Source organism: Nicotiana tomentosiformis, chromosome 3 (genome assembly GCF_000390325.3).
Source record: "Nicotiana tomentosiformis chromosome 3, ASM39032v3, whole genome shotgun sequence".
Taxonomy (NCBI): domain Eukaryota; kingdom Viridiplantae; phylum Streptophyta; class Magnoliopsida; order Solanales; family Solanaceae; genus Nicotiana; species Nicotiana tomentosiformis.
This window is the reverse complement of record NC_090814.1, coordinates 51,591,970-51,736,148: the sequence shown is the minus strand read 5'-3', so window position 1 is coordinate 51,736,148 and position 144,179 is coordinate 51,591,970. Positions and strand designations below refer to the sequence as shown.

The 144,179-nt window shown below is 39.5% G+C and overlaps 5 protein-coding genes across 9 annotated transcripts; 3 read left to right on the top strand and 2 right to left on the bottom strand.

The window, feature by feature from the left end:
- The first annotated feature begins 29,952 nt into the window (after nucleotides 1–29,952).
- On the top strand, nucleotides 29,953–30,961 carry LOC104111698 (ethylene-responsive transcription factor ERF022-like). Its single transcript, XM_009621450.4, has one exon. It carries the CDS (start codon nucleotides 30,037–30,039, stop codon nucleotides 30,622–30,624), a length of 588 nt encoding a protein of 195 aa, XP_009619745.1. The 5' UTR covers nucleotides 29,953–30,036; the 3' UTR covers nucleotides 30,625–30,961.
- Nucleotides 30,962–41,765: 10,804 nt separating this feature from the next.
- On the top strand, nucleotides 41,766–51,388 carry LOC104111699 (uncharacterized). Its single transcript, XM_009621451.4, has 12 exons — nucleotides 41,766–42,009; nucleotides 42,218–42,333; nucleotides 44,061–44,090; nucleotides 44,195–44,331; nucleotides 45,517–45,696; nucleotides 45,785–45,848; nucleotides 45,952–46,059; nucleotides 47,441–47,594; nucleotides 48,269–48,358; nucleotides 48,700–48,755; nucleotides 50,211–50,268; nucleotides 50,832–51,388. The coding sequence occupies exons 1-12, from the start codon at nucleotides 41,928–41,930 to the stop codon at nucleotides 51,005–51,007; spliced, it is 1,251 nt and encodes a 416-aa protein (XP_009619746.1). The 5' UTR covers nucleotides 41,766–41,927; the 3' UTR covers nucleotides 51,008–51,388.
- A 12,482-nt stretch (nucleotides 51,389–63,870) lies between these two features.
- Nucleotides 63,871–66,269, top strand: LOC104111700 (cytochrome c-like). Its single transcript, XM_009621452.4, has 3 exons — nucleotides 63,871–64,209; nucleotides 65,595–65,728; nucleotides 65,962–66,269. Exons 1-3 carry the CDS (start codon nucleotides 64,098–64,100, stop codon nucleotides 66,052–66,054), a joined length of 339 nt encoding a protein of 112 aa, XP_009619747.1. The 5' UTR covers nucleotides 63,871–64,097; the 3' UTR covers nucleotides 66,055–66,269.
- Nucleotides 66,270–68,074: 1,805 nt separating this feature from the next.
- On the bottom strand, nucleotides 68,075–85,415 carry LOC104111701 (uncharacterized). Of its 5 annotated transcripts, none has more exons than XM_070196947.1 (13): nucleotides 85,144–85,409; nucleotides 76,901–76,985; nucleotides 76,649–76,719; nucleotides 74,333–74,462; nucleotides 74,163–74,242; nucleotides 73,066–73,150; nucleotides 72,712–72,792; nucleotides 71,900–71,994; nucleotides 71,649–71,699; nucleotides 70,213–70,293; nucleotides 68,882–68,954; nucleotides 68,720–68,797; nucleotides 68,075–68,350 (listed from the first exon to the last, which is right to left on the bottom strand). In XM_070196947.1, the coding sequence occupies exons 1-13, from the start codon at nucleotides 85,242–85,244 to the stop codon at nucleotides 68,312–68,314; spliced, it is 1,050 nt and encodes a 349-aa protein (XP_070053048.1). In that variant the 5' UTR covers nucleotides 85,245–85,409; the 3' UTR covers nucleotides 68,075–68,311. The 5 variants fall into 5 exon arrangements, with proteins under 5 accessions (XP_070053048.1, XP_009619748.1, XP_070053049.1 ...); XM_009621453.4 differs by having other exon boundaries at nucleotides 74,348–74,462; nucleotides 85,144–85,403; XM_070196948.1 differs by lacking the exon at nucleotides 85,144–85,409 and adding an exon at nucleotides 77,422–77,496 and having other exon boundaries at nucleotides 76,901–76,982.
- A 13,815-nt stretch (nucleotides 85,416–99,230) lies between these two features.
- Nucleotides 99,231–101,567, bottom strand: LOC117280422 (uncharacterized). The gene has a single exon (XM_070198419.1). It carries the CDS (start codon nucleotides 101,565–101,567, stop codon nucleotides 99,231–99,233), a length of 2,337 nt encoding a protein of 778 aa, XP_070054520.1.
- Nucleotides 101,568–144,179: the final 42,612 nt, after the last annotated feature.

Genomic DNA, 144,179 nt, shown 5'->3' with positions numbered 1-144,179 from the left:
CAATTTCTACGGTGCGCGCCCACACGCCTGTCACCTAGCATGCGCGTCACCTCAACATAAATCACATAGCATGAAATTCGGGGTTTTATGCCCTCGTAACTAATCTTAGAAGTGTTACTTACCTCAAATCGTGCAAATCCCAACTCCAACATGCCCTTGCCTCGTGAATCAGCCTCCAAATGTTTCGAATCTAGCCACAAACAGTTCGACACAATCAACACGAGCTAAAGGAATTAATTCCATAAGAAAATACTAAGTTACTAATCAAAAGTCAAACGTCAACTCAAAGGTCCCCCCACCCCTTGGGCCCATGTCTCGTAATCCAACAAAATTTACAAAACCTGGAAGCCCATTCAACCACGAGTCCAACCATACCAAATTTACCAAAATCCGACACCAAATCGCGACCCAAATCCCCAAATTTAACTATCCAAATCCCTTACCTCAAACCCTGAAATTACACCTTAAAACCACACAATCTAGGTGGGAAAATCAATGGGGAAACAAGATTATCGAACAAAAATGAGCACAAGTGACTTACCTCAAGAAACCCCTCGAAAATCCTATCAAAACATGCCTTAGACCGAGTTGAAATGTCCAAAAATGAAGAAATATCGCGAACCCTTGAATTTAAGTGTTCTGCCCAGCCTTTTCACACTTGCGCTCCTCTTGACCGCATTTGCGGTCCTGCTTCTATTGATAATCCTCCGCTTCTGCAGAAATCATTAAAGTCCCCAGGGCTTGCACCTGCGCTCTAGGTTTCGTACCTGCGGAAACACTTCTGCAGCCCATGATCCGCTTCTGCGGAAACAGCCTATGCCTCTTTACTCCGCATCTGCGGAGCCTTGCTTGCACCTGCGGGCTCGTAGATGCGGATTACCCTTCGCACATGCGTCCTTCCCCAGGCCAGCCCTAACTCCGCACCTTCGCAACCCCAGCCGTACCTGCGGTATCGCACCTGCGGCTAACCCCTCGCAGGTGTGATCACATTAGAAGAATCCCAGCTTCAGCAATGCACTAAGTCCCATTTTTTATCTGTTAACTATCCGAAATCAACCCGAGGCCCCTAGGACCTCAACCAAATATACCAACAAGTCCTAAAACATGATACGAACTTAGTTGAACCTTCAAATTACATCAAAAACATGAATTGCACCCCAATTCAAACCTATTGAAACTAAGAAAATTCCAACTTCCACAAATGACGTTGAAACCTGTCAAATCACGTCCGATTGACCTCAAATTTTTCACACAAGTCACAAATGACACCACGGACCTACTCTCCTGGAACCCCAATCCGAGCTTGGTCAAACTTCCAATTTTCCATCTTTTGCTATTTTAAGCATAATTCAACTATAGACCTCTAAATAACAATCTGGACACGCTCCTAAGTCCAAAATCACCCAACTGAGCTAACAGAACCATCAAAACTCCATTTCGGAGTCGTCTACACATAATTCCATACCTGGTCAACCTTTTCAACTTAAGTTTTCATCTTTGAGACTAAGTATCTCAATTTATTTCGAAATCTCACCGGACCCGAACTAACTACCCGGTAAGTCACATAGCAGTTATAAAGTATAAAGTCAGCAGTAAATGAGGGAACGAGGCTACAACTCTCAAAACGATCGGCTGGGTCATTACATCATTCCTCTCTTAAACAAACGTTCATCCTCGAACGGGTCTAGAAACGTACCTGGAATCTCAAATAGGCATGGATATCTGCTCTGCATCTCCCTCTTGGTCTCCCAAGTAGCCTCCTCAACTGGCTGACCTTTCCACTGCACCTTCACTAAAGCTTTGTCCTTTGACCTCAACTTTCAAACATGCCGATCCAAAATGTCCACCGGATCCACATCATAAGTCAAATCACCATCCAACTAAACCGTGTTGAAATCCAAAACATTAGACGGATCATCGACATACTTTCGGACCATAGAAACATGAAACACTGGATGCACACTTGACAACCTGTGGAAAGGAAAGTTTGTAAGCCACCTCTCCAATCCGCTGAAGTACCTCAAACGACCCAATATACCAAGGGCTCAACTTTTTCTTCTTCCCAAACTTCACAACACCCTTCATGGGCAACAGCTTGAGTAGTACCTTCTCCCCAACCATGAAAGCAACATCATGAACCTTCCTATCGGCGTAACTCTTCTGTCTAGACTGCGTCGTGTGAAGCTGATCCTTAATCAATTTAACATTGTCCAAAGCATCCTGAACCAAGTCAGTACCCAATAGCCTAGCCTCCTCCGGCTCAAACCCACCCACCGGAGATCGACACCATCTCCCATATAGAGCCTCATACGGAGCCATCTGAATGCTCAACTAGTAGTTGTTGTTGTAGGCAAACTCCGCGAGCGGTAGAAACTGATCCCAAGAACCCCCAAAATCAATGACACAAGCGCATAACATGTCCTCCAATATCTGAATAGTGTGCTCAGACTGTCCGTCCGTGTGAGGGTAAAATATTATACTCAACTCAACCTGGGTGCCCAGTTCTCGCTGCACGACTCTCCAAAACTGTGATATAAATTGCGTGTCCCGATCTGAAATGATGGACACTAGCACACCGTGAAGGCGAACAATCTCATGAATGTAAATCTCAGCCAACAGCTCTGAAAAATAAGTAGTCCTAACTAGAATGAAGTGCACACACTTGGTCAGTCGATCCACAATTACCTAAAGAGCATCAAACTTCCTCGAAGTTCGTGGGAGCCCAACTACAAAATCTATGGTGATCCGCTCCCATTTCCACTCTGGAATCTTTAGCCTCTGAAGCAATCCACCTAGTCTCTGATGCTAATACTTCACATGCTGATAGTTAAGGCACTGAGATACAAATCCCACTATATCCTTCTTCATTCTCCTCCACCAATAATGTTGTCTCAAGTCCTGATACATCTTTGCGGCACCTGGATGAATGGAATACCGCAAACTGTGAGCCTCTTCAAGAATCAACTCACGTAGCCCATTTACATTAGGCACGCAAATCCGACCCTGCATCCTCAACACCACATCATCCCCAATTGTAAAATCTCTAGTTTCACTGTGTTGAATCGTGTCCTTAAGGACAACCAAATGAGTATCATCATATTGGCGCTCTCTGATGCGATCATATAAGGAAAACCGAGAAACCACACAAGCTAGAACCCAACTAGGCTCCGAAATATCTAATCTGACAAACTGGTTGGGCAAGGCCTGAACATCAACTGTAAGAGGTCTCTCACCAACAGGAATGAATGCAAGGCTACCCATACTCACCACATTTCTACTCAAGGCATCGGCCGCCACATTGGCCTTCCCGGGATGATATAGAATGGTGATATCATAATCCTTTAGCAGCTCTAACCATCTTCGCTTCCTCAAGTTTAGATCCTTCTATTTGAACAAGTGTTGGATACTCCGATGATCTGTAAATACCTCACAAGACACACCGTAGAGATAATGCCTCCAAATCTTCAATGCATGAACGATGGCAGCCAACTCCAGATCATGAACAGGGTAGTTCTTCTCATGGGGCTTCAACTAGCGCGAAGCATAAGCAATTACTCTACCCTCCTCCATCAAGACACACCTAATACCAACCCAAGAAGCATCAAAATGCATTGTATAAGAGCTTGAAGCTAAAGGCAAAAGTAGAACTGGAGTTGTGATCAAGTTAGTCTTGAGCTTTTGAAAGCTCTCCTCACACTCATTCGACCACCGGAAGGTAGCACCCTTTTGGATCAATTTGGTCAAGGGCGATGCAATGGACGAGAAACCCTCCACGAAGCAACGATAATAACCGGCCAAGCCGAGAAAGCTCTGAATCTCCATAAATGAGGACGGTCTGGACTAACTCTGAACCGCCTCAATCTTCACCGGATCCACCTGAATCCCATCACTGGACACCACATGCCCCAAGAACGCCACCGAATGCCAAAACTCACACTTAGAGAACTTGGCATAAAGCTTCTCCTCCATCGACCGTTGCAACACAACTCTCAAATGTTAGGCATGCTCCTCTTGGCTACGAGAGTACACCAAGATATCATCAATGAACATTATGACAAACGTGTCAAGATAAGGCTGAAATACACTGTTCATCAGGTGCATGAATGTTGCCGGGGCGTTAGTCATCCCAAAAGACATCACAAGGAACTCATAATGACCATAACGGGTCCTGAATGCTGTCTTTAGAATATCCGAGTCCTAAATCTTCAACTGGTGATACCCAGACCTCAAGTAAATCTTAGAGAACACCCTTGCTCCCTGAAGCTAGTCAAATAGATCATCAATGCGCGGCAAAGGATACTTGTTCTTGATTGTTACTTTGCTCAACTGCTTATAGTCGATGCACATCCGCATAGTACCATCCTTCTTCTTCACAAACAGAACTGGTGCACTCCAAGGCGACATGCTAGGCCTAATAAACCATTTATCAAGAAGTTCCTGAAGTTGTTCTTTCTATTCCTTCAACTCAACTGGTGCCATACGATACGGAGGAATAGAAATGGGTTGATATCCCAATCATGTGGCATACCAGGCATGTCTACAAGAAACACATCTAAAAAGTCTCACACCATCGAAACAGAGTCAATAGCAGGAGTATCAGCACCAACATCCCTCACAAAGGCCAAATATGACAGACACCCCTTCCCAACCATCTGTTTGGCCTTCAAATATGAAATCACTCTGTTGGGAACATAATCTAGAGAACCTCTACACTCGATCCTTGGAAAACCTGGCATCGCCAATGTCATGGTCTTAGCGGCATAGATACATGAACGGATGAAACTAAGGACTCACGGGGCATATCCAGATAATGAGCAAAATACGATGATGCATATGAATAAATGGAACTAGGGTCAAATAATACAGAAGCGTCCATGTGTCATAGTAAGACAATACATGTAATCACGGTGTCTGAACCAACAGCATCTGGACTGACAGGAATAGCATAGAATCGGGCCTGACTGCCACCTGATCGGACATCCCCTCTAGGGAGACCACTAGCTGCCTGAACCCTACCCCGAGCTGGTTGAGCGGGTGGTGATGTAATTGGTGTTGAAGTCTCCTCTGCTGAACTGGGCCTCCCAAGAGGTGGAGACACTGCCTCCTGATATGACCAAGCTCCCCACACTCATAGCAACCCCAATCCGACAATGGTGGTGGGGGTTGGATCAGACATCGAGAACCAGAATACCCGCTAGAAGAACCCGATGTAGATAAACCCTGAACTGAAAGAGCATTGGACGAACTCTGAGCTGGTAGAGAACTAAGATATGACTGGCCCGGATGGGCACTATATGAACCATGGCTAGATGATGCACCATGGTGAACTAGACGAGCCATCTGAGCTGGCCGATAAGGACGACCCCTGTTGTGGTAAGATTGTCCCCCAGAATGAACACCACTAGGACCACCCGAACCTCGAGGCCTATTGGCCTCCCTCTCCTCATTCTCCTGACTATGGACAATCTCTATCTGCCAAGCAATATCAACCACCTCATCAAAAGTAGCACCAGATACCCTCTCCCAAGTCATAAGCAACCGCAACTAATATGTGAGGCCATCAATGAACCTCCTAATCCTCTACCTATCCATGGGAACCAACCAAACTGTGTGACGGGCCAACTCAAAAAACCTCATCTCGTACTGGGTCACAGACATGCCATCCTAATGTAGATGCTCAAACTGTCTGAGCAGCTCCTCCTTGTGAGACTATGGCACAAACTTCTCCAAGAAGAGAACGGAGAACTCAGGCCATATAAGTGGTGTTGCGCCAACTGGTCTGCGCCTCTCATAAGCCTCCCACTATCTGAAGGCAGCCTCAGTAAATTGAAAAGTAATAAATTAGACCCCATTGGTCTCTAGAATACTTGTCGTGCGAAGAATCCGCTGGCACCTGTCCAAAAAGTCCTGGGCATCCTCAGACTCAGCCCCACTGAATGATGGAGGTTGGAGTCTCCCAAACCTCTCTAGTCTCCTATGCTCATCATCAGTCATAACGGGACCCACCTAGGCCTGAGCAACTGCAACCGGCTGGGCTGGCAGTACCCCCGGTGTCTGAAGTCCCTGCATCGCCTGCTCTGGAGTACGGGCGGCGGGAGTCGGAGTACCTCCCCTGGCCTGAGAAGTGGCTGCCGCTGCCGAAACAGAAACCGCCTGAGCAAGGTTGGTGCAAATCGTCAAAAGCTGAGCCAAAGCCTCCTGAAGGCTTGGAATCACAATGGGCACAGCTGGTGCCTGTGCTGGCCCACAGGCTCAACTATAGCTGGTACCTGCTCCTGAGCTGGAGCAACTGGTGGATCTGCAGGTGTTGTTCTAACTGTTGTACGAGTTGCACCTCTGCCCCTACCGCGGCCCTAGCTGGTGGTACTGGTGGCTGGCCGTCCTGTCCGGTAGCACTTGTCCACACTATCTATCGGAGAATAGGACAACAGAAATTCAGTGACCGGAATCAACAAATTCACACGACAAGAATACAAGAATGTGAAGTTTCCTAAGGGTTTGGCAGCCTCTCGAAGATAAGTACAGACGTCTCTGTACCGATCCGCAAGACTCTACTAAACCTGCTCATGACTCGAGAAACCTATGTAACCTAGGCTCTAATACCACCTTGTCACGACCCAAAACCAACCCATCATGATGGTGCCTATCATGGTACAAGATAAGATGACTATTCAAACATTTCCAACACTTTAAAATTTTGAAAGATATGAAAAATAGCTTAATTAAAGGAAAAATCTTTTAAAAGAAGGATAGGAAGTCATAACTCAATACATAATCTCTCCCAAAATTGGGGTGTCACCGAGTACATGAGCATCTACATAAAGATAGAGTCTAGTACACCGTCTAGAAAATAAAACTGAAATAAATAACATGAAAGATAAGGGAGGAGAGTCAAGGTCTGCGAACGCCCAGCAGCTACCTCGATGATCTCCGAATGTACGTACTCCGCAATTCAACAACCGCCGCGACCGGAAGCACCCGAATCTGCACACGAGGCGCAAGGTATAGCATGAATACAACCAACTAAATAAGTAATAAGTCTAACATGTGGTCTGAAAGCAGTGACGAGCTCTAACAATACAATAAGGATACGGAATTTAACAATTGCATGAATCAAACAAAAGTCACAAAATTCGGAACTCCATTCAACAACGAGTCCAACCATACCAAATTTACCAAAATCCGACACCCAATCGCGACCCAAATCCCCAAATTTAACTCTCCAAATCCCTAACCTCAAACCCCCAAATTACACCTTAAAACCACACAATCTAGGTGGGAAAATCAATGAGGAAACAAGATTATCGAACAAAAATGAGCACAAGTGACTTACCTCAAGAAACCCCTCGAAAATCCTCTCAAAAATCACCTTAGACCGAGTTAAAATGTCCAAAAATGAAGAAAAATCGTGAACCCTTAAATTTCAGTGTTCTGCCCAGCCTTTTCGCACTTGCGCTCCTCTTGACCGCATCTACGGTCCCGCTTCTGCAGATAATCCTCCGCTTCTGCAAAAATCACTAATGTCCCCAGGGCCCGCACCTGCACTCCAGGTTCCGCACCTGCGGAAGCGCTTCTGCGGCCCATGATCCGCTTCTGCGGAAACAGCCTACGCCTCTCTACTCGGCATCTGCGGAGCCTTGCTCGCACCTGCGGGCTCGCAGATGCGGGTTACCCTTCGCACATGCGTCCTTCCCCAGGCCAGCCCCAACTCCGCGCCTGCACAACCCCAGCCGCACCTGCGGCCAACCCCTCACAAGTGTGATCACACTAGAAGAGTCCCAGCTTCAGCAATGCACTAAGTCCAATTTTTGATCTGTTAACCATCCGAAATCAACCCGAGGCCCCCGGGACCTCAACCAAACATACCAACAAGTCCTAAAACACGATACGAACTTAGTCGAACCTTCAAATCACATCAAACAACATCAAAAACACGAATCGCACCACAATTCAAGCCTATTGAAACTAAAGAAATTCCAACTTCCACAAACGACGTCGAAACCTATCAAATCACGTCCAATTGACCTCAAATTTTGCACACAAGTCACAAATGACACCACGGACTCCAACTCCCGAAACCCCAATCTGAGCCCGGTAACCACAAAGTCCGCTCTCGGTCAAACTTTCAAATTTTTAACTTTCGCCATTTCAAGCCTAATTCAACTATAGACCTCCAAATATCACAATTCGGACACGCTCCTAAGTTCAAAATCACCCAATGGAGCTAACGGAACCATCAAAATTCCATTCTGGAGTTGTCTACATATAAGTCCACATCCGGTCAACCTTTTCAACTTAAGTTTTTATCCTTGAGACTAAGTGTCTCAATTCACTCTGAAACTTCGCCCGACCCGAACCAACTACCCGGTAAGTCACATAGCAATTATAAAGTACAAAATGAGAAGTAAATGGAAGAATGGGGTTACAACTCTCAAAATGATCGGTTGTATCGTTTCATTAATATTAAATAGGAAGCGGCTATGCTTGCCCACCGGCTAAATCGGGTAGTCTATACATTTACTAACTCTTCTACCGTAAGAAAACTTGAAACAGAAAATTCTCTGATATATGACCCCATTAGAAAGCTACGTAGTATTTGTTTTCGATTTTGCGCAACTGAAAAGAGTTGTTTCACTCTCCAATTATTTATCCAACCTCCTTTCCTTAGATTTTTTTTTTTTTTGGCTGAAGCTTTTAGATAATTGAATGACAAGTGAGTTTTCATCACATAAGGAAAATGTTTTTTTTTTCTTCTAATAAACTAGGAAAGCAAAAGTTTCTCCCTTGAGCATGCCCCTCGTACTTTCTTAATTAAAAGACAAACATGCACCAAAATTATTAATTGCAAGCTTACTTCATGGTGACTAACTTAAAGATGAGCTTTTTCTTCCAAGGGGGAAGCACAGAAGCTTTACTCTAAAATACTCCGTGCCATCTAGTGGACAATAAATAATTCATTTTTTATAATTTATTTCTCATAAATAGACCTAAGTCAAACCTTAGGAAAACGATCATGAAACCGTGTGATCATTATTAATTTGGATCAAGATACTCTTATGAAATTTCATTTATTATTATTTTTTTACCGATTTTACTTTCATTTTTTGTACTAATTGTTGGGATATATACTGTTAACCATGGGTTTGGTTTGGATATAGTATTTATTATGGAACAATTATTTATTCAATTTTAATAAAAATTTAAATAGGTCACATATTAGTGTGTCTCCTTTGCTTATATAGTAGATGATTTTGTAGACACTGAAATTTTAATAGATCAAGATAAATCCTAAATTTAAGACGACTCTTGAATTATTAAGAGTCTATTAGGGTTACTTGGTGGCTACTCCACCCAAACCCTAATTCATCCCTATAAATAAGGCTACGTATGTCCTTCAAAGATGATCTCAGTAATACATAATGCACAAAGAGATCAAATATACTATCTCAAAATTCCATAAAAATTCATGGAATATTCATTAGAGATCAAAGACATGTCAAATATGTCTTGCTCAAAGTTCTAACAACATTCAAGATCCAAATAGAGTGTTGTTATATGCTTCTTGATTATTAAATACATCAAGGAGATGTGTATCATCTCACGTTCGAGAAATACGCCGCTAAGGCCCTCGAATTACAGATAACAAATCGTAGGGAAGAATCAAAGGGATAAACAGAGTTGTAACCTACAATGTTTATCAGTAAAATCCTTTTTTTCTTTATAGTTGTTTGTGATTGCAGTTTTATTTTTCTACATAAAATTTATTGCAAACAAATTGGCACGCCCAGTGGGACCAGTTCTACCCTTCATCTCTTCTTCCTGTAAATCGAAAACTCCAAGTTTCAAAATCATTTGTTGCGATGGTCGAGTACTTCGATTCTCGTCTTCAAGCATGATCTTCTTTTTACGAGCCAAGTCCATAACTTTGTCCTTGAAGACAAAGCACTTCTCTAGAGGGTGGCTCACAAGTCGATGATATTTGCAGTAATTTGGGTCATCAGTTTTCCTAGCTTCATTTGGCCGCTTCATCTCCGGAAGCTCAATGAGATTTAACTCGAGGAGTTCTTCGAAAATGGCTGGCACATCAGAATCCAGAAATGGGTACTCTATCTCTTGCATTTCTTTTAGATTCAACTTTCCACTTGGCTTATCTTGAAACGAAGTGGATTTCATACTCTGCTTCTTACTCACCTTCGTCGTGAACTTCACAGGTGATGTGTTGACATTCATAGCTTCTTTGTTTTCAGATCTTGGTACAAACTTGCTCCATTTTCAAACTTCTTGCTTGTCATTCCCTTTGCGAGGTTCATAGATGGGCAGCCTTTCATTTCCAACGGAGGCCATGCTCAATTCCATATCATGGACATGAGTTGAAAGTTTTTCAAATGTACTAGGCTTGATACCTTGCAAGATGTAGCGCAATCCCCAATGCATGCCTTGGATACACATCTCTATGCCAGAAGCTTCACTAAGCCTGTCTTTACAGTTGAGGCTTGCGTTACTCCAACCATTGATAAAGTCGATAACTGGTTCACCCTTCCGTTGACGAGTATTTGTGAGTTCCACCATGCTCACAGTGTGCCTTGTGCTATAAAAGTAATTGAGGAACTCTTGCTCTAGTTGATCCCAGCTATCAATAGATCCGGCCTCGAGGTCTGTATACCAATCAAAAGCATTTCCTTTAAGTGAGCGGACAAACTATTTAACAAGGTAATCTCCATAAGTCCTAGCGTTGTTGCATGTCTCAACGAAGTGTGCCACATGTTGCTTTGGATTTCCTTTACCATCAAACTGTTGAAATTTTGGAGGTTGATAGCCAGCAGGCATCTTCAACATATCGATCCTTGCAGTGTACGATTTTGCGTATGTAAGGGAGGACTTGGCAGCAACTTCATACTTGTTCTTAATGGTTCCTTCAATAAACTCCTTCAGTTGATCGATTGGAATCATCCCTTCAGATAAGACAGGGATAGCCTTAGCGGATGCTACTTGTCTTGGGGGAGAATCATTCTCTGGAACTTCTGGGATCTTGCCAGGCGCGTGGGTGGATTCTTCTTCCATCAATATTCCCACCCTATCTGTTAGCTTGTCGATTCTAGCATCTTGATTTTGCATGCACTTGGTCAAGCCAGTGATTGCTTCCGTCAAGTTTGCCAACTGCTCTTCCACAAATGAAGTATTTTTCACCATGGCTTACATGATTGTTGTAGATGATGGGGAGTAGCATGGATTGTCACACATATTGATTCTCGAATGGCTCACACTATGCGGTGTAAGTGGGGAGAATCCATCACTTGAAGCATCATCATCTTCCTTCACAGTTGAGTTCTTAGATCCCGATAGGTCAAGCAGAGCAAGAGTTTTCTTGATCTTTTCAGCAACATCGTTTCCTCCTTCGGGTACGTTTGTGGAAGATCTTGCTCCTTTTGAGGATGAAGATCTGAAAAAGGGGGTTGATGCGGATGGCACTTAGGGTGCTTGTTGTCCTAACGAGATTTCTTTGCTCCTCGTAATTGGTCCAAAGCTTCCAAAGGTAACATCGAGGATGCTTTCCACATCAGCATAGAACCTGGAATTAGCAGTCTTGGTGGAAGTTGAACTGGAGTTGATTTTCTTTAAAGCCATTTCAATGTTCTTGAACTTTGATGATTGAAAAGTTGAGATGAGAGGTAGAGATTGTCCCACATCGAGGATTCATTCTCCATAGCTGCTTTTGACAAACTTATATAAACCTCACCGATTATGCCTGATGAGCATCAATTTTCAGCATCCTCAAGTCGCTTCTGAGTTCGCGTTTTGACGAGAAAGCACGAGTGCTTGAAGGTAATTTTCTTCTTCTATTATTTTGCACTTTTTTTTTTCTTTTTTCCCTTTTTTTTGTAGTTCAAGCAAGAAGGATATGTACTTGTTTAACAAGATAATCCATGCATGAAGAAAACAATCGTAGGGTACTCATCACGACCCGAATATTGGAGAGATTACTCTCATGGTCCAATTATCGGAGAGATTACTCTCAATATGGCTCGACTATCGGAGAGATTACTCTCAATGTGGCTCGACTATCGTAGAGATTACTCTCAATGTGACGTGACTATCGGAGAGATTACTCTCAATGTGGCTCGACTATCTAAGAGACTACTCTCAATGTGCCCCGACTATCGGAGAGATTACTCTCAATGTGGCTCGACTATCTGAGATATTACTCTCAATGTGTCCTGACTATCGGAGAGATTACTCTCAATGTGCCTCGACTATCAGATAGATTACTCTCAATGTGCCTTGACTATCAAAGAGATTACTCTCAATGTGCCCCGACTATCAAAGAGATTACTCTCAATGTGCCTCGACTATCGGAGAGAATACTCCCAATGTTCCCCGACGTAATGACCCGACCAGTCATTTTGAATATTATAACCCTGTTCCCCCATTTACTGCTCAATTTATATCTTGCAACTGATTTATGGCTTATCGGGTTAGTTGGTTCGGGTCCGGAAGGACTCGGAGTGAAATGAGACACTTAGTCTCATAATTGAAAATTTAAGTTAGAAAAGTGGACCGGAAATGGACCTATGTGTAAACGACCTTGGATTTGAATTTTGATAATTCCAATATCTCCGTATAGTGATTTTGGGCTTAAGAGCGAGTCCGAAATATTATTTGGAAGTCCGTAGAGGAATTAGGCTTGAAATACCGAAAGTTTAATTTTTGAGAAGTTTGACCGGGGGGTTGACATTTTGATATCGGGGTCGGAATCTGATTCTGAAAATTGAAATACCTCTGTTATGTCATTTATGACTTGTGTGCAAAATTTGAGGTCAATCGGACGTGATTTGATAGGTTCCGGAGTCGTTTGTAGAAATTAGAAATTTAAAAGTTCATTAGGCTTGAATTGGGTGTAATTCATGGTTTTAGTATTGTTTGAGGTGATTTGAGGATTCAACTAAGTCCGTGTGATGTTTTAGGACTTGTTGGTATATTTGGTCGAGGTCCCGAGGGGCTCGGGTGAGTTTCGGATGGTTAACGGGTTGGATTTTGGACTTAGAACTCTGCTGGAATTTTTCTAATGCACCATCTGATTTCCTTCATCTCATTCGTGAGTGGAGCCTCGCGTTCGTGAAGAGGAACTGAGAGGCTGGAAATATTTTCTCTTCGCGTTCGCAAAGAGAAGCACTCGTTTGCGAAGGGTGGACTGGGTATTACGCGTTCGCGAAGAAGAGACGAAGCAGCTGAGGACCCCAGGCGATTGGTCTATGCGTTCGCGTAGTGAGGGGGAACGAAGCGCCGCGTTCGTGTAGTGAGGTAGAACGAAGCGTTGCATTCACGATGGGTTGAACGCGTTCGCGTAGAGGGAATTAAGGCAGAGGCACTTTGTGCTTCGCGAACGCGAGGGTGATGTCGTGTTCACGAAGGAGGAATTTGGACGGGAGATATTTTGTGCTTCGCGAACACGAGGCGCTGACCGCATTCGCGAAGAAGAAAATCCTGGGCAGTGAGTTTAAGTTCTGAAAATGGGACTTCATCCCATTTTCAGTTTTTAACGATTTGGAGCTCGGATTTGAGGCGATTTTGGGTGATTTTCAGAGGAAACAATGGGGTAAGTGTTCTTAACTCAATATTGGTTATATTACCCGAATTCATGATTGTTTTTATCATTAATTAGTGAATTGAGTTGGAAAAATTTGAAAACCCTCTTGGTTTAAATTGAAGATTTGAGGGTCGAGTTGGGGTCGGATTTTGGTAAAATTGGTATGGTTAGACTCGTGGTTGAATGGGCTTCCGGATTTTGTAACTTTTGTCGAGTTCCGAGATGTGGGCCCCACGGGCGATTTTTGAGCTAATTTTCGGGTTTTTATGGAAAATTATTATTTTTTTTATGGAATTAATTCCAATGAATTTTATTGACTGAAACGAATTATTTATGACCAGATTCGAGGCGTTTGGAGACCAATTCACGAGGAAAGGCCATTGCAGAATAAGAATTTAATGGCTTGATGTAAGTAACAATTTTAAATCTGGTCCTGATGGTACTTAACCCCCGATTTTGGTATCATGTGATTATTTTGGAGGTGAAGCACATGCTAGGTGACAGGCGTGTGGGCGTGCAGCGAGGGGATTGTGACTTGGTCCGTCCCGGGAAACTGTAAAGTTGAATAATTTGTTGTTAGTTATATGCTCTCTTTGTGTTGACAAAGTTTGACTGAAAATCATGTTAGAAATCATGCTTAGGCTATGTGATAGTATTGTTGGAACCCACAGATGTCGCGTACTTGTTGATTTTCCTGCTAAATGCTATATGTACTCAGTCTCAGTTTTTACTTGCACATTTTATCTCATTCTCTGTTATTAATATTGATACATCATATCATTGTTGTTTGGGCTGATTTCATGATTATTGAAAGCCCGGGAGACTGGAAAGATTTATGACTGAGTGAGGCCGAGGGCCTGATTGTGAGATATTATACTATAGCACGTGAGTTGGTCGTGCGGATCCTTATATTATACTATAGCACGTGAGTTGGCCGTGCGGATCTTTATATTATACTATAGCACGTGAGTTGGCCGTGCAGCACGTGAGTTGGACGTGCGGATCCAAAAATTTATATTGTGGCACGTGAATTGGCTGTACAGATCCATATATTTATATTTTGGCACGTGAGTTGTCCGTACAGCACGTGAGTTGTCCGTGCAGATTATAGCGCTTGGGCTGTAGGAGCCCCTCTGGAGTCTGTACACCCCCAGTGAGCGAGGGTACCCATTGAGTGAGTGATGAGGGCTGGGAGCCCAGTGAGTGATAAGGGCTGAGAGCCCAGGGAGTGATGAGGGGTAGGAGCCCAGTGTGTGATTGTTGTCCTGCGAGGTTGTACTTGATTTCCATTTGTTGTTGCACTTATTTGCTATCTGTCATTGTTGTGAAATTTCTGAGAGATTGTTGATATACGGATTACACGAACAGGAACTGTATAAAAATTGATTTGATATTAAACTTCCAGATTTGATAGCATGTCTATTCTTTGTTAGGATTACTGGAAATGAACCATAACGGTGTAGCTCGTTACTATCTTTAGTTCCTTATTTATTATTGTTACTTGCTGAGTTGGTTGTACTCATACTACACCCTGCACTTCGTGCGCGGATCCAGGTGCTCCCGGACATAGCGGGTGTTGATCCTTTCGAGTGGTTGATTTTCAGGAGATTTTGAGGTAGCTGCTGTATTCCGCAGACCTTGTCTCTCCTTCTCTATCTCTTTGTTTACTGTATTTGGTCTCAGACTATTATAGACTTAATTTTTTAGACTTGTATTCATATTAGATGCTCATGTACTCAGTGACACCAGGTTTTGGGGAGTGTTTATATTGTATTTAAATATTATATTTTCAAACTTGAGAGAAATTGTGGTTTATTGAGATTTTTGATTTGCCTAGTATTGAGATAGGCGCCATCATGACGGGTGAGATTTTGGGTCGTGACACCCGACTATCGGAGAGATTACTCTCTAGACACTTACATGTCCACCTTAAGATTGGAAAATATAATTTCATTTTAAGGACAAACTCAGAAATTCCATAAACTCCCGGAATATGCACAATGAAATCAAATATACAATCTCCGAAATTCCATTAAAATCTTGGAATATTCATTAAGATATCAAAGGCATGTCAAATATGTCTTGCTTAAAGTTCTAGCAACATTTAAGATCCAAATGAAGTGTTGCTACATGCTTCTTGATCATCAAATACATCAAGGAGATGCATATCATCCTACATTCGAGAAATATGCCGCTAAGGCCCTCGAATTACGGATAACAAATGGGAGAGAAGAATCAAGGGATAAACATATGTAACCCGCAATATTTATCAATAAAATTCTTTTTTCTTTATAGTTGTTTGTGATTGCAGTTTTATTTTTCTGCACAAATTTATTGCAAACAAATTGGCACGTCCAGTGGGACAAGTTCTGCCCTTCATCTCTTCCTCCTGCATATCAAAAACTTCAAGTTTCAATATTATCTGTTGTGATGGTCGGGTACTTCAAGTATCGTCTTCATGTTTCAGCAAGCCTACACCTCGACAAACCTTGAAGTAGGGGGCATTTGTAGACACTGAAATTTTAAGAGATCAAGATAAATCCTAAATTCAAGACGACTCTTGAAATATTAAGAGTCTATTAGGGTTACTTAGTGGCTACTCCACCCAAACCCTAAGTCATGCCTATAAATAAAGCTATGTATGTCCTTAAAAGATGATCTCAGCAATCCCATAATGCACAAAGAGATTAAATATATGATCTTAAAATTCCATAAAAATTCATGGAATATTCATTAGAGATCAAAGACAAGTCAAATATGTCTTGCTCAAAGTTCTAGCAACATTCAAGATACAAATGGAGTGTTGCTATATGCTTCTTGATTATCAAATACATCAAGGAGATGTGTATCATCCCATGTTCGAGAAATACGCCGCTAAGGCCCTCGAATTACAGATAACAAATCGTAGGGAAGAATCAAAGGGATAAACAGAGTTGTAACCTACAATGTTTATCAGTAAAATCCTTTTTCTCTTTATAGTTGTTTGTGATTGCAGTTTTATTTTTCTGCATAAAATTTATTGCAAACAAATTTAGTGTATTGAGTTTAGCTTATACACGGAAGATTAAATTATCGGTTCTTATAAGTATAAAGTTTGAGTTCACAATCTAGTGATGGAATTGGACAAATCATGAGGAATGATTTTAGCACAAGATTAAATATCATTTATCTTGATTATGGGATTGGCTTAATTCCAACTTCTTGTGCTATTACATTTTATATGTATTGAACGGACCAAGTAGAGATAAGTATTTTATACTAACTTGATAAAATAAACTCTCTAGCTATTAAATGTACTTATACTCTTAATCTTGATATAATTATTATTAACTGTGTATATTATTATTATTTTAATTTATTAAAAGGCGAGATTCATTCGTGGGTCAATATTCATGGTAAATTTGATAATAATAATGTACATTGACGAAATAATAGTTAGTTGATGGAATCCATGTCTCGGTTAAGAGATTGATGATACAGCTTTATGAAAACTTATAAGTTTTCATGTGTAAACTCGACCGGTGAATTTTGTATCTCCCTTTTTTGTTTCATATATATTTCTGATTGTTCTTTGACTTGGTAACTCTCTTTCTATTGTTCTTTGATTTGGTAAAAATCTTCGTAACTCTCACATTTTCCTCCTGTTTTATTGAATTGGTTCATTTTTAATTTGTTTTTTTTATTTTGGGAACCCGACACATGAAATAAGTTAAGCGAAAGTCTAAAGAAAATAATCAATAAATTAAAGTCAGTAGTTTAATTTAATTAATTAGTATCTGAATCTTAACATCGGGAGTTAAACAAGATCTAACGGATGAATTTTGAAATTGAATAAGGAGTGCAATTACGAATTTTTAGTGAAATAATTCATAATTTATTGTGGTGGATATTAATTTCGAAAATTAGAATTTAATTCCGGAATTGAAAGCCTTGTTAATTAAATTATGTGGTTCATGTTGTGCCTAAATAATGAAACAAATAAATCCTTTTCTTGGTGGAACATAAACCCAACAGGTTTTGAAAAAGGGGTTTAACCCTTATGTCACGACCCAAAAAATATTAGTCATAATGACACCTAACCCAACCCGTTAGGTAAGCCAATTAATAATAAACCAATTCCAATAAGATTCATTAAGAGAAGTAATGACTACAATTGTGCTTTTATACAAAGAATTCCCAAGGACTAGTAGTACAAATCATGAGCTTCTAAGATTTAGAGTTTACAAAACTCATATGAAATAAATACATTGTCCTTTTGAAATATACATGAACAGATTAATAATTCTAAAGCTACCAAGAACAAAAAGGCAGCAATGACCGGAACGCAGGTACGTCTTCGATATCAGCTCCCGCCATATACAGCAACATCAGCATAAAAAATCTACACGCAAGGTGCAGAAGTGTAGTATGAGTACAACCGACCCCATGTACTCAATAAGTAACAAACCTAACCTTAGATTTAAAGTAGTGACGAGTTGGGACTAAGGTCGGAGACCAACACCAATAGCCAACAACAGTTCATAACAATATAATAAAAGTGATAAAAAATAACTCCCAGATATGATGCTTAGCTCATTCACAGTTACGAAAAATAGTCATGCTTTTCAGGTATAACAGTAAAACCCAAATCCTTCACCGAAATCACAAAAATATGAGTAAGTCAAAAACCTTTGATTTTTTTCAAAAAAAACTTTCAACAACAGATAAGATGATTCAATTTCAGATAGCATGAGGAAAGTACATCTCTATGCCTACATGTCAATGTGCATGTGAAGTCATAAATGTCACAAAACCGTGTAACATGAGGAAATGCATCTTTATGCCTCTATGTCAAGTACGCATGTCCGATGCAATGCGTCACAGTGATGAACTCATGTACTCACACTTTCAGAGTACTCAGTATCACAATTTCACACTCCCACTCGTCACGCTCTATCACTCAGCACTGTGCAGGGCAGATCCAGCCCAAATGAATCAATAGCAACTGCGCTCACTATGGGTGTGCAGACTCCGGAGGGGCAGATCCAATACAAGTGCTATAATAAACCAATCATAGCATGAATCAATAAAGCATGTTGCAGCGTGCAGCCCGATCCTATCATGAATCAATAATACCTATTACGGCGTACAGCCCGATCCCATTAATATCACTCACACTCTGGCTCTCAAGTCTCAACTCAATCATCAATCTCTCCAGTCTCTCGGATTCACAATGTCATAAAAATCAACCCAAAAGTGATGATATGATGTATCAATAAATGGTAATAGAGACTGAGATATGATATCCAAATGAATAAGTATGATTGAGTATGTAATTGCAATGTAAGCAAATAACTCAACAGCAGAAATGACCTCAGTGGGTCCCAACAGGATAAGCATATAGCCTAGACATGGTCTCTAACATGGATCACAGCTCAATTACTCTAGCACGTAGAAATTTCATGAATAAAAACAAGATTAGGTCACTACACAGTAACACAAAATCAATCGAGTCATAAGTCACACTGTGCACGCCCACACGCCCGTCACCTAGCATGTGCGTCACCTCAACACCAAACACATATCACGTATATTCAGGGGTTCATACCCTCAGCACCAAGTTTAGAAGTGTTACTTACCTTGAACAAGCCAAATCCGATACCGAGCAAGCCAAACGATGCTCCATAAATGCAATCATATGCGCATCAACCTCCAAACGGCTCGAAACTAGCCAAAAGCAACTCAAATACATCAAATAATGTCTAAGGAAACAAACCCAATCGATAAAGGTGAAATCTTTAATCAAAAGCCCAAAGTTAACCAAAAAGTCAAACTAGGGCTCGTACCTTGGAACCTAACAAAACTCACAAAATCCGACAACTTATTCAATTATGAGTTCAACCATACTAGTTTCACTTAAATCCGACTCCGAATCGATATTCAAAACTCAAAAATTCACTTTATGAAACTTTAGACAAAAACCCTCAATTTCTCTTTTGAAATCATCAACCAAATGCCAAAAACGAGGATAGATTCATAAAATATAATCAAAACCGAGTAGAGAACACTTACCCCAATCCATATGGTGAAAATCACCTCAACATCGCTTCAATCCGAGCTTCATAGCTCCAAATATGTTAAAATGGCTGAAACCCCCGAAAATAGAGCTCTTATAATCACTGGACGAATCAATGAATCGTGATCGCTAAGGAGAAACTGAATTGCTCCTGAAAATGCACTACGCGATCGCAGCAACAGACTCGCGATCGCGATACATAAGGCTGATCAAACCAAGTGTTTGCGGAAGCAACCTCGCGAACGCGAAGAGATAACTAGTACTCTACCCAGCTCAGGCCCCAAACACTACGTGAACGCGTAGAAGCATATGCGAACGCGATGAAGACCAGTTCCAACTCTACGCAAACGCAGCCATCCAATCAAGACTGCGATGAAGAAAGTACCCAGCTCCAGATTTCATCTACGCGATCGCATACCATTCTTCGTGATCGCGAAGGATAATTGAGGCATCAAAAACCAGCAAGACCAGTATTGAAAACATGAAGAAAAATGGTTTGAAATCAATCTGAAACATGCTCGAGCCCCTCGGGACCCCGTCCGAACATACCAACAAGTCCCATATTATAACACGGGCCTACTCGAGGCCTCAAATCATGCATAACAATATTGAAACGACGAATCGCACCTCAAATCAAACTTAATGAACTTTTGAACTTTCAACTTTCAAAACTCGCGTCGAAACATATCAAATCAACCCCGAATGAACTCAAAATTTTGCACACAAGTCCCAAATGACATAACAAAACTTTTTCAATTCCCGCAACCACAATCTAAACCATATTTCATCAAAGTCAACTCTCGGTCAAACTTATAAATTTTTCAAACCTTCAAATTTTTAACTTTCGCTAATTAGTGTCGAAACCTTTTAGAAATATCCAAATACAAATCCGGGCATACGCCGAGTCCAAAATCACCATCCGGGCCTAACAGAACCATCAATATCCGATCTGAGGTCAAATTCTCAAAGATCAAACTTGATCAACTCTTCCAACTTAAAGCTTCTTAGTTGAGAACCATTCTTCCAAATCAATTATGAATAACCTGAAAGCCAAAACCGACGATTCACACAAGTCATATTATATCATATGGAGCTACTCGTGCCCTTAAACCACTGAGCGAAGTATAAATGCTCAAAACGACCGGTCGGATCACATTCTCCACCACTTAAACATACGTTCGTCCTCGAACGTGCCAAGAGTTGTCCCTAAGTTATCAAATCACTGTGCAATCTTATCATGCATATTCCCGGGGTGATCCTACGTCACCCTATACCATGTAAGCCTAATAACATAACATAATTGGAGATCATTACTTCAACCTTAGTCTGTAAACCTTAGAATCTAATTTCCAACATCCGGAATTTTCTATAAGACCCGAATCTCGCATCTACACACTGTATAAATCTGAACAAGTTGTATCACTCCATAACCATAACCCAAGATATAATCACATGATATACCGCATAACTCATATACTCGAAGCAATAATTTCCGACCACAATAACTGCTCAAAACAAACCCAATACTGGTAATAAACCTCATATCAAACAAAACCTCGTTCTAAAACCTTCGTACACTGTTGTTGATGAAAGAAACACGCAAAAACTCATAACCACTCATCAGATCAATAAGTCACGGAGCCCTCTCTCATCCGACAAGAACCAAAGCCAAATCTTAAGCCGACTTCCGATATTATCCCTTCATACATACTGTAATCAAATCCGATAGTACCCATTCTAGGTCCAATGACCTCATCTCATCAAATACAACCATTCTAGTGACATGCCACACCAATACAACCTAAAGCCACAGATTGTGTAATCCATGCGCCAATAAGCAACAATTCAAGTGCATCCAAAAATAGAAAATGACTCAAATGAGAGAACCGCCCCGCAAGCTCAACAAGTACCACCACCACGCAATGCTAAGAACCCATCACACACAGTAGAACTAAAACACACAAATCTATCACAAAGATAATATCCCAACACAACTCCGCTGCAGTGCATGACCCCATCTAAACACCGGCCCATATGAAATACCTCAAGCCACAATGCTCAAAATCAGTAACCACACACAATTCGACATCAAGTACCCAAAGTGCATGACTATAACCACGGAGAATAAAACCACCCAAAATATCACAACCGAAAAAAGGCCATAACCAAGGCGCAATCAACCATTCCACACCCCAATCACCATCTCGCTCAGATTTCGCTACAAGACCCAAATAGAACCGCACCATGTGTGTATATAACCAACAAATCACAACCCCTCGTAGCATAGAAGAGTAACACATATAACATATTAGAACATGAACAAGCTCAACTCTAACCGAATGACACACCCCTCAATTCTAACAGTTCTGAGTCCACAAATCTGACCCGGTGTAGAATATACATCCTCCTCGAGCCTACCAATGGGCCCCTAAATCAACTCTGGTCATCCACCAAATGGATAAATAGCCCTCCAAAAGTCCACGATGATTTAACCATAACATGTACCACCATCTAGCTAACCTTGGCCACAACTTCACAGTCCGCAACCCCAAAATAATCTGCTTTTGAGAACTCCGAGTCTCCAAATCCATAAAACACCTGAATCACCATAGCCGACCCCAACTCCATCACTCGAATGACTAACACGTCTCTCATACATAATCATCCCACGAGAAATTCTTCCATAATTCTTCCGTGCCACATAGCAAAATCTGAACATGAGTAGTCGATCAATCAAGCGAGTACCGCAATACCAATGAAGCATCCGTAAACCAAAACACAACATGCCTTCTGAAATGTGTACCCTTCTCAGGCAATACCAAGTAGTAATAGCATTCACTAAGCATCTGAAACTGTCCATATTGTTCAGAATTCATGCCCTTCCCTCCAAAACTGAACCTAGACCTTGCACATGAAAATCTCAACCCCACACAACACACCGCATCTATCATACCATCATATGAAAAGTACAAGGATCTCCTAATCAACTCTGAGTCACCAGCAGAATGCATACCTGATCAGTCAGAAACCTTCCATTTGATCCCATCCTGGAGAAAATCATAATACACAACATGCTCCTCACGCCGGTAGGAAATATCCATCTCAAACAGTGGTAGAAACCATCGAGAACACTTTGGAATCCATTTGCACATAACCAAGCTATCACAACCAAATTCCTCTAACTCAACTAAGCCACGCAGGTCATCAAACCTAAGAGTATTGCCCCAAAACACATGTAGGGACTCACCACATCATAAGTAACCAAAGAACCGATCATATCTATTACCGTGCTAATCCAACCTACTACTAAGTTGTCCTATTCCTCCGAGTTCCTTCCGAATTACCCTCAAATTGACACTTCTCCTTGCTATAACACCACAATCCTTACCCCAAGCTCACCACAAGAGATCATAGCATAAAACCACACCGCCCTAAGGCCCATAAGCCGCTGTATTCCCTCTTAAGTATCCCAAAAGTACCACAACCGAGACATCCACTCTGAAGATACCTTATGTGAACCTAAAAAAATTTCCCCTGATACCGAAATATAGAATCCATCGTGATACAGAAATACTGCAAGTATCGACATCCAATGTAAATCTCAGATTATAGCCATATACAAATCCTGAAAATTCTCAATTGCTACATATAAATCTTGAATCCATTAGAACCTTCTCGAGAGTCATCCACTCTGCTCAAATCTCAATTGCACCGACCAAATGGGTCGAACGATCTGTGTCCCATTAGCACGACAACACACAAAGAAGTAATCCACACCTCTAAGCAACCGAGTGAATCCCTTTTCTTAGTATATCACATATGCCACGAACAACATACCTGAATCACTCCAAGATTACTATATATACATAATGTGTATTACACCATACATCCAGAATTTTCCTTGCTTAAGTTATCCTCAAAACCCAGTTTCTACAAGTCATAGTTGATCCACAAGTATGTCTCAAACCGAAACCAATACAACATGTAACCATGCAATCAAATTGTCGATAGCAGACTCCCCCACTTGGCTTGAAGTCATAGAAAAAAACACTCGATAACTCATAATACCCATACTCTATTACTGCCATAATCTCGCACCGAAATTCAACTCAATCCTTCATAAACTCATGTAACACAAACCATCGAGTACCTCAAATTATCTGCTAAGCTCTCATACATCCTCGTGACGGTCAGGTCCACTTTCTCAACCAATCCAAACTCAAATCGCAACACATATACCCACTGGTAGAAAAGAAAGCCTCCATACAACATCATAAGGATCACACATCCGTAGATTACCTCGCATGTGATAACCCTCCTACTTAGCCTCAAACTGACATCTCTTTATACCCTTTCACAGCCACAGCTACTACGCAATCACTTAATCTTCCTGAGTCTGAACTTACAACAAGACATGAAAATCTACTTCGCTCCACAATTAAACAACATGAAAGATTCTGCATTACGATCATAACTCGAGACTATATAACACATTAAGATAGAAATCAAGCACCCAATAGTCCTTATTACATCCCAAGCAAACACTTCTTGTCACATTCAAACCATCTGAACACATCCTGCTGTCACATCATACTTCATCATATAGCCATTCAACAACTCATCGAGCCATAAATTCTACTCATATGGACACTACCGGACATATAAGTACAAAAGCATATACTCACACAACTGAAACTATCGAGCCTAAGCTACAGTCTAAACCTAGCCTCAAGTCCTCCAGACTGGCCCATCACCAAATCACCGGAAATACATCTCGCACCTCATCCATGAAATCTACAAGTTGTCGATGCACAGTTGATACTGAGCGCTCACATACGCATACGAGTGAGTGGAAGGGATTCAAAGAGTTATGCTTCAAGTTGAATCAATGTCGCACGATAAGGAATGAAAGATGGAAAGTATATCCTAAATGTCATGTAGCCTCTCGAAGATAGGTATAGATGTCATCATACCGATCCACAAGACTCTACTAGACACTTGCTCATGACTCGTAGAACCTATGAACATAGAGGTCTGATACCAACTTGTCATGGCCTAAAATTCAACTAGTCGTGATAGCACCTAACCTAACCTGCTAGGTAAGCCAATTAACAATAAACCAATTCGATTGAGATTCATTAAGAGAAGTAATGACAATACAATTGTGCTTTTATACAAAAAATTCCCAAGGACTAGTAGTACAAATCATGAGTTTATAAGATATAGAGCTTACAAAGCTGGTATGAAATAAATACATCATCTGTTAAAAATATACATGAACATATTAATAATTCTAAAGCTAGCAAGAACAAAAAGGCAGCAATGTCCGAAATGCAGGTACGTCTTCAATGCTAATTCCCTCCATACACAACAACATCAGCATAAAAAATCTGCATGCAAGGCGCAGAAATATAGTATGAGTACAACCGACCTCATGTACTCAATAAGTAACAAACCTAACCTTAGGTTGAAAGTAGTGACGAGCTGAGACAAAGGTCGGAGTCCAACACCAATAGCCAACAACAGTTCATAACAATATAATAAAAAAGATAAAAGAAATAATCAGAGATATGATGCTCAGCTCATTCACAGTTACGAAAAATAGTCATGCTTTTTAGGTATAACAGTAAAACCCAAATCATTCACCGAAATCACCAAAATATGAGTAAGTCATAAACCTTCAATTTCAGATAGCATGAGAAAAGTACATCTTTATGCCTACATGTCAATGTGCATGTGAAGTCATAAATGTCACAAAATCATGTAACATGAGGAAATTCATCTATATGCATGCATGTCAAGTATGCATGTCCGATGCAATGCGTCACAGTGATGAACTCGTGTACTCACACTCTTAGAGTACTCAATATCACAATTTCACACTCCCACTCATCATGCTCAATCACTCAGCACACTCAATCACTCAGCATTGTACAGGGCAGATCCAGCCCAGCACCTCTCTAACCAATGTATGACTTAAACCCAATATTAGGATGTCCTAGCTACATGGCTTCACTCGTGTATGGTTGGAGTTAAGTAGCCTTAACACAACCTTTCCCTCCCTACTTCAGGTGGATATTTCAGATTCTGGCACATATCATGAGCATATTGATTTGAAAGACAAGTTTTTTGTATCTCCAGTCCTCTCATATAGGATAAACTATCGGGAATGGCTAAGCTGTCAGAATGATAATAATCTCACAAGTGTTCAACCTCGTGGGCTTGTGGCATAGACTCCTTGTGTTAAATACTGTTAAGAGCGTAATGCAATTTCAAGTATTTTGAAACCCCTATCACATTAATGGTGCAAAAATCTTCTTATTTCGAGTTAAACTGATTTTTCCTACACTCGAGGAGGCGACTGGTGTAACGTACTTGGCTATTTCTCCTTAAGGCTTATTATTGCCGAACAAGGCCCAATGGAATAAAACAATTGTTATTGTCTCTTTATTAACTCATCGTCTTCCAAGAATAACGTATGCTAATGCTTTTATCCTCCCGATCATGCCACCCATGTATCCCATGTCTAAAACGACTCATTTCGTATTAAGATCATGTAAATGGTTCCCACATTTTCAATGCCTACTAGGCAACTCTATACCTCATTTGTCGAATCAATGATGTCATCACAATGATTAGCCACATCAGCGCTATTGGTAGTAACCTTCATATCTCTTAAGATATAACCTCCTGAAATGCACTGCTTAGCACATTGGTCGATTCTTGAATAATTCCAACTCAATCTTGAACCCCGTAATTCCTCTTTGTATTACATCTATGGATGTTGAAGGTTCAAACATGTCAAAGAAAAAGTATCATCTCATGATCAAACATATTGGGTACGAAACTTTATGGTCATATTCATGCTAGCACATCTTAGAATAATTGTTGAAGGTCGCGTAAGGTTTAGTTTGGGTGTTCGACGTAGAGATTTAGAGTTGAAGAAAGTGAACGAGTTATTATCAAGATTTTCTCCATGAATATATTTGATGAATTGTTAAGGAAGGTAAAATAGGTGTAGTTCACATTGGGCCCTATGGAATCTTGAATGAAATGGGTCAACCTATGAGTATGACATCCTCCATCGTTGTTCTCCATGCACATGGTGTTTCATGTGTCTACTTCAAAAAAGGTAGTTGGAAATCCTTTGTCTATCATTCCAGTGGAAGCTATTGAGGGTGAAGTTAATGGATAATTGGCCTATGAGAGGTACCTAATTGTCATCCTTGTTAGATAAATCCGGGAGTTAGGATTACCTCTGTCAAGTGCTATGGCGCAGTCTATTAGTCGAGGAGGTCACCTCAAAGGCCGAGTGTATTGTGTAAAGAGAATATTTTCACTTCTTTGTATATCAAATGATTGTGACTCGAAAGGTATTTTCTATGTGTTATGATTCAAATATGTACAGTTGATGTCAAGATGCAACTTTTATTAATGTAATGTTGGTAGTGTTGAAATTTGTGTTATTGGAATATTGTGATGCTTTGTTAATTTGTGTATATGTTGTTAGGAGTGGTTTAGGTGATTCTCTAGCAGGCGGATTGGCCCAATTACAGAGGAGACTCTGCCAAAATCTCTGAAACATTTGAGAGTTAGATAAAATTTGCGGGCTTGAGATGTGTTATGTTAGGTGTTTGGGGCGGACTCTAGTCCTCATTCGAGGATAAATGATCCTAAGCGGGTGAGGATGTAAGGCCCCATAAAATTTTTCCAATGAATTTAAGGTTTCGTGGTTACGAGGTAGGCTAATATTTTTAAAGATTGTAGAAAACGAGCCGCGGTACGGACTTTTTGGGTTGTACAATGCATTGGGGAGTTGGAGGAAAATTGATGTCGAACATGGCATTTCTACGGTCTTTTATGCAACCGCAGAATTACTTCGCGGACCACAGATCCACCGCGGAGTGTAAAAGAAGAGGGCCAAATTCTGAAAACATTTTTTGCAGGCCACATAATGATATTGCTACCACAAAATTGCATCGCGGAATGGACCAGACCCAACCCACAACATGAAAATCATTTTGTGGCGATTCTGTTGACCGCATAACCATTCTGCTTGTCACATATCTATTTTGCTGGCCATAAATGTGTTCTGCTACCATAGAATTGCACCACATAATTGACTTCGGGATCTTTTTTAGAAATTTTTTTACTCGACCCCATTTTGATTAATAGCCTTTGGGGCTCATTTTGAAGCAAATATTTGATATTTTAGAGAGAAGTGAGAGTATCTTAGAGATAGAGGGAGAAGACCTAGCAATTCTAATCATCAATCATTTCCCCAATCTTTAAGATTCAAGTGTAGCTACTCACTAGACCATCATCTACCCGGGTAAGACCTTGTCCTAAAACCTTCATGCAATTATTATGGGTTTAATTAGGTTATGGAACTGGAGATAGACCATGCATGTAACACTTGGTGGTAGTATGTGGTATTGTTGAACTATTTTGTGTAGTTTCTTATTGAAATTGGTTGAGGGAGGAAGGGATTACCATTGTAGAGATTTGTAGTTAATTTGGCATAATAGGTGTTTGACAAAATTCCAAAGAGACTTACGTCATGAGAATCCTTCTAATTATTATCCGGTTTTTCCTATCTTCCTATAGATTTATATTGCTAGTGGTGTTGGGACATTGTAGTAACTTAAGGAATCGATAGTAAATGCGCTCACTGTGGGTGTGCAGACTCTAGAGGGACAGATCCAGCCTAAGCGTTATAATAAGCCAATCATAGCATGAATCAATAAAGCCTAATGCGGCATGCAACTCGATCCCATCATGAATCAATAATACCTGATACGGCGTGCAGCCCGATCCCATCAATATCTCTCACACTCTGGTTCTTAGGCCTCAACTCAGTCATCAATCTCTCCAGTCTCTCGGGCTCACAAAGTCATGAAAATCAGCCCAAAAATGATGATATGATGTATCAATAAATGGTAACACAGACTGAGATATGATATGCAAATGAATGAGTATGACTAAGTATGTAATTGCAATATAAGCAAATAACTCAACAGCAGAAATGACCTCAGTGGGTCCCAACAGGATAAGCATATAGCCTAGACGTGGTCTCTAACATATATCACAACTCAATTACTCTAGCCAAAATCAACTCAAATACATCAATTAATGTCTAAGGAAACAAACCCAATCGATAAAGGTGGAATCTTTAATCAAAAGTCCAAAGTCAACCAAAGCTCTAAATATGTTAAATGGTTGAAACCCCCAAAAATAGAGTTCTTATAATCACTAGACGAATCAATGAATCGCGATCGCGAAAATACCATCGCGATCGCGAAGGAGAAAATGCACTGCTCCTGAAAATACACTACGCGATTATAGCAACAGACTCGCGATCGCGATACATAAGGCTGACAGAACCACGCGTTCGCGGAAGCAACCTTGCAAACGCGAAGAGATAACGAGTACTCTACGCATCTCATCCCCCAAACACTACGCGAACGCGTAGAAGCAGATGCAAATGCGATGAAGACCAGTCCCAACTCTACGCGAACGCAACTATCCAATCGCGAACACGATGAAGAAAGTGGCCAGGTCCAGATTTCCTATACGCGATCGCATACCATTCTTCGCGATCGCGAAGGACAATCGAGGCATCAGAAACCAGCAGGTACCAGCGATGAAAACATAAAGAAAAATGGTCTGAAATCAATCTGAAACATGTCCGAGTCCCTCGGGATCCTTTACAAACATACTAACAAGTCTTATAACATAACACGGACCTACTCGAGGCAGTATATATATATATATATATATATATATATATATATATATATATATATATATATATATATACTTTTATGTTGGATTTTTCTTAAGATGCCACATTTCACCACCTGCTACACAATCTGCATATCTTCATAAACTTTGTGGTCAACGCCAAAAGCTATTCTTGAATCTACTGTATAAATATTTTCCTAATAATTGAGCTACCACGGACCTCATTTATTCTAAGTTAAAATTCATGGATAATATTACATGTTAATTACGTTATTAATACTTTAAGAATCCATATGTACGATGACAGCGAGGCCTATCACAAATAAAAAATAAAACCCTTAAGTATATTTATACGTGGCATCATCCTACTGGTCAATCAAAGCCCTCCAAATCAAACACATGGAGAAACATCAAAATCAATTATTATTTTTTAGCTTTTTATTTTTTGCTTCATTCTGTCATACAACTTTAATCCACTTTCATGCAACTACGTGGAAACTCACTTCACACCTTATAACTAAGTGCCCATTCCTTCTTACTCGTCAATTCAACTATATATTCCTCTCCCTCAACCCTCACTTCCATGTCCATAACCTTGTTATCTTAAAAAACACAACCAAGAAGAAAAAAAAAGAGTAACCTTGCTAGGAAAATGGAAGATCATCAAGAAAGTAGCAATATTCAAATGTATAGAGGAGTAAGGAAGAGAAAATGGGGGAAATGGGTGTCTGAGATACGTGAACCGGGGAAGAAAACACGAATATGGCTAGGGAGTTATGAGACACCGGAGATGGCTGCAGCAGCCTATGATGTTGCTGCATTTCATCTAAAAGGCGAGAGAGCAAGACTGAATTTCCCCGAATTAATCGATAGTTTTCCAAAACCCTCAAGTTCTAAGCCTGAAGATGTGCAAATGGCAGCTCATGAAGCAGCAATGAGGTTCAAAATTAGGAAAACTCCGGAGCCACCCGAGAGCGGTGGCTGTGGCGGTGGTGGCACGGTGGTCCCGGTGAGGGTAGGTCTATCGTCGAGTCAAATTCAGGCGATTAATGAGTCGCCATTGGACTCACCTAAAATGTGGATGGAGCTAACGGGGGCTTTGTTATTACGAGATCCTGTTAGAGAATACACTTGTCCCTCCTATCCTTTTACCGATCCTATGGTTTTGTGTGAAGACATTGCTGAGTTTGGGGAGTGGGATGAAGTGCAACAGCATCATGATTCCCTTTGGGATTTTTAGGTGGAAAAAAATTCCATATGGCCCCTTTTAGTATTTATATTTTAGCAAAGATTATTAGGGGTCAATTTAAGAAGAAGAAGAAAAGAGAACAAAAGCTTATGCTATTCTTCTTTGAGGATGTTGGATGGTTTAAACTTTTGTGGCTCTCTTATTTATTTTTTATTTTTCCCCTAGAGATTCTTTTGGAGAATATTTGTTATATTATAATCTTGGGAAGTCCATGAAGATTTACTAAATCAATAGAAAGAAGATAATGGTGGAGCCTTGAATTAATTTGACTTTGCTTTTCTATAGCCTTCATTTCTTTCCATTATAAATTTTTTGGTGGGCCAAAGAATCTTCGCATTTTAGAGTTTATTGCAGACCCAAGATTAGGTTACATTTATGTTGTATGTCACAGAAAATGACATCGAAAAGTATTTTTCACTTGACAAAATTGTAGTGTGAATCTTCTAAAACTGATTCGCAAACTAACACTTCAAAGTTTCATCTTTCCCATTTGTTTTTTTGTGGTAAGAATAACACACATTCTATATGCACCAATCTTTCATTTTGTAAAAGAAGCTCTTTGGATATTACTAATTATTTTCACTGAATTCTGGGTCTGGGCTCTCAGCAGCAAAGGTGGAGCTAGAGTTTAAACGGTTCTAAAATAATAATTTATACATATTCTTAAGATAAACATAGGATTTGAACCAAAATTGTTTAGTTTGACCGAACCCGTAACTTCTATGCTTAGCGGTCCCTACTTCCACGTTTATTCTTATGAACAAAATACATAATTTACTTATCAACCTTGTAGCGAAATCCCGGTTACACACCTCTCATTCACGGAAAACCTTTTACACACTCACCTTTTCAAAAGTGTGTCTAAGACACACTACTTTTGACTAGATACCACTTGCGTGTTTACACACATAAAAAAGCGCGTGAAGCCCGTAAAAAATTTTACTTTTTGTCTCCCTTCTCCAGAAGAACCCCTCCCCCTCCCTCTGGTCTTCTTCCTCAGACCACCCTCCCCATCTTCTTCCCCAAATAGAATTTTTAAAAGAACATAAAATTTTAGATCTAAAATTGAGCGATTTTTGTTGGTTTATTGTCTAAATATTGTGAAAACCATTTATTTGTGATAGATTTAAAGCTTTAACAATAGTATTGAAGGTTTAGTAAAAATAAATCTAGAATTCATCATTGTTGGAGTATTGAAAAAAGGTTGTAAATTCAATTGAGTCTTGTTGATTATTGGGTTGTTGAACTCAATTTATTGCTCGATTATTTTCGGCTAGTTGTTTAGATAGTGTGGTTGAATTTTGGTGTTGTTGGAAACTTTCTCACAAACAACTATGGTGGCAGCAACAATGGTACTTAAGATAGAAAATGGGATGATGAAGAAGATACACGTTATTTGAAAAATTAATCAAGCACAAAAGTAGTTCTGAAAGTGTGAGTGTGTAAAAGGTTTGTCATGCAACTACTTGCCCTGGCCTGGCCCGGACTTATTAGAAACGGAACATTTCATGAAATGCAACAGAAGTCGTAGAGATATTAAAAGTATGACTAATTAGACTACTCAAAACTAGCATTGTCCCTCTTGAGCAGTGCTTCTTTCACAATATAAGAAAGACTTGAATTAGCTTGGGAGACAATATATAGTAACAAGAGTAATAGTAAAACAAGTGAAGATTAATATGAAAGATTCATCCAAAAAATGAGCTAGCTAGTACTATTTTTGACTCAAATATCTGTTGCTACAAACTTTCAAACACGATCTCTATTGTTCAGATCATGGAATAGATGGATCTTAGGAATTCCCATATAGCTCGACTCGATGATTAACAAATTGGAAAACTCAATTAGAAGGAGACTGGTTGAATGAATTTCCCACGACAATTCTCTATTCTTTCTTGATATGATTAGCCGCCCCTCTCTCTTGTTTTCAATACTAAATCACACCAGACCTAAAGCTTGATCTTTAAAGTTATTCAAAATATAAGCGGGTCATAATTTTATGCAAAAGAACTTGTTCATCTACATAAAAAAGTGACAATCTCACAAACCCAACGCTGTAGAAATGTGGTATTCTTGGGAAGTTTATAATTCGATTCTGTGTCTTCAAAATTTTATGCTAGACCGTTGTTTTGTACGGGGTGGTAGATTTTTCACAATTAGACTGGTCTATTAAATGATGGACAACCTATTAGAGCATCTATCTTCGATAATTATTGAGTTTCAACCTCAGCTAGAAAGGACTGGACTTAGGATCAGTGTTTTAGATATAAAGTGCAAGCTGTACCCAATAATGACATGATTAGATAAAAGTAAACAAAAGCCAACATCTTCATTATGTGGAAAGCTAACCTCCATGTTTTTTCACATAACTTGGCCATAACATAAACATTGATTTTATTGTAAGATTATTGCAAAAACTTACACGGGAATGGAATGTCTGATTAAGTGGTAATGTTTTGACTCAAAATGGAATGAATGTCATCACTTGTTATTTTCATCAAGATAATTTTTTTGGGTCAAAAAAATTAATGCGAGAATGGTTAGATTTGTTAAAGATCAGAAATAAATAATTGGGGAGTGAGATTGATATAAGGATTTCTCATGCCCAAGCTCATAGCACTTATTGTCCGCTTTAGTTCAATAAAGCTCACAGATTTGTCCCTTGGATTATGTCATCATCAGGCTCAAAAACGTGCGCGTCATTTTAACGGATGTTATACCTTATAAAGGTATTAACTTTCATTTCTTATTCAAAATGTGTGATTCGCCTAAGTGTCATGTGACCCCTTCTTCAGAAATCTGTTGGCGTAGAAGCTCGTCAATTATTTCCTTTGATGCGTTCTCGTCAGCCCCCTCCGTCATTGACATTACATCTGAATTCTTTCTCCTTTGGTTGAAAGTCTCAAATTTATTTTTCAATGATAAATAGCACAATTTATTTTTGCACATAGACTAAAATTAAAAGAATTCAACTCAATGCTATCGAAAGAGATTTACCATGTGTGGCTAGGTAATCGGTTGAGCTTGAAACCAGTCCTCGTTTCTGTCTTTCACCAAGAGCAGACCAGACTCTTTCTAAAATGACCAAAAGAATATGCAGCTAAACAATAATTAAGTCGCCAAATTGTTACAACATTAGAGGAAAGGATTAATTTTCACGATGATCATATATATATATATATATATATATATATATATATATATATATATATATATCAGATTTTAAGTTTATTGCACTAAAGTTATAAAACCAAACTTTGTCAGCCTAGTAAATAAACTTTTCCAATGTTGCTCAAACAAATCAAAATGCCTGAACCAATCAGCTGACTCTAAAATCCAAATCGGTATGCCAAGTCAGCAAAAATGATAATGTGGCTATGCCATGTCAGTCCTAAAATTTTTTGTTAAGGCTACTATCCACTGAACTTATGATTTACTGCAGTAAAATTTATATGTGTAGATAAATTATTTTTTCACCAAATGAAAGTAACTCCCGTTTACTCGATAAAATTTATCCGGTGAACAAAGCATTTTATCGGGTAAAAATTTGTTATACGTTACAACAATTTTCTCATATGATGGCGTGACATAGCTACATAAGTAAAAAAAAAACAAAAGTTATTGGGTAGGTTTTATCAGGTAACTAATTGGATAAACAAAACTCAATTGATTTTGTGTTGCATGACAAATTCTTTTTAGTTTTATGTCATGTCTCCTCAAAAGATGTTTAGTTTTATGTATAAGAGATCTGAAAATTAAATACAATAGATTTTTGTATGGTCATTTTTTTTCTATTTAAATTGTACATGATTATATTGAACCATTTCCTTGGTAAATGAACAATATGATCATTTGATAGCGCGACATACATAGCCACACGGGCAAGAAAATAGGATAATATAATCGCATAAGTTCTACCGAGTATCTCAACAAATGATATAAGAAACATTGTCTAAAAGTGTAAGGAAAAAACGTGTGAAATTTTTATACAAAAATTTTGTAAAAATTGTTGAAATACCACTTATCCCATAAAACGTACCCGATAATATTTTCAATTTTTTTATTTTTTTTTTTGCTTCTGGGGCTATGCCACGTCAACATATAAGAAATGCTGTTGTAAAAAGTTTTACATGATACTATTTATCCATTAAAATTAGACAATATTTCTTCATTAGATAAATTTTCTCGAATAAATTAATTTTTCGAATTTTATGACTTTATAAATGGTAAAAAATAATTGTGCAATATTTTAAAAACAATTATAAAAATTTAGCAATATCACTTAATTAACATTCCTGCTGCTATATATTTCCATGCTATAACGGAACCCCTACCTAAAAGGAGCCAATAAAAATCCAAGAAGATATCTTCCTACGTTTTTGCTAAAAAAAATCAGAGTTTTGGTAATACATAATGTAAAATATTACAGCTATTACCAAATTTAATACACCTAAATTAGAGCCCCCAGGATTATATTACAACCACCTTGTAGGAAGCAGTAAAATCTTCTAGGCCTTAGGAACCAAAAACACATAAACTAGTTACATGCATGTTCTGGAAAATAAATATTGACATCTATAAGCTCTTCTTGTATTTGTATACTTTCTAGCCCAATTCTAGGCACCTTTTAATTTGTATGTGTGCAATAGCAAACTTTGTATTTATATTTATATTGACATGATTTCTGAAAATTGTCCAAGCTTGCTATATTTGATAGATCATTGCTTCCCCAAACGGGTTAATTTCGCTGATGGTCATTGAACTATTTTTCAATTTCACTAAAGTCATTCAACTATTTTTTTGTCATTTAAAAGTAACTAAATTTTATCATTGTCACTTAAAAATTATTTTGCCTCAAACCCCTACCATAAATATGACATGGCATAAAATTTAATAAGAAAAATCCAAAAATAAATGCCACATAAGCTTAAATGGGTCATATCCACTTTAGATCCATGTCTCCCTTAATATAATTTGATCCAAAACCCAAATGGATTTAATAAAAAAAATATTAAATTACACATTAGTTTAAAATGATTATCCTATACTACAAAGTTTTTGCCTTTTTTGTTACATAATGTACATTCATAATTATTCTATACTAAAAATAATCTATGCTAGAAAATTCTTATTTTGTTTGTATGCCATATCCGAGTTAATTTCAAAAAAGGCAAAAACTTTGTAGTATAGGATAATCATTTTAAACTAATGTGAAATTTAATATTTTTTTTTATTAAACCCATTTGGGTTTTGGATCAAATCATATTAAGGGGGACATGGATCTAAAGTGGATATGGCCCATTTAAGCTTATGTGGTATTTATTTTTAGATTTTTCTTATTAAATTTTATGTCATGTCATATTTATGGTAGGGGTTTGAGGCAAAATGATTTTTTAAGTGACAATGATAAAATTTAGTTACTTTTAAGTGAAAAAAAATAATTGATTGACTTTAGTGAAATTGAAAGATAGTTAAATAACTATCAGCGAAATTAACCCTTACCCAAACGCTATCTCCTTTCGGACTTGCTTCCCATACCTAACCATGATGACAGTCCATTTCCAACTGCTGTGATCCATGTGCATTCACCAAATAGATGTGACTGAGTTTCACTTCCTTCATCACATATAAGCTGTATTAATAGAGGCGGAATCAAGATTTGAAACTTATGAGTTCGGGATTCTAGTTCTTTTAAGTTACTGGGTTCTATAATAATTTATACATATTCCATGAATTTTTCAAGACAAATACAAAATCTGCATAAAAGCTACTGAATTCGGCCGAACCCGTAAGCTGAAGGCTAGCTGTGCCCCTAGCCGCATATCCCATTTTCCACTAGGATCTGTAATCTGGTGAGCCTCTCCTTCGTTCGCTAACCAGATGATAAACCTTTGCTTTGGCTGCATGCAACATTCTGGTCCATATTATATTAGACTTGCCTCCTGCAGTTTTACCTGTTCCCTAATATAGCATTATAACTGTTTGTCACTGATACTCCCCATCTTGACGAAATTCAGCTTCTTAATTCCCATACCAGCTACAGTCAACTTCCATAACAGTTGACATTGATTGCCGATAATTTGCTCTGTTCCTCAATCAAAACACAGCGAACAAAAGGATTACTTTCTTACAATAGTTATAAACTTGATAGAGATATTCTTTTATACTCCCTCTGTTTCAATTTATGTGAACCCATTTGATTGGGCACGGAGTTTAAGAAAAGAGAGAAGATTTTTGAACTTGTGGTGTAAAATGAGACACATATATTTTGTGTGGCTATAAATCATTGCATAAAGGTAAATTATTTCCAAATAAGAAAAGGGATCATTCTTTTTGACACGGACTAAAAAGGAAATAGGTTCACATAAATTGAAACGGAGGGAGTAATAAATATACATTGATAAATAGTTATACAATAATGCTTTCATCTTATTCCTTTTTTTGTACAATTAATGTACATTGTTGAATAATTATATAATATCTTTTTCCTGAGTGCATTTATGAAAGTCATTTGAAAGTTTATATATGATATAATACTAGTCTAATAATGATATCTTGTTTTTTCGGATCTATTGTTACGTAAGTTATTCGCAAGTCGTGTACGTTGTATAATTTTGGTATAGTAATGATATGATATAATTATAGTATAATAATGATATTGTTATAAAACAATAAAAGGGGAAGAAGAATATTGCAGAGAAAAATAGAGATGGAACTCTTATTGATTTGGAATCAATTATAATGGAATAGAACCCCTTTATAGAGGAAAAATGACTTAGCCATCAAGTAACAAACCCTAAAATCTCTCTAAAATATATACATTCACATTAGATATAATTCTATTTATAACATTTCCCCTTGAATGTCTATTCAACAGATAATGTGTCTCGTTAAAATCTTAACTAAAATAAAATTCAGTGGGAAAAAATTTCTAGAAAAGAAAAAAGAGCACATGTTTAGAAATATGCATTTTGGTTGACTCGTTAAAAACCTTGCAAGGAAAACCCAGTGAGACAAAACCTTATAATGAAAAATGAGTACAACGCGTATTAACTCCCCCTGATGAGAGCATCAATTCACATCTTTGAGACTTCGCATTCCAATCTTGTGCACCATCTTTAAAAGATCGTTGGTAGATATTTGATAAACAAATCAGCCATATTAACTTGAATGGATATACTGCACCTTGAAATCATCATTCTTGATAGATATGTAATGTCTTCATAAAATAACGTGTAATAACCTTTTAAATATCTCCTTAAAGATAAAAATTCTCGCTATCATATTATCATGCTTATAGTTATAGCAAGATGCAAATGTGCACAAATTGCACTTAGGATGTAGTACTTCGTGACCAGGAATTTTATATGCTTTAAGCAGTTTAAATCCTTTAGGGATTGTCATATAAGTTAAGTCATATACGCCATATAAATAAAGTTTAGATGCATATCAAGTTTTCATGTCATGCTAGGCATATAAGATACATAAAAGTGATTGCATACACTATTGACTTTATACTTTCTAGTGTTTGAACTGCACGCCCACAACTACATGTCTTTCATATGAAACCAATTCTACTTGAATTGTTTATCTAGACTTAAGATCCTCGTATATATTTAGCGCTATCATAGATATCGGCGACGAACATTTTATATCGGTTCCAATAATTTTTTCATAGAGCCATAACATATAGATCTCTTCATTCATTTCAGGTGCCTGAACCTCTCATAAGGTTTTATGAAATGTTATGTCATGTACTCTTCTAGAGCACTTGCCTCTTTATTATGATCGTTTTGATCATTTGTTCGTCTTCTTTATCGAGGATTTTAATTAGTACCGATTTGTCTATCCACGTCAGGTGTAACGTAGACTTTATCCTTCTAGAACTTATTTTTATAGGAGCATTTATAGTGAGAATATAATTATTTCCTTTGGGTCAGCAAATGCGTCTAGCATGCTTTGCAGTATATTGTAGATAAATTATCTTTTTGCGAACTTCAAGTTCATATTATCTTCGAGGATCTAGAGATACAAACGATAATTCATTCAACGTAACTTTTCTCAATTGTTTATCCCGTCTTTCCCTCGTGTTAGAAAAACTAACTTGCTTCCTCAACTTTGGAAATCCACCTCTGTGTGTTATGGCGTTAATCAAAATATACACTGCACATCAATAATAATAAGAAGATAGAATTATTTGGTTCCTGACCCCGAACCCATTGTGAGGGGAGAATATAATATACTTTCGTATATAATATATATCAAACTTATATAGATAACTTTGTTCATATAAGCAATAGTTTAACTATTAAGTGGAGACACTCAATAAATCAGTTTGCTAAAACAATTGTGATGTAAACCAACTTATCAAGATGAACTGTCTTGAATAGAAAATATGAAAATTATGCTTGAAATTAAATTATTGAGCAAGTTATCTCGCAAACACCAGGTTGCGGGTTAATAATAATCACACATGTAATCATCTCATAGATGTATCTTATGTGGTATACATGGCAGGTGAATGAGCTCATATTCACCTTTGATATTTCCGGCATTCATGGGATTCAATCCCAATTTTAGTTGGTCTATTAATTAATGAGAACGAGCTAACATAAGAGAATTCGTAAAGAACTTTCTAGTTTTTTAATATTTACCCATGTGAATTCTTTTTTATTTTTGCACATTATACTTAAATTAACATGGCTAAACCCATTATGCCAACTAGATAAATTATCAATATTGATAAACTTCAGGTTTACACCATGACGTGTACAATTATCAATAACTCCAAGTTTATTATGATACGGATTTTTATATCAATAAACGTCTACTTTATTGTGGCATTCTTTTTATTTGTGTAGCACAAATCGGAGAATAAAGCGGGTAAATTTTCACGTACATATTATCACGCTATAAGTTATAGTAATAGAAGATATCAAATCTTTCCTTTATTTTTAGTCTCAATATAACCAACCATTTTCGCGAATACTTTAGAAACTCAATAAGTTTCTTTGAGACTTACTACGAGATAATACCTTATTAATAATCAATTGTATTCCTCCAAAATAGTAATAATTGGCTCTTCTAAAGCTCTCAGTTAATTTTGTACTATCATATATTCATCAATATCCATATGGTTGAATAACTCTCTCAGAGAGAAAGTTATATCATTATGATCATGGTCAAAATTATTATAGGCAAGATATGTTGCTTCCATTACTTTTGTCTTATAATAATCACATTGCCAAAATATTTTGGCATAATCATAATAGGTACGTGATCAATGACCATTCATGCCATAATAATAAAATTATTTTTGTATTTCATCTCAAACCTCCTTCTAGAGGTGAGTGTGGTACATTCACTACCACTAGTATGTTCATATTATTCCAAGAATGAATATGTATTCATAAATCATATGTTGTCACATTCACATCATGAATGGACCATAATCATCTATATGTGCTTTACAAAATCTCATGTCAAATCGATGACAAATATTACTTTCACATAGTGAGTGATTATTTTGAGAATCCTTATTGTTCTCATTACCACAATAATGACCATTATAATTTATTTTATTGCCACGTCCAAATCCATTGATACTTTTACGGTAATAATTTTATCTTCTTTCAGACTTACCACACACTGCTACCATATTCTCTTAAGGGATTGTGAATGAAGCAAATTCAATGGGACAGATTTGTACTTCTTGTGCCCACAATCATACATGAATTTGATCATGGCAAGACATAGAAATTTTACCACTTCGGGTGGTTATAATTTCTTACAAACTCTATTAGAGATATAATCAAAATTTACTGTCTTTGCTTGTATTTAAAATCAAATTATAGAATTTCAAGAATTTAAAAGAGAAAAATAAGGTAATATACTTACCTTAATCCAGAATTTATTCCTAAAGGAAGCTCATGGAACAATTGACAATCATTATGCTCAATATTATTTATAAGTTGAGCACCATGCACGTATTCAAAAGCATGGTGACCAAAACAGATGCCTAATATAGGAATATAAATGCATTCATGCAAGAGCCTCACGCAAATTCTATATCTTCTCTCTACGGGTGGTTTAATTTCTCAAACATTACATAACTAATTAACAGTATATCTACAAATTTAAATATCTGCCATCTACTCAATTGGTTAGAGTCTCGTGCTAACGTATTATAAAATAATAAAAGGAGAAGAAGAATATTACAGAGAAAAGTAGAGAGAGAACTCTTATTGATTTGGGATCAATTACAATGGAATAAAATCCCTTTATTTATAGGAAAAAAATGACTTAGCCAACAAGTAACAAACCCTAAAATCTCTCTAAAATATAGACATTCACCTTAAGTATAATTCTATTTATTACAGATATCTTGATGTATATGTTGATGTAAATTAATTGCAATCGTATATATGGTATAATGAGTGTAGAATAATGATATATGGTATAATGCTAGTATAATAATAGTATTTTGATGTTTCAGCCTTTTAGATGCGCTTTTATGTAAGTTAATTTCTAGTACTATACACAAAATAGAAGTGAGGACTATAACTACCGCTGAATTTAGAAGTGAAAACCCCACATTTGGAGTACAATGATATAGAGAAAGATTAAAAACAATCAAAACTAATCCCTTGATTTGTGGGTAGTGATTTAAAACATATTGTCCAATCACGTTAAATTTTTGAAAACATGTATGTAATACCAGTAAATAAATATTTTTTTTTGGAATAAACCAAATATGCTATTGTTTAAATAACTAATTTCAAATAGGTGAGCTATAGTGTAATAACTAAAAACCCCTTTAAAAACCGCAAGTTCAATGATCCTGAGTCCTGACTGAAATTTTCAGAGCAGTGGAACATACTAGGAAGTGCACAGATAGCCCTTCTTAGGTACAGTCATTTTTAGGTATGCTATTTAGGGATTAATCGATATTTATTTTTGTCCTAAAATTTTAAACTAAAAATTTTAATTTCAGGACAACTTAAGATATTTTTATTCGAAAAACTGAAATTTAAGACGTAATGACTAATTTTTCCGATACTACGCTATCGGTCCATGAAGTTGGGCCATTTCTAGTCACTGTTTCAAGCCTAAAACAGCTCAAGCCCAATATAGATGACCGCTGGTTTAGCTGCAGCTCTCTTCCTCTTCTTCCCTTCATGTGTCTTTGCCGCCTCCTCGTCCCGCAAATTTTCTCTGCGCATACCTTCTAAGTGCGGTTTTTTTGGAATAAAATCCACAGTGAAAGTGAATAGGAACAAACAAAGAAGAAAAATATGCCTCGTACTACCACTTTGGAGTGCCCTGGTTGCCCTCCTCTTAGAGCTTTAACTTTTGACATTCTTGGATTAATCAAAGGTAAACCCATTTCAGCTTTAAATTTCTATCTTTGGATAAAGTTTGAATCCTTTTTTTCCTTTAACTAGCCTACTATCTTGCCTCTCTTTTTTTTCCCCTAGAAAAATGGATTTTTGTCTATTTTGTTTGAATTAAAACTGACCCTCTTTAGCTTAGAATTAGTGGTGCCAATAAGTAGTTATTTTCTTACGAATCTTTTTTGGTGTAGTCATTGAAGGTAAGGGTGAGCAAAAGGAAGCTCCTAAGGTGGTGGAGAGATGGGGGGAGCCTGATGCTTCCAGGTGTGTGCTTGCCACGTCAATTGTTGACCGTGAATTTGACCCTGTAAGTTGTCTCTATGTACTTTGCTACATTATTTATGTGCTATACTGTTGTGCCTGTGTGCTAACTTTTGATTTAGTGTGTTTTCTTTTTCCTCCATTGTTTATCAATGTTTTGTGTATGCAGTGTGTTTCTGTGTTTTCTACATGCATGATTGAAGGTATAGGTTGAAGGGTTAGCACTTAGCCGGTTAGGTGGATACTTTTCGTGATTGAGAGTTGGTTTTGTGGGTGAGGTTATAGCATAGCAGCTGATTGAAGAATCACGTGTGTTGTTTGGAGCTGTGCATTTAGTCCTATATCAGTTCTTAATCTGAATTCACAAAAGGGTAAAAGAAAAATGGTTTGATTGTGGAACTTTAGAAGTCTAGAAGCTACTCTGATAATAGGAAGAAAGTTAGGCCGAACGGTATTTTCTTTTGTTAGCTGATATGGATGGATTCGTTCTTTTTTGACATGTAAGGTTAGCATTTTATACATGATTGACCAGCAACAAGGTTATGCTGGAATATTGAACCAATTACAAGCTTCTGTTAGTTATAACAGAGTATATAAGGAGTTAAAAATGAGTAACATTTGCATTTGCCATGCTGTCCAAGAAGATAGCAAAAGTATGCAAATGAACTTAAGACTAAGTATATTTTCTTGTTTGTCTTCTGAAATTCTGGCATTCCTCTCTTGCCAGGTAGTCCACCAAATAGCTGCCGGGATGGCATACCATAATCTTGTGTGAGTACCTATCAGTCTTCTGATAATCTACCCCTGTAGAAGTTCCAAAAGAGTTCTAGGCATAGCCCATTTGTGTCCCAGAAGAGTGAGAAGCATGTCCAGCAGCTGGGCAGTGATCCTAGAATGCAAAAATAAGCTCTTTACATGACCAATCCCCTTTCTCTGTATGTAGCACTAAGTGCGGCAAGCATTTCTTCCCACCAACCAAATGAAGCTTTGGATCTTGTATGGTCCAGGACTTCTGTGAACTTGTTTCCAAGGCCAAGATGTGGCTGTGATAGGGTGTCATGAGAAATGGAGTAGCATGATTTAACAGGAAAAAACTCCTCCTTTTGTACCCTTCCAGCAGACGCACTCTTTTTGTTAGGACAAATGCACATGGTTCCTATCTCTTGTAGCAATAAGCATACCCTATCCAAATGCCAATCATTGCAATTCCTTCAAAAACCAAAATTCCACCCATGAATTAAGTAATAATCAGCAACAATAGCTTCTGGATGGGTTCTTTCTTTTAATTTGCAACTTTGGACTTCTGCTCTGAGCTAGTTAACAGGATAATAATTCATGTCATTAACTCAAAAAAAGAAAAGGATCGTTTTTGGGGGTAGAAAAGAAGTAGAAATAATTCCATTCTTTACCTGGTTCAACCATGTTAGAGACTTGAGTAAGTTCAAGTGACAGCTCGGCCGAAAATCAGTTATGTGCTTTATGTAAACATGTATTTGGTTATGCAAGTTAAACGCCCCTTGAGGCGTATAATTACTTCATACTGGCATGATGCAATGAATCATCTTGTTTAATTTTTTTGATAAGTAGAATCATCTTGTTTTGGCGGTCAAATTGTGCAAGGATGCCGTAAAAGATTTCTTTTAATTTCTAATCAGTTTAGATGCAGTAAAGGTATTACTTAGAAGTTAGAACTGATTTGGAGAATATTGGATATTTATCTTCAATTGCCTGTGATGTAGTCTGAGTGTTATCCTCTTTCCATTTTTTTTGCAGCTACTAGGTGTAGCAAGGAAAAATGGCTCGGTGAGGCTTTATCTTTGATCAAAATCGAGATAATATGAACTTGTCAAGTTTTCTCGAGTATTGAGCCTTATTTGTGCATCCTTTACTACATTTATACTGTACAGATTGACGTGCTTAGTCCTGTCAATGGAGATGTTCGTGCCTCCATTTCAAATGGAAGTCAAAATGAAACAAGATCTGAAGATAATTCTCTAGTTGGCTTACATCTATTTGGAAAAGAGAGATTGGACTCATCATCGAGGTATTGTCTTAGACCTGCTTTAGAGAGTACAAGTATGAAATATCTGATCACCCAGGTTAGCTCATGGAGTAAGCAACTTGTAGAAGTAAATGCATTCTCAGACTTGGATACAGAACATATTGCTCAATAGCTTGGTCCTTCTCTTTAGCAATCCAAATATTTAAATATGTATTTCTCCTGCGCTTAATTTGTGTGGAAAGAAGATTACCTTCTGATCGAATGTGTAATTGACACGTGAATTGGCAAAAGATATTCATGGAGTTGTTTGGCGTGCGGATGGAATGACGTTGGGTTATGTTTTCCACATATCCTAATGACTAATGAGGAATATACCTTTGTCATTCTCTTTAAGTTGTAAATTTTATCTGCTATAAATAAAGTGTGTGCCAACCTTCGAGGCCGGGGCTCAAATCCTGGCAAAGACAAAAGTACTAGGTGATTTCTTCCCATCTGCCTAAAGTAGAGTTACCCGGTACCTTGGTCGGAGGTAGCTGGTACCTGGTACTTGTGGAATAGTCAAGGTGCGCACATATTGGCCTGAACACCACCTTCGGAAAAAAAATCTATTGTAAATATGAGGCAGAGGGATAAGAGTAATATGCGACATGTTATTCTTGGCTTAATCTGGACCGATGCTATTTCTACTTCTGATGTTAGCTTGTGTTAGCAAGACCCTTATCTGTTAACCAGGTGTAAAACATGAACTAAATGTGTATTTTTTGGTGTCCCACATGATATGAAGGCCAAACATGAACTCAACATGGGATAAGAGTTAATCGCCTCTTATCCCATTTGCTATCCATGAACTGCGCAGCCTCTTATGAATATCCTTATACAAATGTAATTATAAACTTCTGGCCTGTACCCAATAGGTGAAGATTGGAATAATTGATGGTCACTAGATTATCATTTCATATCCCATAATATCCAAAGTCAACATCATCTAGGATGATGATTAAAATTTAAAACAATATAGTGTTTGAAATGAGTTATTAACTACTGGTAAGTAACTATCATTGCAAGTGGTGTGCTTGCTCTGTGTTGGCCTGCATGTGGATTGAAGATTAAGATTGCCTCAGACATGTGGCATCATTTTTGAGGAATCTCACTCAGAGGAAGTCAGGCTTGTTTCTGAAAGTTTTTCTTCTTAATTTTATATTTATATATTTTCTTATACATTTATAGGTCATGTACCCTGCTTACATGCACAAGAAAAGGACAAGCAAGCATGAAGTGTGTTAAAATGTCAAAGTCACTTGAAGATTCTGGTAGTGAAGGTACTCAAACAACATGGAATGTTTGTGGTTCAGGCAGTATTTTGTGCTCTAAGGTAGATGCAGATGAAAACTATGCATTGTTTGGTGGGTGAGTAATCGTAAATATAGGGTTTTGGAAGATAAAATTCATGATGGAAATAGCGTGTTAGTTAATGACTTCTTCTTTGATATATCAGGAAGGGTGTTGAGGTTAACGTCTGGGATCTAAACCAATGCGCTAAAGTTTGGACTGCGAAATCTGTGAGTTTCACCATCTTTCTCTTTAGAATTTCTGGGTGTAACAAACAATTGATTGGCTTTTTGATATACTTCATGAATTTGACGTGTTGTTTTCTTGTTCCAGCCACCAAAAAATAGCCTTGACATATTCACCCCAACTTGGTTTACATCTGCAACTTTCTTGTGCAAAGATGACCACCGCAAATTTGTTGCAGGCACTAATAGTCACCAGGTATTTTTTTTCCTTGTCAAATTTTTCTCGTTAGCTCCATTAAGTGTGTGCTTTTCATTTGTATCATGAAGGAAAGTTTGATGCAACAGCTTCACAAGCGGTCTTGCCAGGAAGGACTTCATGTGGTTTATCTTATAGCTGTCTTTCGACTAACACATCTAGGCATTCTCAGGCATTTTTGAGGCTGCCAAAAGACAACCTCTAGGGCCACTTCCTTCTTGGAGTGGGTGGGGGCGGGGGGGAGTGAGGTAATGGAAAGGGGAGAGGGAGAGATAGGTCCCAGAAATAATCCGACAAGGGTGCCAAATGGGTGGGCTGATTCTAGTCTTAGACGGGTTAATAACTTTTTGGCTCTCAAAAGTCGGTGATTTCCGCTCCTAGGGCTTAGTCAAGGGGCAAAGGTTGAGGAACTTGTGACTTAGGTCACAGCTTTGAGCTCTGCTTCATGCAAACTAAGCCTAATATGTAAGTGGAGAAGGGTAGACGGGCGGGCCCATTATCCCCGAGTTTTGAAGGGTGCGGTTGGTCCTAAGGGTCTGCCCCAAACGGATGTCAGTCATAAAAAAAAGTAGGTGATTCTCCAACATGCCAGATATTTTAGGCTGGTCAACATCAGTGCTGAAATGGATTTGACAAGCTTAGCTGTCCGTCTAAACCATTTTCTGTCCTTCCTTTGTCCTCTTCCTAGAATGCTGCTACTTTTTTTCATTCTCTCCCCCCCCCCCCCCCCAAGCCAACTATTGTACTGCTTCATTACCCGACTCCAACCACCACCCTCTATTATATTATTAACTACTGAGACCCTAATTATAGCCTATACTAGTCTATTGAAATCTATATCAATTGGAAGGAAGTCTCCATAGGTGGATTGCTCTGTGAATCTGCCAAAATACAAGAGCTCAGCTAGTCATGCATTTCAGCCACACACCCTCCCCTCACAAATCCTGCTTCAGTATCCCCTAGGAGTTCTCTGGTTGCAGAGATATACCGGGACTGAATTTCTTCAGATTCCGCAATGCAGTACCATCTTTTTATGCCAGTGTGCTTTTCTATTCCTTTCACTGTGGAGAAACAGCAGATATTCTGTTGTTGGTGCTTCTCGAAGTTTTATTGGAGAGAAGCCTCTTGTTTTATTGTAATTGTTTTTTGGTTTAAATAGCATAGATTGCTTTCAGCCTATTAAATACACTAAAGTTGATCCAGATCAGATCCACATATACACCCATTCTGCCTACTGTTAAACCTGCAGCGTGTAATTGGACATAGATGCACTTAAAGTTGTATTTTAAGCTGGTTCTTTCATGTCTGTAAATTTGTTGCTGATTTACCTATTAAATTTTTTTGGTGCTGATATATACTGTACGGACTGGGTAACTTGTAGGTGCGTCTTTATGATATTGCTGCTCAGAGAAGGCCTGTTATTTCATTTGATTTTCGCGAGACCCCTATTAAAGCTGTGGCTGAGGATATAGATGGACAGACAATATACATAGGAAACGGGTCAGGCGATCTTGCTTCTATTGATATACGCACAGGTAAATGGTTGTCGCAGTGTAGTGATCATTGTTTATGTTGTCATTAGACATAATCTTCATATACATCTTTGCCATTTAAGTAGATAATATTTTATTATTGTGGAAGAAGAGTGCATTGGAAAGGGCAAGATATCCTTAAACCAGTATTCAGTTTTTCCAAAATTATTGAGGATATTGCTAGACCAATTTTATGGTTGTGCATGTTCTTCTCCACATTTTTGTTATCCAAGTCTAAGTGTGTTCTGTTATTTGGTTCTGGCACGGAACTGATATCGTTTGTAGAAAGTAAGACAACGGATTTACGTGGCAAACATAATACATTTGTTCAAACTTGTGTTTCTTCTACACTGATAAAAGGTTTTATGTTTAAGTTGGCCACTGTACTTTGCATTTATTTTGTCTAATGCGTAAGAACGTTGTGACTTCAGTTTCAGAAACGCATTTGCACACAGACAAAGGTGTTCTTTAATGGTATTCTGTGTCGACCTGTTGATTTCTGCTTTTGTTTTAATAGCTTGAACTTCCTTTTCTGTTGACATGATTCTTGTTGTTTATGATAATTAACTCGTCAGTCTAGGAATACAATTTGCTCTCTCAATCGCGATTCTGATGTCTAGACTCATTTAATTCACATATTGTGTGTCTCACAATTGAGTGCATCCTTTTTGTTTCAGGAAAACTTTTGGGATCCTTCTTGGGGAAATGTTCTGGAAGTATAAGATCTATAGTTAGGCATCCAGAGCTGCCGATGATAGCCTCATGTGGTGAGTATTTGAAATCGCAGATAACTTCTTTATAAACCAGTTATAGCATTGGTCCATGGTCCTTGTATATACAACATTTTTTATCTGGATACATGATTACTTGTTGATGGAAGCTACTGCCTGGGAACACAGATATTGTCCTAAAGTCATGTTGGCTCCGCATTTGCTGAATGCAAGATATAATCTCATAATAGAAAGTATGAAGCTTGTAAAACCTTGTCTGTTACATTGTTTAAGAACTGGAAGCGTGGAAAACACATGCCTCTTTATAGAAGTGCTATTGTTTCTTCTAACTCTTGTTCCTCATAAGTTATTCACGTAACAAAGTTACTTTTGACTAGGATTGGACAGCTACTTACGCATTTGGGATGTCAAGTCACGGCAACTTCTCTCTGCGGTATGTTATTTGTCTATGTTACAGCTTTTATAAGAAATGAGTGGACAATTCAATAGATAGACAGCTATATTTTGGCTGAGCTACTGCTTATCCCCCCCCCAAACCCCAAACACACACACACACACACACACAATGAGTGGCTGTTGACTGCTCTCCTTTTGCTCTTCATATTAGTGCATTGCAACATTTTAGAACTGACTCTCAAATTTGGCTTGATGTCTCTTTGGGCTGTTTTAGCTCTTAGGACTATCGAGTTAAAAAGTCAAGTCTCTAGAAGTACAGAATACAAGTTCCATCCTATCACATTAGATTAGATTGGAACTGAGTTTTTGTACGATTTCTTGATACGGAAACTGTCACTTTTGTAAGGATCCTGTGTTACTCACTGCAGAATCGTTGTGTTTCTTTTGTTTCAATAAAATGTTCACTTATCTATCAGCAGAAAGTGTCTTCTTGAAACACTAATTTTTTATGTCCTTTATTTATTGGACAATCTACTTCCCATTATTCATCAGGGCTCTTTTGATAAGCTTTTTGTTTAGAATTCCTCAAAAACTTTGTATGTTTCGGCAAATTGAATTGTTGTCTTTGAACACTCACTTTCACCTGATATATTATCGTCCTTCGACTTCGAAGTTGTTAAAGTTAAAAGCTTTCCTCAGTTAGCATTCCAATTCGACCAAGTCATACTGGATTAGTAAACAATGGTTCTAGTGTCTCATATTCTGACTATAAAGATAATTGGTAATGTTTCTAAAAGAAGAGGTTATTACTTAAGAAAGAAACCCTTTCTGGCTTTCACCTTTTTGTTTCCTGCCTTTTTGGTTGACATAATAGTTTGTCTTACATTATGGGTCTAGATGTGGTCCTGTTCTGCCGCCTAATGATAAATTTTTGCTGTCAGATGCTATCTTGCTTTAACAGAGCTACTTCTTCCCTGTTACGTGTTACAAAATAGTTAGCTGGTTTGATCAAAGAGATTCAAGTTTAACATGTGCTGCTTACCCATCATTAGCACCATGTAGCATGTACTGTAGGTCAGATCAAGAGTGTGGCATGCCATAAATATTCGTAAGCATGCGTATATGCAGAAATACTACTAATGCGAGAATTTGCGTACTCCTAATTGTAAAAGCAAAATCTTTGGCTGTAACAACAGATAATGAAATGATAGTTTATTGTCCATGGTACATAACATTGGGGGATTAATTTGGGTATAAAACAATCTCCACCTCTGTCAAAGCACAGCGTGTCCGAAGCCCGGATAAAAAGTAGGGTTGCAATAGATCGACAGTGTAGAAATAGGTAAACTATGAACAAAGGATTCATATAGCCAAACCTTAACTAATTTGGGATTTAGGCATAGCTGATGAATTATGAACATGCATCTTTTATTTATATTAAATCAGTACAAGACAGAGATTCTCAAGTACTTAAACTGGAATTTGGATGCAGGTTTTCTTGAAGCAGCATCTTAGCAGTGTTGTTTTTGATTCAAAATTTTCTGCGAGAGGTAAGCTTTTCTTTCTACTTCTCCTAGCTCTTCGGTGATAATACCTTGGTCTGTATGACTGTATCTGTGTCCAGATAGTACTAAATATTCTCTTTCTTAAGACATCAACAAATTTTCTTCAACCTGGATTTCCGTCTTTCTTGTTCTTATGTTTCCCGTCTGACTTGTGGAATATAATTTTCTTTATACGGTCCAGTACAGTAAATCCTTTTAGAATTTAGTATAGGAATTTGTCAGGAGAAATGGAGACAGAGAATGAAGTTATCATTTTTATATATTCTGGGTAGTGCCCCATACCATACTAGCAGGCTTATGAGCTTATTTGGAATTCTTTGGTCGATTTTGTGCACTACTTTTCTCTTGGTTGCCCTAAGAGTTCTTTGATTGTTTTTGTCCATGGGTTTTTCCCCCTTAGTTTAATAGATTCTACCAATTACCAAGACTATTTTCTACCTAGCTTTTTCGTCTGATCCACATACCTTCCCCTCCGCTTCTTGTTTGCCTTTGCTTTTCCTTAAGATCTGACTATCCTAACAAGTAGATGTGTCATTATGCTTGTTCAGAAGCTCAGGTACCTCCTCAGCAACAAGATCCAGATGAAACATTACAGATGGAAGAGGAGGAAGAGAAGCCGGTTAAAAGGAAGAAGGCATCAAAAGAACACAGCGGAAGCAAGAAACCAAAGACCAAGAAAAAGAGTAAAAGGTCAAAAGGAGACAGTCGCGATGCTGCTGCATAATCAGTTTGCTTCCTGGAATCCCCAAAGTCTTGATGACATGTTACGCCACCAGTTAAGCTAAAGGACCGTAGCATACACCAGAACGCGGTGATTGTCCGTGAGAATCCGTGACCTGGTTGCATTTGTATGTGCAAGTAGAAAGAACACACAAACTTGAGTGGGTGTTTGCTGAATGTAAGCGCTGGCTTGTGTTTCAGGAGGGTTTTTTTGTGTTTTATTTTTTCCGGAAAAAAAAGAGGCAGGCTGAAGTTAGTACCTGATCATCTTGTTTAGTCTTTGTAATGCTAGATTATACAGATGACGAAATATTATGGATTCCCATTTCGAAAGGCATTTTTGGAAGAGTTTTTCTATTTTATAAAGACAATTGAGTTGGTTAAAGGTGGCTCTGGCATGTGCTTTATTCAAGTTAAACACCAATCTTTTGAGATTAAACAAATATTTGAAAAAGGCCCTGTACTTTTACGACCACAATAGAATTACTTGGTTTTCCTTAGATTGTACAAGAAAGTTGAAAATTGGCAAGGGCCTATCATTCTTCTTCTTTTTCCTTTTTTTCCCCCTTCTTTCAGGCATATTGATTTTTCATATACATTGGAAATGATATTCTTTTGTTTTTGTTCCTGCTTGAGTAAACAAAAATAATTGTACTAGAACTAAAAAAAAGCTAGAGAATTATTTTGTTGATGTTTCATAGGGACCTGAAGGTATACAATTCACAAAAAGCTCGAAAATACATTAGGTGCATGCTCTCTTTTTTCTCCCTAAAACTATCAATTTCGCATATCCATTTAGCAATTATTTTGAAAAGTATAAAACAAACGTTGGCATTTTCTCTTACGAAGAATATTCTAAGAGATCCATTCCAAATAGACAAAAATCAATTAGGGGCTTAAAGAAAAGAGAGAAACGGAAAAGGAGACAAAAAACAAAGTTGGACACGGATTCTTAAGATTGAATTTTCGCCAAATTATAACGTGAAGAGAAAAAAAATAGCCATGTAATACACCTGCTCTAAACCTTTTTCTCCGTCAATGCAACCAAAATTTCCTAAGGCCACCAACAGTCTCCTCTTTTTCTTTCATTTTCAGTAAAGTAAGTACAAAAACAAAAAAAAAATCCTTTCCTTAACTTAAAAATAACTAAAATATTTTTATTTTATCCTTAATAATAATTTTTAATAATTACATAAATACTAGTTTAACATGTTTAAGATTACAAGTTATCCAATAATTTGTATATACTAATTGTTTACCCTCAAAATCGGATAACAATTGAATTTGTAAGTGGTTTTAAGGATACGCGGATTAACTAGATACAAAATGATAAATTAAGTTGCAATTGAAATAAACAATGATAAAGTAAATTCAAACCACACGAATTGGACAGTTTCAATCTCGGAAGGTTAGCCACCCTCGAGCCAGATGCACTTTGATCAATATCACGATACAGAAGAACACGAGCTTATAGAGAAAAATAATAATGTATTGCTTTGGAATGCGTGTTACAATGTGTTAAGTGAATCATCAGACCCCCTTTATATAGTAGAGGAGTCCTACTTTAGGTACAATTCTATAAATAGGTAAAAAATCTCTTGATTTGCCGATTGCCAGTTCCTCATTGATACGTGTCGAGATTCTCGCCGCAATATCCAACCGGTCACGGATATTTCGGTTTTCTGTTATGATAACAATGTTTCTTCGAGCTCGTTCGGGGCTAGGATCGATTCCGGGATCACGAGCTCGATATTCTCGAAGGCGGTCGTTCCAACCCCGGGTTCTAGCCCGGTGAGACTTGGGGTCGATCTTCAGTCCTTTATTGTCATGTTCCGAACCTGACTTACCATGTTGTAGGCGAGCTCGATTTGACCGTATACAGATAGTCCCCTCGTTTTTTGGAGAGTAGACGTCGAGGAATGACATGAGCTTCCGGTTCTTGCTTCGATACCCCGCGACAGAAACGACAAAACAAATGAAACGTCTCGTCAGTCAAGTCTTAATGGCATTAAATGCATGTCAGTCGCCGGTCGGCCATGACTGGATGTGAACCGCCTACTGAAATACTATAAATACCTATTCCTTTGTTCATTCCAACTTTACATTCAAACCTTCTACCCTCGTACCTTTGAAATTTCAATACTTTCTAGCAGTTATACTTTGGTTATTTGAGATCTTTTGCAAGAACCCTTGTTCATTTCCATCTCTAGCTATCAAGTGTACTCCTTTAACTTCCTTTTTCCCCTCAATTTTCCTCCATTTTCAAAAAATGGCAAAAACTTCAAAAATCGTTCCCAAAAAGAAACTCACTCTACCTCGCGGCCGACTACCGAGGAGACTGTTTCGTGTACTGCTGTCGAGGAACTAGTTTCGAAACCTCCATTGAAAATGTTCGTCCCTGGAGGATGCTCGGTAACCGCCGATTTCAAGGTTGAAAAACCTTCCCCCGTACAAGGTCGGTGTAAGGAGGTCTCGAGATACGTATGCTCGATCACTGAAGAAGTTCTCCCCACAGTCAAAAAGGATTGCAATTGGGTTGACAAACACGTGGTGGTTCCCGGACCCGACGAAGACATCACCAGCCACGTCGAGGGATACTTAAGTGTTTACACTTATCCCTTTACACTGGGCCCATTGGATCCGGTCATCATCGGCTTCTGCAAAAGATACGAGGTATGCCTCGGTCAACTTCACCCCTCATTCTAGAGGATCGTGATCCTTCTTCGGTTCTTCGTGAGCAAGACCAATGGATGCCCGTTCACCGTCGACCACCTCATGTGCCTATACAGTCCCCGAATCTTTCGGGGGGACTGATCAAGCTCTCACGTCGGGTCAGTAAAGCCCCATTCTCGAGTATTAATAAAGATCGGGATCGAGGCTAGCTAGGCCATTTCGTCCGAGTGAGGACCTCGGACTTGATCCCTACCGAGCACATGCCGTTCCTCGAGAAGTGGAATATATTACGTAAGTAAAATTTCATTTTCAAAATCTTATTTTACGGTTTTTTCCTTCCTTCTCATCGGTGCTTTGTGGTGGTGCAACTGTCGCTCGAGTCCCGAATGCAGTCTCTTGACTCAAGGAGTGGGTCGAGAGCATCGTGTCACAAAGGCCATATTCCGAGCGATCATTGCGCGAACTTTTGAAGGACCGGTGAGAGGCTCATTCTCATGGTGAGATTCCTTTCCCGAGTAAGTAATATCTGGGTTCCTCTCCTGTCATTAAGTTCTCACTTGTTTCATTTCCTTTTGCAGGTTTATCTAAGGACGTCACACTGAGGCCTTCATCCGGTGGTTAGAACTTCCCCGTCGAGTTCCCTTCTCCGAGACAGGGTGATGAGAAGAAAAGAAAATAAAAAGGACTCCCAGTTTTTCGAGCTCGAAAAAGAAAAAACCAAAGAAAAGGTTGGTGCGCAAGTCCAAAGAAAGCACAAACGCTCGAGCACCATCTTCGGATTCACTCTATCGGTTAAGGGACGAATCCGAAGAAAAAGGAGAAGCCTTCGATCTGATGGCCGCATGTCATCGCAACTCGAGGGGCAAGGGGCCTCCGAACCGTAGAGAGGCGAGACCGATTTGCCTCAAGTTAGGGAGGCCAACGGGGAGGCCGTGGCCGAAGCTTCCCGGGATGTGGGCAGTGCCCCAAAGGAAGCACATGGTGTGATAGACATCACTGAGTCGCCCTTGTTCATCGAGTCCATGTATAATGAGGCTCAGACGGTGAAGGAACGTCCCATCAAGGGGCCCTACAGAGCGGACGACCCCTTCTACGGATTTTTTTATGGCATGGATTCTACCTCCACGGAGGACGCCACCGAGTTGGGTGACTTGGAGGTGCCAAAGAAAAGTCCATCTTTGGGAACAAACGAGAGTTCCTCAACCCGAAACTGATCAACCAGTTCCCAGCTCCGAGTGTGGACCCTGACCCAAAGCGATCGATCGTCATCTTCGTTCCGAAGGATGCCCATGTCCTCTTTGCCCCCGTAGGGGTGGCCAGCTACCTTCGGTGTCTGGTGACCGAGGAAGACCAAGCTAAGATGAACGAGGTAGACACGCCCTACCTGTTTAATGAAGCACAACATGCGCTAAACTGGGTAACTTCAAATATCTCTTGGTGACTGTAATTTGTACTTAGACTAATTTTTAGGTGGTTCTAACATTTCTCTTTGTGTCTGCAGGCCTCAACGCTTCATCACGAAACTTTTCTTCGATATAGGGATGAGCTGAACCAGCTTGAGGCCGAGGTCCGATGGCTCACTGAGAAGAGAAATACTTACAAACTTCTCAGCGAGCAGCGTGAATGGGAGGTTAAGAGCCTCCGAGCTGAGCTAGAGGTGGATCAGAAAAAGCATGCCGACCTGGCCGAGCAGGTAAAAATATTTGAGGTTATTGACGATGAGCTAGACTCGATGACTAATGGTTGGAATTCACAGGTCCAACAGAAGATCAATCAAATCGAGCAGCTTCGAGATGAGATGGATGCAGTTAAGGCCGAGACCGAAGAATGGAGAGGTAGAATGGATTGCCTGGCCTCAGAAAAGGAGACGGCTTGGGCGCAGCTGACTTCGGCTGAGGTCCAGCTTCGAGCGGCAAAGAAAAAGGTCGAGGTGTAGGCTAGAAAGGTTGAGGAGCTCCAGTCTTGGCTAAGTGTAGCCGTCTTTGATCGAGAAAATCTTGCCAAGGAGCTTGAAACGGCCAAGTCGGTGGTTTTGGTGGTTAAAGCCAATGCCGACGAGATGGTGGCCCAATATAATGTCGATGCCAATATTGTCGAGCATGCAAAACGACAATCCAGAAGGGAGGCTCTAGAGGAGATTCATGCTCGAGGTTTTGACTTATCGACCGAAATCGAGAGTGCTAAGGGGCTCAAATCCGAGGCCAAGAATTTGGCTTATCCCGAGGATGAAGAAGGCTCCGAGGGTTCGAGCGGATTTGAGGGTGGAGAAGACTCCGATGACCCTGGCGACGAGGCGGGCTCCGGTGAAGACCAATCCGTTTAAGTGCCTTGTACATTTTCTTTATTTTTTGTATTTTTGTACTTTTGTACTTTTTTGTCAAGGCCATTTGGCCCTTGTAAAGACTATATGTATATATAATACAAGGATTCCTTTTCCCTTCGACAATTTATGAGTTTTGTTTTCCTTCACTTTATTCTTTATGTTTGCAAAGATCGAAATGCCTTAGCATGAAATAGTTAGGTCATGTTCGGAGGTTCGAACAGACCTTGCCTTCGATATTTTTTGTTTAAGGCATGGTGGGGGTTCGATATGACCAAAACTTTTCCCTAAAGTACTTATAATGTTTTAGATTATAGTTTGTCGAGGGTAGCCTTTAGAACCAGTTAAGAAATTTTTCAAGGCCTTATATTTTATTACGGGTGTCGAACGTCTCCGAACCGTTTTAATATGACCGTAGCCTTTTAGTTCGGGTGTTGCCCAGTGGGCTTGTCACCTTGAGTTATCTGGACTTGCATAAGATAACAGTCCCCGAATGGGGATGACCGTAGCCTTTAAGGTTCGGGCGCTGCCTAATAGGTCTTGTGCCCCCGGGCTCTGATAGCTCGGGCCGACCGAGTTTGTTTCTGGACGGCAGTCCCCGAATGTGAGTGATCGTTTTAACCCGGATAAAGGTAGCCTTTGGGCTCGATACCTTTAGGGAATCAAATGTAGCAAATTCAGAAAGAAAAGAAAATTTTTAAGGGACAAGATGTTTATCCGCAAGGTAGAGACTTTCTTTTATTTCTATGCGTAATATATATGATTACACGTGCGTACAAGATTTATGTCAGGACTCGAGCAGTCTATGTGGGCACGGTTCATTCGACCGTAGGCCCTTACAGTAAATCCTATCGATCGAGCCGAGACCATTCAATCGTAAAGTTTCTTTCCTTGCTAAAGTCGTTATCCGAGGGTAATGCCCCCAGTGTTCGGGGCCGATCGTAGAGAGGCCTCAAATACTGTTGTCGTGATCTTCGATATCGGTTTGTAACCGACCTTCGATTCTATGTTAGCACTTACTGTTGCCTCGTTAAAAACCTTATCGGAAAACCCATTTTGGGACAAAATCGGTTCAAGGAAAAAAGAGTGCAACGCGTGCTTTCAGGATTAAAAATTGTATCGTTCTTTGATGGTTGCCTGCAAGTGTTAGTTCGAAATGCAAATAAGCAAAAGGAATGAATGGGGTCGTACCTTAGTAGTAGTATCACTTCAAGTGAGTTATGTTCCAGTTGTTCGGTAGTATTGCTCCGAGATTGTAAGAACCCTTTACGGTGATCTCGATAATTTGATATGGCCCTTCCCAGTTCGGCTCCAGCTTTCCTTCGTTCGGTTTTCGGGTGCTTAGTGTGACCTTTCTTAACACTGAGTCCCCGACATTGAAGTGTCAAAGGTTGGCCCTTCGATTATAATACCTCTCAATCCGCTATTTTTGGGTGGCTAATCATACAAAGGCGGCTTCACGCCTTTTATCTAATAGCTCCAGGTTCATGTTCATGGCCTCGTCGTTTGATTCCTTGGTTGCATATCGGAACCTGAGACTTGGTTCTCTGACTTCGACCGGTATTAAAGCTTTGGCGCCATAAGCCAACGAGAATGGGGTGGCCCCGATACTGGACTTTGAGGTCGTACGGTATGCCCATAGAACTTCGGACAGGATTTCCTTCCATTTTCCTTTGGCATCAGTTAACCTTTTTTTGAGGTTTTGGAGTATGATTTTGTTGGTCGATTCTGCTTGTCCGTTCCCACTGGGGTGGTAGGGTATTGATAGGATCCTTTTGATCTTATGGTCTTCGAGAAACTTGCTTGGCAATGAATTATTTTCCGTTGTTGCACACGATCTCGGCCGGCATTCCGAACCGACATATGATGTGGTCCTAGATGAAATCGATGACTTCCTTTTCCCTGACCTTCTCGTATGCATGGGCTTCCACCAATTTAGAAAAATAGTCAGTCATAAACAATATAAATTGAGCCTTACCGGGTGCCCATGAGAGGGGGCCAACAATGTCCATTCCCCACTTCATGAACGACCATGGTGACAAAATCGAATGCAGCAGCTCCCCGGGTTGATGAATCATTGGAGCATGCCTTTTACATTTATCGCATTTTTGTACGAACTCTTTCGCGTCCTTTTCCATGTCGATCCAGTAGTAGCCGACTTTGATTACCTTTCGAACCAATGATTCGGCGCCTGAATGATTTCCGCAGGTGCCTTCGTGAATTTCCCTCAAAACGTACTCGGTATCTCCTGGTCCTAGACATATCGCAAGTGGTCCATCGAATGTTCTTCTGAATAGGGTTCCGTCTTCGGACAAGCTAAATCGGGCTGCCTTCGTACGTAGGGCCCTCGATTCTTTTGGGTTCGAGGGCAGTTTTCCGGTCTTCAAATATTCTATATATTTATTTCTCCAGTCCCAAGTCAGGCTCGTTGAGTTTATCTCGGCGTGACCTTCTTCAACTACCGATCTCATGAGTTGTATGACCGCCCCCGAGTTGAACTCATCGTCCTCGACCGTCGACCCCAGGTTAGCAAGGGCACCAGCCTCACTGTTTTGGTCTCAAGGTACGTGTTGTAGAGTCCATTTCTTGAATAGATATAATGTTACCTACTAATTATCCAGGTACCTTTGCATTCGTTCCTTTCTGACATCGAATGTTCCATTAACTTGGTTCACCACAAAGAGGGAGTCGCACTTAGCTTCGATTACCTCTGCCCCAAGCTTTTGGCTAGTTCGAGACCTGCAATCATGGCCTCATACTCGACCTCATTATTAGTCAATTTTACAGTCCTAATAGATTGCCTAACTACATTTCCTGTTGGTGGCTTCAATACAATGCCAAGTACGGACCCTTTTGCATTCGAGGCACCATCCGTAAAGAGGGTCCAGATCCCCGAAGAAGTCCCCGAGTTCACCAACAACTTTCTTTCGACCTCGGGTATTAGGGTCGGCATAAAGTCGGCCACGAAGTCTGCCAAAATTTGAGATTTAATGGCGGTCCGGGGTCGATATTCAATATTGTACCCGCTGATTTCCACAGCCCATTTGGCCAATCGTCCCGAGAGCTTGGGTTTATGCATTATATTTTGCAATGGGTAAGTAGTCAGGACACATATAGGATGACATTGAAAATATGGTTTCAACTTCCTAGAGGCGCTTAGCAAAGCGAGCGCCAATTTTTCTAGGTGAGGGTACCTAGTTTCGGCCTCATCTAGAGTCCTGCTAACATAGTAAATAGGAAATTACGTACCTTGCTCTTCCCGGACCAGAACTCCACTTACCGCTATCTCCGATACAGCCAAGTACAAGTATAGTTGTTCGTCTATCTTCGGCGTATGAAGCAGCAGCGGGCTCGATAGATACCGCTTGAGTTCCTCCAAGGCCCGTTGGCACTCCGGGGTCCATGAGAAGTTATTCTTCTTCTTCAATAGTGAGAAGAATCAGTGGCTTTTATCGGAGGACCTCGAGATGAATCGCCCCAGGGCGGCTATGCGTCCAGTTAATCTTTGCACAAGCTTCACGTTGTCCACAACCGTGATATCTTCGATGGCTTTGATCTTGTCGGGGTTGATCTCGATTCCCCTGTTGGATACCATGAATCCGAGGAATTTACCTGATCCAACTCCGAACGCACACTTTTTCGGGTTCAGTTTCATATTGTATTTCTTCAGTATGCTGAAGGTTTCCTGCAAATGTTTTAAATGGGCCTCTGCTCGCAGAGACTTAACCAATATATCGTCAATATAAACCTCCATTAATTTTCCTATTTGTTCCTCAAACATCCGGTTTACTAGGCGTTGGTAAGTGGCACCAGTATTTTTTAATCCGAACGACATCACGTTATAGCAGTACGTGTCGTACTTAGTGATGAAGGAGATTTTTTCTTGATCGCCTAGGTTCATCCATATTTGGTTGTACCCGGAGTAGGCATCGAGAAAACTGAAGATCTCGTGGCCGGCCGTGGCATTGATCATGCGATCGATGTTGGGCAAAGGGAAGGAGTCCTTGGGACAAGCCTTATTCAAATCCTTATAGTCCACACACATTCTTAATTTATCCCATTTTTTAGGGACTACCACTACGCTTGCTAACCAATCCGGGTATTTAACCTCCCGAATAGACCCTATTTTAAGGAGTTTAGATACCTCGTCCTTGATGAAAGCATGGTTAACCTCGGACTGGGGTCACCTCTTTTGCTTGACCGGGTGGAACTTCGGGTCTAGGCTTAACTTGTGAGTGGTTATCAACGGCGGGATCCCTGTCATATCAAGGTGAGACCAAGCAAAACAATCTTCGTTAGCTATAAGAAATTGAATGAGTTTTTTCCTGAGCTTGGGGATTAACCCCGTGCCCAAGTGTACCTTTTGATCGGGCGAGTGTTCGGTTAGTACGACTTGTTCCAGTTCCTCGACCGTTGATTTTGTGGCATCGGAATCGTCGGGAACTATGAATTAAAGATCTGGGGAATCCGTAGTCGTCGACCTCGTCTACCCCTCGTTCCTCCGATCCGGTCAAGGCTGGTGTCGGTGACTGCTTTTTGGCCTCGTCTTTGACGATCTGATTCAGATCTTCCGAAGTTGAGTGTGTGGATACCGGGATCACCTCATCGACCGCGAACATCTCCTTGGTGGTCGATTGTTCCCCATAAACCATTTTGACTCCTCCGGGTGTTGGGAATTTCAGCACCTGGTGTAGTGTCAAGGGTATTGCCCTCATGTTGTGAATCCATGGTCTCCCGAACAGGGCGTTGTATATCATATCCCCTTCAATTCCATAGAACTTGGCTTCCTGTATGGTTTCGGTGACGTTCACCGGTAATGTTATCTCCCCTTTAGTGGTCTCGTATGCCATGTTGAACCCGTTCAGAACTCAAACCACATGTACGATTTGATCTTGTAGGCCGAGTTGTTCCACGACCCTTGATCTGATGATGTTGGCTGAGCTACCTGGATCAATTAACACACGCTTAATTTGAGATTTATTTACGAGTACCGATATTACCAGTGCATTGTTATGGGCTGCTCGATCCCCTCAGCGTCTTCATCGTTGAAAGACAAGGTTCCTTCCGGTACATAATTCCGAGTCCGTTTTTCCCTTGTGATTGATACTTTAGTGCGCTACAGCATCAGACCCTGGGGAATATCGACTCCAACGATGATCATGTTAATGACGTGCTGAGGCTATGTTAATGACGTGCTGGGGCTCTTCCTACTCGGTCTGCTTAATAGAATCCCTATTCCTGAAATGGTTCTTGACCCGATCACTCAGGAATTCTCGGAGATGCCCGTTATTGAACAGTCGACCCACCTCTTCCCTTAATTGTCGGAAGTCTTCTGTTCTGTGGCCATGAGTGCCATGATATTTGCACATTAGGTTGGGATCCCTTTGGGCTGGATCGGACTGTAAAGATCTAGGCCACTTGGTATCTTTGATGCGTCTGATGGTAGATACGATAGCAGCGACATCGACGTTAAAGTTGTACTCCGATAATCTTGGCGCTTCTTTAGGCCCGACGGGCCTGTCGAAGCTGTTTTTGCTCATAAGTCCTTGGTTACTCTAACCTTGATCACTTCTCTTTTCGTTTCTCATAGAGTTTTGTCCGGACCCACTGCTTCTTCGGTCCCCATTGTACGGCAAATACTGATCCCTGTTTGATCTCGGTTCCCGATCGATGTCTCTCTGGACTCTGTCGATGGTTCTGATAGGATACACAGACCCGAAAGGGGCCCTAAGCTGATCATCTTCGACCCTGATTTTCGATTGATACCGGTTATGGACATGGGCCCAAGTGGCAACCGGATATTCTACCAAGTTTTGTTTCAACTGTTGTGAAGCCAACGAGCTCCGAATGTTGAGTCCTTGGGTAAAAGCCTGAACGACCCAGTCATCAGCGACCGATGGCAGGTCCATCTGTTCCATTTGAAATCGGGACATGAACTCTCTGAGCATCTCATTATCCTTCTGTTTTACTTTGAAAAGGTCCGACTTCCCAGTCTCAACCTTGATAGTCCCGGTGTGTGCTTTCACGAAAGAATCTGCAAGCATAGCAAATGAGTCGATAGAATTAGGAGGTAAGTTATGATAAAATATCATAGCTTCTTTTGACAGGGTCTCTCCGAACTATTTCAACAAGACAGACTCGATCTCATCATCCTCCAAGTCGTTCCCATTGATGGCACATGTGTAGGAGGTAACATGCTCGTTTAGGTCGGTCGTTCCGTTGTACTTAGGAATCTCGGGCATATAGAACTTCTTAGGGATCGACTTTGGAGCCGCCCTCGGAGGAAAAGGTTTTTGCACGAACTTCTTGGAATCCAGGCCTTTCAATATCGGCGGTGCGCCCGGGATTTGGTCGACCCTTGAATTGTAGGTTTCTACCTTTTTGTCATTAGCTTCGATTTTCTTCTTCCCTGATTCTACCCGTTTTGTCAGTTCCTCGAGCATCTTTATGATCTCGGGATTAGTCCCCGATTCATTTTCATTCGACCTATCTGCGACCGGTTCATCCCTGCGGGTGACTTTCCGGGACGGATCGGGTTCAATTTTGCTCGGTGCGTGGTTTTGGTTCTGTAACTGAGCTATCGCCGCCTGTTGAGCCTGTAACATTTCAAAGATCATCCGCAAATTGATCCGTCCCCTCCAATGTTTTGTGTATTTTGAGCTGTCGTTCGGGCTCCACCAAGAACGCTATTCTCGGGATCGGTAGGCAGGTTTGCGTTGATAGTCACATGTGAATTAGCGTCAATCGGGTTCACGAACGGAATTCCGACAGGATCAACAAGCGGTACCTCGTCACTGGGCACTATGTTGTTATTTTCACCGTGATGGCCGGACTCATTGTCAAATGTAGGGGTGCTGATTGAGAGTTTGGCATTTTGAGCTTTAACGTGAAATTAGAGACACTTCAAAGAACAAGTGTAAAGTAGTGTGTGTTATGAAAATTTGTATCAAATAACCACTATTATCCTTAGCCCCACGGTGGGCGCCAAACTGTTTACCCTCAAAATCCGATAACAATTGAATTTGTAAGTGGTTTTAAGGATACGCGGATTAACTTTTTACAAAATGATAAATTAAGTTGCAATTGAAATAAACAATGATAAAGTAAATTCAAACCACACGAATTGGACAGTTTCAATCTCGTAAGGTTAGCCACCTTCGAGCCAGATGCACTTTGATCAATATCACGATACAGAAGAACACGAGCTTTTAAGAGAAAAATAATAATGTATTGCTTTGGAATGCGTGTTACAATGTGTTAAGTGAATCATCAGACCCCTTTTATATAGTAGAGGAGTCCTACTTTAGGTACAATTCTATAAATAGGTAAAAAATCTCTTGATTTGCCAATTGCCAGTTCCTCATTGATACGTGCCGAAAGTCTCGCCGTAATATCCGACTGGTCATAGATATTTTAATCTTCTGTTATGCTAACAATGTTTCTTCGAACTCGTTCGGGGCTAGGATCGATTTCGGGATCACGATCTCGATATTCTCGAAGGCGGTCATTCCAACCCCGAGTTCTAGCCCGACGAGACTTGGGGTCGATTTTTTGTCCTTTATTGTCATGTTCGGAACTTGACCGTACACGGTAATGAGATTCTAAGTTCGAATCCATAATGTTCAAAGTTTGGATTCATCCTCACAAGTAGCTGGTATTCCACGCATTAGTGAAAGTACGGGGAAAGTCACGCTACTGTCTTAAAGAAAAGAAATATGGCATGCCTCTCGAGAGTCGAGACTGAATTTTTGACCAAACCTTCACATAAAGGGAAAAAAAAAAAACCAAAATTAAATCGGAAAAATATTAATGGCCGTTCAAAACTGAACGAAATTGCAAAAGTAACCAGTAGGTGTCTTCCACGTTTTTAAACTATCAGACAATAAAATAAAAGGCCCAAAACTAAAATTAAAAAGAAAAAAGAAGAACCAATTCCCCTTGAAAGTTCACCACAGCCCATGCTATAAAGCCGCTTTCTTCTCCTCCTTTTCTTCTCCTCCTTTTCTTCCTTGTTATTTTCACCAAAAACCTACTGTATAAGCTTTCTCCTTCTTTTTGCTTTCTACTTTCAGAAAATCAGAAAAAGCCCCAAATTCAAAAAATGGCATCATTTGCAGAGGCACCACCGGGGAACGAAGCAGCAGGGGCAAAGATCTTTAAGACTAAGTGTGCTCAATGCCATACTGTTGAACAAGGTGCTGGTCATAAACAAGGTACACCTTCTCTTTTCCCTTTTTCCTTTTTATGTTTTTTGTAAAGATTTCTTGTTGGTTTTTTTTCCAGATCTGGCGATTATGGTTTGGTTCTTTTTATGTGATTTATGTTTATAAATTTATTGATCTGATGAATTCTTATTTTTCCTTTATTTATTTGGTGAAAAGGTCTAAACTTTGATGGGTTATTTTAGCAGATCTGCAATTACATCGGTTTTTCTGTATATATTTAGTTTTCTTTTTAATTCATTTATCTATATATAGTTTTAGTCACTTTTTTTGGGCATTATATAGAGTATTGTCTAACGTGTAGTCTGAGTTTAATGTTTTTTTTGTGATTTCTGATTATTGATTAGTTAGATCCCCAATTATAATTTAATTGTGATTTTACTTGGCAATTATTTATGAGAGGAACATTTATGAGTTCAATTGTTGCTTGTTCTTTCTATCTGCTGTTATTAGTTTTCATAATCTTGAAAGGAGTAGTATCTTAGTTTTGCAGGTGCTTTTCCGTATTTTCAGCAGCAGTTATGATAATCTTGAATTTTGATCAGCGAAAACATTATTACACTAATTGTGTCACTTCGATTATTCTGTTAGGGCTGGGTGATTGAACTTGATTTTAGAATAGCTTGAAGAAACTGCTAAGAGGTTACTCATTTGGGAGGTATCACCTCCGTAGACACTAATAGTTGAATAAGAAAATATGTTGCAAATATGCATAACTGAAAACTAGGTTGCTCGATATCCTTGATAAATATATTTCTCTCTTAACTGACAAACTCACTGATAGTTTTGGTGAAAGAAAATTGGGTTGCTCTAGTTCTTTGGTTTCATTATGGAATTAGAATTTAGAATGATTGCAGATTTCATACTGAGGTTTTTGTTAGCATAATTTACAAATACATATTTTGCGGAGACCAGTTTAATTATGTTCTCTGTGTTAATTTTGTGGTCCTTTCCCCTTTGATTTTGCCATCGATATTTCCCCAAATTTCTTTTCATATGTTGATAATAGCTGGCCATATTTACTGTTTACTTTTTCTAGCCATATATATAGATTATACACATATAATACATAAATTATGTATATATTATACCTCCATTGGCTATTTTTAGTTTAAGCAATTGGGTGCGCGGCTATTTGGGTTAATTGTGCTTAAAGCTTCCCTGAAGGTCCATGTTTACAATTATCTTTTCATATCTTGATGACTCCTTTTTTTTTTTTTTATATATTCTTTATAACCATGCTGGATTATGATAATTGTCTTAACTTCGATGTATCCCTTCTGGGTGAAGGGTGTGTGCAAAGACATGTAGAGTTCTTCTATTTGGAATTGTTTTATGAGTTCTGCTGTAACTTACAACAATATGTATTTTAACAGGACCTAATTTGAATGGACTTTTTGGAAGGCAGTCTGGAACTACTGCTGGTTACTCCTACTCTGCTGCCAATAAGAATATGGCTGTGATGTGGGAAGAAAAGACTTTGTATGATTATTTGCTCAACCCCAAGAAGGTATGGTTAAAGTTATCATTATGCTAGATTTTCTGTTTACATTACCGCTGAGTCACGGTTGTCTGATTGGCCAATCTAACTGCATAATCTTGAGCCAACCCTTGTGGAAATTGCATTTTCATTGCATGAATGTATATACATATTGTAGTTCCTTTTGTTTTCTGCTTTCTTATGTTTCCTTTCATTAGAATCCGCATTTTCCTTATTTGCAATTCTGTTGATTGTTTCTACAGTACATACCTGGAACAAAGATGGTTTTCCCTGGTTTGAAGAAGCCACAGGATCGTGCAGACCTCATTGCCTACCTGAAATCTGCTACTGCCTAAGGAATTACCGACAGAAATTTTCTATTTTGTAGTCTGATAGGCATGTTTTGCTGTGCGGATAAACCATTGATTTTTTAAAGTAATAAGTTGACCTCTTTCGGTCTAACTCATTTGTTTCCAGAACGCTGGTTCATACGAAATTTTTTGGAGAAGAGGTGAAAAAGACTTGGCAAACAATGCTAATTTTAATATCATTCTCTTATGATTATTATGTCTTTGGTGGTGTGTTGCTTTTCTTGGTCTTTTCTCTTATTCGATGCAAATTTAAAGGTATAAATGATCCACTAGGGAGGTATGCTTTTGCATAATAAGTTACAGGTATATGCATTGATGAATTATGTCTTTACAAGTAGAAGAAATGCAACATTCTGGATGAAAGAACGTTGCTCTAGTTTATTTGAGTTTTTAGGGTTTCAAGTTTTAAACCGAAATTGTCCTTCAAGTATAGGAGTAAGTGTAATTTTGTCCTTGATATTTCAGCTTCAGCTTGAACACTTATTGTCCTTCATCTTTGCTAAAATGGAGCACATATAGTCTAGTTAACAGCAAACCCAAACACATTGCATAAAACTATGAATTTTATGGCTGCAAAAGCAAAAGCGCGTGGAAAACCCAGATGAAGTTCTTCTCTAAACACAATGCGCAATGAAGGATGAGCAAACTAGTGACAATAATCAGTCCCAAAAATGGGCAAAATTAAACTATACCATCAGTTCTTATCTTAAAAGAATTATTGAATTTTTGCTTTAAAATACTTTTCTCCTTTTTGAGTTTCTCTTTCATGACTGGCCTGCAAGATAAAAAGCATGACATGTTAGCTTCGCATGTAATTAGGGATTAAGGGTGAAGAGAGAAAAATGGTGATCTAGGAAGAAGACCTCTATTTGGCTCATGTTTTTACTGTCATTTGCAGTGCACATGTGATGGGTCTCCCCTGTAAGTTACATGCGTTCTGTTTGTGCTTGGCGTTAAGTTGGTTTTATGTGCTTCATTTTAATAACGATAAAGGACAATAAGTGCTCTGCGCGAAATATTAGATATACTCCTATACTTAAAGGGATAATTATGGTTAAAAACTCATTTCGACAAGCTGTTTTTGGACATACCTCTTGACTTTGATAGTTGTCTGCTCAATGGGTTTGATAATTGTGACTGTCGGGCAAAGGCAAGGATCAGCCTGTTACATTGATTGAACGGCTAGAGATTAAATCCTTTCATTGTTGCCCGTATATATAGCTTTACAGAGCAAAGATCCAGCAAGGCATTCCAGGCATGGCATTGGATGCATCATTGTGCTGTGCTGAGTCAAAGTGTCGAATTGGACTGCCAAAACTTTTGACAGTTTGTTACTACTTACTAGAGGAATCGGGCAAATAAACTACTACGCTAAATTCGATTACCACAATAATGCATGCCACACGTTATTAATCACTCGCTGTGAACCAAATGCCAACCAAGCAACCTCTTGATCATGAAACAAGAGCGTATGGTTAGTATCATATGGATAACCAGTAAAATAGGAATGGCAAATGGTGCGGGTTGAAGCTTAACACACAAAATTTCAACCCGTCCCACATAGCAGTTTTTTTTCTATTTTCAAACTGCCCCACATATTAGTTTTTTTCTATTTTCAACCCGTCCCATCCCGCCCCACATTTTTTTTTAATTTTGTTATTTTTGCTTAAAAAAAACACAAGTTTAATATTTTATTTTGTTCAGTTTCTTAAATCCCTCATACGGATCCAAATATTATATTTCTATTTTTCAAAATTATAATAGAAAATAAATGAATTGAAACACGTAAAAGCTAAAAAATAAATGCATTGAAAAGCGTAACATCAGCATATCATATACCTAAATTTAGGTATTAACTTATACTTGAAAAATTTCCGTATAACAAAATGCATCATAATTTTTTTATAATTAGTTTATAAATATATACTATGATGTAACAGTAGTGGACACTGGACAAGGTCCTTGGCACGTATAGGTGAATGTCTTGTATAGTTAACAGTAATAATTGCATAGTCATATTTTCCAGCCACTTTATATTTATTGCTTGCCTTAATACCTTATTTTGTACAGTCTGCAGTGATTTCCAAATTTTCGAAAAATTCTAAAATTCAACTTCCAAGTGATATTTGAAATTTTCTTGACTAATCACTGATTCTGAAAAAAGTGAAAAATTTCTTAGGGCTAAACGGCTCGAAGTTACAAATAGGAACTATTAAATTCTTATTCCGCAGCAGTCCAGTATTCAAGGTTTTGACTGAGGGGGTCGACGAAGTCCAGGTATCTGCAAGCAAAATCACCATTTAAATGCATTGTTCATGAAAGTCGGTAAGAAAATGATACGCTTCCATGTAACATTGCCAACAACAACAACTATGCCTCAATCCCAAACATGTAACACAATTAAAATATGCCTTATTCCAAAAGCAAACCAAGATATTGAAGAACAAAAGCATTTGGAATTCGACGAGGAACAACCTAGTGATAAAGACCATCCACCTCTAACAATAAAGCCGGAGGTTTGAGTTCACAACGGTCTAAGGGTACATGGAGTGGAGTCTACCATACCCAAAAAAGTAAAATAAGGAGAAAAAAAAAAACTTTTGGATTTTAAAATATCATGTTAGACACTTCAAAGTAGTTCGAAACTAACCTCAATTCCTTGTGGGCCTATTCGATTATGGGAAATGAAATTGAGTAGCAAAGTAGCAAATTCATCAGGCACATCTTCCTGCAGTGCTCAAAGGACAAGCAAATATTCAGGAGTTGCAATTTCAGTTAAAACAACTGCCATCTTAAGAAAACCAAAATGGACCTGTATAGCGTGGCCTGTGTGTCTAACAACCACCATTTGGAACTTCCCTTGCATTTGACCTATTGTGAGGGCTCTGTGACAATAAATGGACAAATTAGTCTCAGGCCTATTTAGAACACAAACGAGAAAGATGTAGTTCATGCTTCTAGCGTTAGGCGTTTCCAATAGTTACGACTTAAGCTTTTATAATCTTTCACCAGAACAAAATGAAATCCATTAACTGCAGATTCTACTTTGTAGTATCTCATTGATGACAATGGGTTGCAAAAGAAATTATATCTGGACAAAATATATCGATAGAGTATAGCTTCCTCTGAACAAAACAGCATCATGGAAAACATAAATAGGATATAACTTAATTGTAACAAATTCAATGGTATATCCAAGCTTTAAGCTAGAATGGAGACTTCTTTTTCTTCTTTTCTACTTCTTCGTTGTTGTTTTTTGGTGAAAGAAAGTAAGGTAGTTACAATGAAGGGTATTCCCACCAGAAAACTGTTGGTGTGCAGTAAAAATCACAGAGACATCTATCCACTGGAAACTAGGTAATTTCCACTTACATGTTCTGAAAGTTAGCTGTTTACGTGAGATTTGGTTGGAGAACCCTATATAAATTGGTTAAAGAGTGTTAAGCATAAGCACACCGTTTTCTCTAAAACCTTTGTATATCTATTTCAGTTACATTAGTGGTAGTAAGGACCTTTGTATATCTATTTCAGTTACATTAGTGGTAGTAAGGAGAGCGCTAAAGGAGAATAAACTTTTCTGAAAACAAATGATAAATTCTTAGTTCATGGACATGCAATGGCAATAAAAGGAATGTAATCCTTATGTGATTTGATAGACAAATGGCAGCCCTTTATTACTTCCACTGATAATTCCTCTGTTTGCTGCTTGTTTCTTCATATACTGAATAGTGACAAGTATCTAGAGATTCTAAGCAGACTTTGGCAATTCTGCTTTGTGTACGCAGTTAAGAATAATACATATTCCCAACTAGTAAATAGTTAACTGGGAGAAATTGGCTGGCATTTAGAGATACTTTTGCCAGAAGGAATGGACATGCAATTCCTCATTACAAGTGAATCTGCAAGTACTATCTTGTTTAGGAAAGCCATGCACATCAATTGTTCCAACATGATTCACTGAGAAGTAAGATCAGAAAAGGAATATACAGAAGAACCATCTCTTACATAACCACAGATCCGAAAAGGAATATACAGAACCATGTCTCATACATAATCACAGTGTTAAAGCTTCGCATGCATGCTAACAAGCATATGCAATTATAGAATTCCACATGACCTTCGATACAGAGAGAAGTACACAACCTGTCAAGTCTGTCTGTCCCAGCTAACAGCAATATCTTTGGAACAGGAGATGACAAAAACTTTTCTGAAAGGCCTTCGTACCTGAAACAAGGGCATTATAATTTCAGGTTCAAATTGACATATGCCGCTAAAATGGAAAACAAGATGCTCAGCTTCCTCGTCAGCACTAGGTGTCAGACCTCTGGAAGCATGACACAGACTGCAAAATTAAGAGAACTTCTCGAGTCTACATATAGTCAATGCCATTCTAAAAGGACCGTAGCAGTTAGAGAAACCCTGAGGGAATAAAAAGAACAAATTTATTTGAAAAGGAGCTTTAACTTGTGCAGCAGGTGCTATATTGTGAGATTAGCTTAGAGACTATCAGTCATTTGTTTTGCATTGCAATCATGTGATTAATTCGAGCGAACACACACTCAGAGTAGGACCACAAGCATGGGTTGATGATCATAAAATTTAACAATTAGTCCTTTTCATTCTGAGTGCTTTTAGTGTTCATAATAAATCGCAAAAGTATCTTGCTCTACTACCTTTTGGTTTGGTTTTCTTTAAAGGAAAGAGTTACAAGAATACGCACTTCTACCAATGTAGAACACTAAGCATTTTGCAGACAATTCAATGATTGAAGGCCACTTCAATAATAACTCAAAGTAAGGATAAGTTAATGCTGTGATTGAATTTGTTTGGGCTACATAGATGCCTGCCAATGTGAAGGCAGCTGTAACCAATTGGGTCAGAAAGAAATCATTGGTGTTCTGAAGAAAGATCAGAAGCAATATCTTGTGTAAATTTAGAAGTCTTCAACTAATGAATATTTGGTGTAGTAAGAAAATTATACATGATGTAATCAATGTATCGAACTTCAGAGGCCCCTTACGTATTTAAAGGAGTAAGTCCATTAAAATCTGTAACTTCCCAGTGCTTTCTTGGTGCTGTGTAAAATATAATTCATGCCTTACTTATCATAAAAAGACTAAATATTCATTCTGTTAATAATTTTCAGCGTGACCGCTATCTAACTGAATGAATGACGACCATAACCTTCAAGATCACAGGCAAAGGAGAAGAAAAAATAAAAAAGGTTTAACTTTTTTAAATTGTTAGAGAACCAAAATACATTTTTTTTATGAAGAGAATTTCATTAAAAGGCATCAAGAATATACATAGCAAAACTATACAACATAAGAGTGTCTTCTCATGTACAAAAACTTACTGAATAACTAAGGAGCAGACACAAACTGAGGCATAAACTGAGCAGACCAGAAAACAGTTTTTTCCCCCCATAAACTGAGGCTAATTGCTAGAAAATTGATGCAACGCAGTCCCAAATGGTCTCCTAGGACCCTAAACACAAGATTTAGTGTTTCTAAAACAGCATAATATGTCAGGATATGCAAAAGATCTAGATTGGACAAGCAGAAAAGAATAGCTCGTACCATTCTCTCCAATACTGCTCAGTTTCTTCCAGTCTTGCTCTATGCGTGTAACTGCAGTATAAGTGTTGGTGATGGGAATTAGCAGCATCATAAGCCAACACCAAAAAAAAAAACATACAGAAAACCTATCTAATCACCTAAGTCCGAAAACAGAACTGAAAGAAAGAACTCCAGCCCTCTTCCCCAGTACCATCCCAAAAATAAAAAAGAACGAAAGGAAGACATGCCAAACATATGACATGGTTACGCACCATTTTTTTGATTCATCATATTTCAATGTGTTGGGGATGGATACACGAGCAGAGTCAATATTTCTCAAAGAGCCTGATTTGACACTCCATTCAATCTGTAGATGCATAAAACTTCCAAATAAAAACTTGAGAGCCTCAGTAGATCTAAGGACTCCGAGGAGCTCGTATAAAACTCATATCCTAAGTCCTAACCAAGCAGAAGCTCAATATAGGAAAAACAAGTATAAACCATGATTTTTTCTGGATAAGTCAGATAAACCATGCTATGTTAGAGGGTAGGAAATAGCTTTATGAGTTAAACTTCACAACGTAATGGTGTCGAAGTTACTTAAGATGACAAGAAAATGTCATATCGTAAGTTTATGCAAGATTGTTCACCTGATTAAATGAAATTGGTATTGGTGGTCAGACTGTCTTTTTCAACAAAAAATAACAAAAATAAGTGACTAGATTGATTATCTACTCAATGACGTGCACTTATTATGATGCGATTAATCAAGCATCTGTTATATACAACCTTATGTTAAGAAAGCAGCAGGAACATAATATACGTAATTGAAATAGAGACTACTGAATTGTACTCCCTCCTGCTGATACTGAATTTCATATTTTCACGGCAAAATAAGTTTCTTTTTTTGGTTGTCGGAGGGAGGGGAGGGGAGGGGACGGGGGCGGGGGTAGATTAAATATAAAGCGTTCCTGAGAAGCAAGGCTACCTGAGTAAAAAACAACATAATCAAAAATTTGCTCAATATGATAAGGCGAGCACGACTGCTGTCACAAAAAGGGAAGAAGTTCTGAGCATTGGTTACCGCTTTTTCAGGGGTAGAGAAATGCTGCATTCTGTTCGATAGAATCTTCTGCATATGAATCAACGATGCCATTGCTGAACCCTGATAACTCCGGAAATCAGTACATAAAAAGGGCAGCCCAGTGCATAAAGCATCCCGCATTCACGTAGGGTCCGGGGAAGGGCTGCACCCCAAGAAGTGTGATATAGACAGCCTACCCTAATGCAAGCATTAGTGGCTGCTTCCACGACTCGAAACCGTAACCTAAAGTCACACGGAGTACAACTTTACCGTTGCTCCAAGGCTCCCCTTCCCGGACATCAGTACTTAATGAAACAAAAATCATATCTCTAACAAGTTAGAAAGATTGACAACCTCAACAACGTCCACAACCACCAAGCCAGCCAAACTTGGAAGTGATTTTTTTGCAGCAACGTGAACTGCAACTGCACCTCCCATACTGTGACATAATCAGAAAACTCTAAGTCCAACTATTTATTTTTAAAGACTGGAATGATATGTGCACACGCATTCACTCACAAACAGAAAGTGAGACAGAAAGAGAGAACAATTCACAACTTATTTGTGGTACAGAAAACTTCTAACCTAAGCGTGCAGTTAATTAAAATAAAAAGCAGAAATAGTTCATTCATAGCAGGACTAAAACTTCTTTTGAGTGAAAACGTACAAAGGTTTACATCCTATTCGTATACTATCAAACCATTTTCATTCTTGGTAACAAATATATGGGAACAAATGACAAGAATCCAGACCAACCAAGAAAAGGAGAAAGGAAATAAAGATACATTTGAGGACTCTTCAGACTGGAAGAAAATGGGAACAGGCGAAGAAATGCGGCATATCAATGAGTTAAAAGTTCTAAGCAACTATAGATCTGATGGATGCAACAGAGATCGATTTGGTTTACAGACCACTGCAACACTAATACAACTAATTCCATTATTAAATTACTGAGCTATCGCTCTTTCTCACAAAATAAAAATAAAAATACTGAGCTAGCGTAAACAATGTCGATGAAAATTGCGTCCAAATGAAAAGCTCCGTGCCTCGTAGCTTGCAGCTACTTAGCAACGATATAACACAATATCTTTTATTTAGCTAAACACAACAGAGATGAGTGCGAGAACATCCTCCAAAAAATTTTGCATGAGCAGAAATGGCTTCTTTAGATTTGTATACCAAGGCCAGAATGTAATTTACTATCTCCGAAGAACTGATCCTTTATTTGTCCTAAAACTGTATGATCTTGGAAACGATGTTTTCAGTTAGTATATCAACCTAAAACTTATTTGGGACTGATCTCCTATGGGTTGTTCCACTCAGCAGTGCATAAACCTTTAGCGCTATAAGTAGACATTTCACTACTAAATAAAGTTATTCCAAACGTAGTAACTAGTCAAACAAAGGCGTGAAAATTTGAATGCGAACCAACTTCATGAAGAAAGTACAACCTGTGGCCAACAATCACAATTGCAGGCGGAGCATCTCCATACATTGTCTTCAAAACAGAAAACACATCACCGCATAGCGTCTGCAACCAACAACACCACCATAACATGGAAATTGGGAAAAAAGAGTTTCTCAAAAGCATCAAATACTGAAGCTCATAGTAGTAAGATACATCTTTCAAAAGTACCTCAATGGACAAATCAACGTCATTTTGTGTAGCTGACTTTCCATGTCCCCTGAGATCCATGGCTACTATCCTAGCTTTCTCCTTGATTTTGCTTGCTGCCAATGCAAATGAGAGCCTGAGAAAATAAAACCGCACAGATTTAACATAATGTTTCTCGTTAATTGCCATTTCAAAACTGATGCTTAGCTACAAGATACAGATAGACGAGAGAGCAAGCGAAACCATTCACCAACAGGCTCTGTACCTTCCAACAGAATACAAATTTCCCAAGCATCTAGGAATTAACTAAGGAATTCACCAGAGAACTGAGCACAATGAATAAGAACATGGGCACAAAGAATGTCCTAAGACTGTTTACTGACATCTATTCTCCTGAAAAGTAAAAAGGGAGTCAATAAAGTTGATTCTTGAACAGAAGAGTGTTGGCAAAGCAACATAACTGACATTTAAGTGAAACCCATAAAGTGGTTGTATTATATTCGACTATATTCTCAAAGGCACCATGTAGATTTTTACTAGCTCCTTTTCTTCATTAAGTTTCTCATTCGTAAGATGAAAGTTTCCATATCTCCCGAAAGTTTCTTGTGCCTTTTTTGGAATAAATTAAATAAACTTCATTTAAAGCACACCAGATGATGTCAAGAGCATATAAAATATAAATTTTTGGTTCAACCACAATCGGAGCTGAGGACGTTGGGTTTCTCTTTGTTCAACGTCTCTTGGGTTCTCTCAAGGACAATGGATTGAGTCTTCGCTAGATCAATGATACAGACATTTGCAGAGATAGGAACACAGCTTGGAGGACTATCTCACTATGTCTTCTTTGATCTATTTAGAATTGGAGAAAGAAGAGATTGTTCCATACTAGCAAGTAATGATGTTAGGAGTAATAAGACAATCATTTCTTCTTTCATTAATTGTTTTGGTCTAAGCAGTGAATTTTGCCTTTTAATCCATTAATATGCAGCAGTTATACTAAGGACAAGGTTCCCTCTTCAAACCTAAGTTGCTCCGACGGGTAGTTTAGCTGCCGCACCCGTGACGATACGACACTAGTATGGGTGTGGGTATGGGATCCGTACCGGATCTGGTCAAACAATTTTGGGTACTTTGACACGACGGATGGAAAAATTCGAGACGAGATACAATTTGATTCCCGAAATCAGAACCAAAACTAGGGTAAATTTGAAGAAAATAGCATGCCTTATCTAGGAAATCAATCCTTTACTTATCTACACAACTTGAGAATAAAAAAGAAATTTACATTTTACAGGCTATACTTAAGTATTCTACAAAATTTCTCATAATTTAGAGATATTTTTCTATTTTTATTTTTGTAAATTATTTTTAGCCGGATCCCCGCACCTGTATCCGCACTAGGATCCGTATCCCCGAATCTTAGAATTTACATCTCGAAGGATCCGACTTCTAGATCCGCACCCGTGTCGGACACCCGCACCAGTGTCCGAGCAACTTAGCTTCAAACTGTATCAGCATACCATTCTCTACTCCTTAACCATACCATTCGGCAACCAAATATTGTTTTCTACCAAATGTGAAAACAAAGAAGTGCACGCTTTCCCATTTGGCTCTTCCTAATTCCTCTTTTTCTTAATCTTTCTGGAATCTTCTGCACTTGGTCTATGCTACATGGCCTCAGGTAGTAATGAAGCTTACAGATGCATGTCTGATTTTCCTAGGCTTTTTATTTAGAACATGTGGATGATGCTAAAAAGTTTATCAGAAGCAAGTTAGACACAGTATGCATCAATTTAAAACTAAACTATTATCATTTTAAAGAGCTGCTATACATCTTTTTCTGGATCTTCTTTCTCAGGTTACTAGGTTAGGTTCCCCTCCAAGTCACCTGCTTCTAAGTCCAGCAAAGCTCCTTACTTTTTGTGGATTTTGTTGTATTATTAGTCCATTAGCGCAAAAAGATTGTGCCATAGATACAAGAGATGTAAGAACAAACATGCAGAGTGGAAAATACTCCCTTATTTGGATGTCACGATTCAAATTCTTTTATGGTTATGATTTCTTAAAAGAAAGTTGAAATGTTCATTTCCTAACTTTTTAAATTTTTAGCAGGAAAGGTGAAAAAGTATGGTTCAAATGAAAGTTTGTTCCCATGTCACTTTTTGTTAGTAAAGACCAAAGAGAAAGCAGAAATTAAATGTCTTTGTTATGATCTAAAACTCATCTGGAACAAAACCTAAAGTGAAATGTGGCTCTACACTTTGTAAATACAACTGCTGAAACAGAACCATAAGAAAAGCTAAGTAAAAAGAGTACACCTACCCGCAATAACCACCACCATGCAGGCAAAAAACAACAGGCCCTTCAGTCCCTGCCATATAAACATGAAATACCTGAAATGACAAAGCAAATAAAAATGATCTTGCTACTTGACTACGAAAAGAAGAGCATAAAAAAAGAAGGAAAAAAAACAAAGAAATACTATGATGAACTCTCAGGCAGATAGAAATATTTTTGTCAAGAAACAACTGAGTTTTCAAATACTAAGAAAATTCAACAGAAGTTAGAACCAACATCATCTGAGTCTGGGATCTGAATATCATCTTCTCGATCGAAATAATCTGACCAATCTAAAGGTGCATATTTCTGTGAAGATGTCCTGCAGCAATAATTAAGACAATTTTTCAGTCAAAAATATGTGATTAATAAAAAACAATAAATTTCGTGGACCAAAATTAAAAAACTACACTTCTACAATTCTGGTGATTAATTGCAAACAAAGACACCTTTGTCTAACCTAAAGCTCCTAAAAGAGCTCCCCGATTACTAATATGCTGACATCAAGTAGAAATTTTTAATTTTAATTAGTACAATATAAATTTCACTAAACTGCACTTGAGAAGTGCATATATATTAACAGAAAAAAGTATTGAGTCTGCTACTAACATTGTAGGGAATAGGAAAGTTCCAGAAAAGAATTATCATTGTTTCCAATAGTCAGATTACATTACACCAGGAATTTAACAATTTGTAAACATCTAGAGCAAAAATTAGCTAGAATCTCGTCTTCTAAACACCTGCAGTACAGCAGTAAGTGCCTTGGTGATTCTAGGTCCCTCATATAAGTGTTGTCAAAGGTGAAAAGCTTTAAAAAGCGCTCTAGATATCTTGGGGCTTTAAGCGCAAAGCGCAATTAAAGTGTGGGCTTTATTAAAAAAAGGTGCAATGAGGAAAAATAAAAATATATTCGTAATGCAAGAAAAAAGTAACAAATTCATTCATAGTGTTTTCCTTAACAATTATTATATCTCTTTGCTGATTATATTTTTATTGTTTATTAATGCTTGATTCAACATAGGACACGCGGCCTATAAGGCGTACACCTTAGTGCCTTGCCTACACTGAAGCGCAGCTTAAGCGAGGCGAAGCGCCCTCCTTGAGCTTTTTTTAGCTTCAGGGCTTGAGCGCGCCTTCAATGAGCCTTTGATATCAGACACTTGCTGAACAGATTCTAATCTCTTTTCAGCGAAATTTGTGTGATGAAAGCTTCCTGAAGGGCAATCCATTCAAACATGCTGCTCTAGTGGGTGCCTTAGTTATGCATTTTATCTTCCATGGCCGTTCTATATTTTATGTTATCCCCTCTACTTAAACTTTTAGTGCATGACTCACTGTAAATTTTCCAATCTCTACTTGCTTTACATTTTATATTACCAGGGATCTTCGATACTTCCTTCACTTCTCCGATCATACTAAGTAGTTCAGCCACTCTATCAACCTCCCAGTCAATCATCCTTGCAGTCTGCAACCGCTTCCTCCTGATTCACCACTAGTGGGTACATATGTAAGAGAGGTGAGCTTCAAAGGCTGCTGATTAACTCAACCATTTTGCTACATTCTTATCTTCCTTCCATCACCTACTTGCAGTTGACCTTTTGTTGAAAATCTCCTCAAAAGACTGCTTAGATGCTTCCATAGACCCACCCCACTGCCAGAGCAGGTTCCGGTACTCCAAAAACCATAGATTCCATATTTTATCACATTTTGATCTCTTTCCATAAGTCTAGTTGCTCATCGTCAAACCTCTATTGCCATTTTAAGGGTAGACTTCATGTAATTTCAGATCTTTTACTTCCAAGACTAAGGCCTCATTTGTTTGCACTTAATGGAGGTCTGGATCGTAATCATTCAAACCTCAGACATTAAATGCGTTTGTTTTTAAAGTTTGAATCTTAATTATTCAGATCTTAATCATTATGTGTGTCTGTTTTTTTTACTTCACAACCACCTAATGCGTCTAAATAGATCTATATGATTAAGATCTACAACAGAGACTTAATTTCATTAAGATGCTGTCATCTATATTCATTATTAACTGCTGCCACCACATACCATTATCAACTACCACCATGACATCTACCACCACCATACTCAATCACCACCACCACCACCCGCACACCCCTCAATCATAGCCGCCACCACTATCGACTACCACCACCCACTATCCCCACCACTCCTACTACCATCATTCTCAACCAGAACCAACACGCATCCACCTCAACTACCACAACTAACCACCCCATCACCATCAACAACCATAGCCGGTACTGCCTATTATTATAAACCACCACCACCACCCCCATTATTAACTATCACCACCCACCACCATCATCCTCAATCATAATCGCAATCACTACCAATCACCACTAGCTATTACCCTGAACCACCACCATCAACCAAAACTACCACCAACCACCGCCTCTAGTCGGCATTCACAAGCACCACCGTTAGCCATCACCACCAGCAACTACCATATTTTAAAAAACTATATATTTTATTGATAGAATATTACATTAATTAGTATTTCATTTGAATTTTATGTTTAATAATTTTCAAATAAAGATAAAGTTTATATATTCAGTTGTTAAAAATCAAGCAGTCTTGATCATTTAGTATTCAGGACTTAATATACATCTTAATATTAAGATGTGTATTCAAATTCAGATGTCTTAATCTTAATACACATCTTGATATTCAGATGTGTATTAAGATTTAGACATCATCTTAAAAAAAAAAAATGAGGCCTAAAAACCTCTTAGGTGTTATTATTCTGGACCATTATTTTAGTTGCTTTTGCATAAGAAGTACCTCATTAACTTGTTCAGTTGTTTAACAATTTTTTGGGGGAATGTGGTGCAGTGACATATAGATAGTGGAGCATCAAGAAGTTCTTAACACTAGAACAACTTAGCACTTCTCTTCCGTTATAAAAAAGAAAATTAGTAGTTTTTTTTAGAATGGTAACAAATTTTATTCATCAGCACAAAGATTATGCTGGCAACAACATTTACAGGGTACTATCCTTGTGAGCTTTACAAGGCTTCCAAAAATTGTAGAATAAATTCTGCATCTCCTACAGAAAACTCTTTAAACCAAAAGTGAAAATTTAAAATACAATTCATTTTCATTACTTGTATGGAGCTACTCCTGTCTTCAAAACATCTGTTATTTCTTTCCTTCCATATGGTCCACCAAATGCAAGTTGGGATAATCCTCCTCCACCATTTTTTCTGACTGACCATTTTACCAGCATAGTTCCAAGCTTTCAGTAGATCACATGTGTTTCCCGGCATTATCCATTTCAAATTTACCAGGGCCAAAAATAGATTCCATAATTGGGAAGTGAAAGCACAATGGAGAAAGAGATGGCTATTGTTTTCAGATTCAGCTTTGCAGAGGAAGCATCTGGAGGTTAATTGCATACCCCTTCTTTGAAGAATATCCTGAAGTTAGACAAGCCCTCCTTGCTACTAGCCATGTAAAGCAGTTAACCTTGTAAGGTATCTTGATCTTCCAAATTTGCTTCCAAGGCCAGTTGATGTTCTGTTGTCCATTATTGGAGAAATAAGTATATGCATCTCTTACTGTGAATACCTTACTGCCTATACCATTCCATACCATGGTATCCTCATAGTCACTGGGTCTTCTCAATCCCTCCATAGTTAGATAGAATGCAGTCGCTATCCCCATTTCCCAATCATTTAATGCTCCCCTGAAAGTGAGATTCCATCCATGTTGGCTCCATACTTCACCGATTGTTGACTTAGGTAGAAGTGCTAACCTAAATATTTCAGGGAACCTATCTCTTAAAGGTTCATGCCCTATCCATTTATCATACCAAAATGCTATTTTTCTGCATTCCCATGGCAGAATTCAGTATTAGCCGTAAAATCTTCCCATAATGCTTTGATGGACTTCCAATTGCTCTCCCCATAGGCTGTGTTGATAGGTTTGGTGAACCAATGACCCATTTTCCCATATTTTTGAGTTACCGCCTTTTTCCACAGGTTATTTTCTTCCCTGCCATACCTTCATAGCCATTTACACATTGAACTCTTGTTATGAATTTTTAAGTTCCTTATTCCCATGCCACCTACTATCTTACTTGAGGTTACTGTTTTCCATCTCACCAAATTATATCCTTTTTTTTCTGTGTTTTCATGCCATAAAAAATTTCTCCGGATAACTTCCAGCCTCTTCTCCACCTTGGCAGGAAGTGGAAATAACGACATAATATATGTAGACAAAGCGTCCAACACAATATTTATCAAAGTGGTTCTGCCACCAAGTGATAGATACTGTGTTTACCATCTAGCCAATTTCTTTTCACATTTGTCTAGTACATCATTCCATATCTCCATTGCTTTATACTTGGAGCCTAGAGCTAATCTCAGATATTTTGTGGGTAGAGATCCCACCTCACATCCAAGGATACCAGTTAGCACCTGAGTTTCTGCACCTCCATTTACTGGATATAACTTGCTCTTCTCCCAATTAATATATAACCTAGAAATAGCTTCAAATAGGATCAATATTAATCTGATATGCCTGACATCTCTTTATTAGCTTCACAAAAAATTAATGTGTCATCAGCATATAAGAGGTGAGTGATGGCTAAACAGTTTGTTAATCTGCTGTTTATTTGAAAGCCCCTGATCCATCCATTTCTAGCAGCCTTCACCATCATGTTGTTTAATCTCTCCATGGCAATAACGAACAGGAAAGGAGATAAAGGATCTCCTTGCCTAAGTCCCCTTTGAGATGGAAAAAAACCTTCAGGGCTACCATTCACTAGTATAGAGAATCTAACACTGCTAATACAGAAGTGAATCCAGCTAATCCATTTGGAACCAAAACCCATGTCCCTTAAGATATTTGTGAGAAAATTCCAATTTACATGGTCAAAGGCTTTCTGTATGTCCAATTTGCATAGTAACCCTGGCTCATGTCCCTTCATTTTTGAGTCCATACACTCATTTACAATTAAAGTTGCATCCATAATTTGACTCCCTTTGATGAAGGCCATCTGATGTCTGCTTACCAACTTATCCACCACTTTCTTTAATCTTTCAGCCAAGATCTTAGAGATTATCTTATAGACACTGCTAATTAAGCTAATAGGTCTAAAGTCTTTTAGCTCTTTAGCCCCACTCTTCTTAGGGATCAAAACCACATATGTAACATTGAAGCTTTTCTCGAAGTACTCCTGTGAATGAAAGTTATGGATAGTATATGCATAGTGTCACCTTTGATCACCTCCCAACATGAATGAAAGAAACCCATGGAAAATCCATCAGGTCCAGGTGCCTTTTCTGCCTCACACATCTTAATGCATTCAAAGACCTCTTGTTCCTCAAACTTTCTTTGTAGCCATTCTTGTTCTTCCTCAGAAATACTTTGGGAGTCTTCCAAAGTAAACTGTGATCTCCAGGCCTCTGTTTCTGAGTACAACTTCTGATAAAAGGAGATAATTTCTCCTTTAATTTCTTCAGGTTCAAAACCTAGTGATCTCTGCACCATCAATAAGTAATTCATCAATGTGATTATGCCTTTTGTGAGCATTTGCCATTCTATGAAAAAATTTAGAGTTCTTGATCTTTGTCTCCAAGCTATCTCCTCATGTCTTGCAATTTCTTCCACTTCTACTTCGAGGTTAACTTTCTGGGCTAGTTCATCATCAGTTAGGTTTCTTTGCTCTTGTAATAAATCCAGTTGGGCTATCCTCCCCAATATGTCAGTCTTCTTCCTTTCCAAGTTCCCATAATTTGCCAAATTCCATTCCTTGAGCTTTCCCTTCAGCATCTTCAGAAAATTAGTAGTTTTCTTAATGCAAATTGAACTTGCGCTATCTATGAACAATGGAGTGGAATGACTATTCTTAATAATCCCTTTCCTATATCCTTTTTGGCATTGGTCTATTATGGGCTGACTTGGCTGAGCATTGTCATTAAAAATGTGTTGCTTCACATTAGTTAAGTATAGACCTCAACTCTGCTATAGCATATATGTTACTATCATAGGAGTCACTGTGCTGTCAAAAAGGCATTTGAGCTCCATCATTTCCACCCTACCGTCCTCACATAAGATGCAAATAGACAGTCACCAACCTTCCAACAACAAGGAAGGGCGCCTTATAAAAGGGATAAATTGTAGCTCCACCTGTTTCGTCCACCTCTTAAAAATGAAGGGGACACTTCTGTGGTGAAAAATACTACTCCCTCTGTTCCAATTTAAGTGACATTCTTTTCTTTTTAGTCAGTCCCAAAAAGAATGATACATTTCTATGTTTAGTAACAATTTAACTTTAAACTTCCCATTTTACCATTTATGAGATGATTTATAACCACAAAAATTTCTTTGACTTGTTTTAAACCACAAGTTTCAAAATTTTTTCTTTCTTTCTTAAACTTTGTGCCCCATCATACACCAACACATAAATTGGGATGGAGGAGCGTCAAATTTCCTATACTAAAGGCCAAATCTCTAACCAAAATGCAGTTAACACCCCCTTCCCACTGCAATTGTTCACACCATTCACCAAATACATGATATCTACATCTCCAGCAATTTTTCTACTTCCCAATATTGCCTTAGATATAAATAACTAAATATGTGTGGAGCCACTGTAAGCTTTTATAGGATTTTCAATTGTCAAACAACATCAGATCATATTTTCTACATTTAGAAGAACTCAAATTATGGGTCAAAGGGAGTAAAAGTTGAAACTCCTTCTACAAGGTGCAAAATGAAACACCAAGTACTTTTTTCAGCTTAAGGTCCTCAAATTAGCACTTCTCGTCTCAGTCATTCCATCTGACAGGATTCTCTATCGAATTTATTTGGAATTTGACGAATTTTTACATCAGCTTTCCATCCAACAGAAGAAATTCTTCAGATAGTTATGGTAGACAGTACCAAAAGATCTACATCTATTTAACAATGATATTTAGGACTGACAATCTAATTCTCTCACACCTCAAACCTATTTGACATGTTTATCCTAATATCCCCACTAAAACTAAAGTCTCCCTAACAAATAGGCGTTAAACCAATGATGACTTGTCCACCAAAAAATAAAGTCATTAAACAGTTGGAAAGAGGTCAAGGAAATGCATATGATATTTCTTTGCATAACAAGAACAGGTCACTTCCTGTGTCATTAGTGTATGGCATTATTCAGTTGCTTGTCCAGTTATAGCAATCCCAACTAGGTACCTCAAGAAAACTAAATGGGTACATCAGTGTTTAAAAAAGCGCCCGCTTCCTCGCTTTAAGCGAGAAGCGAAGCGAAGCGAGAAGCTGCACGCTTCACCCTGCTGAAGCGACTCAGGTGTAGAAAAGCGACCGCTTCCCACTAAAAAGCGAGAAGCGGGAAAGCGATGCGATGCGATGCGAAGAAGTGACCGCTTCTGTGTTTTAAAACAGACCCAGCCCTATTTTATTAAAAACGAGGTCTGGTCTTTCATTAAACGAACAAATGCAATGAGACTAGGGTTTTAAAGACACTAGTCGACTTCTTCTTCTTCATCGACTGAAAGCATCAACTTCAAGTTCAAACAACAGGTATGTTCTGATTTTTCTTCTCCTTCTCCTTCTTCTTCTTCTTCTTTTTCTTTTTCTTTCACTGTTTAAACGTCCAAAAAGCAGCGAAATGCTGGCGAAATTTTTTTTTTACCTTCGGTTCTTTCTCAGAATCGATGACAATTTTTAAACAGTGACATAAAAAATTGCCCAGTTTACTGTCCAATTTTTTTTATTTTACCTCTAATTTTTATATCCTTTATTGTTAGTTCTTATTGTCTTTCTTATGTGCTATGTAGTTGTTCTTTTAATCGCGAAGAAGTTGACGAGCAATATAATAATGATAATGGAATACAATAATTTGACAATCTTGTAGAAGAATAGGATGCTCATTTTGTGCTTTAATTGATGCTACTATTTAGTTTTCACATTGAAGTATTGAACATTTGCTTACAATTACATATGTTGTCTATGCAGTATTTATTTTAATTTTTTTTTAAAATTCCGCTTCACTTCAAAAAAGCAAGCGCTTCGCTTCTCGCTTATTGTCGCTTTTTCTCGCTTCACGCTCTTCACAACACTGGGGTACATCAATAACAATTGACCAGATGTTCCAACAATTAAAATGATCTCATTGGTTTACCAAGATCCCTTATTTCCAAATATGCATTATCCCTTGATAAGTATTTCTACCCAGTAAAAACTAATCCACATTTACAGAACCAAAGGTAGCAAAAAGAGATCATCATAAGAGCTTCTGTACTAAAGAAAGACTAATAATAAAAACTCCATAAATGTACAGAGCATTATCAGTACCTCTAAAATGCCAATCACACATTTCAAATAATTTTATTCCAAAATTTCATACTACACAAACATAGGAAAAAAAACAAACACCAAAAAGCTCAATTGTTTTTTTTTTTTTTTGGAAAAATGGACAACGATGATGAGCTTACTGAATGGGAAGGCGAGCAGGGATAGAAGAAAAGGCAGAAGGGAGATTATGGGTTTCTTCTGAGCCTTCTTCTGGAAGTGATGTAAGGTTTGATGAATCCATATTTGAAGATCACTCGAGAGAATGTGTGAACGTTTGTAGGCACTCTGCTATTTCAAGATTGTGAATATTTGAGGTTTATTTTTTAGTCTTCCTGTGATTTGATGCTATCATACGTGTCGGGTAAATTTTGCTCTTTCTGTTTTGAAGCCTTTGGGCCCACTAGTAAGCCCAGTCCACAAATTGTGCTGATTTATTGTCGGCCGAAAATGTATCAATTTAGAATAGCACAACCAAATCAAAAGTAAGCAGTGTCAAAATTTAGGACAATAAATTTGGAGATTCTATTACATTAAAAAAAAAGAGTAGGAGACAAAAAAATTAATATGCTAATAAAATTTTTTATTAACAATATAATAATACTAAACATTGGATAATATCTATCTATATAGAATAAGAGAACCAAATCAATATGATGATGCCAAGTATAACAACAAATATGTAACAAGTGTCAAATTTTAGGATAAACCTCCAACAAATTTGGAGATTCTATTATATTAAGAAAGAGTAGTAGAAAACAATATTAAACAAAGTAATATGCTAATAAACATTTCTATTAATAATGTAATAATACTAAACATTGAATATTATAATTAAGAAAAATACATAAAAAAGTTATTCGATGACTATATAAGTCCCTTTAATTTAATAAATTTTTTATTATTAGGTATATCGTATTGACAAATAATATGACAATACAAATGTATTAAAGAAATACGGTCACGACCCAACTCCCATCAGAGCCGCGATGACATCTAAAACTACTTGCTAGGCAAGCCAACAGTTCCACAATAACAGTAAATTCAGTAAAACAGAATTTAATAAACTCAATAGCGGAGATATCAGGAAATAATTGCGAAACAACATTAATACTTCTACAACCATCCCAAAGATCTGGTGTCAACGAGTACATGAGTTCTACTGAATATCAAAATACAAGGCAAAATCCTCAGTGCAACTGTTAGAACAATAGAACAGTAACAACATTCATAAATGAAAGAGAACTTCATGGTCTGCGGACGACATAGCAGCTACCTCGTAGTCTCCCAAAGCAGGTACCCGCACAACTCTCGCATACGGAAGTACCTGAATCTCCACACGAAGTGCAGAGTGTAGTATGAGTACAACCGACCTCATGTACTCAATAAGTAACAAACCTAACCTTGGACTGAAAACAGTGACATGCTCAGAAGAAACACTTAGTGACCAATATCAATAACCAGTAACGACTCAAGAAATAAGGGAAATAATATAAGTAAATAACTCAATGATATCATGTTCAGCTCGTTCACATTACATGAATTTAGACATGCTTTCCAAGTATAACAGTTAAAGCCCAACACGAATAAAATATTTTATTTATCATCTAGCATGAGGAAAGTACATCTCTATGTCTACATGTCAACATAATATCATCACAGTAAAACCATCAAGAATATCCACACTTAGCACGCTCACGGTGCCTGGACAAGACCCTCACCATCACACACAACAACACTTAGTATTGTACGGGTGCCTGGCATAAATGCCCCTCACCAAAGTATGTATATATATAACACTGTGCCAACGTTCACTACTGGTATGTCAGACTCCCGAGGGGCGAATCCTGGCCTAAGCGCTAATCAAAACACATAGCCCAATAGTTGGGCCTGGTGCACGCGTCACCCCAAATCAGTAATACTTGCCCAATATAAGCATGGCGTATGCATCACCTCAAAATCAATACCAAATCAGCTCTATGACCCAAGCTTAGTCATCAACAGCTCAAGTTTCAGTTAACCACATCTCACAGTACTCAATTCAACAATGTTACACATATGATGCATCAATAACATGTGAGGAATCGAATAAGAAAGTACCGAGATAGAGATATCATACACGAATATAGCATCATGACTGGGAGTATGTGTACAATTAAGGCAAATACCTCAAAAGTGGCAAGAATAGCCCTATCATGTCTCAAACAAGTAGCACATAGCCTAGACATGATTTCTAACATGAATCAGAACTCAAAAAATCATACAAGTTTAGAAAACACGGATATAACGAGGCATGATAGCAAAATAAATCCTATAATAGTCTAAAAGCCACTTCAAATAATAAATACTCTTGTGCACGCACACACGCCCGTCACCTAGCACGTGTGCCAGCCCAATACATCTCATCTAACATAGTACCCATGGTTAATTACCCTCAAATCCAAGTTTAGATATGCTACTTACCCCAAACGCAGAGATTAATACTCCAAAAAGCCCTTCTACTGCGAGTTGACCTTCGAGCGACTCGAATCTAACCAAAACAACTTAATATCATAAATAGAAGCCACCATAAATAATTTTGAATGATAAAGCTAAGGTCTTGAATCAAATATGCAAAGTCAACCCCGAGCCCGCACCCCCGGAATCCGACAAAATTCACAAATTCTGAACACCCATTTAAATACGAGTCCAAGCATACCACTTTAATCAAATTCCAACGACATATCGACCCTCAAATCATCAAATCTCACACTCCAATAACATAGATTAATATCCCCAAATTTTACCTTAAATTCACATAAACTAGGTGTAATAATCAATGGGTAATCAATATCTATCATCCAAATTGAATAAAATTCACGTACCTCTTCAATTGCAGCAAAACGTCTCCCAAAAATCTCCCATAGACGAGCTCCAAAACTCCCTAAATGAGAAAACAACCAAACCCTTCGAATATATGGAGTTTGCCAGTGAATTCGTATCTGCGGTCACTTAACCGCATCTGCAGTTTCGCATTTGCAGTCTCAAGCTCGCATCTGCGAGATCCCTCCTTCAACCGACCAGCCACATATGCGGTCCCTCCTCCGCACGTGTGGGACCGCTTCTGCGAACCCCCTTCCGCATCTGCGAACTCCCAAGTCTCCATCCAAGTCCGCTTCTGCGCCCACTCGTCCGCATCTGCGTGCTCACATATGTTGCAACTCCCTCGCACCTCCGCTCTTCCCCAAATCCAGCTTTGGCCATTTCTGTGACTCCTTGCCCGCACCTGCGACATGTCCTCCGTAGGTGCGAATGCACCAGCTTCAGCAGTCCTTGATCCATGCAACACAAATCCAAACTAGCCGAAACCAATCCGAAACACACCCGAGGCTCCCGGGACCCCATCCAAACATACCAACAAGTCCTAACACACAATACGAACCTATTCGAAGCCTGAAATCACATAAAACAACACCAAAATCATGAATCGCACCCCAATTCAAGCTTAATGAAACTAATGAACTTTCAACTTTCGAAATTCATGCCGAATCACATCAAACCAATCCGGAATGACCTCAAATTTTGAGCACAAGTCCCAAATGACACAACGATCCTATACCAACTTTCGGAACTAGAATCCGAACCTGATATCAACAAAGTCAACTCTCGGTCAAACCTCAACCTTCCAAACCTCCAACTTACCAACTTTCGCCAAAAATGACCAAACCAACCTACGGACCTCCAAATCCAAATCCGAACACATGTCTAAGTCCAAAATCATCATACAAAGCTATTAGAATCATCAAAATACCACTCCAGAGTCGTCTACACAAAAGTCAAACTTTGGTCAACTCTTTCAACTTAAACAAACCCAATTCACTTTGAAACTTTCCCAAAACCAAACCAACCACCCCGACAAGTCACGAAACCTCAAATACACATAATTAAAGTATCAAATAGGGGAATGAGGCTAAATTAATCAAAACAACAGGCCAGGTCGATACATTCTCCCTCTCTTAAGCAAACGTTCGTCCTCGAATGGGTCTAGAATCATACCTAGAGTCTCAAAAAGGTGGGGATATATGTTCCGCATCTCCTGCTCGGTCTCCCAAGTAGACTCCTCTACCGACTGACCTCTCCAATGAACCTTCACAGATGTAATACTCTTTGACCTCAACTTTCAAACCTGCCGATCCAAAATGGCCACCGGCTCCACATCATAAGTCAGATCTCCATCTAACTGTACCGTGCTGAAGTCCAAAATATGTGACAGATCACCATAATACTTTCGGAGAATAGATACATGAAATGCTGGGTGAATTCCCGATAGACTAGGTGTCAAAGCAAGTCTGTAGGCCACCTCTCCAACTCTCTCAAGCACCTCAAAAGGGCTAGTATACCGAGGGCTCAACTTGCCCTTCCTCCCGAACCTTATCACACCCTTCATGGGCGAAACTCTGAGCAGAACCTTCTCACCCACCATATATGCATCATCACCAAGCTTCCTATCAACATAACTCTTCTGCCTAGACTGTACTGTATAAAGCTACTCCTAGATTAACTTGACCTTCTCCAAAGCATCATAGACCAAATTAGTGCCCGATAACCTAGCCTCTCCTGGCTCAAACCAACTAACTGGAGAACGACATCGCCTTCCATACTAGACCTCATAAGGATCCATCTGGATACTCGACTGATAACTGTTGTTTTAGGCAAAATTTGCTAACGACAGAAACTAATCCAATGAACCGCTGAAATCAATAACACATGCACGTAACATGTCCTATAAGATCTGAATAGTGCACTCACACTGTCCGTCCGTCTGGGGATAAAATGTTGTACTTAACTCTACCTGAATGCCCAACTCTTACTGCATTGCCCTCCAAAAATATGATATGAACTGAGTGCCTCGATCAAAGATAATGGACACGGGCACACTGATACGCTCAAATTACACCTTAATAAATAGTGTAAATCGGTCGATGTCAAATATAATAACCCAACTAGGTTGGGGTCAAATTCCACAGGGAATAGGTGTGAAAAGGTTACTTGAGTAGTGTGAAACTTGACTTAATTTGTAATTCTGTTCCGTTAGCTAAAAAAAGAATGTTGTAATTGAGTGAAATGAAGACAAGTAATTAATTTGATTAAGAAAACCAAGGTTGTGTCCCCATTGATGGAATGTAATGCTATCGGTATTAATATGATATATTTCTAATGGAAGGTTCTTTGATATGCAAATGGTTTCTAAGTGACTACCCAATATTTCCCAATAGTTGGGTAATATCTACTCTTTAAGATTTTCCCAAATGTAAAAGAGTTGCGATTGAAAATAACCAATTTATGCCAAATAAAACCCACTCATTCCTAGGCGATTCCATTAAACAAGGGTTAAAGCCTTGAGTTTTTGATATTCAACTCTACCAAACCCTAGCACACTTTTCCAAGTGAAGATAGAGTGAAATGGAATTAGTTAATGTTTACAACCACTAACATCACATGAAGCATACGAACTGAATAAATATCAACCAACCATTATATATATATATGAATAAATATCAACCAACCATTATATATATATTCAATGGTAAACACCCATTAACATTACACCCATCTAGGGTCCACAACCTTAGTAATTAAAACTAGCTACACATACTAAAATCTAAGAACAAAGCAATAAATAGAGTCATAATGGTTACAAAGGTACAAGATTCTTTCTTCAAAAGTCTCCAAAGCAATGGTGCATTCAATGCTCCAAAAGTAGTCTCTTTTTCTGACTTAGCTTCCCCACAAAGACCCTAATAAATTTATTTATAGTGGGATAAAAGTCAGAGCCAAAATTGGACAAAAATAACCCTGCAGAGCATTTATGCGACCGCATATTGGTCGCAGATCATGTATGCGGTCCGCTTATTATTCGAAATCATCGCATAATCTCATGTCTCCAAACCCAGCTCTTGACCGCATTTCAATTATGCGGTCCACATACACATTATGCGACCGCATATTCCTCCGTATAAGTGCTTCTCAGCTTTCTTGATTTCAGTTATGCGATCACTATATGGTCCGCATAATCGTTATGCGACCGCATAATGGGTCACATTTTTTTCTCTTCAGTTAACAACAATCTGCTTTAGCATGCGATGGTTATGCGATCCGCATATGCATTATGAGATCGCATACTTGCATCATTTCTGCCCTTTTGTGGCCTTTTGACTTCTTTTCCATGTTTTTGGGTCCTTAAGCCTCATGCACTGCAAAACACCAAAACTTTATAAGAATTAACTAAAAATGCATTGAAAGATGAGCTAAAGTCTATGTAATTGGTATCAAATGTGCCGAAATTCTACGGCACATCAACACCCCCAACTTAAACTCTTGCTTGTCCTCAAGCAACTAGAATAAAAATTATCCTATTCTAAACTCTTACCGACAATTCACGAACAGTTATGACCGAAGATGGTATTGACTGTCAGTTAACAAGCATGTAACTTCATTTATTGACCCTTCATGGAATACAAATATCACTTAACAATGTGACCAATCAACTTGTAAACTTTGAGCCTCAACCAAACTGACAAAATGTTACTCACAACTAAGTGCACTCGTATTCTACTTCAAGAACCTAACTTCTGTTAAATGTTGCAGTTCATGCGCGCTCATAACAAAGAAAATCCCCAACTCACACATATTTACAGGGGATGCAATCAAACACTCTTTCACTCGGAACGAAAGCTACATGTTACAAGTATGTCCATATGCTTGCCCTTATTTTAACTTGTTCCTATCTCAGGAATGATTGTCTGAAGATCACCTAGGACTTTTCACAGGTTGTAATGTAGGTTTCGGGATGGGTTGGATGAATATATGGGAACGTAGTGGCTATATCCTCCTTTAACTCTACATATACTTTGCTTCTTTACTACATAGCATTGATCGACCTCGAGTTACCGACAACGAATCACCTCAAAGTGTTTATTCAATTTCTACAAGAATCCACTTTTCTCTTTTTTTTTCTTTTTTTTTTAATATATAAATGCATTTCTTTTCGGAGCTTGAGTTTCTTCATATATATATACACTTTGAGGAACCATAAGTGTTTCTTCTACATATAGTGTCAACCTTTCCAATCTCCACTTTGTACCGGCACCCCCAACTTAGGCTTTTAACCTCATTCTTACCCGTTCAAGGAGGGTTAGGTTCAAAAGAAGGAATTATTTCACAATGGGGTAAATGTTTGTAATGTGGTAGCCAAAGAAACGGTTAAAGGCTCAACGGGGGTAACTAGGGTAATTTATGTACCGGGGAGGTCAAATTTTGGTCAAAATTAGCTAGCTGTCACAAAGATAGCCTAAGATCATCTCAGCACCCAACCATTAGCCTGAGATTTGCACAAAGAAACCAACCGGGCAAGTTCTAGACATCACAAGTTAAGTATGCGCATTATTTACACAAATCCTCACTCACTCACGATGCATGAACTGTTCGACTCAACATAGTTTCAACCTTCAAGTGAATGCAAGGCAACTCACAGCTTTTATCACATGATATGTAAGATTCTGAGTAAACCTAAAGTCAAAGAGCGAGCCTCAAGTTCACCAGAATGACTAACCATACAAAGTCAAATAAGGAAAGGTACAATTTATTCACCAAAAAATTTCCTTACATGCTTGAAACTAGACAATCACACCAAACAAGTCAAAACGTTCCATGCTACTTCCATGGTTCTACTATTACACCCTTGGAAAAGAACCTGGCGAAGAAAAACCAATGGGAATTTTTATTACTAGCTACCAGTCTATACTATTAAAGAAAAAGGATTTAAAGAAGAGGGATTTATGAAAAGGGATTTCATACAACTATTTACACAAAATATCTACCCCACCCCCAACTTTAAGAGCATGCATTATCCGCAATGCAGAAAAATTGAAAAGCAAAGTTTAGGGGCTTCCTGGGGCGCACTAGGCGCTCGGAGGGTCTGGAGCATGCTGGGCAACTGTGGGATCAACTCCAGACTCTGTAGCACTAGCAAGCGGAACCTCAGAATATGTGGTAGAGGTCTCTAAGGCTGGAGCAGGAAGCTCCACCTGCTGTATGGATGAAGCAGGAGTTTGGGAGCTGCTTGACTCTCCTAGTGATGCATGTGGGGTAGCTGGATGTGCCATGGCGACCATGTCAGCAAGTGAATGTGAAATTGCTTTTTGCACGCATGCTTCCTCTGCAACCTGAGCCTTTGTAGAAGCATCCTCTGTAGAAGCAGCCACTTGCTTACCTTTATAGTCTCGCTGACCCTCAGTTTCCTCTGCCAATGCTTCCTCATCGGTTTCCTCATCTTCAGTCACTCCGTCAACAGATTATCCTTCCGACTCTCCAGAATCCTCATCTAAAGGAGTGTCAATGTGGACAATGGCATGTGGAGTCTTTGAAGTCTCTGCACCCTGTGCCTTCGGGTCTGTCATGAGGTTGGAAAAGTCCAAATTTAGGCCCGGAATGGAGGTACTTGTACCCTGCTCACCGCCCTCCGGAAGGAGAGAAGTCAAATCGAATTCTAAGTTCTTCAGCTTGTGCAGCTCTGTTTTCAGCTTAGTAACATCTTTCCTAAGCTATGGCATATCTCCAACCTCGCCTCGCTCGACCTTTTCAAGTCGCACTTCAAAGTGCGTAAGGTGATCTTCATGTGATTTATGCTGTTGTTGAAGCACACTCATTAATGCTTGGATGGGACCCGATGCTTTCTTGATGAGTTTTGGTAGTTCCTTTGTCAGCCGGTCTTCCTTGGCGCTGGCATGCTGGGCTAGTAGACCCAGCTTTGTGATAGCTGGCAAGGAAAAAGGTGGTTGTGCACTGCTTGGCTGAGGCTGAGGAGTGGCTGAGGAATCAGCGGGAGCAGTAGGAGCAACAAGAGTGTCAGGCATTAATGGGAGAGTAGGTGCATGTGCTGGTGAGTCTGATGCATGAGGGAATGAGGTCTCAAGCTGGGTGTTCGTCTCCTTGTCTACTACATCACTTAGCCGAGTGATGTCAATGCACTAGAGAGCCTTTTCCATACGATCATGCTTCGGGACAGGTGGAACGCTTACAGCTTTGCAAAGAGCCGTGATCAAACATGGGAAAGGAAGAGAGGTTTGCTTTTGGTTTGCCCTGATTCCCAGCTCCTTGAAGATAATGTGTCCCACATCAATCTTGATGTCCGACATGATGCATGCAATTATGAGGGCCTTTTCAATGTTGATGTCTGTCTCATTCCTAGTCTGCATCAGACGGGAGCAAACAAAGCTGAGCCAATATCGGGCCTCCTGGGTGAAATCTCGTTTGTAAATCTTGTGGCGCGGGTCAATTCAGGAGGGGGTTCCTTTTGCTATGACAGATGCTATCCAAGCACGCTCGTTATCTTTGTTGGTTACTTTTGCATCATATTCAGCTGTGCCTGATGACTAGTCTTCAAAGAATAGATCATTGATTGTGCCTACGTCACAGAGAACCTGAACCCCTCGAACTAGAATGAAGACCAAAAATATCTTATTCTGCCTTTGCTCAGCATTTCTTGAGGCAGCATAAGAAGCATAGAACTCCCTCACAAGTGTTTCATTATAATCATCTAGGGCATCCGTGAAGATTCCCCATTTCCTCTTCTAAATGTTTTCAATTATGTGAGGGTAGTTCTCTTTCAGACCATTCAGGCTTAACTGCTTCTCCTCGAGAATGTTTCTTTTTTTTATCCCCTCTTTGTATAGGTTCCATGAGCCTAGGACCCTAAACCTCGAATCTTCCCTGCTCTTCTGCCTTGCTTCATCTTGTAAGTCAACTGATGGCAGGATGCCCGTCTATGCCCCCTTCTCTTCAGACTGGGAGGAGTGCTCAGAAGTGTTGCGGGTGGTTTCCGGCCGTTGACGTTTAGACTGTTGTGCTTGTTGGTTCGGAGTAGCTCTTTTCTTTCCACGAGTAGGTGGTGATCGTATTGCAATAGATTTCCTTGGTGCCATTCCTGCAATAAAAAGTGTGTGAGTGGTGGGCATAGCATAAAAAGTATGTGGAGTAAAAATAACATAGATAAATAATTTATGCGATGGGTTATGCGGTCTCATACCCACTATGCAGACCGCAAACTTATCGCAGAATTTCACACCCTAAACTTAAGGGAATATATGATCGCAAAAACCACCGCAAAACTAGTTTTGCGACCGCAAAGGGATTGCAGAATTTCACACACGAAAGGTAGTTTAACTGATTGTATTTGCGGTAGCTATGCGGTCCGCAAAACACCTTTGCGACCGCATAAGCGGTCGCATAAGTTCAAATCACTAGGCCTTCTAGGGTCTTGTTTGCGATGACTTTGCGGATCGCAACCCAATTATGTGGGCCGCAAAGATCATCCTCTTAGGTCAACAATGGTCAACCCTCCCACCTACACAATTCCCTACACTCGCAGGCAAAAATTTAACCACCAATCGCCCACACAGGTACCTACCACACATGTTTGAGAAAAAAAAATGAGATATGGAGTTCAAATGATGGACACTATGCAATAAATACACAAGAAAAAGAAGATAAAAAAAAGTGAAAGAGTCACATACCAAATATCGGAGCAAGACGAAGGTGAAATCTGAGTTATGAGCGAGGTAAATTCCTTAATTCCAATCCTTGATATGTGATATGTGTGCTTCATTAAAATGTTTTTGGCTTTTCTTTCGTTTCTTTTGTTTTTTTGTGTTTTTGATTTTGTGAGAGTTGTTAAGTGTTCGTGTGCGAGTGGGGTTGACAGTATGCGAAGGGTTAGGGATTTATACCTGGATGTTTTTCGGTGGGCAAGTGGTCGCATAACACATTATGCGATCGCATATGTGTTATGCGATGATTTTAGAGCTGTGTTATTTTACCTCCATTCTGCGATGCATTCTACGGTCGCATAACTGCTATACAGACTGTAGAACTTGAACTCTTACTGCAGTTTTTAGACCCAAGTTCCCTAAATTCTCTGACCGTGTTTGCGACAACTATGCGGTTCGCAAAGTCATTATGCGACCGCATAGTTGTCGAAAACCCCTGATCCACCATTTTGCTTTAGTCCTTGCACTCTGTTTCATGGTAAATTGGGCTACCTACACTCTAATACACACGTCAACCTGTTCAATCATTGACAACTAAAAAAAATAATTTTACCACACATGGGTTGCCTCCCAAGAAGCGTTTGATTTAACGTCGCGGCACGACGATGTTGTTCCCTTTTGGGCTACTCAGTGGTGGGGGTTGGAATATCCTTGAGAGCAATTTTGTCTACCAAGTTCTTCTCTCCTGTTGTGCCCAGGTAATGCTTAACCCGTTGGTCATTTACTTTGAAAGTGCGAAGTCCGTCCTCCGACTCTAATTCAATAGCACCGTAAGGGGACACATTCACAATTTTGAATGGGCCAGACCATTTGGATTTGAGTTTGCCCGAAAATAACTTGAGTCTTGAGTTGAAGAGCAAGAACAAGTCACCAGATTTGAATTCCCGCTTCAAGATCTTCTTGTCATGAACAAACTTCATTCGTTCCTTATACATGGCTGCACTCTCATAGGCATGGAGACGAAATTCTTCCATTTCGTTGAGTTATGTCATTCTCAGATTAGCAGCTTCAGCCCAGCCAAGATTCAACCTTTTCAGAGCCCACATGACTTTGTGTTCAAGCTCCACGGGCAAATGACACGCCTTACCAAAGACTAACCGGTACGGTGAGGTGCCAATGGGAGTCTTAAATGCGGTGCGATATTCCCACAACGCATCATCTAGGTTCCTTGACCAGTCGATCCTGTTTGCATTGACAGTTTTTGCTAGGATATTTTTGATCTCATTGTTGGAAACTTCAACTTGACCACTCGACTGAGGATGATAAGGTGTGTCCACCTTACGCTTTACGCCATACTTTTCGAGCAGCCCGGTGAAAGCCTTGTTGCAGAAATGAGAACCACTATCACTAAGGATGGCCCGGGGAGTACCAAACCGCGTGAAAATGTTCTTCCTTAAGAATGCGGTCACACTCCTTGCCTCATTGTTGGGCAATGCGATTGCCTCAACCCACTTGGAGACATAGTCCACTCCCACCAAGATATATTTCATGCCATAAGAACTCACAAAGGGACCCATGAAATCAATCCCCCACACATCAAAGATCTCGACCTCCATTACAAACTTCATAGGCATCTCATGCCTTTTAGAGATTGATCCTTGCCTTTGACATTGCTCACAAGCCTTGACCATTTGATTCGCGTCATGGTAGATAGATGGCCAATAATAGACACATTCACGCACTTTCGCGGTCATCCGATTTCCTCTATGATGACCCCCAACCGGGGAGTCATGGCATGCTTTGAGAATTGGCATTATTTCATCTTCCGGAACACATCGCCGAATGATGTTGTTGGCACAAATACGAAACAAGAAGGGCTCGTCCCAATAGTATTGCCTACACTCCCACAAGAACTTTTTCTTTTGATATGTTTCTAATCCATCGGGGACAATGTTACTAACCAGATAGTTAGCAATATCGGCATGCCAAGGAGCAAATGTGTCAGACAATGCCAATATGTTCTCATCTGGAAAAGCATCATTGATGTCAAAGTTCTCTTTTGGCCTCCCTGCTTCTTCAAGCCTAGATAAGTGATCCGCAACTTGGTTTTCTGTCCCTCTTCAATCCTTGACTTCAAATTCAAACTCTTGCAACAAAAGGACCCATTAAATCAATCTTGGCTTGGCATCCTTCTTCGCCATAAGATAGCGAAGAGCAGCATGATCAGTGTAGACTATCACCTTGGATCCTAATAAATAGGCCCAAAATTTTTCAAAAGCATAGACAATGGAAAGAAATTCTTGCTCGGTCATAGTATAATTCATTTGAGCACCATTGAGAGTCTTGCTTGCATAGTAGGCAAGATGAAGGATTTTGTTATGCCGTTGACCAAGCACCGCCCCAATGGCTACACCACTGGCGTCATACATGAGTTCAAATGGAAGAGACCAATCAGGTGTGACAATAATAGGTTCCGTGGTGATCTTTTCTTTCAACTCCTCAAATGCTTTGAGACACTTTTCATCAAATACGAACGTAGCATCTTTTTCAAGGAGCTTGCACATGGGGTTTGCAATTTTTGAGAAGTCCTTGATAAAACGCCTATAGAAGCCGGCGTGCCCCAAAAAACTTTGGACACCCTTTACTAAAATGGGTGGAGGAAGCTTAGAAATGATTTCAATCTTTGCTCGGTCAACCTCTATGCCTTGTTTGGAAATTTTGTGGCCCAAAACAATGCCCTCATCCACCATGAAGTGGCACTTTTCCCAATTTAGTAGAAGGTTTGTTTCTTCACATCTTTTGAGTACTTGTATAAGGTTGTCAAGACAATGCTCAAAGGAATCACCCACTACAGAGAAGTCATCCATAAACACTTCTAGGAAATCTTCCACCATGTCCGAGAAAATTGACATCATGCACCGTTGGAAGGTAGCCAGAGCGTTGCATAGCCCAAATGGCATCCGGTTAAAAGCAAAAGTCCCATATGGGCATGTGAATGTTGTCTTCTCCTGATCTTCCAATGCAATGCTGATTTGGTTATAGCCGAAGTATCCATCCAAAAAGCAATAAAATGACCTTCCCACTAGCCGATCAAGCATTTGATCAATAAAAGGCATAGGGAAATGGTCTTTGCAAGTGGCACTGTTGAGATTTCGGTAATCCATGCAAACTCTCCATCCGGTCACAGTCCTTGTTGGGATGAGCTCATTTTTCTCATTTTGGATAACGGTCATGCCTCCTTTCTTTGGCACACATTGCACCGGGCTCACCCAAGAACTATCGGCAATGGGGTAAACTACCTCGATGTCTAACCACTTGATGATTTCCTTCTTCACCACCTCCTGCATGGACGGGTTAAATCTTCTTTGGTGTTCCACACTAGGTTTGCTTCTTTGCTCCAATTGTATTTTGTGCTCACAGATTCCGACGGGAATTCCTCGGATGTCCGCTATTGTCCACCCAATGGCTTGTTAATGTTCCCTTACGACATTTAATAAATGATCTACCTGCACATCATTTAACAAGGAAGAAACGATTACCGGTAAAGTATTATTAGAGCCAAGAAATTTATACCTTAAGTGTGGTGGAAGTGGCTTGAGTTCAAGTTGTGGCGGCTCAATAATTGAAGGCTTTGCTGGGGGAGTGGCTCTATTCTCTAAGTCAAGAGAAAGCTTCTTTGGTGCGTAAGTGTAAGACCCACATCCTTATAATGCATTCATCGATTCCATGTACCCCTCCATGTTTTCACCATCGAAATTTACCAATATCGCCGCCAAAGACTCACCTAGGCATTCTTCTTCCATCTTTATTTCACTTGCGTCCTCTACCTCATCAACAAAATCAATGACTGAGATGCCTTCATATGCATGTGGCAACTTCATACCCTTATTTGCTTGGAAAGTGACCTCTTCATCATTAACTCGAAACTTGATTTCATTTCGTTCCAAATCCATAAGTGCTCTTCCGGTAGTAAGGAATGACCGCCCCAAGATGATAGGGATTTCTTTGTCAACGGCACAGTCAAGGATCACAAAATCGGTCGGAAGGAGGAACTTTACCACTTTCACTAGGACATCATCAATAATTCCCACTGGTCTTTTGATTGAACGATCGGCCATTTGCAACCTCATGCTTGTAGGTCTCTGCATGCTTAACCCCGCTTGCTTGTAAATGGTAAGTGGCATCAAGTTAATGCTAGCCCCATTATCACAAAGAGCCCTTGCAAAATCTCGCAAGCCAATAGTGCATGGAATGGAGAATGCTCCCGGGTCTTCTTTCTTTTCAATGGTGGTTGTTGCAATAATGGAGCTAAACTGGTGAGTCACATTCACCACTTCATTCTTGGTGGTTCTTTTCTTGGTTATCAAGTCCTTTAAGTATTTAGCAAAACCCCTCATCTCTTGAAAGGCTTCCACAAATGGTATGTTCACCGATAATTGCTTGAGAATGTCATAAAATTTCTCGAATTTGCTATCATCAACCCTCCTAGCAAGTCTTTGAGGGAACGGAGGGGAAGGTCTAGGAATTTCTACTAGAGCTTTTGGTGTCTCTTTCGCCTTTTCCTTTACCCTTTTATGATTTTCTTCTTGGACTTTTACTTCTTTTGGGATCTTTTCAACTTCAATAACAATACGCACTTCAACTTGTGCTTCAACCTCTTGCTCAAGATCATCTACTCCAACAATTTGTTCATTTTCTCCTTGAAGTACCTTTCTGCTTCGCGTGGTGATTGCCATGCAATGAGAAGTTGGACCACTCCCATTTCCTTTAGGGTTTGCAATTGTGTCACTTGGGAGTCTGCCCTTCGGCTTTGGATTATGCTCTCTTGACAAATCTCTCATTTGTATTTCTAGCTTTTGTATGGATACGGTGTGTGACCCCACAAGTTCGGCCATGTTTTTCATTATAGTGTCGCCTCTTTCTTGATTTTGCAATATTCTTTCAAGTATGCTCTCCAACTTGGACTCACTTGAAGAACCTTCCTTATAATACGATGAGTTAGAGTATTGCCCCTTTTGTGGAACATAAGGGTTTGAACTCCGGTTTGCATAGTTGTTGTTGTTGTTGCTCCAATTACCTTGACTTGATCCACCTTGATCATTGTGCCACTGTTGATGGCCTTGCCCTTGCGGGTCAGGCCTCCATTGATTTTGTTGGCGATAAGCACCTTGAGAATTATGGACATAGTTTGCCTCCTCGCAATCTTCGTTTGACAAGGGTTGCACATCTTCTACAACATTTACATTTTTAGTTTGGTTTTCAGGGAATATCTTGGTTAACACATGAATGTTTGTGGCAAGATCGGTAATTACTTGATCTCTCTCTTGGTTCTCCTTAATCATGTTGGTCAAAGAGGGAGTACCGTATGCAATTCCACCCGTGGTATCTTCCGAGTGCCAAGCTTGATTGTGTTCTGCCATCTTGTCGAGAATTTGTGTGATCCTTGTGAATGTTTTGTCCATAAACAATCCATCCGCCACATTCTTTGCTATGGATTGGTTCAACTGATCCAAACCCATGTAAAACTTTTCTAACAAGATTTTGTCCGAAAAACCATGATTAGGCGACCTCACTAGGTATAGCTTGAACCGATCCCACACCTCATGTAGGTGTTCTCCCGGTAGTTGCTTGAAGAAGAAAATTTTATCCTTGAGCTCGGATTTCTTGCTTTGTGGGAACCATTTGGCTAGGAAAGCACGAACTAGTTCAGGCCAAGAGTGAATGGAGTGAGGTGGTAGATTTTGGATCCATTTCCTTGCCTCTCCAACTAGTGAGTACTTGAATACCCTCAGTATTAGGGCATCATCTGACACGTTGTTCTGTTTGTGCATCGCACACACACCCAAGAAGTTTCTAAGATGTTGTGTTGGATCATCATCGGTAGAATTCCTAAAACACCCCTCTTCTTTAAGCATTAGGATCAAACCATGTTCCACTTTGAAGGTAGCAGCCTCAACTCGCGGAGGGACAATGGCATTTGTGTCCTCGATGCACTTATCTATATCCGTAAAAGGATTCCCTTCTTCGTCATACTCTGCCATGTTTATCTAGCACACTAAGCAAATCAAGCAAAGTATGATGGAATAAAAATGTGAATTAAAGCACATACCAAATAGTAATTTCAAGACCATATTCCCCGGTAACGGCGCCAAAATTTGATACGCTCAAATTATACCTAAATAAATAGTGTAAATCGGTCGATGTCAAATATAATAACCCAACTAGGTTGGGGTCAAATCCCACAGGGAATAGGTGTGAAAAGGTTACTTGAGTAGTGTGAAACTTGACTTAATTTGTAATTCTGTTCCGTTAGCTAAAAAAAGAATGTTGTAATTGAGTGAAATGAAGACAAGTAATTAATTTGATTAAGAAAACCAAGGTTGTGTCCCCATTGATGGAATGTAATGCTATCGGTATTAATATGATATATTTCTAATGGAAGGTTCTTTGATATGCAAATGGTTTCTAAGTGACTACCCAATATTTCCCAATAGTTGGGTAATATCTACTCTTTAAGATTTTCCCAAATGTAAAAGAGTTGCGATTGAAAATAACCAATTTATACCAAATAGAACCCACTCATTCCTAGGCGATTCCATTAAACAAGGGTTAAAGCCTTGAGTTTTTGATATTCAATTCTACCAAACCCTAGCCCACTTTTCCAAGTAAAGATAGTGAAAAATGGAATTAGTTAATGTTTGCAACCACTAACATCACATGAAGCATAAGAACTGAATAAATATCAACCAACCATTATATTTATATTCAATGGTAAACACCCATTAACATTACACCCATCTAGGGTCCACAACCTTAGTAATTAAAACTAGCTACACATACTGAAATCTAAGAACAAAGCGATAAATAGAGTCATAAAGGTTACAAAGGTACAAGATTCTTTCTTCAAAAGTCTCCAAAGCAATGGTGCATTCAATGCTCCTAAAGTAGTCTCTTTTTTTGACTTAGCTGCCCCACAAAACCCTAATAAATCTATTTATAGTGGGCTAAAAGTCGGAGCCAAAATTGGACAAAAATAACCCTGCAGAGCATTTATGCGGCCGCATACTGGTCGCAGATCATGTATGTGGTCCGCATATTATTCGAAATCGTCGCATAAGCTCATGTCTCCAAACCCAGCTCTTGACCGCATTTCAATTATGCGGTCCGCATATACATTATGCGACCTCATATTCCTCCGCATAAGTGCTTCTCAGCTTTCTTGATTTCAGTTATGCGATCACTATGCGGTCCGCATAATCATTATGCGACCGCATAATGGGTCGAATTTTTTTCTCTTCAGTTAACCAACAATCTGCTTCAGTCTGCGATGGTTATGCGGTCCACATATGCATTATGCGACCGCATACTTGCATCATTTCTGCCCTTTTGTGGCTTTTTAACTTCTTTTCAATGTTTTTGGGTCCTCAAGCCTCATGCACTGCAGAACACCAAAACGTCATAAAAATTAACTAAAAATGCATTGAAAGATGAGCTAAAGTCTATGTAATTGGTATCAAATGTGCCGAAATTCTACGGCACATCACACACCATGAAGACGAACAATCTCATGAATATAAATCTGAGCCAGCTGCTATAAAGAATAGGTAGTCATAACTGGAATAAAGTGTGCAGACTTGGTCAGTCTGTCCACAATAACCCACACTGCATCAAATCTCCTCAAGGTCCGTGGAAGTTCAACTACAAAATCCATAGTGATATGCTACCACTTCCACTCCGAAATATAAACCCTCTGAAGCAAACCACCGGGTCTCTGATGCTCGTACTTCACCTCCTGACAGTTCAAACACCGAGCACTATACTCAATAATATCTTTATTCATTCTCCGCAACCAACAGTGTTGCCTCAAATCCTGATATATCTTCGTGACACCCGAATGAATGAATACCGCAAACTATGGGCCTCCTCAAGTATCAACCCTCGTAACCCATCCATATTTGAAACACAGATCCGACCTTGCATCGTCAATACCCTATCATCTCCCATAGTAACCTCCTTAGCATCACCGTGCTGCACCATGTCCTCCAGGATAATCAAGTGGAGATCATCATACTGACATGCCTTGATGTGCTCGAACAAAGAAGACTGTGAAACCATGCAAGAAAGAACCCAACCACGCTCCAAAATATCCAACCTCACAAACCGATTGGCCGAAGCCTGAACATCCAATGCTAACAGTCTCTCCCCAACTGGAATATACACAAGACTCCCCATGCTCTCAGCCTTCCCTCAAGGCATCGACTACCACATTGGCCTTCCCCGGATGATAAAGAATGGTGATATCAAAGTACTTTAGCAACTCTAACCACCTCCGCTGCCTCAAGTTCAAATCCTTTTACTTTTACAAGTGGTGAAGACTCCTATTATTTGTGAACACCTCACAAGATATGTCATAGAGATACTACCTCCAAGTCTTCAATGTGTGAACAATGACTGCCAACTCCAAATAATGTACATGGTAGTTATTATCATGGGGCTTCAACTTACGCGAAGCTTAAGCGATCACTCTACCCTCCTGCATAAACACACATCCAATGCCAATCCATGAAGCATCACAATAAACTGTATAAGAACCTCTCGAAGGCAAAATTAGAACTGGAGCTATAAGCAAGAAAATTTTGAGCTTCTGAAAGTTCTCCTCACATTCCTCAGACCACCTAAATAGGGAACCCTTCTGGGTCAATCTAGTCAAAGGTGCAGTAATGGACGAGAAACCCTCCACAAAACGACGATAATACTCGTCCAAATCAAGGAAAATCCGGATCTTCCTAGCAGAAGACAGTCTGGTCCAACTCTGAACTGCCTCAATCTCCTTGGTATCCACTTTAATCCCCGTATTGGACACCCACGTGTCCAAAAATCGCCACCGAATCAAGCCAAAACACACACTTGGAGAATTTAGCATATATGTTCTTCTCCCTCAAAGTCTGAAGCACGATCCTCAGATGCTTCTCATGATCCTCCTGGCTACGTGAATACATCAATATATCATCAATAGAAACTATGACAAAGGAATCAAGATACGACTGAAACACATTGTTCATCAAGTGTATAAAGGCTGTTGGGGCATTGGGCAGCCCAAAAGACATCACCAGAAACTCATAGTGACCATAACTGGTCCTGAAAGCCATCTTCAGAATATCTAAATCCCGGACCTCAAATCAATATTCGAGAACCCTAACACCCTGAATTTGATCAAATAAGTCATCAATGCGCGGTAGCGGGTGCTTGTTCTTAATAGTAACCTTGTTCATCTCCCTGTAGTCAATACATATCCTCATAGTACCATCCTTTTTCTTCACAAATAGAACCACTGCACCCTAAGGTGACACACTAGGTCTGATGAAGCCCTTATCAAGTAGCTCCTACAACTGTTCCTTCAACTCCTTCAACTCTATAAGTGCTATGTGATATAGTGAAATAGAGATGGGCTGAGTGCCCGACACCAGATCAATACAAAAATCAATATCCCTATTAGGTGGCATGCCCGACAGGTCTACTGGAAACACATATGGGAAGTCTCTCACCACAAGAACTGGCTCAACTGTAGGAGTATCAACACTAACATCCCTCACGAACGCCAAGTACGCCAAACATCCCTTCTCAACCATCCGCTGAGCCTTCAAATGTGAAATCACTCTACTGGGAACATGATGCAGAGAGCCTCTCCACTCCAACCCCAGCAACCCCCGCATCACCAATGTCATAGTCTTAGCGTGACAATCAAGGATAGCGTGATATGCGACAACCAATCCATGCTGAAAATCATGTTAAAATCAACCATGCTAAGTAATAAGAGATCAATTCTCGTCTCATAACCTCCAATGGTTACCACACATGACCGATATACATGGTCCATCAAAATAGAATCACCCACTGATGTAGACACATAAGCAAGCATAACTAAAGAATCACGAGGCATATCCAAATAACGAGCAAAGTATGATGACACATATGAATAAGTGGAATCAGGATCAAATAATACTGAAGCATCTCTATGGCACACTGAAACAATACCTGTGATCACAGTGTTAGAAGAAACTAACCCTAGTTTGGCAGTAAATACATAGAAATAAGCATGATAACCACCTGACTAACGTCCCCTGCGGGGGTGGCCTCAACCCGTACGACCTCCACCATGAGCTGGCTGAGCGAGTGGTGTAGAAAATGGAACATTTGTCATAATCTGGCCTCCCTACTGCACTGGACCTCTGTTATGACAGGGGCAATACTTTCTCACATTCCCTAACTCTCCACAGTCATAGAAACCTCGATCTAGGAATGACTGTAGGGCCTGAATCGGACCCCGAGAACTAGAATAACCACTAGTAGAACCCGATACTGATGAACCTTGAGGTGATGGAGCACGATACGAACTTTGAGATGGGAGTGCTCTGAAATATGACTAATACGAATGAGTGTTTTATGAATCATGGCTAGCTGATGAACCATGAGGAACCTGATGAGCCATCCGAGCGGGACTAAAAGGACGACCTATGTTGTGATGTGACTGACTTCTAGATGAGGCACTACTAAAACCACCTAACCTATGGGGCCTTTTGTCCTCCCCGCTCCTCGTGCTCAAGATTGCAAACCTACTCTAAATGCCTAGCGATCTCAACTACCTAATCAAACCTAGCATCTATCTCGGCCTCTTGAGCCAAACTGTAATATAGGCCACAGTTGAGACCATCAATGAACCTCCTGATGCTCTCTCTCTAAGTGGGAACCAACCATATAGCATGACGGGCCAAATATGCAAACCTCATCTCGTACTGAGTCACAATTATATCTCCCTAGCATAGCTGCTCAAAACCTCTACGCAGCTCCTCTCTGCGAGTTTGGGGAACAAACTTCTCTAAGAAGACAGCTGAGATTTCGTGCAATAAAAGTGGTGCTGCGCCAGCTTTCCTACCCAACTCATAAGCCTAACACCATCTATAGGCTGCTCTTATCAGCTAAAAAGTACTAAATGCAACTCCACTGATGTCCAAAATACCCACAATGCGAATAACCGCTGACACCGGTCTTGAAAATCATGAGCATCCTTCAATTCTCCCCATTGAACTTTGGCGGATCAAGCTTCCTAAACTGTTCCAACCTCCTATTCTCCTCATCAGTCATAGGTGGAGCAACCTCGGCCCGAACAGTAACAACTGGTGAAACTGGTAACACCCTTGGAGTTTGATAACCCTGAGCTAGCTGCTCTGGAGTACGAGCGGTGGGAGTCTGGGCTCGTCCCCCGGCCTATGAGGTAGCTTGGTGCAAATGGCATCGCAATAGCCTGCGCCAAGCGTATACACACACTAAAAATCTGAGCTAAAGCCTCATGAAGACCAAGTATCACAATAGGTACCGCCGGTGTCCGAGTTGGTCCCACCGACTCAATAGTATCCGAAACCTGCTCCTCCACTAGAGCAACTGGTGGCTCAACAGGTATTGCTCTAGCTGTAGTGCGAACTCCTCCTCAGCCTCTACCTCGACCCCGACCTTTCGCGATCCTGACTGATGGTACTGATGCCTGATCAACTGATTGTGTCCTCACCATCTGTGAGAGAATAGAAGAATAGAGGTTCATACTTTGGAATTAACAAATCCACATGACAATAATGCAAGAAAGTGAAGTTTCCTAATAATTTGGTAGCCTCTCGAAAATAAGTGCAGACGTCTCCGTACCGACCCGCAAGACTCTACTAAAGTTTCTCATGACTCGTTAGACCTAGGTAACCTAGTGCTCTGATACCTACTTGTCACGACCCAACTTCTACCGGAGCTGCGACAACATCTATTACTACTTTCTAGGAAAGCCAACAGTTCCACAATAATAGTAAATTCAATAAAATAGAATTTAATAAACTCAACAGTGGAGATATTAGGAAATAACAACGAAAGTACAGTAATACTTCTACAACCATCCCAAAGATCTAGAGTCAATGAGTACATGAGCTCTACTGAATATCAAAATACAAGGCCAAAGCCTCAATACAACTGTCTGAACAATAGAAAAGCAATAACATGCATAAATGAAAGAGAACTTCAAGGTCTGCGGACAACATAACAACTACCTCGTAGTCTCCCAAAGCTGGTACCCGCACAACTCAAGAATCAACGCATCCAGAAGTACCTGGATCTACACACGAAGTGCAGAGTGTAGTATGAGTACAATCGACCCCATGTACTCAATAAGTAACAAACCTAACCTTGGGCTGAAAGTAGTGACTAGCTCAGAAGAAACAGTTAGTGATCGATAACAATAACCAATAAGTGCTCGGGATATAAGGGAGATAGTATAAGTAAATAACTCGGTGATATCATGTTCAGCTCGTTCCCATTATAGGAATTTAGACATGCTTTCCATGTATAAAAGTTAAAGCCTAACATGTCAAAGACATTTCATTTATGATCTAGCATGAGGAAAGGACATCTCTATGCCTACATGTCAAATATACATGTCAACTCAATATCATCACAATTAAACCATCAAGAATATCAACAGTTAGCACGATCACGGTGCCTGGCACAAGGCCCTCACCATCACACACAATAACACTTATCACTATATGGGTGCCTGGCATAAATGCCCCTCACCAAAGCACGTATATATAACATTGTGCATGCGCTCATTGCTGGCATGTCATACTCCGGAGGGGCGGATCCTAGCCCAAGCGCTAATCAAAACACATAGCCCTATAGTGGGGCCTAGTGCACGCGTCACCCCAAATCAGTAATACTTGCCCAATATAAGCATGGCTTACACATCACCGCAAAATCAATACAAAATCGGCTCTATGGCCCAAGCTTAATGTAAGGCCCTGTAAAATTTTATAAAGGAATTTAAGGTTTCGTGGTGCCGTAGTAGGCTTACGTGTTGTAGGACTACCTCGCACACCTCTTAAGTTTGACTCAATTTGGGTGATTGTGGATTGACTAACGAAATCATCACACTTCTTGTCGATTAAGGCTACTGACACAGCAGAACAATATGCTCAGTTGTATATCAAAGGAATTGTCAGGCTGCATGACACTCCAGTTTCTACCATTTCTGATCGGGGGCATAATTCACGGTTAATTTTGGAAGACATTTCAGCAAGGTTTGGGTACTCAGGTGAATCTTAGTACAACCTTTCACCTAAAGATATGTTGCGCACTTGTGTTCTAGACTTCAAAGGTAGCCGGGATGATCATTTTCCATGCATAGAATTTGCATACAACAATAGTTATCATGCTAGCATTCAGATGGCACCGTTTGAGGCTTTATATGGTAGGAGATGTAGATCTCCCATTGGGTGGTTCGAGATTGGGGAAATAGAGTTTATAGGTCCAGACCTCGTGCATCAGGCTATGGAAAAAGTTAAGATAATTAAGGAGCTGTTGAAGACTGCTCAGAGTCATCAAAAGATCTATTCAGATGTTCGTAGTAGGGATTTGGAGTTCAAAAAAGATGATTGGGTATTCTTGAAGGTTTCCCCCATGAAGGGTGTAATGCGATTTGGTAAGAAAGGGAAATTGATTCCGAGGTATGTCGGACAATACAAAATCATTCAGAGGATCGGTGAGGTGGCGTACAAGCTTGAGCTACCACATGAGATATTATTAGTGCACCCGGTGTTTCATGTGTCTATGTTGAAGAAAGTAGTTGGGGACCCGACACTCATTGTTCCGGTTGAGATATTGAGATTAATGAGGAATTGAGTTATGAAAAGATTCAAGTTTCTATTATTGATCGGCAAGTCCGAAAGTAGAGAAATAAAGAAATTACCTCCGAGAAAGTGTTATGGAGAAACCAGCAGGTTGAAGAGGCTACTTGGGAGGCCGAGGAAGAAATGAAGAAAACGTATCCTTATTTTTTTTTGAATAACCATGTATTTATAAAGTCGTGTTCTATGAAAATGCTAAGAGTTACCTTCTATGAATCATGTATCATTTGTACAGTTGATGTTAAGGGTATTCCTTTTCTGGTAATATATTGCTTATGAGGCCATAGTTGGTGTTGTTTTATGTTATATTGCGTTATAAAATTAAGTACATGTTGTTAGGATTGGTTTCTGGGATTCTCTGACAGGTGGATAGGCCCAGTTACAAGGGAGACTCAGGCGAAAGTTTTGGAACTTTAGGGAGTTAGCCAAATTTTGAAACTACTGGTGTGTGTGAATTAACAACTGGGCCACATTGAATTCTAATGACGTATTTTAACCCTCATTCAAGGACGAATGATCCTAAGTGGAGGAGAATGTAAGCCCCCGCAAAATTTTGTAAAGGAATTTAAGGTTTTGTGGTGCCAAAGTATGCTTACGTGTTTGAGAAACAATGCGCTGTTGATCTAAGGAAAATTTTGGGCAGAAAAATACATTTCTGCGGCCCACTATGCGGCCGCAGAATCACTCTACGGGCCGCATAATGGCCGCAGAGTGAAGCAGCTTAGGCAAGTTTGGAGACCAGTTCTGCGATGCATTATGCGATTGCAGAACAGGTCTGCGGGCCGCATAATGACCGCAAGCTGAGTCAGTTTTGCCCATTTCCGGAGGGCAATTATGCGGCCTATTCCTCGGACCGCAGAAGCATTATGCGGTCACATATACGACCGCAGACCTATGTCGGGGCAACTTGTTTTCTAATTTTTGTAACACGACCCCATTTTGATAAATAGCCTTTGGGGGTCATTTTGAAGGGTTTCATCTGATATTTTAGAGAGAGGCGAGAGCATCTTAGAGAGAGAAAGTGAAGACCTAGTCATTTGTCCATCAATTCTTGTTCAAGGATTGAAGATTTCACAAGGATCTTGCTAGGGCTTCAAAGAGGTAAGAATTTCTTCCTCCAATTCTTCAATTTCGAGTTTGGAGTAAAAGATGGGGGATTAAGATTATGATTCTTGGGTGTAAGAGTATTAATTATACATGCTTCTACCAATAAGGTTTGTGGAAAGATTGTTGAGCTCAAATAAGTAAAGATTGGGTTGTGGAATTAAGGAAATATTGTAGAAGAACCTTGTAGCCAAATTTGCACACCTAGTGTTTGATAAAATCCTCAAGAGAGCTGAAACCATGAATATCTTCCTAATTTGTGTTCAATTTTATTATGTCTCAAAATAGATTAGGATTTCTAGGATTTTCGGAATGTTGTAGTAATTTAAGGAAAGCTCAAATCGAGGTGTGTTGGCTAAACTCCTCTCCTAGAATTGAATCCCATGGTATTCATGTAATTTATGTAAGTCCCGAATTGTTCTTTATGAAAGTGGCTATTCCGAATAAGCTTGTGTTAAAAGATATATGTTCAATATGTATCCCAAAATGCTTTTATCATGTTATGTTATCATTTGAGAATGTGTTCAAAGTATGGGCTATGCATTAATAATGTTTCGACTTCAAGTCAAGTTCAAACGAAGGCTATTATGCCGTATTTTGCAAAAATCTCTATGTGCCTGAGACTCTTAATTGCTCACATATGTACTACAAACCTTGAATTGAATTGTTGTTGCTGTTGATGATGATGATGTTTGAAAGTATAAAGGTGAGCATGAAATACTAAATACGGCCGACGTGCCAAGAATGATTTTTATAATCATTGCCACTAGTGCCAATGAAATGAAAAGATGGGAAAGAAGTATGAAATAAGACGATTGGTATAAAAAGGTTGATGTCTTGAATGAGATGGCCTAGCCGATCGGGTCGTGATCGGACACCATGCCGCACACATGGTGGTGATTGTGCTGGAAATTATGATTGTGGTTGATGTATCGAATAAGATGGCCTGGCCGATTGGGTCATGATCGTACTCTGTGCTAAGAGTACAATGGTATTGATATTGTGAACATCGATATTGTGAAAGGTGGCATTTTGGTACTAAAAATCTCCCAACTTAAGATGTGGAAATTTATTTGAACACTGTCTTGATCCTAATTTGAGGTTTGATGTTGTTTCGGCTTCCACAAATATTATAATTATTCTTACTTGTATTATTTATCATTCTATTGAGAGGGTGTTTTGTTATTCATACTAGTACTATTCCATATGTACTAACGTCCCTTTTGCCGAGGGCGCGACAACTTCAATGGGTGCAGGTGGTTCCACATCGGGAGACATTGATCAGTGATAGCGATACACCCTCTTCCCAGCTGACTTGGTGAGCCCCACTTTATTTCAGGGTCATGTATCTTTTGTTCCTTATGTATTGTATTTGAGGTATAGCCGGGGCCTTGTTGCCTGCATTGTCATCATACTCTTCTGTACCTATTAGAGGCTCCGTAAACATAGTGTGGGTTGTATATTGGTCCTGGGGAAGTCAAACAATGTTATGTTGTGTCCATTCTAGACCATGAAAAATGTGTGTGAAATTTGAGACTTTAAAATGAAGTAACTAGTGGTAATAATTTGGTATTGTATACATGATCTCCTTATGGTCTAATTAACGAAAATATGTATTATCTTTATTCATAAGTGAGTTTGGGTAGAAAGTATCTAACAGGCTTGCTTGACCGGGTTCACTCGGTTGAGCGCCGGTCGATCTCCCCAATTTCGGGGTATGACAAACTTGGTATCAGAGCCTAAGGTTTTAAAGTGTCCTAGGATGTCTCGGAGCCGTGTCTAGTAGAGTCCTTCTTATCAATGTGTTGTCGACTGCATCTTTAATTAGGATGCCATTTGAGCATTTAGGAATAATACCCTTCTTTCATGTTCTCGATGGTGCGATAAAGCTGATTGTAAGATTGTTCCTCCTTTAACTCGTGTGTTGCTCTAATTTTCTGTACATGGCACCAAAGAAGAAGGGAAGAACTGGCCAGAGAGCCAATGTCACCCCAGGAGTGGAAGTGGATTCTATATTTGATGATGCGGGTGAGAAACCAAGGGGTGAGAATATTCTCCCAATTACTACACTTCCTGATTCTACTACAACTGATCAAACCGCACCTGCCCCTACACCCACTGATGGTGTAACAGTCCCTCCAACTGATATTCCAGTTCCACCTTCAGCCCCAGCTTCCGATTTCGGTGTTTTTGATGGGGATCTTAGGGGATCCATACAGATGTTGGCTCAGATAGTGGCTTCCCAGGCCTAGAGATCAAATGTTGCACCCACTCCTTCCAGTCAACCAAGGTATTCTGCTAGTTCCAAGGTGAACAGGTTTCTCCAGTTGGATCCTCCAGTGTTCACGGGTACTAACCTAGAGGAGGACCCCCGGGACTTCATTGATGAGATGCACAAGACTCTCTGAGTTATGCGTGCTACTGAGATAGAGGCAGTGGAATTGGCCTCCTACCGCCTGAAAGAGGTGGCATATTCTTGGTTTGAGCTATGGGAGGAGTCCTGTGAGGAAGGTAGCCCTCCGACGAGGTGGGGTGAGGTTGTCATTGCCTTTATTGATCATTGCTTGCCTACTGAGACTAAGGCAGCCCGTGACGCTGAGTTTGAGAGCCTGAGGCAAGGTAACCTGAGTGTGTGGGAGTACCATATGAGATTCGCGCACCTGGCCAAGTATGCTATTTACATGTTGCCCACTATGGAGGCTAGAGTGCGCCGGTTTGTGCAGGGACTTAGTCCCTTGGTAATTAATGAGGCCACTATAGCTGCCTTGAATTCTGATATGAACTATGGGAAGATGGTGGCATTCGCTCAAGCCACAGAGACCCACAAATTGAGGAACAAAATGGAGCGAGAGGGTAGTAATACGGCCCGGTCTTCGGGCAACTTTGGTGGTTCTTCTGGTGGCGTAGGTCAGCATTCAGGAGAGGGTCATCAGGGCCATCTCAGTCCTCTGCTCAATCTTTGGTTAGTGCACCGCCATCAGGGCCCAGTCAGCAGTAGTGGAGCCGTTTTAGGCCTAGTCAGGGCAACATGGACTCCTACTAGCAGGGTCGACATGGTGGTAGATTTCAGTAGCAGCGAAGTTCCCCATGCCCTAGGCGTGGAAAGATGCACTTAGGAATATGCTACATGGACTTACCCATACGCTACAGGTGCGTATTGAGGGGTCACATTCAGAGAGATTGTCGTTCGTCCCGCCAGGGTGTGGTCAGAGGCATAACACAACCAGCCAGTTTTGCAGCTACTACATCCGCAACACCTCCTCCAGCTCGAGGCACTCCAACACCCCCAGGGCATGGTGCATCTAGGGGTGGAGCAAAACGTTCGGGAGGATCCAGCCGTTTCTATGCTATGAGGGGTCGCCAGAATACAGAGGCTTCTCCAGGTGTTGTTACAGGTATATTGATCATCCAATCTCATGATGTGTATGCTCTTATTGATCCCGGTTCCACTTTGTCATATGTCACTCCTTATGTTGCTATGGAATTTGGGATAGAACCGGAACGACTTCATGAGCCATTCTCTATATCTACTCCGGTTGGTGAATCTATTTTGGCTGCACGGGTTTATAGGGAGTGGGTTATCACGTTGCGTGGTCGGGACACCATGGCCGATATCATTGACTTGGGAATGGTTGGTTTTGATGTAATAATGGGGATAGACTAGCTTTAGTCTTGTTTTTCCAAGCTTGATTTCCGAAATAGGACTGTTAGGCTTGAATTTCCAAATGAGCCAGTTATTGAGTGGAAGGGTGATGATGTGATTCTAAAGGGCAGGTTTATTTCTTACCTTAAGGCCACGAAGATGATCAACAAGAGGTGTATTTACCATTTGGTCTGGGTTACGTACACCGATGCTGAGGTGCATACACTTGAGTTCGTGCCTGTTGTGAATGAATTTCCGGGAGTCTTTTCGGATGAACTCCCTAGGATCCCACCAGACAGGGAGATTTATTTTGGGATTGATGTGATGCCTGACATGCCACCTATATCTATTCCACCCTACAGGATGGCACCAGCAGAATTGAAGGAGTTAAAGGAACAATTTAGAGTTTTGTTAGAAAATGGTTTCATCCGGCCGAGTGTGTCGCCTTGGGGCACACCGGTTCTATTTGTAAGAAAGAAGGATGTGTCGCTAAGAATGTGCATTGACTATCGACAACTCAACAAGGTTACAATCAAGAATAAGTACCCACTGCCAAGGATAGATGACTTGTTTGACCAATTACAAGGTGCTAAGTATTTTTCCAAAATTGATTTACGATCCGGGTATCACCAATTGAAGATCAGGGAGAAGGATGTTCCGAAAATAGCTTTTAGAACCCGATATGGGCACTTTGAATTTTTGGTGATGTCTTTTGGGCTAACAAATGCCCCAACAGTTTTCATGGATCTTATGAATCGAGTCTTCAAGCCTTTTCTTGACTCCTCTGTGATAGTATTCATTGACAATATTCTTTTATATTCACGAAGTCAAGAGGACATTGCTAATCATCTCAGGGTAGTTCTGCAAACCTTATATCAGCACAAGTTATGTGAAAAGTTTTCAAAGTGTGAATTTTGGCTAGAATTTGTCACATTCTTGGGTCATGTCGTCTCTAGTGAAGGTATTAAGGTTGATCCTAAAAATATTGCAGTCGTAAAGAATTGGCCTAGACCTACTACCCCAAATGAGATTCACAGTTTCTTGGGCTTAGCTAGATATTATAGAAAGTTTATGGAAGGGCTCTCCTGTAACACCCCAGAAAATATCGAAGTACTTGAGCGCTAGTAAGAAAGTTGATGTGCACTCATTATATTATTTTGTGTGCAGACAAAGACTATTAATATAATGGATATCAATTGGATATGATAATAAGTGTACGAGTCATATTATAAGTAATGTGGGGTCTAAGGAGAGCCCTAAGTCCAAGTCAAGTTGGAAATTTCATGATAGACTAAAGTTCCAAATGAGTAAGCACAAGACCAAACTTTAGAAGGACATATATATATATATATATATATATATATATATATATATAGGAGTTAGGTGATGTATGACCTATCAAATTAAAGGTCTTTGAGTCTGGTTTCTAATGCTTCAAACCGTTTGTCATTTGGATATTCCTACAAGAAGTTATGACCAAATTACCAAAGGCTGGCGGAGGAGCCTGCGGATGCGAAGTATCCGAGGCCGCGTCCGAAAGAGAGGCTGGCAGTGAAGTGCTGCCATAGCGTCCAGGTCCGCATACAAGCTTCAAATAGGAGTGAAGTGGGGATGCGAAGCATCCAGGGCCGCATCCGAAACCCAGAAATCTGGGCCTATAAATACAAGGTCGGGTAAAGAGGGTATTTTGTGTATTTGGGGGTTAGGGTTCTTGAAGTGAAGGGGCGATTTTGAGCTCAAATCAAGTCCAATCGATCAAGGTAAGTTGTTAATGATATTTTGGGTTGATTATTACTCAATATACATAAGTTCTAACATCATTCTTACATCCAAATATAAGATTTCATCATCAAATCCTCAAGAACACAAAAATCAACAAAGTTGTGTTTTTTCAAGATTGATCTACTAGAGGTAATTCCAATACTTCAAACTCGTTTATTATGAGTAGTTAGAAGTATTTGAAGCATTTGTTATAAGTTTTAATGGTTGAAAGATTGGATTATAAAATTCTAGTTCATGGCATGAATAGTACTTTTAAGAAAATAAGAGAGAAGGTGAGTGATAATCTTGGCGATGAAATTTATGAATACAATGAACCTATGAGATTTGTTACTAATATTGGTCTCATTGGATGTTATTATTGTAGATTGAAGTTGATTAGTGTAGTGCATCGTTGTAGTATCATTAAGGGAAGAATTTGAGGTATGTTGGCTAAACTTTCTCTCTTGGAATTGAATTCCATAATGTTCCCGTAAGTTTTAAAGTATGGGTTGCGTATTAAAATGTTGTGGCTTTGAGTCATGTTTTAAATGATAACTAGTATACCAATTGGGTGAGAAAAACTCGATATGCTTAAGACTCAAAATTACTCATATGTGTGCCTAAAGTCTTGATTGGAAATGTCTTATTGTTGACAACCTTAAAGGTGGTTGGAAATGAAATAAGTGAATTGGGGATATAGAGTGTGGCCAACGTGCCAAGAATTTAAGTTATGACTGTGGCTAGTAGTGCAAATGATTTGATAGAATGCGATAAAGAATATGAAATGAGCCTCGACTCAACTGTGTTAAAAGTGATTTGGAAAATAGAATTTACCTAAGAGCTTTTGTACTCAATTCATGCCCATTAGTGGCTCCTTTAACTAATGCTTTGCTTTATAAATATATCCAGTGTGATTCGAGTTCTATATACTCATGTGTTAAAATTGTACATTGTCATTTCTGGGGAAGAGTATTGCAAGAGTAAATGGGTTATTGATTGTTTATGATTTTTCATGTGTGTTTCTATAGTTGGTTAGTATGCCTCATTCTTTGGGAAGAAACCATTTGTGTTTGAAGTTCCCATTTCAAATGGATTTGAAGTATATGATTTCTGAAATATCCTATATGCTGATACTTGATGGTGATCTTTGAAATTGAAAGAGGTGAAATTGTGGAATATGAAATACGGTCATCGTGCCAAGAATAAAGAACCTTGTGAATGGCCTAATGAGCCAAGGAAATATTGTCGTTGTGAATGGCTGGGAATACTAATGAGAATTTATACAATGTGAAAGATGTTGAGGTGAGTACAATTGTATTTATGATATTTCTGTTTGCAAATCAAAATAAAAAAAATGTTTTTGGGAGCATCATTAGCAAAACCGAGAAAGGGTGGGTCATAAGGCCCACACCTCAAACTACACGTGCCGGTGTAGGGGTGGATTGTGATTATTCCCCTTATTTGGGATGAAATTAGAACCTTTGGGAAATTGTGATATTATTCCCCTTAATTGGGATGAAACTAGAACCTTTCTGGATTGGAAAAGTCAACCCGCATGGCATATGTGGGAAGGCAGCCTAGCTGATCGGGTGGAGATCAGACGCCATATTGCGCATATGGTGGTACTACTCTTGGTAATAACTTTCTTTCATATCACATGTCAAACCACATTGTTCGTGGGGAGATGGCCTAGCCGATCTGGTGTGATCGGACTCCGTGCTAACAAAGACGGTGGTATATCAGTGCTAATGATCTCCCAACCAAAATTGTATATGAAGTTCGTATTTTGAAAATTATTATGTTTTAACTGAACATTTGGATATTGTGGATTTTGACTTGCTGTTTCTATGTGTTGCCTTTTCTTATATGTGCATTCTATTTTGAAAGAGGATTTTTAGCTATACATACTAGTGCTATTCGACAGTTTAACGTCCCTTTTACCGGGGGCGCTGCATCTTTAATGGATGCAGGTGGTTCTACAGCAGGCGGCATTGATTAGTAATAACAGTATATTCTTTTCAGCGGATTTGGTGAGCCCCACTTCATTTCGGGGTCATGTATCTTTTGTTTCTCATGTACTGTGTTTTGAGGTATAGCCGGGGCCTTGTTGCCGGCATTTCCATATTACTTTTCTATTATACTTAGAGGCTTCGTAGATAGGTTGTGGGCTATGGTTAATGTTGGGAATTGAACTGGAAATCTTGATAATTGTAAATCATGTTTTCATTAATTCTATAAACTTGTAATATTTTGAAATTTATGAATGAAGCTGCTAATGGGAATGAAAAGGAAGAAGTTAATAAAATCTTTTCAGTGTTTGATTAATGGAATACGTCTCCTCTTTATTCATGGATGAGTTTGGGTAGAAGAAAATCTAACAGGCTTGCTCGGCCAGGTTCTCTCGGTTGAGCGCCGGTCGCGCTCTCCGAGTTTGGGATGTGATATCTCCACTCTTGCCTCTCCGTTGACTAAATTGACGCAGAAGGCGGTTAAGTTCCAATGGTCAGATGCTTGTGAAAGGAGCTTCCAGGAATTGAAAGCAAGATTGACTACGGCACCAGTGTTGACCGTACCAGAGGGTACATATGGATTTGTGGTATATTGTGATGCTTCAAGAATCGGGCTTGGGTGTATATTAATGCAACACGGCAAGGTGAAAACGTATGCTTCTAGGCAACTCACGAATCATGAAAAGAACTATCCAACACATGATTTAAACTTGCGACAGTGGTATTTTCATTAAAATTTTGGCATCATTATTTATATGGGGTCCACGTGGATATATTCACGGACCGTAAGAGCCTTTAATACATTTTCAAACAAAAGGAGTTGAATCTGAGGCAGAGAAGGTGGCTGTAATTACTTAAGGATTACGACATTAATATTCTGTATCATTCGGGGAAGGCTAATGTTGTGGCAGATGCTCTTAGCCAGAAATCTATGGGAAGTTTAGCATACTTGGAGGCATATCAAAGGCCATTGGCCAAGGAAGTTCACCGATTGGATAGTTTGGGAGTTCATCTTACAGACTCTAGTGAAGGAGGGGTGAATGTGCAAAATAGGGCTGAATCATCACTTGTTGTAGAAGTCAAGAAGAAGCAACACAATGATCCATTGTTGGCATAATTGAAAGAGGGGATTCATAAATATAAGACCATGGCCTTTTCTCTTGGCATGGGTGATGGTACACTAAGGTACCAAGGGCGTCTATGTGTTCGAAATTTAGATGGTCTCTGGGAGAGAATCATGACCGAGGCTCACACCTCTAGGTATTCCATGCACTCGGGCTCTACAAAAATGTATCATGATCTTAAGGAAGTCTATTGGTGGAATGATATGAAGAGGAATATGGCGGACTTTGTGGTGAGATGTCCAAATTTCCAGCAAGTGAAGGCCCAACACCAAAGGCCCGGTGGGTTGGCACAAAATATAGAAATTCCAATGTGGAAGTGGGAAATGATTAATATGGACTTTGTGGTAGGTTTACCTCGCACACCTCATAAGTTTGACTCAATTTGGGTGATTGTGGACTGACTCACGAAATCAGCACACTTCTTTCCGGTTAAGGCTACCGATACAGCGGAACAATATGCTCAGTTGTATATCAAAGAAATTGTCAGGTTGCATGACACTCCAGTTTCTATCATTTCTGATCGGGGGCACAATTCACGGCTAATTTTGGAAGAAATTTCAGCAAGGTTTGGGTACTTAGGTGAATCTTAGTACCACCTTTCACCCGCAGATTGACGGGCAGGCAGAGCGGACTATTCAGATGCTTAAAGATAGGTTGCGCACTTGTGTTCTAGACTTCAAAAGTAGTTGGGATGATCATTTGCCACTCATAGAATTTACCTACAACAATAGTTATCATGATAACATTCAGATGGATAAGACATTTCATTTATGAGCTAGCATGAGGAAAGTATATCTCTATACCTACATGTCAAATATACATGTCAACTCAATATCATCACCATGAAACCATCAAGAATATCAGCACTTAACATGATCACGGTGCATGGCACAAGGCCTTCACCATCACACATAATAACACTTATCACTGTACAGGTGCCTAGCATAAATGGCCCTCACCAAAATACGTATATATAATAATGTGCCAGCGCTCATTGCTGGCATGTCAGACTCCGGAAGGGCGGATTCTGTCCCAAGCGCTAATCAAAACACATAGCCCAATAGTGGGTCCTGGTGCACGTGTCGCCCCAAATCAGTAATACTTGCCCAATATAATCTTGGCGTACGCATCACCTCAAAATCAATACCAAATCGGCTTTATGGACCATGCTTAGTGTAAGGCCCCGTAAAATTTCGTAAAGGAATTTAAGGTTTCGTGGTGCCGAAGTAGGCTTATGTGTAGTAGGACTACCTTGTAAACCTTGTAAGTTTGACTCAATTTGGATGATTGTGGATTGACTCACAAAATCAGCACACTTCTTGCTAGTTAATGCTACCGACATATCGGAACAATATGCTCAGTTGTATATCAAAGAAATTGTACAGTTGCATGGCACTCCAGTTTCTATTATTTCTGACCAGGGGCATATTGCAAGGCTAATTTTGGAAGAAATTTCAACAAGGTTTGAGTACTTAGGTGAATCTTAGTACAACCTTTCACCCGCAGACTGACGAGCAGGTAGAGGGGCTATTCAGACACTTGAAGATATGTTGCGTGCTTGTGTTCTAGACTTCAAAGGTAGTTGGGATGATCATTTGCCACTCATAGAATTTGCCTATAATAATAGTTATCATGCTAGAATTCAGATGGCACCGTTTGAGCCTTTATATAGTAGGAGCTGTAGATCTCCTATTGGGTGGTTCGAGATTGGGGAAGCAGAGTTGATATGGCCAGACCTCGTGCATCAGGCTATGGAAAACATTAAGATCATTAAAGAGCGGTTGAAGACTGCTCAGAGTAGTCAGAAGTTCTATTCGAATGTTCGTCGTAGGGATTTGGAGTTCAAAGAAGATGATTGGGTATTCTTGAAGGTTTCCCCAATGAAGGGTGTAATGCGATTTGGTAAGAAATGGAAATTGAGTCCGAGGTATGTCGGACCGTACAAAATCATTTAGAGGATCGATGAGGTGGCATACAAGCTTGAGCTACCACTTGAGATGTCATTAGTGCACCCGGTGTTTCAGGTGTCTATGTTGAAGAAAGTAGTTGGAGACCCGACACTCATTGTTCCAGTTGAGACTTTTGAGATTAATGAGGAATTGACTTATGAAGAGATTCCAGTTTCTATTATTGATAAGCAAATCTGAAAGTTGAGAAATAAAGAAATTACCTCCGTGAAAGTGTTATGGAGAAACTAGCAGGTTGAAGAGGCTATTTGGGAGACCGAGGAAAAAATGAATAAAAAGTATCCTTATTTGTTTGAATAACCATGTATTTATAAAGTTGTGTTCTATGAAAATGCTAAGAGTGACCTTCTATGAATTATGTATCATTTGTACAGTTGATGTTAAGGGTATTCTTTTTCTGGCAATATATTGCTTATGAGGCCACAATTGGTGTTGTTTTATGTTATATTGCGTTATCGAATTAAGTACATTTGTTAGGATTGTTTTCTGGGATTCTCTAATAGGTGGATATGCCCAGTTACCAGGGAGACTCTGGGGAAATTTTTGGAAATTTAGGGAGTTAGCCAAATTTTGAAACTACTGGTGTATGTGAATTAACAGTTGGGCCACATTGAGTGCTAATGACGGATTTAACCCTCTTTCGAGGACGAATTATCCTTAGTGGGGGAGAATGTAAGGCCTCGTAAAATTTCGTAAAGGAATTTCGTAGAATCACTCTGCGGGCCGCATAATGTCTGCAGAGTGAAGAAACTTAGGAAATTTTGGAGACCAGTTCTGCGATGCATTATGCAACTGCAGAACAGGTCTGCGGGCCGCATAATGACCGCAGACTGAGTCAGTTTTGCCCAGTTCCAGAGGGCAATTATGCGGCATATTCCGCGAACCGCAGAAGCATTATGCGGTCGCAGACCTATGTTGGGGCAGCTTTTTTTCTAATTTTTGTAACCCGACCCCATTTTAATAAGTAGCCTTTGGGGGTCATTTTGAAGGGTTTCATCTGATATTTTAGAGAGAGGCGAGAGCATCTTAGAGAGAGAAAGTGAAGACCTAGTCACTTGACCATCAATTCTTGTTCAAGGTTTGAAGATTTCACAAGGATCTTGCTAGGGCTTCAAATAGGTAAGAATTTCTTTCCCCCATTCTTCAATTTCGAGTTGAGTAAAAGATGGGGGATTAAGTGTATGATTCTTGGGGTGTAAGAGTATTAATTATACATTCTTGTACCAATAAGGTTTGTGGGAAGATTGTTGAGCTCAAATAAGTAAAGATTGGGTTATGGAATGAAGGAAATATTGTAGAAGAACCTTGTAGCCAAATTTGCACACCTAGTGTTTGATAAAATGCTCAAGAGAGCTGAAACCATGAATATCTTCCTAATTTGGGTTAGATTTTATTATGTCTCAAAATAGATTGGGATTGCTAGGATTTTCGAAACGTTGTAGTAATTTAAGGAAAGCTCAAATCGAGGTATATTGGCTAAACTCCTCTCCTAGAATTGAATCCCATGGTATTCATGTAATTTATGTTAGTCCCGAATTGTTCTTTATGAAAGTGGCTATTCCGAATAAGCTTGTGTTGAAAGATATATGTTCAATATGTATCCCAAAATGCTTTTATCATATTATGTTATCATTTGAGAATGTGTTCAAAGTATGGGCTGTGCATTAATAATGTTTCGACTTCAAGTCAAGTTCAAACGAAGGCTATTATGCCAAATCTTGCGAAAAATCTCTATGTGCCTAAGAAATTTAATTGCTCACATGTGTACTACAAACCTAAATTGAATTGTTGTTGTTGCTGTTGATGATGATGATGTTTGAAAGTGAAAAGGTGAGCATGAAATACTAAATACGGACGACGTGCCATGAATGATTTTTATAATTGTTGCCACTAGTGCCAATGAAATGAAAAGATGGGAAAGAAGTATGAAATGAGATGATTGGTATAAAAAGTTTGATGTCTTGAATGAGACGTCCTAGCCGATCAGGTCGTGATCGGACACCATGCCACACACATGGTGGTGATTGTGCTGGAAAATTTGATTGTGGTTGATGTCTCTAATGAGATGGCCTAGCAGATCGGGTCGGGATTGGACTCCGTGCTAAGAGTACGATGGTATTGAAATTGTGAACATCGGTATTGTGAAAGGTGGCATTTTGGTAATAAAAATATCCCAACTTAAGATATGAAAATTTATTTGAACACTGTCTGGATCCTAATTTGAGGTTTGATGTTGTTGTGGCTTCCACAGATATTATGATTATTCTTACTTGTATTATTTATCATTCTATTGAGAGAGTGTTTTGTCATTCATACTAGTCCTATTCCATATGTACCAACGTCCCTTTTGCCGGGGGCGCTGCATCTTCAATGGATGCAGGTGGTTCCACAGCGGGAGACATTGATCACTGATATCGGTACACCCTCTTCCGAGCTGACTTGGTGAGCCTCACTTCATTTCGGGGTCATGTATATTTTGTTCCTTGTGTATTGTATTTGAGGTATAGCCGGGGCCTTGTTGCCTACATTATCATAATACTCTTCTGTACCTATTAGAGGCTCCGTAAACATAGTGTGGGTTGTATATTGGTGCTAGGGAAGTCAAATAATGTTATGTTGTGTTTGAACTACTTGTTCCATTCTAGACCATGAAAAATGTGTGTGAAATTTGAGACTTTAAAATGAAGTAACTAGTGGTAATAATTTGGTATTGTATACATGATCTCCTTATGGTCTAATTAACGAAAATATGTATTATCTTTATTCATATGTGAGTTTGGGTAGAAAGTATCTAATAGGCTTGCTTGACCGGGTTCACTCGGTTGAGCGCCGGCTGCGCTCCCCGATTTCGGGGCGTGACACTTAGTCATCAATCGCTTAAGTTTCAGTTAACCACATCTCACATTACTCAATTTAACAGTGTTACACATATGAGGCATTGACAGCATGTGAGGAATCAAATAAGAAAGTACTGAGACAGAGATATCATACACAGATATAGCATCATGACTGAGAGTATGTGTACAATTAAGGCAAATAGCTTAGAAACAACAAGAATATCACTATCATGTCTCAAACAAGTAGCACATAGCCTAGATTATTTCTAACGTGAATCAGAACTCAAGTAATCATACAGGTTTAGAAAACACAGATATAAAGGGGCGCGATAACAAAACAAATCCCATAATAGGCTAAAAGCCACTTCAAATCATAAATACTCCGGTGCACGCACACACGCCCGTCACCTAGCGTGTGCGTCACCCTAATACATCCCATAAAACATATATCCCAGGGTTAATTACCCTCAAATCCAAGTTTAGATATGTTACTTCTGTCAAAACGCGGAGATCAATACTCCAAAAAGCCCTTCCCTTGTGAATCCACCATCGAACGACTCGAATCTAACCAAAACAACTTAATATCATCAATAAAATCAATCAGAAATAATTTCAAATGATAAAGCTAAGGTCTTGAATCAAATATGCAAAGTCAACCCTAGGCCCACTTTCCATAACCCGACAAAATTCACAAATTTCAAACACCCATTCAAATACGAGTCCAACCATAGTAATTTCATCCAATTCCAACCAAAAATCGACCCTCAAATCATAAAATCTCACTCTCCAATAACATAGCCTAAAATCCCAAAATTTCAACTTAAATTCACATAAACTAGGTGTAATAATCAATGAGTAATCAATATTTATCATCAAATGAAATAAAATTCACTTACCTCTTCAAGTGCAACAAAAAGTCTCCCAAAAATTGCCTTTAGCCTAGCTCCAAAATTTCCCAAATGAGAAAACATTCAAACCCTTTGAATATATGAAGTATGTAGTGAATCCGTATTTGCGGTAACTTAGCCGCATCTGTGGTTCCGTATTTGTAGCCTCAAGCTCACATCTGCGAGATCCTTCCTTAAGCAACCTACCGCATCTGCGGGCCCTCCTCCGCACTTGCGGGACCGCTTATGCAAACCACCTTCCGCATTTGCGAACTCCCAGGTCTCCATCAATGTCCGCTTCTGCGCCCACTCATCCTTATATGAGGGCTTGCAGATGTGACAACTCCCTCGCACCTGCGCTCTTCCCCAAATCCAGCGTTGCCCACTTCTACGACTCCTTTCCCTCTCCTGTGGACACACACCTGCAACAAGTCCTCTGCAGGTGCGAATGCACCAACTTCAGCAGTCCTTGAGCCATTCAACACAAATCTAGACAAGCCGAAACCAATCCGAAACACACCCGAGGCCCCCGGGTCCCCATCCAAACATACCAACAAGTCTTAAAACATAATACGAACCTACTCGAAGCCTTAAATCACATAAAACAACAACAAAATCATGAATCGCACCCCAATTCAAGCCTAATGAAACTGATGAACTTCTAACTTCCGAAACTCATGCCCAATCAATCCAAACCAACCCGGAATGACCTCAAATTTTTCACACAAGTCCCAACTAACACAACGATCCTATAATAACTTCTGGAACCAAAATCTGAACCCGATATCAATAAATTCAAGCCTCGATCGAACCTCTCAACCTTCCAAACTTCCAACTTTTTAACTTTCATCAAAAATTACCAAACCAACATACGAACCTCCATATCCAAATCTGGACACATGCGTAAGTTCAAAATCACCATACGAAGCTATTGGAATTATCAAAATACCATTTCGGAGTCGTCTACACAAAAGTAAAACTTCGGTCAACTTAAGCTTCCGACTTTGGAACTAAGTGTCCTAATTCACTTAGAAACTTCCTCAAAATCAAACCAACCACCCCGACAAGTCACGAAACCTCAAATACATATAAGTAAAGCATCAAATAGGGTAAATGGGGATAAAGTACTCAAAATGACTGATCGAGTTGTTACATTCTCCCACTCTTGAACAAACGTTCATCCTCGAACGTGTATAGAATCATATTCGGAATCTCAAAAAGCTGAGGATATCTGCTTCGCATCTCCTGATCGATCTCCCAAGTAGCCTCCTCGACCAACTGACCTCTCCAATGAACCTTCACAGATGCAATACTCTTTGACCTAAACTTTTGAACCTGTCGATCCAAAATTGCCACAAGCTCCACATCATAAGTCAGATATCCATCTAACTGTACCGTGTTGAAGTCCAAAACATGTGGCGGATCACCATAATAATTCTGGAGCATGGATACATAAAATGCTAGGTGAACTCCCGATAGACTAGGTGGCAAGGCATGTCTGTAGGCCACCTCTCCAACTTTCTAAAGTACCTCAAAAGGGCCAATATGCCAAGGGATCAACTTGACCTTCCTCCCGAACCTTATCACACCTTTCATGTGAGAAACTCTGAGCAGAACCTTCTCACCCACCATATATGGAACATAACGAAACTTCCTGTCAGCATAACTCTTCTGCCTGGATTGTGCTGTATGAAGATGCTCCTAGATCAACTTTACCTTCTCCAAAACATCACAGACAAAATCAGTGTCCAACAACCTAGCCTCCCCGTGCTCAAACCAACCAGCCGAAGAATGACATCTCCTCCCATACAAGGCCTCATAAGGATCCAACTAGATACTCGACTAATAGCTGCTAATGACAGAAACTATTCCCATAAACCCTCAAAATCAATAACATAGGCACGTAATATGTCCTCCAAGATCTGAATAGTGCGCACAAAGTGTCTGCTATATATGGGGATGAAATGTGTACTTAACTCGACCTGCTTTCCCAACTCTCGCTATACTACCCTCTTAAAATGTGATATGAACTGAGTGCCTCGATCAAAGATAATAGACACGGGCACACCATGAAGGCAAGCAATCTCAGGAATATAAATTCGAGCCAGATGCTATGAAGAATAGGTAGTCATAACTAGAATGAAGTGTACATACTTGGTCAGCCTATCCACAATAACCCACATTGCATCAAATCTCCTCAAGGTCCGTAGAAGTCCAACTACAAAATCCATAGTGATACGCTCCCACTTCCACTCCAGAATATAAAGCCTCTGAAGCAAACCACTGGGTCTCTGATTCTCGTACTTCACCTGATGAAAGTTCAAACACCGAGCAACATACTCAACAATATCTTTCTTCATCCTCCGTGACTAATATTGCTACCTCAAATCTTGATACATCTTCGCGACACCCGAATGAATGGAATACCATGAACTATAGGCCTCCTCAAGTATCAACCCTCGCAACCCATGCACATTTGGAACACAGATCCGACCCTGCATCATCAATACCCCATCATTACCAATAGTAACATCCTTAGCTTCACCGTGCTATACTGTGTTCATCAGGACAAGCAAGTAGGGATCATTATACTGACGCTCCTTGATGCTCTCGAACAAAGAAGACCATGAAACCACAAAAGAAAGAACCTAGCTAGGCTCCAAAATATCTATCCTCAAATACCTATTGGCCAAAGCCTGAACATCCAATGCAAACGGTCTCTCCCCAATAGAAATATACACAAGACTCCCCATGCTCTCAGCCTTCCTACTCAAGGCATCGGACATCACACTGGCCTTCCGTGGATGATATAGAATGGTCATATCATAGTCCTTTAGCAAATCTAACCACCTCTACTGCCTCAAGTTCAGATCCTTTTGCTTTTACAAGAGGTGAAGACTCCTATGATCTGTGAACACCTTACATGACATGCTGTAGAGATAGTGCCTCCAAATTTCAATGCATGAACAATGATTTCCAACTGCAAATAATGTACATAGTAGTTCTTCTCATGGGGCTTCAACTAACGTGAAGCATCAGCGATCATTCCACCCTTCTACATCAACACACATCCAATGCCAATATGTGAAGCATCACAATAAAATGTAAAAGAACCCAATCCCGAAGGCAAAACTAGAACTGGAGCTATAGTCAAGGAAGTCTTGAGCTTCTCCTCACACTCCTATGACCACCTAAATGGGTTACCCTTCTGGGTCAATCTAGTCAAAGGTGCAACAATAGATGAGAAACCCTCCACAAAACGATGATAATACCTGGCCAAACCAAGGAAACTCCGAATCTCAGTTACAGAAGACGGTCTGGGCAAATTCTGAACTGCCTCAATATTCTTAGGATCCACCTTAATCCCCTCATTGGACACCACATGTCCAAAAAACACCACCGAATACAGCCAAAACATAAACTTGGATAATTAGCATATATCTTCTTCTCCCTCAAAGTTTGGAGAATGATCCTCAGATGCTGCTCATGATCCTTTTGGCTGCGTGAATACACCAATATATCATTAATGAAAACTATGATGAAAGACTCAAGATACGGCTAAAACACACTGTTCATCAAGTGCATAAAGGCTGTTGGGGCATTGGTCAGCCCAAAAGACATCACTAGAAACTCATAGTGACCATCGCGGGTCCTGAAAGCCATCATTGGAATATCTGAATCCCGGAGCTCAAATAAATATTTGAGAACACCATAACATCCTGAAGTTGATCAAATAAGTCATCAATGCGCGGTAACGTGTACTTTTTCTCAATAGTAACCTTGTTCAGTTGCTTGTAGTCAATACACATGCTCATAGTACAATTCTTCTTATTCACAAATAGAAACGGTGCACCCCAAGGTGACACACTGGGGCTGATGAAGCCCTTATCAAGTAGCTCCTGCAACTATTCATTCAATTCCTTCAACTCTATAGGTGCCATGCGATACGGTGAAATAGAGATGGGTTGAGTGCCTGGCACCAGATCAATACCAAAATCAACGGTATTGAAACTGAATCAACGGTAGGAGTATCAACACTAACATTCCTCACGAAGGCCAAGTACACCAAAGATCCCTTCTCAACCATCCGTTGAGCCTTCAAATTTGAAATCACTCTACTAAAACATTATCCGGGGATCCTCTCCACTCCAACCTTGGCAACTCCGATATCGCAAACATCACAATCTTAGCATGATAATCAAGGATAGCGTGATATGGCGACAACCAATCCATGCCGAAAATCACATCAAAATCAAACGTGCTAAATAATAAGACATCAACTCTCATCTCATAACCTCCAATGGTCACCACACACGATGATATATTATAACGACCCGACTGGTCATTTTAAGAATTAACGCCCCGTTCAGTAACTTAAGGTATCGAGCAGCTTCGTAATATGTATTATGACCCACGTGAGTTGTCGAGTTTGGTTCTCGTAAGATTCAGAATTTAATTTAAAGAACAATTCTTATTTTTGAAGCTTAAATGGAAAGAGTTGACCAAAGAGTTGACCTTTGAGCAAACGACTCTGGAATGGAATTTTGATGATGTAAACAGCTTCGTATAGTGATTTCAGAATTAGGCGTGTGTCCGGATTTAGATTTGGAAGTCTGTAGGACATTTCGACGCATTTTGGCGAAAGTTGGAAATAAAAGCTTTTTGGAGAGTTCGACTGAAGGTTGAATTTTTGATAACGAGGTCGAATTTTGATTCTGAAAATTGGAACAACTCCATTACGTCATTTATGACTTATGTATAAAATTTGAAGTCATTCTAAATGGATTTTATATGTTTCGGCACAAAATATAGAAGTTGGAAGATTTGAAAACTCATAATTCGATTCGATGCGCGATTCATAATTTCGGTATTGTTTGACGTGGTTTGAAGCCTCGACTAAGTTCATATTATATTTTGGGACGTGTTGGTATATTTGGTTGAGGTCCCGAGGGCCTCAGGTGAATTTTGGAATGTTAGTGGAGTATTTTGGACTTGAAGAAAACTGCTGGAAAATGGGCAGCAACTGGTGGAATCGCTTCTACGATGCCATGGTCGCCGAATCGACATCGCAGAAGTGTGAGGCTCTTCGCAGAAGCGGCTGGGAGTGATCTGGGCAGAAGTCGTAGGTTCGAAGCAATTCCCGCACCTGCATGATCGCAGAAGCGGGCAGAGGAGGCGCAGAAGCGGAAAGCATCGTAGATGCGCACTGGACATCGTAGAAGCGATATGTGCAGATGCGGCATTCTGTCCGCAGGTGCGACCTTTGGCTGGACAGTGCAACTTTGCAGAAGCGGAATTTTTCTCGCAAAAGTGAGCCCGCATATGCGCAACTTGTTCCTTAGAAGCGGTTCTGGACAGAAACATTAAGGACCAAAATTGGTCATTTTGCCATTTTCGATTGAGATTTTGGAGCTCGGTTTTTGGGCGATTTTGGAGGAGTTCTTTACGAATTTGACTTGGATAAGTGTCTTATATCCGAAAGTGATTATATTTCATAAATCCATGGTTATATTCACCGTGTATTTCGAGTTTAGGAAATTGGGATATTTGTAAAAACCTTTCAAAAACGGAAATTCAAGATTTGGAGGACGATTTGTTATTGAAATTTGATAAAATTGGTATGGTTGAAATCATATCGGAATGGTTGTTCTGATTTCATGAAAAGTATGCCGGGTTCCGATAGGTAGGCCTGCGTTGACTTTGGTTGACTTTTTAGAATAAAATTTTAAGTTGACGTTTTATTATCCGGAATTGTTTCCGATAAATTTTAATGAAGTTATACAATTAATTTGGATAGATTTAATCTTCGGAGGTCAATTCAAGAAAGAAGGCGATTTTGAAATATCGGCATAATTTCAAAAAGGTAAGTATCTTGCCTAACCTTGAGTGGGGGATTTACCCCTTAGGCATCGAGTCTTATGTGCCTTTTGTGAAATATGAAAAGCCGTGTACGTGACGTGACGAGTACGTACTCTGGCTTATATGAGCAAAATTTATTGGGTTAAAGTCTTAGGAATTATTGTGTAGCAAATTGAATAATTGTTGGCATTTATTAAATCTTCTATTTGCCATGCCTAAATCCTTGTTTGTCGAATTTGTTTTTATATGACAATTTGATGTGATTATCACTTGAATATTTATGTGAATTCCGTGAGTTTGTTGATCTGATATTTCCTGGAAATAATTATATTATGGATTTTCCATCTGCAAATGTTTAATTAAATAAGTTTAAATTATCAAGAATTTGGATTAATGAAAGCGTTGCCCTATACTGAGTATTTTCCATCTCTATTGATTGTTTTGAGGTTTTATATACGTTGTGTGTAGCCTTGGGCTATTTATTGAGAAAATTATTGATTTGCTACATCTTTGGAATTTGGTTGTGGTCAATGGGAAAATTGTGATATGAATTGTTGTATTGTGTTGTCATTTAAACACTCTCCTTGATCTTATTTATGCTTCCTACCTTGCTTGTTAATGATATACATGTGCTTGGTAAGGAAGAGTGTAAAACACATAGGGTGATGCCGTGTCATTTGAATTATATTATCATGTGAGGGAGAGTGTAAAGCACGAAGGGTGATGTCGTGCCATTTGAGAGTGTAAAGCACGAAGGGTGATGCCGTGCCATTGAGAGTTTAAAGAACGAAGGGTGATGCAATGCCACTTCATTTATATTATCAAGTAAGGATGAGATTAAAAGCACGAAGGGTGATGCCATGTCATTATTTTTATATTATCATATGTTCATGGCACAAAGGGTGTTTCCGTGCAGGCGAGGACGAGAGACATACATTATATTGTGATATCTTTTTGTTGTGTATACATTCATGCCTTTATCTTGAGCTATTATTGTGCACTTATGTTTTCTGTGTGACTTGTAGTCGTGGTCGCTGACTATGTGCCTATCACTTTTCTTCTTTTATTGTTATTGGCATTTCTCCCACCTAGTTGGTACTGTTATATGTATGCACGCTGAGAAAGAGATAAATGCACGAAGAGTGTTGCCATGCCAATTGATTTGATCTATATATATATATATATATATATATATATATATATATATATATATATATATATATATATATATATATATATTGGGCGAGAATGGGACAAGTGCATGAAGGTATTGCTGTGCCATTTGATGTGATATGTTGAATATATTTCTCACATCAGGAAAGTTAAATGAGGTGTCGCATGGAGACTTTTATTTTGAAAGAATTATATTCAAAAGATATTTGCTTGAAAGAATTATATTTGAAAGATATTTACTTGAAAGAATTATATTTGAATGATATTTACTTGAAAGAATTATGTTTGAAGGATATTTACTTGAACGAATTATATTTGAAAGGTATTTATTTGAGATTATTATATTCCTAAGATATTCATTTGAAGGAAGTATATTTGAGATATATTTAATTTTATGGATTATATTCTAAAGATTTTTATTTGAAAAACTTATAGATAAAAGATGTATATTTTGAAGGACTTGATTAATTGGTTGTACTAGTATTCATTATTCGTTGAGCAATATTTATGGTGTTCTTGTTGCCCTGCCGTGTATATTACTGGTTGATTATTGTTGTCATCATTGTTATTTGTTTTCTATTATTTTTGTATACTATATTGCACGGGTTATTAGACTAGTGAGTGTCTTCACTGTAGCTCGTCACTACTCTACTGAGGTTAGTCTTGATACTTACTGGGTACTGACTGTGGTGTACTCATACTTCACTTTTGCACACTTTTGTGCAGAGGCAGGTATTGGAGATATCAGACTCGGACAGAGTTAGAGTGTGATCATAAGGATTCAATGTAGAGCTGCTTGGTCATCGCAGTCCCTTGGAGTCTTTCCATTTTATTGTACTCTTAATTATTAATCAAACAGTATTGAGTATTCGATCCTTGAGATCATTTCATGTATTCAGTTAGAGTTCTTGACTTAGTATTACCAGTCTTAGGAGGTCGTTTGTAATTATTTCCGCTGTTGGGTTCAATTATCTATTTTTTTTAAAAAGAAATTGGCTTGAATTGTAATTATAATCGGCTTACTTAGTCTTAGAGACTAAGTGCCATCACGACACCCGTGGTGGGATTTTGGGTCGTAAAAAGTTGGTATCAGATCTCTAGGTTCATAGGTTCTATGAGTCACGAACGAGTCTAGTAGAGTCTTGCGGATCGGTACGGAGACGTCTGTACTTATCTTCAAGAGGCTACATAACTGTTAGGAAATTTCCACTTCCTTCATTCCTGTCGTGCGAAATTTGTTGATTTTGGAATTTGAGCCTTTGTATCTCTATTCTCGCACAAATGGTGAGGACACGTGCTACCGGGTCAGCTGAGCAAACACCCGCACATACTGCTAGAGCCGCAAGAGGTCAGGGCGGAGGTAGAATTCTTGGTAGAGGCCGAGGAAGGGCACATGTCGTAGCTAAAGCACCTGTCAGAGTAACAATTAAGGAGCCGCCAGTAGCTCTGATTGGGGGACAGGTAACGGAAGCACCTGTTGTTACCCCCAGACTTCAGGAGACTTTAGCATAGTTCCTAAACATGTTTGGTACATTAACTCAAGCAGGGTTGATCTCCGTTTCACCAAATACTTCACAGATTGGGGGAGGAGCTCAGACTCCTACCGCCCATACTCCAGAGCAGCATGTCTACATTGGTCGGGTTCTAGGTGTGGTTCCGGTACAAGCTGTTATTCCGGTCCTGTCTGAGGTCAGGCCAGAGGCATTAGAAGAAAGAACAAAATGGGCTTGAGTGGTCTAAGAGATATAGTCAACCTACTTTAGTGGCACAGCTGCCGGGGATGCAAGGATTTCTAGAAAAGTGCCACAGTATTCTCTGTACCATGGGTATTGTAGAAGTGAGCGGAGTTTCCTTTACTACATTTCAGCTGTCAGGAGCAGCATATCAATGGTGGCACATTTATGAAGAGGATAGACCAGTCGATGCAACACTACCAACTTGGACTCAATTTTCAGAGATGTTTTGAAAGAGTTTGTTCCCCAAACTCTCCGAGATGCGTGGCATGCAGAGTTTGAACGGTTGTGTCAGGGCACCATGATGGTGTCAGAATATGCTATCAGGTTCAGTGAGTTAGCCCTTCATGCACCTATCTTGGTTCCCACAGTTAGAGAGCGAGTCCACAGATTTATTGAGGTGCTCGATTATGATCTTAAAATATGCATGGCTCGAGAGTTGCAAACTGATACTCCATTTCAGCAAGTAGTGGAGATTGCAAGGAGGATTGAGGGTGTTCTAGGTGAGGAAAAGGAGTCTATGGTAGCCAAAAGGTCTCGAAGCTCTGGAGGGTTCAATGGATTTTACTCTTCAGCTATGACCCATTATGGCGGAGGCTCGAGTAGTCGACCAACTCAATCCGCACATCAGATTACTCGGGGTGCTCCAGTAAGTTCTTATAGTACACCACCGACACAAAATTCTTATAGTGGTTATTTTAGTTATCCGACACAGACTCAGTATGAGAAGTCGCGACCTCAGAGGGGTTGTTATGAGTGTGGTGATACTAGGCACATCATGAGAGATTGTCCTAGACTTGGGAGGGGTGGATTTTATCAGAACACTCAGGATATGGGCCCCAATGCAGTTACTACCCCATGTGCACAGCTAGTTAGAGGTGGAGGACAGTTGGGTAAAGGGCGCCCTAGGGGGGAGGCCCATCCCGTTGATATATTTGCTATGGTGTGGCTGAGGTCACTACACAAGATGGTGTCGTTACATGTATGATCTTGATCTGTTATAAAAGGATATTTTTCCTTAATTTGATTTGGTTCTGAATATTGAGGCGAGTCCTCCTATTATGCTTCGCTTATGGGTGATCTTCGTAATTTTTTGAATCACTTATATGTTATCCCTGTTGGGAGATTCGATGATGTTAGCCAGTGTCTATCATTTTTTATTTTGTGCACCATTGAGGATTATAAGTCCAAAAGTGACTTTCTAATACTCTCTACAGTGGGTTTTTATGTGATTTCGAAATAATTGATCTCAATTTTATGAATTTGTTTACCCTATTGGTATGGGGTTCCATTATGTGTTGTGAAATTGTTTCACGGAATTTATTAAGAAAGGGAATGAAAAATGTCAGTGGCACAATGTGCAAACTACTTGTGACTCGGAGTTGAGGATGAGATCCTCGCATATTTATATGATGTGAAATATTTAACTGGGCTACAAGCTGCGGTGGATAAATAATTATGAGGTCTTCATGCTTCGCGTGTTGTTGTTAGTGTTGTGAAAATTTTGAAACGAGATTTTGGTTAATATAAGATTAATTGAGGATGTTGGAATTAATTATGAACAGTTATTATGACCAGAGATGTGATTGTGGGCATACGTATAATGTGTGTGTAGGCACGAAATTGCTACCGCCGGTTGAGACTAACACAATGTGCTAATATGGAAAATTAGGCCGTTTGAAATTAATTAGAGTGTAAGGAATTGGCTTTAAAGTTTATAAAGGAGGGCAAAAAGGAATAATCTTAGCTGAGATGGTATTGTCGGACCCATGTTAAATTGTGGGGATGTAGAATCACCCGCAAGTATATGTGTAAGAATACACTCAGTAATTTAATGTCCTCAGGATGATTTTTGGCACGTTCGAGAACGAACATATGTTTAAGAGGTGGAGAATGTAATGACTCGACTGGTCATTTTAAGAATTAACGCCCCGTTCAGTGACTTAAGGTCTCGAGCAGCTTCGTAATATGTATTATGACCCGCGTGAGTGGTCGATTTTGGTTCTCGGAAGATTCAGAATTTAATTTAAAGAACAATTCTCATTTTTGAAGTTTAAATGGAAAGAGTTGACCGGAGAGTTGACTTTTGAGCAAACAGCTCTAGAATGAAATTTTGATGATGGCAATAACTTCGTATGGTAATTTCGTACTTAGGCGTATGTCCGGATTTGGATTTGGAAGTCCGTAGGACAATTCGACGCATTTTGGCGAAAGTTGGAAATAGAAGATTTTTGGAGAGTTCGACCGAAGGTTGAATTTTTGATAACGAGGTCGGATTTCGATTCCAGAAATTGGAACAAATCCATTATGTCATTTATGACTTATGTGAAAAATTCAAAGTCATTCCAAATGGATTTTATACGTTTCGGCACAAAATATAGAAGTTGGAAGATTTGAAAACTCATAATCTGATTTGATGCGCGATTCGTAATTTTAGTATTGTTTGACATGGTTTGAAGCCTCGACTAAGTTCGTATTATATTTTGGGACGTGTTGGTATATTTTGTTGAGGTCCCGAGGGCCTCGGGTGAATTTTGAAAGGTTAACAGAGCAATTTGGACTTGAAGAAAACTTCTGGAAAATCGGCAGCAACTGGTGGAATCGCTTCTGCGATGCCATGGTCGCAGAAGCGACATCGCAAAAGCGACATCGCAAAAGCCTGAGGCTCTTCACAGAAGCGGCTGGGAGCGCACTGCGCAAAAGTCATAGGTGTGAAGCAATTCCCACACCTACGTGATCGCAGAAGCGTGCAGAGGAGGCGCATAAGCAGAAAGCATCGCAGATGTGCACTGGACATCGCAAAAGCGATATGCACAGATGCAACATTCTATCCCCAGGTGCGACCTTTGCCTGGACAGTGCACCTTCGTAGAAGCGGAATTTTTCTCACAAAAGCTAGCCCGCATATGCGCAACTTGTTCTGCAGAAGCGATTCTGGACAGGAACATTAAGGACCAAAATTGGTCATTTTGCCATTTTTGTTTGGGATTTTGGAGCTCAGTGTTTGGGTAATTTTGGAGGAGTTCTTCATGACTTTGACTTGGGTAAGTATCTTATATCCTAAAATGAATATATTTCATAAATCTATTGTTATATTCACCGTTTAATTCGATTTTAATGGAGGAAATTGGGATTTTTGTAAAAACGTTTCAAAAATGGAAATTCAAGATTTGGAGGATGATTTTGTTATTGGAATTTGATAAAATTGGTATGGTTGAACTCGTATCGGAATGGGTGTTTGTATTTCATGAAAATTATGTCGGGTTCTGATAGATGGGCCCCACGTTAACTTTGGTTGACTTTTTAGAATAAAATTATAAGTCGACGTTTTATTATCCGGAATTGTTTCCGATAAATTTTAATGAAGTTATACAATTAATTTGGATAGATTTAATCTTCGGAGGTCAATTCAAGAAAGAAGGCGATTTTGAAATATCGGCATAATTTCAAAAAGGTAAGTATCTTGCCTAACCTTGAGTGGGGGAATTACCCCTTAGGCATCAAGTCTTATGTGCCTTTTGTGAAATATGAAAAGACGTGTACGCGACGTGACGAGTACGTACTCGGGCTTATATGTGCAAAATTTATTGGGGTTAAAGTCTTAGGTATTATTGTGTAGTAAATTGGATAATTGTTGGCATTTATTAAATCCTCTATTTACAATGCATTAATCCTTGTTTGTCGAATTTATTTTTATATGACAATTTGATGTGATTGTCACTTGAATATTTATGTGACTTTCGTGAGTTTGTTGATTTGATATTTCCTGAAAATAATTAATTAAATAAGTTTAAATTATCAAGACTTTGGATTAATGAAGGCGTTGCCCTACACTGAGTATTTTCCATCTCTGTTGATTGTTTTGAGGTTTTTATTTACGTTGTGTGGAGCCTTGAGCTATTTCTTTAGAAATATATTAATTTGCTACATCTTTGGAATTTGTTTGTGGTCAGTGGGCAAATTGTGATATGAATTGTTGTACTGTGTTGTCGTTTAAACACTCTCCTTGATGTTATTTACGCTTCCTACCTTGTTTGTTAATGATATACATGTGCTTGGTAAGGAAGAGTGTAAAGCATGAAGGGTGATGCCCTGCCATTTGAATTATATTATCATGTGAGGGAGAGTGTAAAGCACGAAGGGCGATGTCGTGCCATTTGAGAGTGTAAAGCACGAAGGGTGATGCGTGCCATTGAGAGTGTAAAGCACGAAGGGTGATGCCGTGCCACTTCATTTATATTATCAGGTGAGGATGAGAGTAAAAGCATGAAAGGTGATGCCGTGTCATTATTTTTATATTATCATATGTTCATGGCACGAAGGGTGTCTCCGTGCAGGCGAGGACGAGAGACATATATTATATTGTGATTTCCTTTTGTTGTGTATACATTCATGCCTTTATATTGAGTTGTTACTGGGCACTTATGTTTTCTGTGTGACTTGTAGTCGTGGTCGCTGACTGTGTGCCTCCCACTTTACTTCTTTTATTGTTATTGGCATTTCTCCCACCTAGTTGGTATTGTTATATGTATGCACGGTAAGAAAGAGATAAATGTACGAAGGGTGTTGCCGTGCCAATTGATTTGATCTACACACACACACACATACATATATATACATACATATATATATATATATATATATATATATATATATATATATATATATATATATATATATATATATATATATATATATATGGTGTGAATGAGACAAGTGGATGAAGGTATTGCCGTGCCACTTGATATGATATGTTGAATATATTTCTCACACCGGGAAAGTTAAATGAGGTGTCACGTGGTGACTTTTATTTTGAAATAATTATATTCGAAAGATATTTACTTGAAAGCATATATATATATATGGTGTGAATGAGACAAGTGGATGAAGGTATTGCCGTGCCACTTGATATGATATGTTGAATATATTTCTCACACCGGGAAAGTTAAATGAGGTGTCACGTGGTGACTTTTATTTTGAAATAATTATATTCGAAAGATATTTACTTGAAAGCATTATATTTGAAAGATATTTACTTGAAATAATTATATTTGAAAGATATTTACTTGAAAGAATTATATTTGAAGGATATTTACTTGAAAGAATTATATTTGAAAGATATTTATTTGAAATAATTATATTCGTAAGATATTTTTTTGAAGGAAGTATATTCGAGATATATTTAATTGTATGGATTACATTCTAAAGATTTTTATTTAAAAAACTTATAGATAAAAGATATATATTTTGAAGAACTTGATTAATTGGTTGTACTAGTATTCATTATTCGTTGAGCAATATTTATGGTGTTCTTGTTGCCCTGCTGTGTATATCACTGGTTGATTATTGTTGCCATCATTGTTATTTGTTTCCTATTATTTTTGTATGCTATATTGCACAAGTTATTAGACCAGTGAGTGTCTTGACTGTACCTCGTCAATACTCCACTGAGGTTAGTCTTGATACTTACTGGGTACCGACTGTGGTGTACTCATACTACACTTCTGCACATTTTTGTGCAGAGGCACGTATTGGAGATGTCGGACTCGGACAGAGTTAGAGTGTGATCGCAAGGATTCAAGGTAGAGTTGCTTGGTTATCGCAACCCCTTGGTGTCTTTCCATTTTATTGTACTCTTAATTATTCATCAAACAATATTGAGTATTCGATCCTTGAGATCATTTCATGTATTCAGTTAGAGTTCGCGACTCAGTATTACCAGTCTTGGGAGGTCATTTGTAATTATTTCTGTTGTTGGGTTCAATTATCTATTTAAATTTTTTTTGGCTTGAATTGTATTTATAATCGGCTTACTTAGTCTTAGAGACTAAGTGCCATCAAGACACCTGTGGTGGGAGTTTGAGTCGTGACAAGTTGGTATCAGAGCTCTAGGTTCATAGGTTCTACGAGTCACGAACGAGTCTAGTAGAGTCTTGCGAATCAGTACGGAGACGTCTGTACTTATCTTCAAGAGGCTACAAAACAGTTAGGAAATTTCCACTTCTTTTATTCTTGTCGTGCGTAATTTGAGCCTTTGTATCTCTATTTTCTCACAAAATGGTGAGGACACGTGCTACCGGGTCAGCTGAGCAAACACCCGCGCATACTGCTAGAGCCGCAAGAGACCGGGGCCGAGGTAGAAGCTGAGGTATAGGCCGAGAAAGGGCACGTGTCGTAGCTAGATCAATTGTTAGAGTAACAATTGAGGAGCTGCCAGTAGCTCAGGTTGGGGGAGAGGTAACGGAAGCACCCGTTTTTACCCCCGGACTTCAGGAGACTTTAGCAGAGTTCCTGAACATGTTTGGTACATTAACTCAAGCAGGGTTGATCTCTGTTGCACCAATTATTTCACTGATTGGGGAGGATCTCAGACTCCTACCGCCCGTACTCCAGAGTGGCATGTTTACATTGGTCAGGTTCTAGGTGTGGTTCTAGTACAAGCTGTTATTCCGGTCCTGTCTGAGGTCAGGACAGAGGCATTAGAAGAAGAACAAAAAGGGATTGAGAGGTTTACGAGATATAGTCAACCTACCTTAGTGGCACAACAGTCGGGGATGACCAGGGATTTCTAAAAAAGTGCCATTGTATTCTCCGTACCATGGGTATTGTAGAAGCGAGCGAAGTTTCCTTTACTACATTTCAGCTGACATGAGCAATGTATCAATGGTGGCAAGTTTATGAAGAGGATAGACCGGTCGATGCAACACTACCAACTTGGACTCAATTTTCAGAGATGTTTTGAAAGAGTTTGTTCCCCAGACTCTCCGAGATGCATGGCGCATAGAGTTCGAACGGTTGCGTCAGGGCACCATGACAGTGTCAGAATATGCTATCAAGTTCGGGTTCATAATATACTCGGACAGATTTAGAGTGTGATCGCAAGGATTCAAGGTAGAGCTGCTTGGTCATCGCAGTCCCTTGGAGTCTTTCCATTTTATTGTACTCTTAATTATTAATCAAACAATATTGAGTATTCGATCCTTGAGATCATTTCATGTATTCAGTTAGAGTTCGCGACTCAGTATTACCAGTCTTGGGAGGTCATTTGTAATTATTTCTGTTGTTGGGTTCAATTATCTATTTAAATTTTTTTTGGCTTGAATTGTATTTATAATCGGCTTACTTAGTCTTAGAGACTAAGTGCCATCAAGACACCTGTGGTGGGAGTTTGAGTCGTGACAAGTTGGTATCAGAGCTCTAGGTTCATAGGTTCTACGAGTCACGAACGAGTCTAGTAGAGTCTTGCGAATCAGTACGGAGACGTCTGTACTTATCTTCAAGAGGCTACAAAACAGTTAGGAAATTTCCACTTCTTTTATTCTTGTCGTGCGTAATTTGAGCCTTTGTATCTCTATTTTCTCACAAAATGGTGAGGACACGTGCTACCGGGTCAGCTGAGAAAACACCCGCGCATACTGCTAGAGCCGCAAGAGACCGGGGCCGAGGTAGAAGCCGAGGTAGAGGCCGAGAAAGGGCACGTGTCATAGCTAGAGCACCTGTCAGAGTAATAATTGAGGAGACGCTAGTAGCTAAGGTTAGGGGAGAGGTACCGGAAGCATCTGTTGTTACCCCCGGACTTCAGGAGACTTTAGCACAGTTCCTGAACATGTTTGGTACATTAACTCAAGCAGGGTTGATCTCCGTTGCACCAATTATTTCACAGATTGAGGAGGAGCTCAGACTCCTACCGCCCGTACTCCAGAGCAGCATGTCTACATTGGTCAGGTTCTGGGTGTGGTTCTAGTACAAGCTATTATTCTGGTCCTGTCTGAGGTCAGGCCAGAGGTATTAGAAGAAGAACAAAAGGGGCTTGAGAGGTTTAAGAGATATAGTCAACCTACTTTAGTGGCACAACTGTCGGGGATGACCAGGGATTTCTAGAAAAGTGCCATTGTATTCTCCGTACCATGGGTATTGTAGAAGCGAGCGAAGTTTCCTTTACTATATTTCAGCTGTCAAGAGCAGTGTATCAATGGTGGCAAGTTTATGAAGAGGATAGACCAGTCGATGCAACACTACCAACTTGGACTCAATTTTCAGAGATGTTTTGAAAGAGTTTGTTCCCCAGACTCTCCGAGATGCGTGTCGCACAGAGTTTGAACGGTTGCGTCAGGGCACCATGACGGTGTCAGAATAAGCTATCAGGTTCAAGTTTATAATATACTCGGACAGAGTTAGAGTGTGATCGCAAGGATTTAAGGTAGAGCTGCTTGGTCATCACAGTCCCTTGGAGTCTTTCCATTTTATTGTACTCTTAATTATTAATCAAACAATATTGAGTATTCAATCCTTGAGATCATTTCATGTATTCAGTTAGAGTTCGTAACTCAATATTACCAGTCTTGGGAGGTCGTTTGTAATTATTTCCGCTGTTGGGTTCAATTATCTATTGAAAAAAGAATTGGCTTGAATTGTAATTATAATCGGTTTACTTAGTCTTAGAGACTAAGTTCCATCACGACACCTGTGGTAGGATTTTGGGTAGTGACATATATGTGGTCCATCAACATAGAATCACCCATCGGTGTAGACATATGAACATGCATAACTAAAGAATCACGCGACATATCCAAATAACGAGCAAAGTATGATGACACAGATGTATAAGTGGAATCAGGATAAAATAATAGTGAAACATCCTTGTGGCACACTGAAACAATACCTGTGATCACAACGTTATAAGCAAATGCCTCTGGTCTGGTAGGAAATGCATTAAAACGGGCCTGACCACCCCTTTTAGGGCGGCCTCGACCCGTACGAACTCAACCTCGAGCTGGTTGTGCTAGCGGTGTAGTAAATGGTGCAGGAGTCATAGTCTGGCCTCCCTGCTACACTGGACCTCTGTAATGATGGGTGCAATACTTGCTCACATGCCCCAACTCTCCACAATCATTGCAACATCAAACTGGAATGATTGTGGGGCCTGAATCAGACTTCGAGAACTAGAATAACTATTGGTACAACCCAGTACTAACGAACCCTGATGTGATGGAGTACAATACAAGCTTTGAGCTGGGAGTGCACTAAAATATGATTGAACCGAACGAGTTTTGTATGAATCGTGGCTAGATGATGAATCATGAGGAACCTGGCGAGCTATGTGAGTGAGACTAAAAGGACGACATCTTCTGTGATGTGACTGACCTCCTACTAATACCACCTAATCCACGGGGCCTCTTGCCCTTTCTCTCCTCATGCTCAAGCCTACGAACCTGTTCCAAACGCCTAGCAATTTCGACCACCTAATCAAACCTAGCATTCGTCTCAGCCTCTTGAGCCAAACTATAACATAGGCCATAGTTGAGGCCATTATTGAACCTCCTGATCCTCTCCCTATCTCAGTGAGAACCAACTATATGGCATGATGGACCAAATCTTCAAACCTCATCTCGTACTGAGTCACAGTCATATCTCCCTGGCGTAATTGCTCAAAACCTCTACGCAGCTCCTCTCTACACATCTGGGGAATAAACTTTTCTAAGAAGAGAACTAAGAACTCATCCATAAAAATGGTGCTGCGCCAGCTTTCCTGCCCAACTCATAAACCTGACACCATCTGTAGGCTGCCCCTTTCAGCTGAAAAGTAGTAAACACAACTCCACTAATGTCCAAAATACCCTCAGTACGAAGAATCCACAGACACCGGTCCAAAAAATCTTGAGCATCCTCCGACTCTCCTCCACTAAACTTGGGCGGATCAAGCTTCTGAAACTGTTACAACCTCCCCTACTCCTCATCAGCCATCAATGGACCAACCTCGGCCCGAGCAACAACAATTGGCTGAACTGGTAACACCCATGGTGTTTGATAACCCTAAGCTAGCTGCTCTGGAGTATGGGGGATGGGAGTCTGGGCTCCTCCCCCCGGCTGTAAGGTAGCTCGTGCAACTCGCATTGCAACTGACTGAACCAAGCCAGTACACACACTCAAAATCTGAGCTAAAGCCTCATGAAAATCAGGTATCACCATAGGTACCACCGATTTTCGAGCTGGTCCCACCGGCTTAATAGTATCCAAAACTTGATCCTCCACTGGAGCAACTTGTTGCTCAACAGGTGCTACTCTAGCTATAGTGTGAACTCCACCTTGGCCTCTACCTCGCATCCATTCTCTCGCGGCCTTGACTGGTGGTACCTATGACCCTGATTGGTGGTACCTATGGCCCTGACTGGTGGTACCTATGGCCCTGACTGGTTGTACCTACCTCGGATCCATTCAGACTTTGGAATTAACAAATTCGCACGACATGAATGCAAGAAAGTGAAGTTTCCTAATAGTTTGTTAGCCTCTCGAAGATAAGTACAGACATCTCCGTACCGTTCCGCAAGATTCTACTAAACTTTCTTATGACTCGTCAGACCTAAGCAACCTAGTGCTCTGATACCAACTTGTCACGACCGAACTCCCACCGGAGCCGCAACAACGCCTAACACTACTTGCTAGGCAAGGCAACAGTTCTACAATAATAGTAAATTCAGTAAAAAAAAATTTAATAAATCAACAGCGGAGATATTAGGAAATAATAACAAAACAATAGTAGTATACTTTGACAACCATCCTAAAGATCTGGTGTCAACGAGTACATAAGCTCTACTAAATATCAAAATACAAGGCCAAATCCTCAATACAAATGTCTGAACAATAGAATAGTAATAGCATGCATAAATGAAAGAGAACTACAAGGTCTGCGGATGACATAACAACTACCTCGTAGTCTCCCAAAGCTGGTACCCGCACAACTCTAGTAATCAATGTTTCCAAAAGTACCTGAGTCTGCACAAGAAGTGTAGAGTGTAGTATGAATACAATCGACCCACAACCGACTCATGTACTCAATAAGTA

Bases quoted from the DNA above. Each gene is read 5' to 3' on its own strand.
- LOC104111699 (XM_009621451.4), top strand. From the start codon at position 41,928: ATGCCTCGTACTACCACTTTGGAGTGCCCTGGTTGCCCTCCTCTTAGA. The intron at 44,332-45,516 runs GTATTGTCTTAG...ATACATTTATAG, and splicing joins AGATTGGACTCATCATCGAG to GTCATGTACCCTGCTTACAT. The intron at 45,697-45,784 runs GTGAGTAATCGT...TTGATATATCAG, and splicing joins AACTATGCATTGTTTGGTGG to GAAGGGTGTTGAGGTTAACG.
- LOC104111698 (XM_009621450.4), top strand. From the start codon at position 30,037: ATGGAAGATCATCAAGAAAGTAGCAATATTCAAATGTATAGAGGAGTA.
- LOC117280422 (XM_070198419.1), bottom strand. From the start codon at position 101,567: ATGGCAGAGTATGACGAAGAAGGGAATCCTTTTACGGATATAGATAAG.
- LOC104111700 (XM_009621452.4), top strand. From the start codon at position 64,098: ATGGCATCATTTGCAGAGGCACCACCGGGGAACGAAGCAGCAGGGGCA. The intron at 64,210-65,594 runs GTACACCTTCTC...GTATTTTAACAG, and splicing joins AGGTGCTGGTCATAAACAAG to GACCTAATTTGAATGGACTT. The intron at 65,729-65,961 runs GTATGGTTAAAG...TTGTTTCTACAG, and splicing joins ATTTGCTCAACCCCAAGAAG to TACATACCTGGAACAAAGAT.
- LOC104111701 (XM_070196947.1), bottom strand. From the start codon at position 85,244: ATGGATTCATCAAACCTTACATCACTTCCAGAAGAAGGCTCAGAAGAA. The intron at 74,463-76,648 runs GTAGGTGTACTC...TTATTTTCTCAG, and splicing joins CATGGTGGTGGTTATTGCGG to GCTCTCATTTGCATTGGCAG. The intron at 74,243-74,332 runs GTATCTTACTAC...TGTTGGTTGCAG, and splicing joins TTGAGGTACTTTTGAAAGAT to ACGCTATGCGGTGATGTGTT.